The sequence below is a fragment of the Raphanus sativus genome, chromosome 2 (assembly GCF_000801105.2).
Source record: "Raphanus sativus cultivar WK10039 chromosome 2, ASM80110v3, whole genome shotgun sequence".
Lineage (NCBI taxonomy): Eukaryota > Viridiplantae > Streptophyta > Magnoliopsida > Brassicales > Brassicaceae > Raphanus > Raphanus sativus.
Genome location: NC_079512.1, coordinates 22,243,758 through 22,386,895, shown reverse-complemented (window position 1 = coordinate 22,386,895; position 143,138 = coordinate 22,243,758). Strand labels below are relative to the sequence as shown.

General features: G+C 33.8%; 13 protein-coding genes, 1 long non-coding RNA gene and 1 other non-coding gene across 24 annotated transcripts; 9 read left to right on the top strand and 6 right to left on the bottom strand.

The window, feature by feature from the left end:
- Positions 1-9,012: 9,012 nt before the first annotated feature.
- Positions 9,013-9,086, bottom strand: TRNAV-CAC (transfer RNA valine (anticodon CAC)). Its single transcript has one exon. It is a non-coding gene; the product is annotated as a tRNA-Val (tRNA).
- A 7,393-nt stretch (positions 9,087-16,479) lies between these two features.
- On the bottom strand, positions 16,480-18,086 carry LOC108843208 (pathogen-associated molecular patterns-induced protein A70). Its single transcript, XM_018616338.2, has one exon. The coding sequence runs from the start codon at positions 18,001-18,003 to the stop codon at positions 16,828-16,830; it is 1,176 nt and encodes a 391-aa protein (XP_018471840.1). The 5' UTR covers positions 18,004-18,086; the 3' UTR covers positions 16,480-16,827.
- An 8,133-nt stretch (positions 18,087-26,219) lies between these two features.
- Positions 26,220-27,496, bottom strand: LOC108840699 (uncharacterized). The gene is made up of 4 exons (XM_018613527.2): positions 27,366-27,496; positions 27,028-27,163; positions 26,886-26,926; positions 26,220-26,740 (listed from the first exon to the last, which is right to left on the bottom strand). Exons 1-4 carry the CDS (start codon positions 27,445-27,447, stop codon positions 26,364-26,366), a joined length of 636 nt encoding a protein of 211 aa, XP_018469029.2. The 5' UTR covers positions 27,448-27,496; the 3' UTR covers positions 26,220-26,363.
- Positions 27,497-33,514: 6,018 nt separating this feature from the next.
- On the top strand, positions 33,515-36,282 carry LOC108840639 (IQ domain-containing protein IQM5). Its single transcript, XM_018613469.2, has 8 exons — positions 33,515-33,758; positions 33,841-34,358; positions 34,562-34,664; positions 34,783-34,848; positions 34,943-35,031; positions 35,126-35,213; positions 35,301-35,633; positions 35,718-36,282. Exons 2-8 carry the CDS (start codon positions 33,850-33,852, stop codon positions 36,063-36,065), a joined length of 1,536 nt encoding a protein of 511 aa, XP_018468971.1. The 5' UTR covers positions 33,515-33,758; positions 33,841-33,849; the 3' UTR covers positions 36,066-36,282.
- An 8,417-nt stretch (positions 36,283-44,699) lies between these two features.
- On the top strand, positions 44,700-47,999 carry LOC108839954 (casein kinase 1-like protein 12). Of its 2 annotated transcripts, none has more exons than XM_018612742.2 (13): positions 44,700-44,984; positions 45,083-45,123; positions 45,322-45,391; positions 45,487-45,635; positions 45,713-45,808; positions 45,899-45,969; positions 46,044-46,105; positions 46,572-46,635; positions 46,728-46,812; positions 46,886-47,012; positions 47,092-47,202; positions 47,284-47,366; positions 47,470-47,999. In XM_018612742.2, exons 1-13 carry the CDS (start codon positions 44,909-44,911, stop codon positions 47,686-47,688), a joined length of 1,254 nt encoding a protein of 417 aa, XP_018468244.1. In that variant the 5' UTR covers positions 44,700-44,908; the 3' UTR covers positions 47,689-47,999. The 2 variants fall into 2 exon arrangements, with proteins under 2 accessions (XP_018468244.1, XP_018468243.1); XM_018612741.2 differs by having other exon boundaries at positions 47,275-47,366.
- Positions 48,000-48,004: 5 nt separating this feature from the next.
- LOC108837698 (uncharacterized) lies at positions 48,005-51,530 on the top strand. Its single transcript, XM_057004220.1, has 2 exons — positions 48,005-48,116; positions 50,713-51,530. Exons 1-2 carry the CDS (start codon positions 48,005-48,007, stop codon positions 51,528-51,530), a joined length of 930 nt encoding a protein of 309 aa, XP_056860200.1.
- Positions 51,531-64,229: 12,699 nt separating this feature from the next.
- On the top strand, positions 64,230-66,351 carry LOC108839804 (uncharacterized). Its single transcript, XM_018612577.2, has one exon. It carries the CDS (start codon positions 64,328-64,330, stop codon positions 65,873-65,875), a length of 1,548 nt encoding a protein of 515 aa, XP_018468079.1. The 5' UTR covers positions 64,230-64,327; the 3' UTR covers positions 65,876-66,351.
- A 7,017-nt stretch (positions 66,352-73,368) lies between these two features.
- On the top strand, positions 73,369-75,349 carry LOC108834244 (uncharacterized). 3 transcript variants are annotated; one of them, XR_008937980.1, is made up of 7 exons: positions 73,369-73,600; positions 73,716-73,772; positions 73,912-73,975; positions 74,064-74,141; positions 74,331-74,504; positions 74,619-74,850; positions 75,006-75,349. It is a non-coding gene; the product is annotated as an uncharacterized LOC108834244 (long non-coding RNA). The 3 variants fall into 3 exon arrangements; XR_008937979.1 differs by having other exon boundaries at positions 74,619-75,349; XR_008937981.1 differs by having other exon boundaries at positions 74,331-74,544; positions 74,619-75,349.
- A 1,148-nt stretch (positions 75,350-76,497) lies between these two features.
- LOC108834243 (auxin efflux carrier component 2) lies at positions 76,498-81,024 on the top strand. The gene is made up of 9 exons (XM_018607586.2): positions 76,498-76,819; positions 77,486-77,788; positions 78,137-78,578; positions 78,777-79,028; positions 79,490-79,775; positions 79,947-80,032; positions 80,109-80,266; positions 80,388-80,464; positions 80,677-81,024. The coding sequence occupies exons 1-9, from the start codon at positions 76,550-76,552 to the stop codon at positions 80,741-80,743; spliced, it is 1,941 nt and encodes a 646-aa protein (XP_018463088.1). The 5' UTR covers positions 76,498-76,549; the 3' UTR covers positions 80,744-81,024.
- A 3,502-nt stretch (positions 81,025-84,526) lies between these two features.
- LOC108842630 (calcium-transporting ATPase 8, plasma membrane-type) lies at positions 84,527-92,098 on the bottom strand. Of its 2 annotated transcripts, none has more exons than XM_018615610.2 (34): positions 91,938-92,098; positions 91,294-91,467; positions 91,034-91,150; positions 90,919-90,955; positions 90,728-90,843; positions 90,507-90,638; positions 90,337-90,426; positions 90,180-90,249; positions 90,023-90,093; positions 89,856-89,939; positions 89,697-89,774; positions 89,529-89,603; positions 89,325-89,408; positions 89,165-89,247; positions 88,960-89,068; positions 88,807-88,862; positions 88,632-88,674; positions 88,446-88,529; positions 88,206-88,331; positions 88,032-88,097; positions 87,841-87,939; positions 87,483-87,593; positions 87,204-87,371; positions 86,935-86,994; positions 86,676-86,840; positions 86,422-86,538; positions 86,192-86,290; positions 85,942-86,079; positions 85,697-85,843; positions 85,488-85,622; positions 85,299-85,406; positions 85,100-85,191; positions 84,891-84,988; positions 84,527-84,759 (listed from the first exon to the last, which is right to left on the bottom strand). In XM_018615610.2, the coding sequence occupies exons 2-34, from the start codon at positions 91,435-91,437 to the stop codon at positions 84,749-84,751; spliced, it is 3,213 nt and encodes a 1,070-aa protein (XP_018471112.1). In that variant the 5' UTR covers positions 91,438-91,467; positions 91,938-92,098; the 3' UTR covers positions 84,527-84,748. The 2 variants fall into 2 exon arrangements, with proteins under 2 accessions (XP_018471112.1, XP_018471113.1); XM_018615611.2 differs by lacking the exon at positions 91,938-92,098 and adding an exon at positions 91,751-91,875.
- Positions 92,099-107,528: 15,430 nt separating this feature from the next.
- LOC108824321 (uncharacterized) lies at positions 107,529-109,389 on the bottom strand. Its single transcript, XM_018597734.2, has 6 exons — positions 109,084-109,389; positions 108,914-108,978; positions 108,211-108,754; positions 108,055-108,138; positions 107,906-107,967; positions 107,529-107,792 (listed from the first exon to the last, which is right to left on the bottom strand). Exons 1-6 carry the CDS (start codon positions 109,315-109,317, stop codon positions 107,687-107,689), a joined length of 1,095 nt encoding a protein of 364 aa, XP_018453236.2. The 5' UTR covers positions 109,318-109,389; the 3' UTR covers positions 107,529-107,686.
- Positions 109,390-110,628: 1,239 nt separating this feature from the next.
- Positions 110,629-111,100, bottom strand: LOC108837678 (uncharacterized). The gene has a single exon (XM_018610706.2). The coding sequence runs from the start codon at positions 111,008-111,010 to the stop codon at positions 110,762-110,764; it is 249 nt and encodes an 82-aa protein (XP_018466208.1). The 5' UTR covers positions 111,011-111,100; the 3' UTR covers positions 110,629-110,761.
- Positions 111,101-112,694: 1,594 nt separating this feature from the next.
- LOC108835936 (transcription factor bHLH35) lies at positions 112,695-118,199 on the top strand. Of its 5 annotated transcripts, none has more exons than XM_057002625.1 (6): positions 114,515-114,656; positions 115,283-115,442; positions 115,539-115,701; positions 115,797-116,018; positions 116,102-116,272; positions 117,950-118,199. In XM_057002625.1, the coding sequence occupies exons 2-6, from the start codon at positions 115,363-115,365 to the stop codon at positions 118,052-118,054; spliced, it is 741 nt and encodes a 246-aa protein (XP_056858605.1). In that variant the 5' UTR covers positions 114,515-114,656; positions 115,283-115,362; the 3' UTR covers positions 118,055-118,199. The 5 variants fall into 5 exon arrangements, with proteins under 5 accessions (XP_018464655.2, XP_056858604.1, XP_056858605.1 ...); XM_057002626.1 differs by having other exon boundaries at positions 114,522-114,656; positions 115,290-115,442; XM_018609153.2 differs by lacking the exons at positions 115,539-115,701; positions 115,797-116,018; positions 116,102-116,272; positions 117,950-118,199 and adding exons at positions 112,695-112,981; positions 113,042-113,189; positions 113,324-113,727 and having other exon boundaries at positions 114,184-114,656; positions 115,290-115,424.
- Positions 118,200-128,773: 10,574 nt separating this feature from the next.
- Positions 128,774-131,813, top strand: LOC108826172 (protein CHLOROPLAST IMPORT APPARATUS 2). Of its 2 annotated transcripts, none has more exons than XM_018599565.2 (3): positions 128,774-130,327; positions 131,031-131,218; positions 131,541-131,813. In XM_018599565.2, exons 1-2 carry the CDS (start codon positions 129,407-129,409, stop codon positions 131,211-131,213), a joined length of 1,104 nt encoding a protein of 367 aa, XP_018455067.2. In that variant the 5' UTR covers positions 128,774-129,406; the 3' UTR covers positions 131,214-131,218; positions 131,541-131,813. The 2 variants fall into 2 exon arrangements, with proteins under 2 accessions (XP_018455067.2, XP_018455061.2); XM_018599559.2 differs by having other exon boundaries at positions 128,779-130,327; positions 131,031-131,183.
- Positions 131,814-134,998: 3,185 nt separating this feature from the next.
- On the top strand, positions 134,999-137,910 carry LOC108841280 (putative clathrin assembly protein At5g57200). The gene is made up of 13 exons (XM_018614051.2): positions 134,999-135,105; positions 135,199-135,268; positions 135,345-135,442; positions 135,506-135,644; positions 135,892-136,046; positions 136,098-136,187; positions 136,271-136,387; positions 136,458-136,523; positions 136,606-136,686; positions 136,768-136,845; positions 136,942-137,136; positions 137,214-137,429; positions 137,494-137,910. The coding sequence occupies exons 1-13, from the start codon at positions 135,016-135,018 to the stop codon at positions 137,908-137,910; spliced, it is 1,812 nt and encodes a 603-aa protein (XP_018469553.2). The 5' UTR covers positions 134,999-135,015.
- Positions 137,911-143,138: the final 5,228 nt, after the last annotated feature.

Below are 143,138 nucleotides of genomic sequence, written 5' to 3'. Positions count from 1 at the left end.
TTATTGACCGACTCTAACGCCAGTGCTCACGGGAGAGTATGGTTTCACATTCCGGTAAACTAATAAACAACACTGATAAACAACACATTCCGATTACATATAAGTAAATAGTAGTGTGTGATCTAAATATCTACGAAAACACACACACACATATGACACATTACACATATATCAGAAGTATTCAGATACAATCAAACAGTCATGGACATGAAAAAAACGAGACACGTTGGGGATACTTTAGACGATAGTGAAATGTGTCGGAAGAGAATGTGACACTAATTAGACATTGGCAGAATCCTACATCAGAAATCAACTCGATCTTGGACAAAATCAAAGTCTCTAGAGAAAAAAAACAGGTAAGATTTTGACAAAAATGGTTTAAGGGAATCTTAAAGGTGGGTCCAAGATCTTGGAAATTTCTTCCTAGCTCTTTTCCATGAAACCAAAATATTTCACTCTGATTCTCTGCCATGATTCATATCTTTCGATCTCTCCTTTATTTTGTTCTTTCTTTTGACGAACGTGATTGATTTGGTACAATAAACTTTCTCGCAGTCTAAGATCTTATCGTGAAAATATAACAAAAAAATCTTATTGATTGTGAAAGATAATTTTAATTTGGTTTAAGACAAGACTTTTGGTTTTATCGTAATTGCGAATCTGCTATCAATCACTGTTTTTATTGTTGATTATCAATCTATCACTGATATATGGTCTTAAAATACCATAAACGTTTAAATTAAGAAACTATCGTAAGAAACAATGAGAAATCCAATTTTAAGTTTTTGACTATGAGCAATAATATTAATTTTTAATTTTGGTTTCAAAAAACTTTTGTTTTGTCGTAAATTGGGGACATATGCTATCATCAATCAGTTTTCTTCGTTCTTTTCTTTTTGTTGATAACCAGTCAATGGTAGATATGTTGTCTAAACATGCTATAGTTGCGTAAATATAGAGCTTTGATTTTTTTAGTTTCGAAAACAAGTAAAAACGTGTTTGTTGAAACATATGGTAAAACAATCCGTTCATACTCTCCATATTTTCTTTCCTACATTATCAAAAAATATTTTTTACTTTACAAATATTTTATAGGTGACACCTGTTGGAACTAATTTTTTACTAGGTGATGCCCGCAAATTTGCGGGTACAAATTTTGGTATAATATAATATTTTGTATTTTTGACCTGTGATAATATATTTTAATATTTTAAAATTGAAAATGAATTTTTGGTAGCTAATTTTAAACATATTTTATTTATTAATACTTTTAAAAGTTTTAAATAGGATTTATGTAGTATTTAGTTAAATTTTTTTACATCATTTACAAAAAAATATTTCATTAAATTTTTTATAACATTATTTTTAAAACATATATATATATATATATATATATATATATATATAATATAATTTAATTAGTTTTAGATCAAAATTTTGTCCATAAAAATTATTAAAATCCAAAACATCACCTAATGTGATAATTAAACTCACACTTGCAACTAAAGTATAAACACATAAAAATTATCAAAAAAAACAAAACAATATATATGTGAATTCTGTTGATTTAATAAAAAATAAGAATATAAAGAATTTCATAAATTTAGGAATATATTTTTATTCATAATATTCTTTGGATTTTTTATGATTGGTGTAATTTTTCTGGTTACTTTCTTTTAGATAAAATCAAAACAATTTGTTTGTTTTGTTTTTGAGATTTTGAAAAGGATTTTGAAAGGAAACTATAAAACTATAAATAATGCATAAAATATTGACAAATTTTAAATTTTATGAATTATTTCTCAGAAGTTTTAGAATCCTTAGAAATAGTTTCATAAATCTTTATAAATAGTTTCATAAATTCTAATAAATGGTTTTATAACTCAAGAAAATATTTTTTATCAGTGATCAATAATTTGAAATCTTAACTTTAAATAATTTTATAAATATTTTATAAATATTTTGTAAACTCCTATAAATAATTTTATAAAGATTTTTAAAACTTCTGCGATGATTTAAAACCTATTAATCATCATAAATATTTTGTAAACTCCTAATAACGAGAAATTCTTCTTTATAAATGGTTTTATAAATATTTATAACATTTTGTATAATCTTTATATATTGATTTGTAAGCTCTTATCAATGATATAATAATCATTATTGATGATTTAAAACCTTAAAATGATTACCAAATATTTATATAATTATATACTATTATATATCAGGTATAAATCATTACTAATGAATCAATATAAATGACTTTAAATTTCTTTAAAAATATATATTAATCATCACAGATGATTTTAAACTATTTTAAATAATTAATAAACTTGTTACATGATGCATCAATAGTTATTATAATATTTTTATTGAAATTATATGTTTATATATGTATATTATGACTTATATAGAAAAATAAAGTTTTTACGATTGTTTATAATAGAAAAATAAAGTTAGTATATTAGTTATACTAACAAATTTTTAACCACATACTTCATATAATTTATAAATAGACTATTAATGAAAAATAGAATGATGAAGTATTATATAGAATTTCCATATTTGATACCATTTGATACTATAAATGATTATGCATAAAATATATAAATAGTTTGGCAACTAACATTAATTTATTCTATGACTTTTTTAATATTGATTAAAATAAATAAAAATTAAAAATCATCGACCAATGAAATTATAAGAATTTTTTTCAGACTGTCTGTATGAGTAACACGTCAGCAGAAATCAATAAAGTGACTTTCCGTTTAATATATATATGATGATTTTCGTGGTCTTACAACACCACAGACATTTACGTTAATATATTTCGTTATGTTTTGTAGAACAAGAAATTAATTTTTTGTCAAAAGAAAAACAAGAAATTAAATTTCGTAATGGTGGACATAGATGCTTTGATAATTGATACGATTACCTTATTATATAGCGAAATTAAGTAATTCCAAGTCAAGTGGGAGAGTTGTACGTAAGTTAAGTCCAAGTCCAAGCCTATGAATGTCCCGATCGAATCTATGAATATCTTCTCAGCTTTTCAATGTGTCGGGTCGGCCCACAATATCTAACAAGCACCGAGAACTTACGTAAACCACAGGGACATGTTCATTTCTTATACTTTCGTTCAACTGCTTTTTTTTTTGTTTATTCATAAGCGTTCTTTTCACTGTTTAAAAAAGAATGTAAAATTTATTTACCTGAAAAACATGTATTACAGTGACTACATATTTTACTTGATTGTATTTTTAAAACATTAAGTTGCTATTACCGTAGTCGTACAGTTTACAACGATCACAGAAGTAATTAGAAGTTAGAACATGTAATAAAGTAGAAAATCTAATCTCAAGCTCAGTTAAAAAAAGAAGTTCAGTTTACTTTGGTGCTAGGAGAAAGTCCCTACTAACTGCGTCCACCACAGCTTTCTCATCTTCAGTTCCCACGTCCACTAACCATGGACAGCAGGTTTATCTCCATAGCTTTTGCTAGTGGTATAATCGATCGTTCTTGAAATATGTTCTTTGGGAAAGGTGTCATAAAATCCATCAAAACCGTCTCGTTGTCAGCCTATGAATCTTCTGTGTCAGCCTATGAATCTTCTTCTTACAGAAGGTATTAATGATTAGGAGCAGTTGTGACTGTTTGATAAAGATATATATGAGTCGAGAGCAAATAAAACAGAGATGTGTGATAGCTTCTATTGTCTTGGTCGTGTATCAAACCAGAGCACGAGGCCATTTTCATGCATGTGTTCCCGTGTGATACATACCGATTTCCTTACGTTCTTCTTAATGATTAGGAACAATTTTTGAAGTCGATGGATCTTCTTTGTAGCGTCTTCGATTCCTTTCCCTCCAACTGCTATGCATAGCTGCTTGGAATGTGTACACTAAGAGGAACAACAGAATTGAAGCTTGCGTTAAGTCAGAAATGGCGCTATAACTTAATCCCAGTCCGCTGTGAAATGGTATTAAAAATTTAATTTCTTGAACAAAAGCAGTCTTAGCTTTAAACGAAGAACCTGCCAAAAAGGTAGAAGATGATGATTCATCTTATCGTCTCCATTTGTGTTCTGACATAAAACACTTGGCCGGGTTAGAGTTGTTATTCCAACGAAGTACATGATCTCTAGATTTCAGTAACATACATGATACACTTCCAGTTTAATATTACATAATTATGTAGTACGTGACTGAAATGGGCTATGACTGTTGGACATGGGTTTTACCCCCAATAAAGCCTATAAGATAATGGGCTCAGCCCATTAAAAGGGAGGTCACTAGGAAACCCTAGACCTTATCCTTCTATAAATAAGGATGCACCTCCTCCCTAGAAAGGATCTTCCTTTTGCCTCTTAACCATTTCATCTCTACATCTAGAGAGAAACATCACATTACATGCTTTCTTCTAAGCACTTGTAACCTTTTATTGTAGAACTACGATTGGCTTGATCCCCTTTTGGGGTACGTAGGCATCCCTTCACCGGGTCCAGCCACAATCATTTAACCCATTTTTATGATGATTTCTCATAAACATCCATACAAATTCATTGTCTGATTCCAACAAACACTTCCAGCAAATCAACCGTTTTTGGATCAAACAGTTGGCGCCCACCGTGGGGCATGGAGAAGTATCTTCGAAGAAGATTGGACTCGGAGTCCGTTTGACCGTTTGGTCGTCACCGTTCGCTCTCTCGCGATCACTCGATACGGTTCGTTCTCTCGCGGTTACTCGACACGGTTCGCTTTCTCGTGATTATTCGTCACCGTTCGCTCTCTCGCGATTACTCAGCACGGTACGCTCTCTCGCGGCTACTCGACACGGTTCGTTCTCTCGCGAGTAATCGTCACCGTTCGCTCTCTCGCGATTACTCGACACAGTTCGTTTCTCTCGCGGTTACTCAGCACGGTTCGCTCTCTCGCGGTTACTCGTCACCATTCGCTCTCTCGCAGTTATTCGACACCGTTCGCTCTCTCGCGGTTACTTGGCACGGTTCACTCTCTCGCGATTACTCGTTACGGTTCGCTCTCTCGCAGTTATTCGACACCGTTTGCTCTCTCGCGGTTACTCGACACGGTTCGTTCTCTCGCGGTTACTCGGCACGATTCGCTCTCTCGCGGTTACTCGGCACTGCTCGATCTCTCGCGGTTACTCGGCACAGTTTGCTCTCTTGCATTCACTCGGATCACTCTCTCTCGCAGTCACTCGGCTCGGTCTTTAGCAGTTACTCGGGACCGCGGTTACACGACCACAAGGTTGAGAGTCTTGCGGATACTCGGACGTGGAGGAGAAGATTCATCTCGCTTCCCTTTGCAACTCTTTGTCGATCACAATTTCGAGTTGAGGGAAGATGCACAAGTGGAGGCTTTTGGTCGGCACATGGCACAGTTTCTCGCTGAGAGCTCATCACATTGCCATGTAACAGAGGCAAGGTTCTGGTATGATTTTGTCTCTCTGTTCCTAATTGAATTTGGACTTTTGCCAAGTTACTTACGCTAAGGCACAAGTACAGCTTACCTTTTTCAGAAATGGGTTTACAAACTTGCTTTTTACTAGGCACGAGTTAGTCGTAAACTCGTCTTTTACTAGGTACGAGTTGAATAAACTTGTCTTCTACTAGACATGAGTTTCATTCAACTCACCTTTTTCTAGACACGAGTTACCGACAACTCGCCTTTATCGAGCACGAGTTTAGTAAACTCTTTCTTTACTAGGCATGGCTTACTCGCCGAGCTATAGTTCTTAGGCATGGGTTTGATAAACTCGCCTTTTACAAGGCACGAGTTATACGCAAAGCACGGTAAACTTGCCTTCCACTAGGCACGAGTTACTCGCCGAGCTACGACTCCTAAGCACGAGTTTATTTAAACTTGCCTTCTACTAGGCACGAGTTCAAAGTAAACTCGCTTGGATCGTTAAATGTAAATGCGCTGAGTCCATTGTCTTATAAACCTCTTCGTAAAATTCGCAGAGATCAACTTCATCTCTCTCAACGAACTGGGGGGCTTACTGTTGGACATGGGTTTTACCCCCAACAAGGCCTATAAGATAATGGGCTCAGCCCATTTAAAAAGAGGTGACTAGGAAAACCCTAGACCTCATCCTTCTATAAATAAGAAGGTATCCCCTCCTTGAGAAGGATCCTCTCTTTGAGATCTTGCCTCTCTTCTCACTTTTTAGAGAGAAACACCAAATCACATGCTTTCTTCTAAGCACTTGTGACCTTTCGTTGTAGAACTACGATTGGCTTGATCCCCTTTCGGGGTACGTAGGCAACCCTTCACCGGGTCCAGCTATAACATATTACACATCTTTTACTCTCCATCTATCCAGTTCAAGCTCATTATGAAGACCTCTCCTAATCCCACCATCGAAATCAGTCTACCCCTACGAAGCACCGATTTCGGTTCAAACAGTTGGCGCCCACCGTGGGGCTCGCAATAAAGCCTATAAGATAATGGGCTCAGCCCATTAAAAGGGAGGTCACTAGGAAACCCTAGACCTTATCCTTCTATAAATAAGGATGCACCTCCTCCCTAGAAAGGATCTTCCTTTTGCCTCTTAACCATTTCATCTCTACATCTAGAGAGAAACATCACATTACATGCTTTCTTCTAAGCACTTGTAACCTTTTATTGTAGAACTACGATTGGCTTGATCCCCTTTTGGGGTACGTAGGCATCCCTTCACCGGGTCCAGCCACAATCATTTAACCCATTTTTATGATGATTTCTCATAAACATCCATACAAATTCATTGTCTGATTCCAACAAACACTTCCAGCAAATCAACCGTTTTTGGATCAAACAATTGGCGCTAGAAGGAGGGGGACGAACCCAACGTCAAATCTGTTGTTTGGCAAAGTCGCTACTCAAGACGAATCGGTCTCTCGCGGTTACTCGGGAAGAATCACTCTCTCGCGGATACTCGGGACGAATCGCTCTCTCGAGGATACTCGACACGGTTCGTTCTCTCGCGATTACTCGGCACGGTTCGCTTTCTCGCAGTTACTCGGCACGGTTCGCTCTCTCGCGGATACTCATGACGAATCGTTCTCTCGCGGTTACTCGACATGATTGCTCCCTCACACTTACTCGGAGCAGACCGGTCTCTAGCAGTTACCTGGTCGCTCTCTCGTAGTCACACGACGCTCGCTCTCTCGCTGCTACTCGGAGCAGATCCGTCTCTAGCAGTTGCTACTCACTCGCAGTTACTCGGAATGGATCGCTCTCTTGTAGTCACTTTGCTCGAGATAAGCTTGCTTCTTCTTCACCCTAAAGATAAGCTTTTTACTAAATTATCTCATCTTTTTTATCACTTTCAAATTAGTTTGATTGCTCGCTTATTAACTACGCAAGAGTGGTCATTTCTTTTGGTTTGTATTGATCTAATCTTATAATGCTTTTTGTGAACTAGAGCCGACTACAATCGTCAAGCCAAAGGTCATTGAGGTGGTCCTCATACTTTGAAAGACGAACTCAAAGTCTTTCAAAGTGGCACAAGGTTCATGGGCGAGCAACCACGAAGCATTTCACCGTCAAATCGTTGTTCGGCGAAGTAGTTACTCGACGAGGATCACCCTCTCACCGTTACTCGGCACAGCTCGATCTCTCGCGGTGACTCGGCACGGCTCGATCTCTCGCTGTTACTTGGCAATGCTCGCTCTCTCGCCATTACTCGGCAAAGCTCGTTCTCTCGCGGTCACTCGGCTCGCTCTCTCGCGGTCACTCGGCTCGCTCTCTAGCGGTCACTCGGCTCGCTCTCTCGCGGTCACTCAGATTGCCTTCTCGCGGTCATTCGGCTCGTTCTCTCGCCATTACTCGGCATAGCTCGCTCTCTCGCCGTTACTTGGCAAAGCTCGTTCTCTCGCCATTACTCGGCACAGCTCGCTCTCTCGCCGTTACTTGGCAAAGCTCACCCTCTCGCAATCACTCGGCTCGCTCTCTCGCGGTCACTCGGCTCGCTCTCTCGCGGTCACTCAGATTGCCTTCTCGCGGTCACTCGGATTGCCCTCTCGCGGTCACTCGGCTCGCTCTCTCGCGGTCACTCGGCTCGCTCTCTCGCGGTCACTTGGCTCGCTCTCTCGCGGTCACTCGGCGCATACCGCTCTCTCACTATCAGTCGTGACGATTCGTTTGTGACGGCTTGTTCATGGTGGTACGTTCATGACGATGTTTGTGGTGACTTGTCCTTGACAGCTAGTCAACTGACACTTCCATCCATAGCGACTAACTCGGGTGGTTCAGAACACTGTCCACACAGATCGTTTACGCAACTATCCCCGAGTAAGCTCCGATTGGAATCAGAAGTATGTCCATGACAGCTCGTCCGAGACAGTCCACCCACGACACTTCGTTTATGACAACCTAGCCATAACAGCCTGTTCATGACAATTTGTCTACGACATGAGTATAGTCCATTATCTTATAAACCTCTTCCTAAAGTTCGCAGAGATCAACTTCATCTCTCTCAACGAACTGGGGGGCTTACTGTTGGACATGGGTTTTACCCCCAATAAAGCCTATAAGATAATGGGCTCAGCCCATTAAAAGGGAGGTCACTAGGAAACCCTAGACCTTATCCTTCTATAAATAAGGATGCACCTCCTCCCTAGAAAGGATCTTCCTTTTGCCTCTTAACCATTTCATCTCTACATCTAGAGAGAAACATCACATTACATGCTTTCTTCTAAGCACTTGTAACCTTTTATTGTAGAACTACGATTGGCTTGATCCCCTTTTGGGGTACGTAGGCATCCCTTCACCGGGTCCAGCCACAATCATTTAACCCATTTTTATGATGATTTCTCATAAACATCCATACAAATTCATTGTCTGATTCCAACAAACACTTCCAGCAAATCAACCGTTTTTGGATCAAACAATTACGTAAGCTATATTTGGGCTATCTACTGTCAGCCCATGATTTATATAATTGTCTAAGAAGTTATGATTGGGCTGAACAAAAAACATAATGGAGAGGAAAAAGATTAGAAAACCTTGTCTGAGCCCGGGTTCGAACCGGGGACCTCTAGTGTGTGAGACTAGCGTGATAACCGACTACACCACCCAGACCTTGTTGCTCTGCAGAATGAGCATGAGAATTATCTTAATCAACTAGCTAGTGAGCATCTCTTTTTTATTTGTCGAGAGTGTTTCCTTTTTTAACTCACAGTTGAAAATAATTCAGAAAACGATATTTAACGTGAAAGTGAAACTATAAATATTAACGTCGAATAATAATTGTACTTATTAATCAAGAATAAAAATAATATCAAGAAAACGTAACATATTAACTTTTGCTGTTAAAGTACTTGTGAACATTATAAGAGAGCTCTCTTTAAAGCACTTTAAAAAAAGAAATCTATATAGCACCACATACTTTGCTAAATAAAATATAGTGACGATTTAATCGTTTTCAGTTAAATAGGAAATATAAATATTTTAAGAAGATAAGAGTAGAAAACGAAATTGAATTGAACTTTGAATCGTTTTGCTGAACAAGCATAAAATTTAAACTAAAGAGATGGGAATGGATATGATGATTATTAATTAAGGAAGAAGAGATTAATTTAATCATGAAATGACAAGAAAGTATTTTTCGCGCCACGAGTAAATCATAAAAGATTCCAACTCTTAATTTCGTGGCCTAAAATGGTTGGGTAGGGTTCGGATCACTGGATTTCTAAGCCTAATTATTACGACGCCTTATCTTACGAATTTTTATTAGTTGGACCAATCTCAAGTCTATCTCTTTAGTCAAATGAAAAAAATAGATGGCAAAGAAAAAGGAAAATCTCTTTAGTCAATGAAAAATATACAGTTAACGTATAACAAACAAAAGAAACAACGTACTAGATAATTTTTGTTTGTCGACCAATGAATATGGTTATTTATTAGTCATTTCTACTCAAGTGTTTTTGGCTTTAATTCAACTCAAACGTCGCATTTATAGTTTCTTGATTTATCTAATTTTTTTTGTCTGAAACCGTACTTCGATTAATATGCTCAGTTTTAAAAGTATATTCGATATCTACGTACCGTAATTGAATATACATGATTTAATGTTCTTTAAAAAGCTGATAGAATAATAAACACCACAGGAGAAATATCTTCCATATTGTGTGGCGAAGAGTAATATTGATATTTAATTTTGCTTTACTTATAGCAAATGGAGTATCAAATAGCTACAACTCCATAAGCATCATTTTGAATAGGTAAGTTGTGAACAAAACATTTCATGTTATATTTCTTGAAACATATTGTTTGTTGACAATGTATTGGAGTATGATTTCCATACTGATTTAGAAAATCATACTAATAGATTTTAGATAAGGATTTATCTTGTTTTCATAGTTAGCTTTGGTTTTACGTTTTCCTATTGTTACTTTACTTTACTTGATATATATACCAAGGTTTCATCATCAATAAGATTTAAGCTTTCTTTCATCCTAAACTAAGATTTGTCATGGTATGAGAACCTAAACAAAACTAAGAAACATCTATACATCCAAACATCTCAACATCTTCATCATCTTGTTGGTTTTGCAAAACGCAGAAACAACACATCCGATTTCTCAAGATCTCTGAAACATCAATCCTTATCATCTATCCTCATCATCAGCTATGTCTATTACTCATGTGACTTCAACAGAAGAATTCAAGTATAAGAGAATCTCACCATATGATTTATCTTCGAATGACAATCCCGGAGCAGTGATTTCTCAACCACTTCTCAACGGATTGAACTACGATGAATGGGCTATAAACTTCCGAATGGCAATAAGTTCACGAAAGAAGTATGGCTTTCTTGACGGCAGTCTACCTAAAAAGGCAGCTGATTCACCTTACCTCGAAGATTGGACGGCAAACAATCATCTAATAGTAGGGTGGATAAAACAAACCATTGAACCTAAGATCAAATCATCTATTTCGACTCATGAGATAGCAAAAGAATTATGGGATATCATCAAAAAGCGATACTCGGTCAAGAGCGGAGCTCGACTTCAACTACTACGGAACGCTTTGGCAAATTGCAAACAAAACGGTTCGCCAGTTGATGAATACTTCGGGCGCTTAGCTGACTGTATGAATTCAAAGCAGTGTAGTTGCGGCAAGTGTGAGTGCGATCTAAACTCGGCAATGGATCAAGAAACAGAGACACTCAGAGTTCATGATTTCTTGTCTGGCTTAGACGATGCTTCTCATGGAGTAATACGTTCTCAGATTTGCGCAATCTCACCTCTACCTGACCTAGATAGCGTCTACCAAACTGTCTCACAGAATGAAATAATCCGATCCACTATTACTCAAGAAAAACCTGTTATGGGGTTCTCTTCACAAGCTCGACAACAATCAACGAAGACAAACACATCTCGACCTATAAACAAAGATCCTACTCGTCAATGTACCGTTTGTGGCAGAACAGGACATGAAGCATCTGGTTGTTTTACGGTTATTGGTTATCCCGACTGGTGGGAAGGAAGCCAAAAACCAAGGGCTCCTATTCGATCAACAAATAAACAAACAGAATCAGTCAAAAGTGGTGTTACTCCTGCGGCTAATACAGCTACAATGGCTAAAAACACCACCAGATTGCAGGCAAACGTCACCATCACCGATGCTGATCGACAAGGACTCAGTGGCATAACCGACGAACAATGGAGCATAGTTCAGAAATTAATCAACAAAGGCGCAGACAATGATCATCTAAGGGGTAAGAAAAATGAGTGTATATGGATCTTAGATACCGGAGCTACGCATCATATGACAGGCCGGCTTGATGCAATGGAGCAAACACGCAATATCACACCCATTCCGGTCCTACTACCTGCAGGGTCCGAAGCGTTTGCTTCCAAGCAAGGATCCGTTAGACCCACACCGGAGTTACACATGCAGAATGTGTACTACGTGGCGGGATTTCATATTAATCTTATCTCCTTCGGCCAATTAGTTACAGATAATTTCTTGGTTGGACAAGTTACTGATAAACTAATGATTTTACAGGACCGTACCTCGAGTATGCTGATTGGAGCGGGTGAAAGAGAAGGAGAGGGATTGTACCGGTTTCGTGGGATTGAGTCTATGACGTCACTCCAGACAACTGTTTTAGAAGATTCAGTGTTGTGGCACAAGCGTCTTGGGCATCCATCATCTAAGATCACCGGCATAGTCTCATCTTCTTCACACGATGTTAATCTTATCAAATCTTGTGATGTCTGTTTTCGTGCTAAACAAACTCGGCAAAGTTTTCCTGATAGTTTTCATAATGCAAAAGAGATTTTTGAATTGATTCACTGTGATCTTTGGGGACCATATCGAACAACAGCACTTTGTGGATCCCATTACTTCCTGACAATCGTTGATGATCACTCACGAGCTATATGGCTCTATCTATTACCTAATAAAACAATGGTGGCGCAGCAGCTTAAGGACTTCCTAGCTCTAACCGAAAGACAATTCTCTGTCAAAGTTAAAACAATACGAAGTGATAACGGAACAGAGTTTATGGTTCTCACTTCGTTCCTTAAGGAGAAAGGCGTGATTCTTGAAACCTCGTGTGTTCACACTCCACAACAGAACGGGCGAGCTGAGCGTAAACATCGGCATATTCTGAACGTGGCTCGTGCCTTACGGTTTCAAGCAAACCTACCAATAGAGTTCTGGGGAGAATGTGTCTTAGCAGCTGGTCATCTCATTAACCGCACACCATCGTCACTACTCAAGAACAGAACGCCATATGAAGTCTTACATGGCACACCTCCGACTCTGTCACATCTCCGAGTAATAGGCTGTCTTGCTTATGCTCATAATAAAAACACTAAAGGTGATAAATTTGTCTCCAGAAGTAGACGATGTGTTCTTCTTGGATATCCGTCAGGGACAAAAGGATGGAAACTTTTCGATTTAGACGACGAAACTGTCTTTATCTCCCGTGACGTTGAATTCCAAGAGAACGTCTTTCCTTACATTGATAAACAGACATCATCGATAGAGAATCAGCCTCCACATGCTTTGCCATCTTCACCAATTGATGCAGACGACGTTGGACTTGTTTCATCACCACTACCATCAGTTTCAGAAAACTCAGAAACAGAGCATGTAACAGAGACCTCAGAAACAGAGCATGAAACAGAGGAAGTTGTAGAGGATGTTGCAGAATCAGAGGATATTAACGACAACTCTTCTACAGAACCAGAACAGTTGGGACGCGGACATCGTACACGCAGATCATCTACACGACTTCGAGATTTCGTCATAAACTCAATCACCGCAATCCCCTCTTCTTCCTCTTCTCTCCCGTCTTCCATTCCATTGCCATCCTCAGGTTCGTCCTATCCTTTATCAGATTATCTAATTTATGATCGTATTTCTACTAAGCATCGCAGCTATATCACTGCCTTATCAATCAACATTGAGCCCAAGTATTTTAAACAAGCAATGAAAGATAAAGTATGGCGAGAAGCCATGAGAGCCGAGATTGAAGCTCTTGAAAGAAACCATACGTGGGATCTTGAAGATTTGCCACCAAATAAGAAAGCTCTAGGATGCAAGTGGGTTTATACGATCAAGTTCCGTTCCGATGGGACTATTGAGCGATACAAAGCTCGCTTAGTGGTTTTGGGGAATAACCAAACGGAAGGGCTCGATTATACGGAGACCTTCTCTCCTGTCGCAAAGATGATAACGGTCCGTATGTTTCTAGATGTTGCGGCTAAGCTCAATCATGAAATTCATCAGATGGATGTACACAACGCGTTTCTTCATGGTGATCTTCAGGAAGAAGTCTACATGAAACTTCCTCCTGGCTTCTCTCATTCAAACGATACCCGTGTGTGTCACCTTCGGAAATCTTTATACGGTCTCAAGCAAGCACCTAGATGTTGGTTTGCAAAACTGGTTGAAGCTCTTCTCAGATATGGATTCTCACAAACATATTCAGATCACTCTCTCTTCGTGTATTCCTCAAAAGGGGTTACACTACGGATTCTTGTCTATGTCGATGACTTAATCATCTCCGGTGATTCCTCAACAGCAATCGACACATTCAAGGCTTATCTCTCCACATGCTTTCATATGAAAGATCTGGGTCCTCTCAAGTACTTTCTCGGTTTGGAAGTTGCCCGTGGTCCTCAAGGAATCTATCTCTGCCAACGAAAATATACTTTGGATATTGTTACAGAGTGTGGGCTTCTCGGGTGCAAACCGGCTGGCTCACCTATGGATCAGAATCATACCTTAGGACGAGCTCAAAGTGATTTACTTCCTGATCCAATCCGATATCGACGTCTCACTGGACGTCTGATTTATCTTCTTGCAACCAGACCTGATCTAGCATACTCGGTTCATATACTTTCTCAGTTTATGCAGGAACCAAGAGAAGAGCATTGGCTTGCAGCACTCAAAGTTGTTCGCTACTTGAAAGGGACCATAGGGCAGGGAATTCTTTTTCGAGCTAACACTACGTTTCATTTAACCGGTTGGTGCGATGCAGATTGGGGAGCCTGCAAGACTAGTCGTCGTTCCCTGACTGGTTGGATTGTTCAGTTTGGTTCTTCACCGATTTGCTGGAAAACAAAGAAGCAAGATGTTATTTCTCTTTCGTCTACTGAAGCCGAGTTCCGAGCGATGACTGCACTAACTAAAGAACTTATTTGGATCAAAGGTCTTTTGTCTGAACTTGGTATCTCACATAACGACCCGATGACCATTTGTTGCGACAACAAGTCAGCCTTATACATTAGTGCTAACCTGGTTCTACATGAGCAAACAAAACATATGGGCATTATTTGTCAGTTTGTTCGTGATGAAATAGTCAAGGGCGTCATTCGGGCTATTCATGTTCCAACACAGGAGCAACTTGCTGATATCTTAACCAAAGCTCTCGGTCGGAAGGAGTTTGATGCATTTCTTCTCAAGTTAGGCATTAACAATATTCATGCTCGAATTTGAGGGGGGGGGAGGGTATTGGAGTATGATTTCCATACTGATTTAGGAAATCATACTAATAGATTTTAGATAAGGATTTATCTTGTTTTCATAGTTAGCTTTGGTTTTACGTTTTCCTATTGTTACTTTACTTTACTTGGTATATATACCAAGGTTTCATCATCAATAAGATTTAAGCTTTCTTTCATCCTAAACTAAGATTTGTCACAATGTGCATATATATACTAGCTTTATTTGTAACCAGCGCACAATAACGAAACAATAAAAGAACAAGAAGTTTAGGCAAGGTTTTTTTTGGATCAAACGGACATTCATTACTAAAAGAGTTTGCACTCCGGAATTAGAGCTAGCCGAAAACAGGGTAAGAACTGATTTGCCACAGAATCAACTTCTTTCCATTGAAGTTTCGAGTAATGAAATCAAAGAAATAACATCAAAGAAAGACAAAGTATCATAATACCGAATAATTCAGGTTGATTCTTTCTCTTCTTCAACAACTTGATAAGAGATAAGGAATCTGAAAGAACTGCTAGAGACTGGATGTTTGAGTAGACGGAAGTAACTACAACAAGACTGACAGTTACAGCTTCTGCCATCAGACAAGGTTCTGTGAATTTTACACGATTTTGTTTTGTGTAAAATAACTAAAAGAATATTCACATGTTAGGAAAAATTATTAGAAATTGTTTATTTTTTCTCTTTTCTTTGGCATTTACTCTTTTCTAAAGACTGCTAGGTGTTTTGGTGTAGCTCTTGCGATGTTATCTGTTTTTGGTGTTAATGTCGGTTTAGTTTTAAATGTTTTATGTTCTTTCTTAAGTTATTTCGGTGTGGGTTTAAGTCGAATCAATGTGAATTTAAGTCGTTCCAGTATAAATTTTAGTTACTGTTTTCTATTGATACTTGGTTATGAATTTTCGTTTTGTCGTCAATTTTTGTATGAGTAGTAGTCGTATTAATGAATATCAATTTGAGAAAAAGGAGAAACCATTAGAAAAGTAACACGCCGAAACTTTGAATGATTTGTAGACAATATATTAGTTTGTGGCAGTTTTCTGATTTTAAACTAGGTTTTGAATGGAAGCTACGCTCCTTACTATTTAGGATATTAATTAGAATCTAAGTTTTCAGAGTTTCTTAAATGGTGTCCCATTAGTGAATGTCCTAGAAACTTCACGCTTCAAATGTTTCGAATGTGAAAAGATATTTTATAGTTTTTCACATTAGAATTTTAACAGTAGTCAATTCTTCATTTTTGAGGTAACTTCCGATTGTCAGTTAGATCACTTACTAATAAAACTATAAAGATGATTGGTTTTAAAATCTGAAATTTCATGGCACGAACGATTTGTTTAACATAAAAGATTTCTAATCCTAATTGGTTTAACATTTTTTGTTAAGAAATTCAAAGTTCAGTTATTTTATGCTAATTCCCTCATATAGGCCATCAATTTAATAATCTCCTCTGTTCACGTAATATTAATATTAAAATTAAACAAAATGAACTAGATAAAAGAAATAGTAGATAAACAAATATATAAATAAATCAAAAAAGACGAAAAAGGCAGAATCTAGGAAACGTTACTACACGAGTAGTTGAGTTGAAACAATAGAACTTGGACGCAAAACAACGTCCCAGATCCAAGAACAACGCCCCACTTCACTAAAGCAGCTACGTTTTTTTGTCTGCTATAATAACTAAAAACAATAAATCATGTAAATTACAGTAATGTCCTCAACATACAGGGGCACTATCGGTAAACGCAAATATCACCGGTTACTCCACTATCATTCTCCTCCACGAAAACAGCGGAGACGACGGCGGCGACGAGAGTTTAAACGAAACACCAATCTCTCCACCTTGCAATCACTTGGCCTTGAGCATCTCCTTGTTCCTCAGAATCGAATCGAGTCTCTGCAGCTTCAGCTGCTGCTTGAATTTGTTGATGAAGTCCGAAGCTTTCGCGTCCACGCCGTCTTCTCCGTCGCCGAACGACGTCGACCTCTCGACTCTCGCCGTGTCCGGTCTTCTCCGCTCGACGGATTCCGCGCTCTCGGCCGCCTCCTTCTCCTCGACGAAGCCGAAACCGGACTTCTCGCTGGCCGATTTCGTCATCTTCCCCGTCGCTTTCTTCTTCTTCTTGACCGGTTTCTTGGACTCCGATTTGCTCCTGACGGGCTTGTGGTCTTCGTGGAGGGATGAATCCGGGTCGGGTCGGGTATCCGGGTCGGATCTGTAGAAAGAGGGTAGCTTGATGGATTTGACGCGTTCTAAGATGGAGGGAGCTCGAGCTAAACCGGGCGGGTTGATTTGATTATCGAACCGGGTTTCGGGTTCCGGTTGGTCCTCCTCCGGAATCCTGAATTTCGATATGTCGATCGGGTCGACCCGACCCATGCGGGTCGGAGTATGATCGAATCGGGTCGGTTCCGCGTGAGTGGGGGCGGAGTGGTTTTCCTCGGGGGTGTACTGCGGGAATTTGAAGTGTGACATGTTGATGGATCTGACCCGATCCAGGAGAGAAGGAGCACGCTGCAGCGGAGTCGGATCCGGGTGAGAGTGGGAGTGAGGATCCGAACCGGTTACGTCGTGAGGGAACTTGAAGTACGATGACATGTTGATGGATTTGACACGGTCCAAGAGAGAAGGAGCGCGTTGTAACGGAGCCGGATTCGGGTCTGGATACACGTGAAGATCCGACCCGATTACGTCGTGATGGTGGGTCGTCGTCGAGAAGAGATCGGTTTCTGGATGGGGAAATTTGTAGAGATGGAAATTGATGGACTTGACTCGGTCCATAATCGACGGAGCTCTGGCTAACGGAGCATGGCCCGACCCGAAACCGTCGTGATGCGGGTGTTGTTTCCTTGAACCCGATGACCCAATTCGAGAAGTGATGACGATGGTGCCGATCATAAGATTGAGGAGGAGGAAGAGAGTCGTTGGAGTGAACCAGCTAGCCGCCGTCGAGACTAACTCCATATTTTTCTTTCTTTTCTGTAAGTGTGTGTTTATGTTGTTGTCGGAAGGAGAACTGCACATAAGGACTTATATTTATATTTGAATTATCTTTATTTTCTTTTCTTTTTTGAGTGGCGTTTATTTGTATTTTTTTCAGGTATGCAACTTTTTGACTGTTATTCATTGGTCATTTGATGGTTTTTGTTTTATCTTTATAAACGTAGAAAATATTTATAATGAATGTGTTCACATAGTTGCCCAAAAAAAAAAAAAAAAAAAAAAGAATGTGTTCACATTAAACGCATGCACGTGGTTTATACTGTTAATTTCTTCACTTCTTTACATCTATTCATACTGTCACCGTGTATAATCTTACAAAAACAGCTCAATTAATAGTCAAACTTGAGGAGGTAATAGTTATATCGGTTGATGATTCCGTGAAAACCCACTACACGTTAATGCAAACTTTTCATCATCTGTACACGTATACAATTAGATTTGTCTTTGTTTCCTTCAGAAATCGGGAGGTGGGACCAAGTTGTTGTATCAGTGTTGGCTGAATATCAATTAGTAATTACAATTGAAATTCAAGATCCAACTCCTACGTGACTAAAAATGTTAATATCAGCTTGTCCCAAATAATTTTCAGAATATGGGTGATTGGTTGAGCTGTAACTATAAAAAAATTTACTTTAAACTTTAGTATTTAGATTATTTTGATTTAGCTTTAATGGATGTAGCTTTAAAATTTGCTACAGCTAAAAAGATGGAGATCTAGAAAACAAGGTTTTTAAAGCCATTAATATAAATACATGATTGGTGATATTTAGGGTTGTAGACAAAAATTAAAGCTAAAGCCACTTCCTACAACCCAACCAATCACCCCCAAATATCTCGGCACTGAAACACATTTCAAGTATTTATGCTTTTTGTCACTGTTTAAGTATATATGCTATACTCTTATAATTGGCATCATGCATGATGATTTTTGTAATTTACTATTAATTACTTGAAGCATCTTTAGTTGTGGCAGGGTAAGAATTAAAAAGGCTATGGTAAAATACTAAAATGTAATGGAAAATAGCTGGAAACACGTAAAATAGAGATGTTCCTGACTATGACGGGAGAAAGTTGTGTAGGGCTCAATTATATAAAGTTCCAAAATTATTGTCACGTTAAAGACTCCTCTAAACACAAATATGTTTTAAAATTAAACATAAAAGTTTAGACCAGACCACCCATTTCCCCCCACGTTTTCCATACCTCAAGTTTAGAAGTTCCCAACTCTATATTATTTACAGATAATTTTACGTGTTATTTATCTAGCTTGGCCTTTAGCCACTCCTACTTATGTAATACGAAGTTCAGTTAATAAACATTAAAGGTCTATCATTTAAATGATTTTCTTGTTGGTTGAGACAATGATCATTATTTACAATTTATATTTAATATTGCAAAGGAAATCAGGTATTAGTCTATATTTACATGATACAACTATAAAACATGTAGGGATGATTGTATAAGAGTTACTAAGATTTGAATTTCTTATAAAAGTAATTATATAATCTATGAATTGATGAATTTTTTCTTCTCAAATTCACAAATCTCTGCGCCACTTTTTGCTTCCATAATTACAGAATTTTATCATGTCCAGATTCATAATATTGTGACTCTGTGGAAGACATCATTTTTAGAATTTATTTATTCGAATTGAGTGGGTCCAAAATTACAAATATAATTTTCTTTTAATTTTTTCGGTTTTCTTGAAAAGCAATCTCAACCAATTAACTTAACGTTAGCCGCGACTATATAGTACTATAGTAGCAATGAAATATATATATATATATATATATATTTTTTTTTTCTTAAAATATATAGTTATTCCAAGTGGTACATTAAAAATTAAACAACTGGGTGATCGTATATATAGAAGTGGGATATGGGTAATAGATAAATATGTAGAGTGGCAACTTGAATTTCAATGTTAAAAGCTAACTTTATTTATGTTTCTTCTTCAAGTTGATTGATTGAAGATGACAATATTACTAAAAATGTGTAGTCGACGATATCGCGTGGATGCTAGCTGCAACGACCGACCATTTACAGTTGACTTTGTTTACGTAGGAAATAATTTCAAAATATATTAAGCATTTGGTCCACTCTTAGTTACACGTCTCTCCAGTTTTTTTTTTTTGTATATTTCAATACTCTTTAAGTTATTGCATACTTGCATGTATCTGGTCACACCCACATGGGTCGCCGATGCAGCATTTACTATACCGATAGATAACGAACAAATAATATAGGTATGGACTTTACTGTAATTCAAATATTCTATCAGAAGATTTCAAGATTGTGAGGATGGTCTGGATTAAATATGTTGTGGACGAATGGTCCATACTATGTAGATATGGATTTATAAATTTTCTTGATTCAGTCCGAGTTTTAGTATTGAGTTTTTTTTGTCTGCGGTGTTGAGTTTGAGAAAAATGTTAACGAATTAGGAAAATAATTACAGTATTCTTTTGGTTTTGCTCTGAATTTTGGCTTAGAAAACATAATCAATGTTTTTCCATCTATCAAGATTTAATTTGACATTTAATTTTATTTGCCTCATTTTTTATTTATTGAAATTTCGGTTTAGTTCAGTGATTCCATCACAATGTCTGATGAAGTTCGTTCAAATGCATGTAGCATTGCGTTTTTGTCATTAGTTTAATAATGACTTGGCTACTAGCAAGTTTACTAGAATCATCGGTTGAAAAAAACTAGTTTCTATATATAATCATGATATCATCTATTATGTATCATGTTAAATATTCGAAATTTGATTTGAAAATGATATAATATATGGCTTAGAGTCCGTACGTGGATTATATGTTAACCATGAACATCAACGATTCAACATATTGGCACGCGGTCTCTCTCGGAGTTGGACTCACTACTTCGTCTCATCCTATTGCAATATTTTTATGGTTATCTTGTAACCTTTTTTATTCTTCATCTGTCGTTTTTATTACACAATACCATTATATATATGTTTGTGTTTGTGTGTGTCCAGTGTGATACTGATCCCTAAGAAGGTTGCGAAGGTTACAGCGCATGCAAACCAACAAAACACACACCTAAAGAACCAAATTGCTGAGATATTCTTAATAAAAGAATTTTATTCTCACATACTCTTCTTCTAGAAGTTGATTTAGTTTATATTTTCTTAATTAAAAATAATAATAAAAGACTAATACAGTTTACTCTATCAAACTATTTACAAACTATGTCATTCCTTCTATTAACATAACTCATTTTCCTTCTAGTTCACAGTTTTCAATCTAAGCTTCTTCTTCTTCTTTTTCTCATTTCTTCATCTTTTCAAATTTTCATTTCTCCTTTTTTTATTTGTTCGTAGTTTTTTTCTTTAGTCTATTATTCCTCTTTTTTATGTTCTTCTTTCTAGCTCTTTCATTTTTTCATAATTTTTTCATATTTTTCTTTAGTTTTCTATTCCTCTTTCGTTATGTACAATTTGGTATTATTGGAATATTAGTTATACCAAATTTTACTTTGACAATCAAAATATTAAAATTGAAATTTAAAGATAATATCATAAGAGTAAAAAAATAAATTATATATTTAATTACAAATTAAAATGTATAGCCAACTAAGAATATGTGAGATTACATTTTTTCAATATAAATATTTGAGAAATTGAACCAGAATAGAAGTAAACTGCACCAAGAAAAAGAATACAATTCACCAAATGATAGGGAACATTTTCTATATTACAAATTGGTGAGATCATGATCATATATCTCTGTATGAGATGATCCCTGACTCCCAGCTACTCGTCCAAGATTAGCAAATAAAAACCAACATAAAAGTTACTTGGATCTTATAATTCATTCTTTCATTGATTCAACTTTGCAAATTTGGAATTCGCCTGTACTTGGGGCTTTAGTGGATCTCTAGAATGTAAAAATAATAGAAAGTATACCACTGAATAGGAATCATATGGTGGATATGGATAGATGGAAGTTCAAAGAAAAAGAGAGAAATATACTGTCAAATCAGGTTACCAAGTAGAACGGGTTACCCAGACATGAAAAAACCACCAATAGTGTTTGGACCCATAGTTAATATGCTAAACGCGTTCTGCTGGAAAGTATGATGCCCCCAAAGATTAAGTATTTCTTATCGCAATTGGTGTCATGTTGTATAGCAGTTAAGAAAAATCTGCAAGCGAGAGAGCTGCAGGGAGATATATGATGTGTCAGATGTAGAGCTTCAGAGGAATCGATAAACCATGTGGTTTTCCGATTCCCTCTAGCGCGTCAGGTTTGGACCCTCTCACATATACCATCAAATCCAGCTATTTTACCACTAGTTCTCTCTTCACAAATGTGAATCACCTATTCTGGAGAGTTCAACCGAAAATAGATGATCATCAATTTGCATGGATTCTGTGGTACATTTGGAAAGAAAAGATTTTCAATAATCTAAATATTGATCTCAGGAAAATGTTCAAATTTGCGGTAACATAATCAACACTTTGGGCTGAAGCACAAGTGTTGTATACATATAGGGCAGCAAAACATTTAGGGTTTTGAATATAATTTCAGTTCTAGGGCGTGAGTGATTTATAGATGGTTTTTAGAAATATAATGAGTTTTTTTCAAGACAAGGTTGGTAGAATACTCTAGAAGACTTTGATGGTTTGATGGGAGTAAGAAATATTCGGGTTAGTCTCTCTCCTCCTCACTCGAAGATGGAAACGCTACTTTGGGCAATGAAGTGTATGAAAAATTTGCGCCAGTTTTGGATCACGTTTGCAACTGTCAGTTTCGGATCACGTTTCCAACTGTCAGTTGGTGAAGATGGTTTCAGAACCAGAAAAGAACTGCATGTTTTTGCAAGTTATTTGGAAGACATCAACACTTTGCAAGATAGTTTATTCAGCTTAGAGATCATTCATATACTATGAACGCAAAATTTGAAGGTAGATAATCTACAATTTTTCGTCATTCACATAAATGTGAAATTACCATTGTGGTTCATAAAGTCAGTATATATATATATATATATATATATATATTACGCAGTTGGTCAGTACTGACGATCCTTCTCAAATTTCTATAAGAAAATCATTTAGTTTATAATATTTAAACATGAATGAAACAAGTAATATCCTCACTAGGATAGGTATATATGCTTTTACTGCAAAAATATATATTTTACTATATTGTTGTCCGATTATTATAATATTGTATATTTTGATCAATTAAGCCCATTTGTATTATATTGTTATCCGATTATTACAGTATTGTATATCTCGATCAATTAAGACCATTTGTATTTTCATCTTTGCTTGATTGCCTTCAGTACTAGACTATGGATAGATGTATATCTTTAAGATCTATGTTGTTGTGTGTTCATCTTCTTCAATACTAGACTATGGATTTATGTGTATCGTACACATTATCTGATATTTTGATGAATATTTTAATAGGAAAATTTGTAAATATAGAACAAAAACTAGTGTTTAAAAAAGTGTTTCAAAAAACAAAAAAAAACTAGTATATTGTCTCTATACCATAATTTGAAATATAATTTATCCACTTAGTAAAAAAAATTTCTGTAAACCCAACTAAATCCCTAATCTAAATCGAAAATGATTTTTGTTAACTTAATTATTAAAAAGATCAAAAATAGAAATAAAGAAAATGCGACAAGATCATTTTTGTTTACGTTTTTTAAATACTTTAGAAAACACGAAAATCTTGGAAAATAAAGATTTAAAATATATTCTCTTAATAGATTTTGGAGATATTTAGGAAATATTTACATTATAAATTTGAAAGAACATACATTCTGCAGCTTGTAGATTGTAGATATGATGGTAGATTGTGTAATCCATCCGTAGTATGATATAGTATTCTAGTAGATAATGAAATATTATCTTCGTAGATTATTGGTACATAGACAGATTTTGTGATTCTTGGTCAGTAGATATATAGAAAACATTAGTTCATGCAATCTACTGTAATTCAGATCTTAAGGAAAATCGTAGCCGGTTCATTATGTGGTGATAGAATGATTACCATTAGATAGATTTCAGAGTTTACGAGCAGCAAATATCTATGTAGTTAACTGAAACTAAAATCTACATGCTCGTAGACAGTAGATTTTATTTCTGCTCTCTGTAGATCAAAAATGAAATTGTATTCCTCTAATATTTAGTCATCCAAATTATTTATCATATGATTATTTCTTGTTTATATACATTTTGTATAATTTTCCATATTCTTCTGACAATTAAAATAAGGGCAATTCTCTCAAATAACCTTTTTAGGTTTTTATCACAAAATAGCTCTCAAAAAATAAAATGACCAAAATAACATTTTGAAAATTTTAATTTAATTTTTTATTTTTAAAAATTTGAACACATTCCTAAAACCACACCCCTTAATTCTAAACCCTAAGTCTTAGATTAATTAACCCAAAGATTATAAATGTATATTTATCTTTTAATAAAAAATAATTTGGTCATTTTTTTTTCTTGAAATCCTATTTTGTGAAAATAAACTAAAAATTATCTAAGGGAATTTCTTTAAAATAATTGATATGAATTTTTAAAGTTGGTCATGGATATCTATAAATCCAAGATAGATCTAAAAAAAATTATGGTAAATGGACAATGTAGTTATTTTTCTGTTCTGTTTTGGCAATTTTTTTCTTTTTAATATTTGTATTCACTAGCTAATGAACATAGATTATTTTCAAAATTTATTAAAAACATGTTATTCATTTGAGACATACTTGAATTCTTGTATGTTTATGGGTTTTTTGTGCACAAAGGAACTTGTACGTTTATCTCGCTCCTCAAAGTATCTGATTTCAAAATCATGTGTAGGCCAGCCTGATTCAAACATTTGGGGGTTTTTCGAAAATGGTGATACACTGATGTACCTATCAAAGTGGCTATAACGTTCTAGAACTTCTCGATGACTTTCAACCTCCTCTACCGAATTCTTTACCTCTAAATGAGATAATCTTATGGGGTAGTAATATCTGGAACATTAAAGCGTCTTCAAAGCTTAAACACTTTTTGTGGCATACTCTATCTGGTGCACTTGCTGTCAGTGAGAGAATTCAGACACATGGGATACAAATGGACACAACCAGCAACTCGTGTGGATTTGCTAGGGAAAGTATTTGTCATGTCCTTTTTCATTGTCAAACTGCCAAAGAAACATGAGAGCCCTCAAATATTTCAATTTTTGAATGTGGCCTCTCTCCCAACTCTCTTCTTGAACGTTTATCATCTCTATGCTTGCAATAGAAATCGTTCCTTAGATGAGACAATATTTAGAAATTAGAACCTTTGTTGAATTTTCGTGAACTCTGCTGAACTCACACTCTATTACTCTGTTTTAAGCCGTCTCACTTGGCTTCTCTTGAGGCAATCTATTTCACTCCCTTAACTTGTTTGTCACAGTTTTTTTCTCTCATTCTTTCTATTCTAGTTCGTTTGTCTACATTGTTAACATTGATCAGTTGGATGCTTTTACACTTCCAGACACACGCACACACGCACGCATACATATAATAGTTTCTCTACTAACTACATGCTTTAGACCATTCTTCTCGCTCCTAGAGTCTCTTACACAAGGCACACCACTCATGTTTAGACTAGTTTTACAAGTAACATTAGACAAATAACCTTACGCATTTAACAACTAAACTCCTAACAACTTTAGTAAAAAATAACTTGTAATAACTCTTTAACTTTAACCATTAGCTAACAACTTTAACTTAGTTTAACCAAACTAATACTCTCATTCGTGTTGCTTTGCAACTTCTTGTTACACAACCCAACTCCTCTTTGTCTTCTTGTTGTTCACGTTGATTTTGCTTCTCTTCTTCTTCGTTTGTTTCTTACACCTCAAGCTTTCTTCTTCTTTTTTTTCTCCTATGTTTCTTATGCTTCTTCTTTGTTCATCCTTTCTATGACAATTAAATAGTACAACTTCAACACTCCTTGTGAGATCCTTTGATTAAATTCTCTTTGCTTCCTCTGTTTCTTGCGCTTCTTCTTCTTCTTCTTTGTTTTTCCCTCGATGATTCTTCTTGCAAGATTCAATCAAAGGTTAAATCTCCAACAGCCTTCCCATAGATATTGTGGCGATTATAGATGCCTTGGCCTTTGAACACATAAGGATGGATTCTCAGTCTATAAGAGACGCTTTGCTAAACCTATAAGCATTTCCAGTGTTTAAAGAAAGACTGTATTTTCTGAAATATGAATAAAACGAGCTTTATAATCTGATAAGGTAGCAATTCAGTAACTACAAATTGAAAAAAAAAAACTCATTGAAACTCAACCACACTTTATCATCGGACAAATAGCAAACAAGTTCATGATCATCATCAAGCACATGAATAACTCAATCTTTTTTGTTATCACCCCAAGGAGCACAAATCTTTTCAAGCCACTTTCCAAGAGAGCATCCGAATCCAGCTCTTTCCTTCTCCGGTGAGACAGACCTAGAATCCTTAGGATAATCAGAACCGTCAGTCTCATTATTCTTGGGATGGATGGTGTCGATGACGACGACGGCCTCCATCTCTTCCTCTACTCTCTCGGAAACATTGGGAGCCTTCACTTCATCCACATGTGTGTTCTCATCGATATCATCACTCCTTGTACGAGTTTCTTTGTGATCATGATGGTGGTGGCCATGAGGTTTCTCCTTTGAATGAAATAGAGATTTGATTTCTTCCTTAGCCTTTCTTATCACATCCCGTTTCTTCTTTGTATCTTCTGTATAAATCATGTGATACATAGTAAGTCTTTGAACAAGAATCAAGAACGAACACACACAAACTCATAAAACTATACAAACTTGGTTATAAAGTTACCCGAACCCTAAAACGATTTTGATGTAACTATAAAATAAAAATGGAACCTGTTTTCTCGGATTCGAATTCCATTTTATCAGATTCGTTCCTGAAACATGATGTATAATAACATAAACATTGCAAAATGAAAAAAACGATATAAATTCTACTTCTTGATCAAAGCATTAGACATAGAGAAACAAAACAAACCTGGAACTCTTGTGTTGATGAATCACCCCAATAACTGCATCGAACTCCTCTTTGGCACGTTCGAACATGTTTGGTGCTTTGACTTTGCTCACATCGATGTCACCATGAATCTTCTTGTCCGAACTATTTTCATCACCTAAACACACAAACTCAGATGACATGAGATAAAAAAACTAGTATTCCAAAGTGTTTTTCAATATTACATAACAAATCCAAGAAAAAAAAACACAGAATCATCATATGGATTTGATAAGAAGAAAGATTCAATTAAGTTAGAGAGCGAGATTTCATCGCAACTGTATGACTGTGAAAGAACAGAAACATCTACAAGGATTTACCAGAAGCTGCGTTGGCACCAGTCATCTTCTTCCTTGGACGAAGAGAAACTGAGAGAATCGAGGGCGTTTGTGAGTGCAACATAGAATTGGTCTCTTTCTTATTTGAAAACAAACCGTAAGAGCCAGCTGGATTAGCAACATATCGGGTCCCACAGTTATTATGTTTTTATGCTAATTATAAGTAATTAATCAAATATTTTTCCTTCAGCTTTCTTATAGGCCCATCGTTCAGACCAAAGTATTGGGCCTTCACAATTGTGATGGGTCTTACTTACCAACATTATTTTGTCCTCATTCCTAAAATAATGGCTATTCAAAATGTAACTAAGGTCTTTTTAACGTCTAAAATTCTTCATTTAGGCCGAATGGTCAAAGTGATTTCTTATGGAGGATTTGCACAATGAATTTTGAAACATAAAAATGAGATAGAAAGCTTGAATCCTGATGATGAAACTCCTTTGCTGGAGCATTTGCGGCTTTGATTACCATGTTGTAATATCCAATCACATCGAATTGTATCAAAGTTGTTCATTCAAAGTTTGATATCGATCATCCAGTTATGTATCGTGAAGCTTAGTTTGGTTTATTTTATATCGATTACTATTTAAGGGGACTGACTGTCAAGTTTTCAACAAAACTCTAAATATAAAGTATATCATATTAGTATTCATTATCTTCTTTTTGAATTATACAGAGGTATCATAGTCCCACAGAAGTGGTTCAGACTAGTCACGTGTTACCATATGTCGGTCTTCTATCCCTGGCGATGCCGAATTGTTAATTCTCCAGTGGCCGGATTTCGAACCCAGGTGGCGGAACTCACAGCTGTGAACCTTTTACCAATTGAGCTAGAAGCCCCGGTTTAGCATTCATTATCTTCGTAAAAGAAATTAAGATGTGGGTATCAAATCTCTAATGAGAGCACAAATTCATTTAGTTTTGTGTTGAGTAAGATCAAAATCAACGTAGCATTGTTTTGATGGGGCTGCTGCTTTACATGCCTGTTTTTTTTGTTTGACCAAATGCTACTTTCCATGCTTGTTTCTTTTCAAGTTGTATACTTTCATCACCTTGTTCATCCTTATATTTGTATAAAGACTATGTAGCCTCTCAATTTTAGTTCCAAGAAGATGTTTTTTTTTCTAATGAAAAACAAATTTCAATCGGACACTGTCTTATTATGTGAATTTACTCATGAGTAAATCATGTTTATGAGTTCAGTTCAAAAACAAAAAGAACAAAAATCATGTTATGAGTAAATTCATATTGAATTTATAATTGATATTTTTAATTATCGGATAACTATATTTGATAGATTAAAGATCAAATCAGAGATTACACCAAAGTTAATTACTAAAACCGTTGAGTTTGACAAATTCTTGGATACAAAAGCCAAATAAAACCTAGAGCCAATAGCTGGCGAATTTATAAGTAATCCTCAAAACAAGCTGAAATAACAAGAGATTAAGATTGCAAGAATAATTAACCAGCTTTCTATGACCTAGGAAGCACAAGTGTTTCGGATTTAGTACTTGTATTTTTTGTATGCTAAAAACAACATCAGCTCAAAATAAATTATGATTTTTCTTGATGGCATATCCAAACAATTTTCAACCTTCTGCTCAATTTTACCGATCGAGTTAACATATGGTAATTATCAACATGTAAAAAACGACCATATTGGACTGATCTTATATACAAAGCTACAAAGCTTCGATAGATAAGATTCGAATTATTTTGTAATTGTTTCTTAATCATGTATCTATCCCTAACTCCAAGGCTAAGTTGTGCATGTCTATAACTTATAGGTGAACAATTTCAGAGATCTAATTTCAAACTTTGACCTCTTGGTCTTGGGTCAAGCCCATACAAAAGAGTAAGAATGATCTTACAATATACTTCTCACAGTATGAAATCGACACTGAGAAATGTGACCAGCAGAGACGAATAATTATCATATGTAATATAGAACAAACAACCTCATAATTTGAAATCGATATCACAAAATGTGGCTGACTGATATTTTCCGTTTTTTTTTTGTAACACAACTCGTAATTTCCGTATCTCCTAGTCTATATTTGAGAAGTGATTTTGACATGTGTCATCACCATATTAATTTTGAAAGAAAAATTATGACATGACACACTAACATTGATGACATGGTTTGAAATAAATTATGACATGGATATTTACATTTAGTGTTGATTTATAGTTAAGATAATTTTTAAAAATATGGTAATAACTTATAGATAATTATGACATATTTACATTTAATATTGATTTACATTTAAGGTAAGTTTTTAAAATATGGTAATAATTTATATATCATAATTAATATAACAATAAATAATAAATTAAATAGAAATATAATAATAATTAAAATTTCGAAATATTATTTAGCTATATTTTATAAGTATATAACTTTTATTACAAAAACAATCTTCAAAATACTATGCATTTTTTTTAAAAAAAAATATTTAAATAGTGACATAGACATTTACATTTATTGTTGATTTGTATTTTAGTAAGTTTTTAAAATATGGTAATAACTCATAGATCATCATTAATATAGCAATAAATAATATAATGTTATAAAAAGAAATATAATATTATTTTGGATTTTTCAAAAGTTAATTCTATTTTATAATTATTATTACTATAACAATTCTTCAAAATTATACAGTTTTTAAATGTAATTTTCTAATCCAATACTATTACTTTATTTTTAATATCCATAAATTTTAGAAAATTATTTAGTTTTATGTTTTGATAATTATACACTTAACAAAAATTTCTCTTACATTTACAAAATTTGATTTAATATATTTTACAAAAAGATATACATATATATTACTAAATATACATTGAATAAAAATATTTTTTTAATTTTAAACTTTTACATATGATTAAATTAAGATTATATATTGTAAGCAAATAACAAAATCAAAAACTAACAAAATTTGTATTTTAAAATAAATTTATATTTTAAAACTTTTATTTCTACACATGGTGCAGGAAAACACCTAGTTTATTATAAAAAATTTAGAATACTTTAGACTTCACGCTAACGCACTGTTGTTTATTTTTCACCAATGCGACACCATTAAAATCTCAACAACAGAAAGAGTAAACAAGAATATTCAAATCGAAATACACGTAATTGCGGTCTTGTTGACGAATGTTGTAAGTTATAATCCATTACTTCGGATGGTGTTTTACTTGGTAAACAAAGTTGGCATAAAGTTATACTCAAAACCCTTTTGTGACGCCTCGAGTAGTCTTCTCAGTACACACAATTAAATCAAATAATGTTATAAAGTTGCAACTGATAATCATATATATGTACAGTATATACTTTATGCTAAGTATTGATAACTCAACCAGTTAAAAAGAATTGTCGTTTTGAAAACTAACATATTCTGTTACAAAATTTAAAAACTACTTTCATTGCCGGCTTAGACGGGAACAAGCGGTGTGGCCGTGTTCAATCCCATGTTTTCCCATAATTTAATAGCAAGGGTCTGAAAGTTTAAAAGTATATATATATATTTTATGCAAGAATAATAATAAAAGGGTAAAAAAAAATTTGTAAACAGATTTTATTTTCAACATATATTTTAATAAAAGATATTTACGTATAACTCTTTTAAAAATATTTACTATAAACTATAATTATAAAATATATATAAATATTAAATTGAAGGGCTAACTTTTTTTATTCTAGCTAGGATTTAGAATGAGTCGGTCATAACTAGCGTAAAAACTTTTTTTTTACGATTGCAGAATTCGCATAACGATAAAATGTTTTTGAGTTAAAAGTATACTTCAGCATTATATAATCAGGATCGATCCTGAGATTTTGAAGTTATATACGAACAAAGAGAAAATTCAATAATTTGAGGGTCTAAAACTTTTTTTTAATAAATTTAGGAGTTTATGTCCATATAAATGTTTTTCAAAAGTTTTGGAAACTTGAGGCGAATGTTTCATTAGGCTTGTCAACGGTTGACTCCGCATATAACACCATATAAAACCTATATATTCAAGAAAATGTTAATTTTCTTTGTATTAACGCAATAGTATATGGTAGTTATTACATATAAGAAAACAAATATTGCTTTGTGTCGTGTAAAAGGTGAACAAGTGAGATGGATAGACCAACAACTTTGAACTAAATAACACGTACGCTGTCCAATTTAGTAGACATATAACAAGAAGAAATTCTTTTTGGAAAGCCAAGGGACTTGACCAAAATTGGTTGACTCTGCATTTACACCTTACGACCCCGAACCGGTTTTGGTGCTCTCTCGTTGTCTTTATCGCATTCATAATATGGTTGCTTTCTTTGACCGTCATAAATCATAGTAATATTCATTTTATTAATGTACAGTAGTAGTGTTATAAATTGAATTTATAAAGATGGCCGGGGCACTGAAATCAATTAATTATAACGTATATTGTTCATATTGGCTTTGCACTTTCATAATCGTAAATTCGTTATCATATGATTTAAAGTCGTGTTTTATATGTGCAGCTATATGCTTTTAAGTGTCCCACACCGCGTTTTCTCACCAAACTCGAATGTTAAAGATTTGATTTGACTTGTGTGAAATTCCCTAACCAAAAGAACGAGAAATTAGCCGTACAAGCTTATACGAAGACATGCATTTCCTTACACGGTTTCGTTTACTAGTTAAAATGTTATGACCCATTGATTTCAAGATATTATATAATAGAAATAAAGTTGAATTGTTGGTATGTGTATACATTAAAGTACTGATGTATAGAACATCATTATAGGTTTCTTGTTACCGTCACAAATGAAATAGCATCCAAATACAACATTGCCATAACTTTTATTGATAATTAATTTGTATATTTCTTAGATTCTACATTATCATTATGTAAGAAAAAGTCATGTCTCAAAGCATAACCAGTTGAATTCGACATAACTCAACCAAATTTATTATAACCAGCTGAATAAATTATGTTATCATTAATGAATCACTGCATAATCGATAGATTCTGTAATCATCATCACGTCGGTAGTAAAAAAGAAGAAGATAATCCTCAAATATAATCAGCTCATAGCTCGTAGGAGAATTGTTCAACATGATTATTTTATCAAAAGCATACAAGTGCATTCTTAACATAGCATTGCGGTGTTAGCAAAAAAAATATTTCCTCCCTTTTAAAATATATATTTTAGAATTTTCATATTTTTAATAAAAAATATTAAAACTTAGTAATAGATGTGTATAGTTTTTTATAATTTTTATTTTCTATATTTTTAAACTAATAAAACTTTAAAAATATAATTAGTATTTTTGAACTTCGCAATTTTTCATTATTGGTTGACAAAAAATATATTGAAAATACAAAAAATATATTTTTGTGAAATAATTTTTTTCTCTACGACACGCATCTTTTCATTACGGAGAGAGTAGTACATTGTTTTCTTTTTCCCTTGTGGATCTCATACAAATGCTTGTTTGAATGTAAAAAGCGCACAAACCAAGAGTATTTAATACAGTTTATCCAAAATACAAATAGATGAAATATATTGACCGACCAAACAAAATAGTTAATGATCAGACCAGAAAATTCTGAAATGCATACAAGTTGTGAGGACTGAGGACGCTAAAATTGTATAACCAAGAACGACGTATTCAAAGATGCCACCATTCATACGTAACTCCGTGCGTATATCACATATGTAATTATAAGTTAGTATGTAATATGTAGATGTATATAACTTCTAACAATGCTAAAAAAAAAAAACTTCTAACAATGTTATCAAAAAGTTTGTAAGCTCTGAGTACGTTTATACATTCAACCTGACGACGTATTCAAAGATGCCTCCCACAGACTCCATGCGTAACGCCATGCGTATATAACATACTCTCACATATGTGAGACTGTATAATATAAAGTATATAATATAATGTATACAACTCCTAACAGTGTTATAAAAATGTAGAAAATAAATTGTGAGTACGATCATCTATCCAATATGAGGACGTATTCAAAGATGCCCCCACACGCTAGTATGTATTTTATGTTGCATTGAAAATCAAAGAGATCGTGTGGTTTGATTTATTAAAGATCTAAATTTGAGGAAAACGTAAAACTTTGAATTAAGACTTCGAAAAATCTTCAGTGCGTAACTGCGTATCCTAAGGTCCAGTCCCAAACTTGTTCTGAAGAAAATCTAAAATAATTACGTCATACTTTATATATCGATTAATAATATTAATAAAATGAAGAAAGTTATATATATAGAGACGACAGATGAGTAAAGAAGAGACATTACCAGAAACAGAGTTCTTCTTTTGTCTTTAATAGGTCTCTCTGCCAACAACATTCGACGAAACTTCTCAAGATTGTAACAGTGTAAGTGTCTTCCTCAATCTTTGGGTTCCAGCAGAAACTATTTCATTTCTTGTCTGAATCATTACTTCTAATTTTTTTGCAGGTAGCTTTGATGGCTTTATCTTTTGGATTCTTACAAAGAGACAACAGTTTCAAGAAAGATTCCCAAGAGTGTAAAACACCAAGAGTTCTGAATAACCCCGTAAACATGTATCTGGAGAAGACTCTATCGTTCAAGGATTTGGTCGAGCAGGGGAACAAATGCAAAGATGAGAATTTTGGGGCCAAAACGAAAAAAGGTGTAAACTTGAAGGGTCCTAAACCAGATAACATGATTCTTGAGAGGAGTCTCTCGTTCACGAGTCTAGTCCAGGTGGACGACAGAGAAGAAGAAGAAGAAGACGAGGACGAAAGAGGCTCGCCTCCGAAACGAAGGAACAAGGGTAAAATGGGAATCATAGGGAATCTAACGGCGTTAAGTGTACCTGCACCGAAGCCGTTTTGGTCCCCAAGACCGTCGACGGAGCTTGACGCTGCGGCCGTGACGTTACAAAAGGTTTACAAGAGTTATCGAACGCGTCGAAATCTCGCTGACTGTGCAGTAGTTGTTGAAGAGTTATGGTACGTCAAAGTTATAATATTCCATGAAAAATGCATCGTCAATCCAATTTTATTAGAAAGAATGCTTAAAAGTTGAAAGCATTTGCACTGAGAATTTTACATTTTGACTAAAGTTTTTACCAAAAGAAATATATTATAATAAAAGTAGGTTCATCTTTATACAAACCGGATATTTGATATGAAATAATACGTCTCTGGTGTAGGTGGAAAGAATTGGAATTGGCAGCATCAGAACCGAAACGAACCAACCAGAAAACAGAGACTGCTGTGTCGAGGTGGGCAAGAGCTGGAACAAAAGCAGCAAAGGTAAATTAACTACGAAAGTGGACATAAAATTGAACCTTTTTATTTTATACATAACCAAGTAGTTAATATCATACATTATCATTTCATAATTTGATAGTCCCCTATGTGTTTTATATAGGTAGGGAAGGGATTGTTGAAAGATGATAAAGCCCAGAAACTAGCATTGCGACATTGGTTAGAAGCCGTAAGTTTCGGCTTTATTTGATTTGCTTAATTATATAAAAATTTAACGAAACTTTGATATATAATAATGTCTCCTTTATTTTATTTTTGTACAGATTGATCCACGTCATAGGTACGGACACAATTTACATTTATACTACGATGTTTGGTCGGAAAGCGAGAGTACACAACCATTCTTTTTCTGGTAAATTTAAATCAAACTTAGTCAACAATTATTTCTTTTTTTTCACAAGTAGTTGAGCTGAGTTGATGTTAAAACCTTCTGAACGGTTCTAAAGGTTAGATATTGGAGATGGCAAAGAAGTGAATCTCACCAAATGTCCAAGAACTCTTCTCCAACGCCAATGTATCACTTACCTTGGTCCGGTATGTATTCACTCTTATTTGGTTAATTCCGGTTAACAACTAATCAAGTTCGATTTTAATTATGGTTCGATACGGTTATCTTAACAGAAAGAGAGACAAGCTTACGAAGTTGTAGTGGAAAGAGGGAAACTAGTCAACCGACAAAACAAGAACTTCATTGAGACCATCGAAGGAACCAAATGGATTTTCGTGTTGAGCACGGCACGAAAATTATACATTGGTCAAAAACAAAAAGGTCGGTTTCAACATTCGAGTTTTCTCTCCGGGGCTGCCATCATCGCCGCCGGTAGAATTGTCTCACACGACGGAGTTTTAGAAGCTGTGTGGCCGTATAGTGGTCATTATCTCCCCACAGAAGAGAATTTTCGAGAATTTATCGATTTCTTAAAAGAAAATCATGTGGATCTCACTAACGTCAAGGTAAATTATAAAAACTAAAAGTATCAATTTCATTAAAAATAGATTAACTACGTAATTTATTGATGGTTACATTTTGTTTCTCAGTTAAATGCAATTGATGATGATAATCATATGGTCTCCAATGAAGGAAGCACTAAGCCGAGTAGTCGAGATGAAACTAAGGCCATCACGGTTGATGCGACGGCTGATGATTTCATGGAACAGAAACGCCTTTCATGCAAGTGGAGTACTGGAAATGGACCTAGGATCGGGTGCGTACGTGACTACCCCGTCGACTTGCAGACGCGAGCGCTTGAGCAAGTTAACCTTTCTCCTCGTGTGGTTAACATGACGATGGGACTATTTGGTCCAATACCTTCACCAAGGCCCAGTCCAAAGATTCGTGTCTCTCCTAGGTTGTTTTGCATGGGTCATCCAAGTCCAAAGAATTAATATTGCAACTGCTTTTTAATCTGATATCATTCAATTTTTATGTCTTCCTTGATCTATTCTATAGTTAGGGTACTTGTCCCCATTAAAAGTTTAATTAGTTTAATTTTACAGTTTTACAGTTATATAACATGTAACCTTTTATAATTTAACCAGTGTACACCCGCCGTGCTATGCACGGATAAATCTATTATATTTTCAAATTTTGTTATAATTTTAAATTAAAATAAATTCTTAATTTTACACATTCTATAAATATTTTTACATAGATAATATTAAAGAAAATAGACTGTTACAGAATATCTGATGTTGTTTTAAATAGATTTTTCAAAAGGATTTGTTTTTAAAAATATATACATGATATATGTTATCTATATTTAATTCATTCAATTTTTATGTTTTTCTTACAAATAAATCTTTCATAAAATATACTTTTTGTGTCCTGAATAGAAGTAATTAAAAAACAAAAAAAAACATAATAAATTATGATAGAAAAAACAATTATTAAAAATAATATCTTATGGGTCCGGTCAGGCAGCGGTCCGCTTCTCCCGGGAGGATTTTACCTGGACTGGATCGAACCCAGTACCGCGTTGGTGTCGAGAAGTAATATCAATATTTTGATGCAACGAAAAACGTGTGAGATATTTCTTACCTATTTTTATGGCATTCATCATCTTCTAAACTCCACAAATCGTTATATATTTTTAATGGTTTCCTCTATTTTCCTTCTTTATTTCTATTTTGTTACTGATAATATAAGAAAATTGATAATTTATGCTGATAAGAGAAATACTTGGGTTCACCCTTAGAGTGAACCTTTAGGTTCATCCAACCAATAGGATTTCATTATTTCATATTCAATATCTTTTAAAAAAGGAAACAAAATATTGTCAAGTTTTATTATATTTTTAAAACAAAAAATAAATATAAAATAATATTAGTCGCAAAAAAAAAGATTTTATATTTAAAATACCGTCAGCAAAACACTAAACCCTAAATTATAAACCTTAAATCCATGGTAAACCCTTGGATAAATCCTAAATCTTTGGATTTTTTAAAAAAATATTTTTAACACAATCAGCAAAACACTAAACACTAAACCCTAAACCCTAAATACTAAACCCTAAACCCTTAGGTAAATCATAAACCCTCGGATAAATCCTAAACCGTAGGATTTAGAATTTATCCAACCATTTTGGATTTACCAAGGGTTTAGGGTTTACCCAAAAGTTTAGGGTTTATGATTTAGGGTTTAGGGTTTAGTGTTTGGCTGACAGTATTAAAATATATTATTTTTAAACGTATTTTTGTTTGCAATTAATATTAATTTTTGTCTTTAGTTTAAAAATATTAATATAATTTGACAATATTTTGTTTCCTTTTTTAAAAGCCATTGGCAAAAAAATAATAATTTAAATGCATTTTTAACCTGTGTGATAATTTATCTTGATAATTGTTTTTTGATAATGCAACTATGTAATAACACACGTTAATTAAGAAAATAATATCTCAAACTTCTTACATTTCTAATTTATCCCACAACTGAAAATTTAAATTCATTATTGGTGCATGGTAAGTTGAGAAAAATGATTAATTATTCCTGTGGGATACTAAATCGTGGATAGTTACTTCATATTTGTCTCCTTTTATTTTTAAATTAATTTAATAGGAGTTTGTATCTATATATATTTATTAATTTCAAATCTAGTATAATTACTCAGGTTTTGTGATAAAAAAATAAAACGTGAGTGAGTAGTTAGAATATACTAACATATATTATTTGACAAAAAATACTAACATATATTATGATTTTTAACTTATACACGAAGCCATTTGAAAATAACTGACACTATTTTTAAATTAATAGAATATGCACATAGATTTCTTAAAAAAAAAAATCCATTTGAAAAGAAAACTGACACAATTTTAAGATTAGATATGAACATAGATAGTGTTCATAAAAAAATATGAACATAGATTTCACCATCTTGAGATGGTTGAGCATAGTTGCAGGTTCTTGTCATCTTCTTTAAGATTTGTTCTCTTCATCTATAGAAAATATGTAACAGAGTTTTAAAATATAACTGAGAGAAACAGATTCAAAAACTGATATCTGGATTTATATTATAAGCCAAAGAAAACGCACATTTATTATGGTTGTACATGGATAAGATTGATAATATACACATTATATATATTATTATTGCAGGAAAGATAAGATTGATAACAATGAAACACAGTGTTTCAGAAAAAGAGAACAACTAAACACTTACTTTTTTTTGTAACTTGCTTACTTAAATTAAAAAAGAGAAACTGAAAATGTTTTACAAGCCCAAAAGCCTTAGTTAGACCCAACCCTAAGTAAATACTGAATCACATAAAGCCCACTACAGCCCAAAATATAGATTAGAAAAAGAAGCCCAAGAATCCTTAGTTGAGGTGTTCCTCGATGATCACGAAAGATCGAGAGAGAACTCAGAAGACGAAGAGGCGAAGATGGTCAGGCAAATCGCACCCAGCTCTGCATCATTGTGGAAGATCGAGTTGGATTTTCAGTCCTGAAGCTTTGTAGTTTGTTCCTCATCTGCACATCCACCAGTTTGAAGATCTGATCATGAGAGCGGAAGGTGTTGGAGTGGAGCCTACCATTCCTCTCATGCCAAAGCCAGTACATCGTCGATTGCCAAGCGAGGAGAGTTAGTTTCCTTTGAGCAGCCGGTGGAGGTAGAGATAGCATCTGATTGACCGTGTCTGCCCAATCACGTTGCGGCAGTAGCCGTAAGCGAATCGCCACTCTACTCCATAGATCATGACTGTAGTTGCACTCAAAGTAGATGTGATTCCTTGATTCTTGTGCTGCATTACAGAGTAAGCATCGATCATCCACTTGAATTCCCCAGCGACGTAAACGGTCTCTTGTAGGAATTCTATCCTGGATCACCAGCCACACATGGAATGCTTGTCGTGGGATAGCTCTAGAGAACCATACAGCAGTGCTCCAAGGTACATCTGATTTCGGTTCCCTAAGGTAGTCATACAGGATGCCAGTTTTGAAGCTGTCTGACCTCTGTCCATTTATCTCCCAAATGTAGTAGTCCTGGTTAGGCTGAAGCTCTAATGTGGTGATGTAGGCGTAGAGAGAGAGTTGCTGCTCAGAGCGTGCAGGAGGAAGTAGCCAGGCTCCATTCCTACAGAGCGATGCAACAGTAGCAGTACGAGGGATTCCCAAACCAGAGCGAGAACCTGACAAGTATGCATTCAGATCACCAAACGGTGACCAATTGTCACTCCAGAACCGTGCCGATTCTCCATTCTGAAGCATCAACTTTAACAGAGGGAAGACCGTCTGCTTAAGTTTTAGCAATTTATTGACAAGCCATGAGTAAGATTGACGTGGTGGTGTAGTCCAGTAGTTGCTTAGGCTGCCTTTGAGTATGACCTCCTTGAACCATTGGACCCAAACCGAATCAGGCCTGAAAAATAACAACCAAACCAGACGCAGAGAGCATGCCTTGTTCCAGGTTAGTAAGTCCTTGATACCTAGTCCACCTTGCCTTTTTGTGAGTACAAGGGTTTCCCAAGAGACCCTCGCCGAGTTGTGACCTTCAATATTTCCCTTCCACAGGAAGATACTACAGAGCGAATTGATGCGGTTTATACAAGCTTTCGGGAGGATGAATGCAGAGCACCAGAAGGTAGTTATGCCCGAGATAACTGTCTTAATAAGTAGAAGTCTACCAGAGAACGATAGTGACTTGACTGACCAAGAGGAAAATCGCGATTTAATTTGATGCAGGAGTGGCTCACAGTTTGTCAATGACAGTTTCTTCGAGTTCAGTGGAACACCCAAGTAGCGGAAGGGTAGGGAGCCTAGAGACATGCCAGTTGAAGCTTGGATGGTGTCAGTTTCTTCAGAGGAGAGGCCAGACGCAAAGAAACTCGTCTTTTGCATGCTCACCGCCAGACCCGACCTTCTTTCAAATTCACTTAGCACCTGCAGTACTTGCTGAACAGAGTGGATTGATCCATCTATAAAGATCAAAAGATCATCAGCAAAGGAGAGGTGGGTAAGTTTCGTTGGGGCACAATTCCTGTGGTAGTTTAGTCTATTTTCCCTTGCAGCCTGATTCAACATATGAGATAGACAATTCATAGCTATTACAAATAGATAGGGGGATAGAGGGTCTCCCTGTCGCAACCCACGTTTCCCTTTGAAATAGCCATGAACTGATCCATTGTAGCCTATCATGTAGGATGGAGTGCAGACACATGCTTTGAGAAGTCTGATGAATCGAGAAGGCAGCTGAAGTCCCTGGAGGCATGAGAACAGAAACTCCCAAGAGAGGGTGTCAAACGCCTTCGCTATATCCACTTTGATGGTAATACGCTTCTGTCCTGAGTTCTTGTGATAACCATTAATCAGTTCTCCTGCTAGAGTAGTATTTTCTACTAATAGCCTGCCCCTCACAAATGCCGTTTGACTTGGTAGAATGAGTGTAGGAAGTAGTGGTTTTAGTCTCTTGACAAGTAGCCTAGAGAGAACCTTATAGATGGTATTCAAACATGCAATAGGCCTGAAGTCAGTGATCTTAGAGGCACCAGGGAACTTAGGGACTAACGTAAGTATTGTGGCATTTGATGTTGCAGGCAGGAAGATAGAAGCGAAGAAGTTCTTTATAGACACCAGCACCTCATTTCCCACTGAGTCCCACGACGCTTTGAAGAAGGCAGAGGTTAGCCCGTCCGGGCCAGGCGCCTTATTGGATTTTAATCTGAACAGGCAGGACTTTATCTCTTCAGAGGTAGGGAGAGAGAGTAGCGTAGTCACTTGTTCTTGAGAAGGCGAGAAGTTTATAAGTTCCTGAAACCAGTGGGGGAGGGAGGAGATCACAGGAGGATAGTAGTTTAGGGGCCCCAAGACTGACTGGAAGTGATACACCGCATGCCGACTCATACATTCAGGGTCTGTAATCCATCGTCCATTGATCGCAAGGAAGGCTCTTATCGCATTGTAGCTTGCTCGAGTCTGGCAAATCCGAAAGAAGTAAGTGGTGTTCAGGTCCCCCTCCTTTAGCCAGTTGATACGCGACTTTTGCCTGAAGTATATTTCCTCTATCACCCGCAGGAAATGCCACTTCTCATGAAGTTCTCTTTCCGCTTGGAATGTAGCCGTCGAAGGGTTCTGCAGAGCCTGTACCTGCGCAAGTTGAAGCAACCGGTTAGTCTCTACCACTCTCTCTTGAATTTTTGAATAGTTATTTTTGATCAGGAGCTTTAGGTCACTCTTTATCATTTTTAGTTTCCAGAAGAGTTGAGTGAGCGTTTGACAAGTGTTCCCAGCGTGAATCCATGCTTCCTGTATTAGCTGAGCGAAGTTCGGGTGCTTAATAAGGTAGTTAGGGAATTTAAAAGGCTTAGAACCAGCTGAGGGTAACTTAAATGCAAGGTCTAGGACACAGGGCGAGTGGTCAGAGAAAAGAGGTGGAAGGAAAGTGGCTAAGGCATGGGGGAAAGCTGATATGGAGTTTGAGTTGACCATTAGTCTGTCTAGCTTTTTAGTGATAGGGTGGGAGGGGCAGCTGTTACTCCAAGTGTGATTAGTTCCAATGAATCGGAGATCAAATAATCCCATCTGAATCATACTGTCACGCATCAGATACATTTGGTTATCGAGCCCCGTGACTGATGGGTCAGAGTGCTCAGACGGGTGACTGATTTGGTTTAGATCTCCTCCTAGTATCCAGTTAGTCGTATCCATATCCAAAGTAGCTTGTAGATTGATAAGCTCTGCCCAAAGATCAATTCTGTCTGCACTCAAATTAGATGCATAGACAGCCGTGTAGTGGATCGGTTGGTGATTAGGGAAATCAATCTTACAAGTTATGCTTTGACGACTTTGGCAAAGGATAGTGACTTTTAGGGAAGCTCTCCAGATTAGGATAATTCGACCATCAGGATCAGATAAGTGATTTGAGGAAAAACACCAATTAGGACAGAGTGAAGATAAGATAGGGCTTAGAGAGGGCTCTTTGATATGTGATTCTAGAATAGCTCCAAAAAGTGGTTTATTTGAGTCTAACCAAGAGATAAAAGGTCTATGCTTAACCGGGTCATTTAGGCCACGGACATTCCAAAAAAAGAGTTTAACACTCATTAAGAAAGGTTTGGGAGGTCCTCCGAAAGACTGGAAGACCCACCAGGAACAAAAGAAGCAGGGATAGTGTTTAGCAAAAGAGGGGAAAAGGGGTTAGATGATAGGATATTTGATTGAGGGAGAGAGCCAGAAAAAGAAGGGTCAAGAGAAATAGGACGGGCAAAAGGATTTTGATTCTCTGAGCAGGGGGGAGGGGATAAGGTAGGAGAGGAACGACAAATGAAAGTAAAAGAAAATATTTAAGAAGCTGGACATGGATTTTGTTTGCAAGAGAGACAATCTGGAAAAAAAAAGTAGAGTAGGTTTGCGATTTATATAAGAGAGGAGATGAAGAAAACAGTTTCAAAATATGCAAGTTAACGTGGGTTTTAAAAAGCCCTTCTTTCAACAAAAAAAAGTGAACGTGGGTTTTGATTTCTGAGAAAAAAAGGAATATAAATAGTTACAAAATTTGGATTGCAGAAAAATAGGATGAAAATAGAAATTCAATTGTTTTTCACTTTCTAAATTATTTTTCTTCTACATGGCAGAATTTAATTGGTTAGGTAACTTAGAACATTTTCAACTCATCTCTATTTATATCTCTATATTTTTTCTTAAAATAGAGAAACTCTATTATAGATGTAGATTTGCTCCAATGTATGCCTCTATAATAGAGGAAAATATAAAGATTTATCATTTTCATCTCTAAATATAGAGATAAAAAGTGAGATTCCTCTATATTTTCCTCTAAAATAGAAAAACTATATTATAGAGGTACACATTGGATCAAATTGACCTTTATTATAGAGATCTCTATTTTAGAGGAAAATATAGAGGTGTACATTAGAGATGCTCTTACATTTTAGTATATAAGGGATTTGTAACATCTATTTCAATATCATGATATTTTTTCAGATAATTTCCAGCAAATCAAATTTGTTAATATCAAAAGAATTTTATAAGATACAAAAACATTTCCCGGTTAATTTTTTTTTTTAAAAAAATTAATAAAGAAATGGAAAATTGCTAAGTTATTATTCTGAAAATTTATAATCAGATCAAATATATCATACCCTTTCTTCATGTATTTTATGGAGAATTTGTTTTCCCCATAAAACTCCAAGATAGACTCATCACAATATTGACTAATAAAATTGGTTTAAGCGCTGTTGGTAATGAATCTAACCGTTTTTCCTTTTAGAAAATGCCAAAAGAAATGGAGGTTTGTAATGCCTGATGAACTCTCCATGTTTTTATCTTTTTTTTTTTTTTTTTTGATAACCGTGAAGGTTCCCAGGCGGTAAACCCAGACTAATCCCCACGAGGCCTTTCATCCGGACACGCACGGTTAGGTAAACCCAAACTAATCCCCACGAGGCCTTTCATCCGGGCACGCACGGTTATAGGCGGGAAGGTGGCCAAGACGACTCGAACCCAGGGCGGGTACTCCAGCTGGAGTTCCTTTACCACTAGGCCAAGAGCTCTTGGTTATCTTTTCCTTGACAGTTCCAAGATTGTTCTAATTTGAAAAGTAGAACGGTTAGATTATTTCGAAATTCTACAAACTACTGAATCGGAACCGTCATGATTTTTTTTTCCAAATAACAAAGAACACACAAACCAGTGATCTAATACCATCAAAAATCGAATCATGTGAAACAAAACTTAATGATTATGAAAACTTGATTGAGAGGCCGTTTGGAGCCGAAAATAGAAAGCCGAATTAGAAAGGTTTTTGATTTTATAGTCATAAAATATAGAAAGCTGAATGAAAAAGGTTTTTGATTATAACGAACGATTTTCTCGTGCAATTCAACAGGCACACGTTCAAAAATATTACGAGGTGTTTACTTAACAAAAAAAAATATTACGAGGTGTTAAGGTATATAGATAATTTGCTCCTCGAAAAGAGTTTATACTTCGACCGACCAAAGTCATCGTACAAAGAATGATTAAATATTCAGACCAGTAAAGTCAAAATACGGAAGGAAAATAACGATTAACGTGGGGATTACGTTTAGTATTGAACGTCGACTCTTTATTATACTACTAAAAGTCGCATGGCAAACGACCTTTACCGCCCACCCAACGGGACCGATCCGTAGCTCTCACGCTTGGTGACCCATTTCTCTCTCGTAGCCAACCCAAATTAATTAATTCATTTTTTTCTCTTTCAAAAACGTTTTTTTTCACTCCACGCGTGATATACGTTAAGATACCCAAAGTAAACCGAACAAAATGAAAGAACCGATTTGGATCAACCGTAAAATTTAAATGAGATGAAAAATCTACTTCCGAAAAGGTGATAGCCTAATAATTACTCATATGATCGAATTACTAAACGGATGATATTAGAGATTTCAACATCGTCTGATTATAGCCAGTGTTTAATGGAGCACTGTTAACCGGCTTTCCGGTTAAATCAAACCGGATATTTGGAACCGTGTACAACAAACACATCAGGATAGAGAAGAAGAGGAAACTACCCAAAACAAACAAACATTCTCTTCCCATCAACCAAAGCTTCCTTTTTTTCCTCTGCTTTCCCCTGTTTTCAGCCCTAATTTCCCAGAAATCGGACCTTCCATTGTTTGTTTCAAGGAGATAAATTTTGGGTTTGCGCTGCTGATTCCGTTGGATCAAAGGGTTCTCTAAAGGACACATTTTTATTTCGGACAGAGGATCAAAAGGTTCTCTAAAAACATCGATGGAGGCTCGCGTGGGAAACAAGTTTCGTCTCGGACGCAAAATCGGAAGCGGTTCTTTTGGAGAGATCTATCTCGGTTTCCTCTTTTACACAACCCTTTGTTTCAATTCAACATGTTTTTTGATATTTTCTCAATCCCTAAACATTTGTCATGGGGGTTGTTGTTTTCCTTAGGTACTCATATTCAAACACATGAAGAAGTTGCCATCAAGCTTGTGAGTTCTCTTGCTTTGCTCCTTAATTTTATTTTATTTTTTGTCTTGTTAGCATCATGTGAATGTTATTAATTGAAAAGATAGAGAGATAAGACAATGTATGTTGTTTACTATATAAATTACATTAGCTAGGGTTCCTAAATTTTGTTTTTGTCTTGATAGCATCAGCGTGTTGCCTTTTTTATTTTTTTTTTGCAGGAAAATGCGAAGACAAAACATCCACAGCTGCTCTATGAATCCAAGTTATACAGACTTCTACAGGGAGGAAGTAAAAAAAAAAAGCTCATCTCTTGGTTCTCTGTTTCTAATTCTTTTAATAAATATGACCGTAAGTCACTCATGAGCCTTTACTTTATGTGGCAGCTGGTGTTCCAAATGTCAAGTGGTTTGGTGTTGAAGGCGAGTACAATGTTCTGGTCATTGATTTACTTGGCCCTAGTCTTGAAGACTTGTTCAATTTCTGTAGCAGGAAACTTTCTCTCAAGTCAGTCCTCATGCTTGCTGATCAAATGGTACATCTCTCTCTCTCTCTCGCTTGTCCTTTCTCCTTACACTTGTTCAGTTATTGACTTCCGTTTTTGATATTCAGATAACCCGTGTTGAGTATTTCCATTCCAAATCTTTCCTTCACCGTGACCTCAAGCCTGACAATTTTCTCATGGGGTTAGGAAGACGTGCAAACCAGGTTTCCTCTTTCACATATATGTTTGTTTCTCTTCTCAGATTAATTTCCAAATTATTATTCATATCCGAAATGACTTCTTTGTTTCTAAAGGTGTACATCATTGACTTTGGTCTTGCTAAGAAGTACAGGGATAACACTACTCATCAGCACATTCCTTACAGGTGACATCATTGGATTTTAATCAATCTATGTTTCTTCTTTTTCTAAACTCTTGCTTCCATTTTCTATCTTGCAGAGAAAATAAGAATCTCACTGGAACTGCAAGATACGCTAGTATGAATACTCACTTGGGAATTGGTAAGTCTTTCGTGTTGTAATGCTCCAGACTAGGGCTGAGATTTTGAACCAAACCAAACCAATTTTTTTGGTTAGTTCGGTTAAGTTTTCATTTCGATTCGGTAGGTCTTTTTATAAAAAAGTTAAGGTTTTCGGTTGGTTCGTGGCTACTTAGGTTTTCGTAGAAAAAAAAATATAACTAACTATACCAAAAACCCAAACCGAACTAACTAAATTGCGAACCGAATTAATTGAACTTATCCGAAATTTTAACAAACTAAACCAAAATATAATCGAAATCAAAAACTTGGGTAGGATTTTCAAAAACCAAACCGAATACCAAACTCAACCAAACCAAACTTTATTTCGGGTTAATTCTGTAAGATATATGTTGAACCGAACTACCCGACCGAACTGAATTATCCGAACTACTTGAACCTACTCAAGACACTGTCCTTATACTAATACCTCTATTTATATCATACAGAACAAAGCCGAAGGGATGACTTAGAATCTCTTGGTTACATCCTCATGTATTTCCTTAAAGGAAGGTGAGTATTATTATCTTACCTACAAGCCTCTCATTCTTTCACTTTGTTCTTCACATTCCTTAAGAATGTTTCCTCGTGGTTTCTTTTTATAGTCTTCCATGGCAAGGACTTAAAGCTGGAACCAAGAAACAAAAGTATGAGAGAATCAGCGAAAAGAAAGTCTCTACATCCATCGAGGTAAAGTCTCTCAACCACAAAAGTTTTTGATCCTTAACTTGTACTTGACACAAGTTGCTCATCTTGCATCCAGTCTTTATGCCGTGGCTACCCATCCGAACTAGCATCTTACTTTCATTACTGCCGCTCCCTCCGGTTTGAAGATAAACCAGACTACAATTATCTCAAAAGAATATTCAGGGATCTCTTTGTCCGTGAAGGTTCTTGAATCTTTTGCCCCTCCATGTTTCTCCCAAATAAATACACACACTTTCTCATATCATTTTTAATCCACTGCAGGGTTTCAATTGGATTATGTCTTTGACTGGACCATACTGAAGTACCAAAAGTCACAACTAACAGCTGCCCCATCACGTGGCCTCGCAACTCCTGCGGCTGGAACCAGTGCGGGTAACATAGCACTTTTAACCAATAGAAAAATGTTTTTATGTTTGAAAGAGTTTTAAGCTTTGTTTCTTGAAGGGGAGGAAGAGAGAGTGAGACCAACGATGGATTCATCAAGAAGGAGAACCTCTGGAGCTCTTGACAACTCTGCGTCTACTAGAACCCCAATGGTAATTTTTTTTTAAAAAAAAATGCTCTGTTTCCTTGTTTCTCTCTCTTTCTCTAGTCCAAAAATCTTTATTGACTTTGTCTAAAAAATCTCATTGTTCACAGATGCCAAGAACGTCACTGTTTGCACAGTCAGCAGGATCATCGAGGCGAGTAACGTCAGAGGAGCTACAGAGATGCCGTGACGGTGACGGAATAAGAAACTCTGGGGTGGTTTCAACGTCGGAAGGGAAGAGATCATCTTCCACCAGGAAACAGTATGACTCTGCGATGAAAGGTATTGAGACTCTCCAAGTCTCAGACGAAAGGTTTCACCACCACTGAACCAGAAGAAAAAAAAAAGAAAGATAATGTACAGAGATTACTTACATACTTCGACTCTACATTGGAGAAACGAGTAAACATGCTTACTTTTTGCTTCTTTTATATTTTTACTTGTCGACTTTGGTTTTGTATTTACTACGAAGGGGAATTAAATTTAGTGTTGGAAACTGGAATCATGGTATTATTCATATTAATATGTTATTATAGCAATGCATTTGGTGATTTTCCTTTGGTGTTTTGTTCCTCACTTGAAACTATTAGTGAAGGACAATACTTCACTTGAATTCATCGTATATATACTTGAGTTCTTATAGCAATGCATTGGTGCGACCCTGCTCTACAAGTCACTCCTGGCTTCAAAAAATGGAATCACGCGATATCTCTGCTGTTACACGTTTGTTCAGGAATTACGTTAGCCAGTTTGGAATGTAACAACTTTAAAAAATGTTCAGAAAAATAAAAATAAATAAATAAATGTTATATTTCTTATCAAATTATAAATATCTTTTTAGGTGATCAACAACCTTTAAAATACCATTGTGAAACCACAAGTGTCAGCTAGTTATTAGTTCTATTTTTTTATAAAAAATAAAAAGTAAATATTATACTATAATGATATTTTTTATCAATTCTTATTTGTTTTGACCGATACAGATGCTCTTAGTTACAAAGTATTATTAACTTTTTGTAGAAACATAAGCGTATAATTTATTTCTTCTTGATGAATAAATGAAAAAAGTAAAGTATGAATAGAAATTTAGCTAAATTACGCTAAGAAATAGCAAATACAAAAAGAAGAATGACCAAAGAAAATGATTAAATAGGTAAAAGACTTTTCTATCTTTACTTTATAGATATATACACATATAAATAATTAGTTTTAAACAAATAAACATAAAATATGTCTTGCTATTATTAATTTCGAATAATACTTTTTTCAATTCAAAAAAATTAACCTCTTTCAAGTTTTTTAAAAAACATTCAGAAATTTTATTTTGATATTCAAAAGGTTTTTTTGAAATTTTTTTTTTTAAATATTTCAGATATTAATATCTTTTTAATCCTAACCCCATCTCTTAAACTTTCCTTCAAATATAAATTTTATAGGATAGTCTACAAAGATCAAATAGGAGTCGAGAGATTTGGATTTTAAGAGTGCCGGAAAAACTTATTAATCCTTCATACTGAATTGGAAGGACTCATATGCGCAACGTCATATTTACAAGAGTTACATTGCACCACAAGACATATGAAGACGGATTGTTCCGATCTGGTGGACGCTAACCTTCCGACCGGCCAGCAATTTTCTCCGAATTAGTCTCATTGCGACATCTACAAGCCATATTTTTGGACTTCAGCATCGTCTGAATACCCGTGACATAGAGTTTGTGTACAGACTCTCTCGTCACATAAGCAAAAAGATAGCAGTATTCTCTTTTTCTACATAAATCAGGTCCAGTTAGATATAGTATTTCTTCGGAACGATTCAAATCTATCTATCACTTGATTTTAAAAGATGGGCCATCGACAAAAAATGTCTATTTACCTTTTTAAGTGAACTATTTTGATCAATGTGTGCTATGTGAGCGTACAAAATAGACACTTTTTGTCTATATATAACTTTGGTATTAGTACGCATGTTACTATACAGTATATATACATATAATTCTCGATTAATTTCTACTTCAGTTATATGATATTCATTTTTGTTAACAATTAAGTTTCTTTTAAAAACCAATAAATATAAATTTTAATAATAACATACAAAAACTATTACATTCTAACATATTTATATTAATATATTTAATTTAAACATTATAATAAAATAAAATAATAATTAAATTAATATCCGTGTATACTCTGATTAATCTTCGATTTTTTAATAATTCATTAGATCCGACATTACCGTCCGACTAGCACCTAACGTAGTTCCGAACAGAAGATATTAGCAATGTTAATAGGTCTTTCGAAATCATGGATTAATTTAATCCACGAACGCAAATACAATTTTGGAGGTATCCAAACCCCAACAGAACATTTGATTTGGTTTCCAAATTTTAAATACCTAATCTGTTGTATAAATCATTTAACACCAAATCATTAATATATAGATTATTTAATCCTTAAGCTATGATTGTTTCTAACTATTAATTTCAGAATCTGCTCTGTACAAACGCGTATTAATTGTTTATGCTACATGTTCATGCTACTATCAGTATATACAACTCCCGTTAATAAACCAGCCAGTATTAATTAGCATTTTCATTTGGTTTGTGTCTTTGAAAACCCTAAACTGTTTCATGTTTAGTGGCTTCGGCCACATATCAAATATTAGTTGTGATCTATGGAAATTATTGATTCGATGGCTCAACTAGTTATTTTGGTCGGCAATGAACTTTTTAATTTCACATTTTCCTTCACTTAGTCACCTGATTTTTGATTAATTTATGAGAATTCTCACGAAACACATTCTCTTGTAATAAAAAGTAAGCCATGTTTTTCTTTATAAGTAAATCGCGATCCTCCTTTTCCCTAGTTGGTATATATGATTTTAGTTAATGCTTCTTTTTCTTTCTTCGGTCTTTAGGTTTAATAGTGGGACAATGAATATGAAAGATCAGAGCCAAATTTCAAAATAGCGAAATAATTATTTTTCACAAACAGAAAGCTGGTGGCTATGGCCATAATTCTGGGACCATGGCTGTCTAACGGCATGTGTAAGTGGAACGGTTGAACATAGTTCAAATTGAAAATAAAAAGAAAATTAAGAATTTTTGAAAATAGATATATAAGTTATAATATAAAGTTTTAAATTTTTTGACATAGTACTAAATTTAGAACTGGTAATTTCAAGAAGAAAAAATATCAAATAAAGTTATAAATTTTTAACACTACTCTATTAGATGTTAAATATATCATTAATATTTTTTGAATATGATCCATAAATAATTTGAGACGGCCCTGTCTGAAAATGCAAAGTATCTCCAAAGATTCAAATTTTCTTGTGGAAGATCACAAAAATAGCTCTTGCATTAGGGGAAAATCTGGCAAAAAGAAGCCTCACTGCCAACATTACCTGTAAGCACTGCGGAGAATTGGAAACTGCCAACCACGTCTTTCTCCACTGCAACTTTGCTAGACAAGTATGGGACCTCATTCATCTATGGACCACGGACTTCAAGCCATCAGACTGCGCCTCCTTCGGTGAAGCTTTACTCTTGACAATCCAGCTGAAAAACTTACCTCCTCTCGGAGTAACAGGGAACATATTCCCATGGATAATATGGGGACTCTGGATAGCAAGGAACCTATTTGTCTTTGAAAACAGAGTAACTACGCCAGCAGAGCTCATCACAAAGTCAATCAGAAATGCCCAAGAGTGGACCATGGCGCAAGCAAATATTGCACAACAACGACCGCCTTCATCACATGGTTTGCTTGATCATTTGCCTCTTGATACCCTTGTTTGTTTCATTGATGCAGCTTGGCAAGCTACAACCCAGCGCGCAGGGTGTGGATGGATCTTCTTCACACTTCAAGGGGAACGACTAGACCAAGGAACCTCCATATTTGAGCACACCTCGACTCCTCAGATGGCAGAAGAACTCGCCATAAGATCGGCTCTCTTACACGCACGGACAGCCGGCTACTCAAGAATCTGTATCAAATCAGATTGTCAAGCACTCGTTGCTAGCATTACCTCGAAGAACTACCCGACGGATCTCTACGGAATCACCCGGGACATCGAGCATCTATCCCTCTCTTTTGATTTCATTGTCTTTTCTTTTATTCCAAGAAACATGAACTTCCTAGCTGATTCTCTTGCAGTATTGATCCTCTAACCAGCTATTAATAGTTGGCCTGCTTTATTAATCGTATGTCTGTGTTAAAAAAAAAAGACGGCCCTGTCTGTTACTATTATCAGATCTAAAAGTTCCATACATGTGTTGTAGTCATATATTGTGGGATTTGTCTTGACGTCAGAATGGTACGTTAAAATCTACAAATAAATTATGTACAGTTAATATCATTTGATCACTTTAAAAATCCAAACGTTTATCTTTTCTTAATGCGTGTATATGTGTATAAGTTATATCATTTGTACAACACATTATCGATAAGGTGGAACGTTACATAACCTAAAAATCAAGGTTTAGTCTTTTATTTATTCATTAATTCGCTTATAAGTAAATATAAGGTTGAAAAGTTTGTTTAACGAACACTTTTAATTTGTTCAATAAAAAACTAACACTTTTAATTTGAAATATTCGTAATGAAATTACACAATGTTGAAAGGCATTATAAGAAACTGAACATGAGTTTAAAGGGTTAGGATTGGATGCTAGTCCACTTTTCTTTATCTTCAACTTTTTATTGGGTGATATATTTCTTTTTATTCAACTTTTTGCTCCTTCCACTTATCGAATGTGACAATATGCATGTATTGTAAAAAAGTATGGGGGCATATTTATGTACATCAAAAACAAATATGGTGCATATAAGCTCTATAGTGCTACCAATCGACATCTACATCCAATATCGTTGATCTATCACTATTATAAAGCTCCGAGCATAATAACCACTTATCTATCAACATAAATAACATAAATTATTAATAAGGTAATTTAAAGTTTGAACTCTTAAAATCAAATACAAAAAAACGTTTTAGCTCTTTTTTAGAAAATATCATGCATGAATATTTGTTTGTTGTCTATTATGTTTCAGTTTTAACTTTTATATTCATAGATTTTGCGAAGTTCCATATTTGACCATTGATATATATATGGGTGATTTTGCTCTATATTTATAGCCGAGAAAAAAATAAAAGATATAGCCATGCTACAGTTAAAAATAGCAGATGGAATAATTTGTACACAAATATGACAAAACTCTTTTTTATGGCGCGTGAGCATGATATTGATATTCTAATACTAAAACTGTGATACTATACTATACACGATATAAGATAGTAAGTTAACTAGTTATGAGATTGGGTTTCATCAATTACGTGACTATGCTATACAGAATATGGTATGGAATACTCGATACATCCAAACTCTAAAATCAAGTCCTAGTACTCTAAACCCAAACCCTAAACAAAAACCATAAACCCTAAACTCAAATTCTAAACCCAAAATCCTAATTCCCTAAACCCAAATCATATATCCTAAACAAAAGTCATTATATCCTAAACTAAATATCATATAATATAGGCAAAAACAAACAAATAAACACAAATCTATATACCCTTAACTAAATTTTAAACTTTAAACCCAAATTCTAAACCCTAAACCCAAATTCTAAATCCTAAACTCAAACCCTAAACCCAAACCATATACCCTAAACCCAAACCATATACTCTAAACCCAAACTATAAACCCTAAACCCAAACTCTAAACCCAAATCCTAAATCTTAAACCCAAACCTTAAACCCTAAACCCAAACCATATACCATAAACCCAAATCCTAAACCCTAAATCCAAATTCTAAACCTAAACCCTAAACTCAAACCATATACCCTAAACCCAAACTCTAAACCCAAATCCTAAATCCTAAACCCAAACCTTAAACCCTAAACCCAAACTATATACCATAAACCCAAATCCTAAACTCTAAATTCAATCCAGTGCAAATTGAAGTAGTTATTTATACTATACTATATAGTAAATAAATAGTATAGACAACTTAATATATAGAACATCACGAAGTAAATCGGTTATAGATTAAGAAAAAATGACAGTGATGCCTTGCCACGACAAATGAGAAAGAGGGGGAGGGGCGCTGCAAAAGAGGGGAAGGAGGAGAAAACATTAAGAAATTGTTTCTATTCTATGTTATCAAATAGAATAGCACAACACAATCTATTAACACCAACAATACATCACAAGGAAGAAAAATAAGAGAAAGAGAAAGAAGAGAGAAAGAAGAGAGAGATTAAAAAGAAGATGAAGAGAAGAAAAAGGATGAACCGAACGCAATATATATAAAGTAGACATGCATCTTTCCTCTGTACTAAACATAATTCTTATGTGTTTAACGTATTATGCATAACTAACATATTATACTATACTATATCTATAAATAATATAGAGAACTTGATACATAGAAACATCACAATGTAAATCATTTATTGGTTAAGAAAGTGTGATAGTGATGCTTTGCCGCGGTAAAGGAGGAGGACAGGAGGGGAGAAGGAGGGGAGGAGGAGGGATAGGGGAGAGGAGGAGAGGTATGGGAGGGGGATGGGGAAGAGGAAGAGGATGACTACATCATTCTTAGATAATAAAATAGATAGTATAGTATTCACAAGCAGTGTTGCAAAATTTTGTGTATATTCTTCATTGAAATATAGTGTTCATGAAAAAAAGTGTTTACATTAGATATAAATTTTTGACACATAAAACTTTATACTGAAACACCATCAACTAAACAAACACACCATCAAATTCATATTTTCTTGAAATAGTAAAAAACCATGTCTATTCTATGTTTATAAAATAGAATAGTACAAAGTACCTTACACTGTTTATCTTCTCTAACAGTTCGACATGTTCTCTGAATCGTAATCCACGAAAATTAGCAAAATCATAAAACCAAAAAAAATATGAATAAAAGTGATAAGCCCATCAGTTATTGGATTTGATGATGGTTATACAGTGTCTGAAGAATTCATTTTCTAAAAACTTCATAAAACCTGCAAATAATCATGGAATAAAACAGAAAATTTGGTAAATAAAAAATAGTCTCAGAAAAAAGAGATCAAAGATGAAAGTGAGAGTGAAAATGAACAGAGAATAAATGATAACTTTTGTCATTATACATATTATACAAAGAATATCATAACCAAAATGTTGTTTTGGTTATAAACTTGATTTTTGGTGTTCATATGTATATAGAATCCAATTTCCCTATATATATACACACATCACCGACAACAAGGAGAAAATAAATATGCACAACACCATATTATAATCCTGATCTTGTAAAATTGAAAACTCTAAAAAAAATTAAAAAAACTCTTAACTAATTTTCTTTGAATTCTTAAGGAATAACTCATGTGGCAAAAGCGTAATCATAGTTTTATATAGGGTAAAGATTTGTGAGTAAACTGTAATTTAGTTTTCCGGTTTCTATCTATCAATGAATAATGGGAAGAAAAAAATGTTTAAGAGCGCAAAGACAGCTCGACAAAAGTTGCGAAGGTTTGGGTTGGGATGTAGTAAGTAAAAAGGTAAGTAAACACTTTACAATGATGATAACCACGCTCCAATTATTTCCATCAACAGAGCATGAGCATCATCACCTAAAGTTATTTTCCAAATTTATATGTATCGAAGTTTTATAACTATTCGTGGACATTTTAGTGCAAGCAGGAATCGTACTTTAAAAATGAATAACACATAATTTATATGTAGCAGCAAAGCGCTGCTCACCATTGTAAATACACACACAAACACATCATAGATTCATTATATCATATGGGATCTGTTCATGGAATGTTGGGAGTGTATTCAAATTTGTGTTTGGAGTTTGATCGCTTATATAAATGTTTTTCTCTCTTCTTGTTGCTATTAGTTTTGTATTTTTATTTTTATAGTGGATAATGTACCTCATTTACGATTTTAGTTGTATAAATTTTTTAATTTGTCATAAAACATACAACTTTTTTTTATTTACTAAAGACATTTTTGCATGTTTACTTTCAAATGATACCAAGACAGTGTTTGGGAGGTTTGCACATTTGCATCTAAAAAGATCATTCCACATATTTATACTTGTAATGTTTCATTTTAATTACTGTAGCTAGTGGTTTGCAATTGCAATCATGGTCGATTAATAATTCAGTTCCATAATTTACGCCCAAAAGAGGACCCAATTACTTGAGAAAAACTTTTTTAGTCCTCTTCAAACATAGCCTCATTTTTATAGGTTCCCATGATGCAAAAATCTATATACATTATACATATAAATAAAATTTTTTGTGATCATATAAAATTCACGTTATTTTAAATTTGTTTTAGTAACTTAAACTAAGTTAAATGAGCTAAACAGCACAAAAGTTAAGTGGTTAAATAAATTAAAAAGGTTAAGTTCATACTTCACAGAACTCAAAATCTAATATACACCAGAGTACGTTTTTTTCTCTATTCTCTCATATGTAACTTGAATCTAATTTATACCAACGTACGTAGTATATTGGTTTTTATTTTTTATTTTGCTTTAAGCCCCCAAAATTCCAGATCATATCTTCAAAACCTCTGTTATTTCTTCTTCTTGATTTAAATGTTAACTTTGACGTTATGTCTTCATGAACCAACCACTGTCGCAAAAAATCTGTGCCGTCATATTGTTTTAAATAACTAAAAACTAAGTATTTGTTAATGATAGACTGATAGTAAATAATAACACGACTTAGAAAAACTAGTTTTGTAACTTTTGTGAATAAAATCCCGAGGTTTGGACCTCGAGAATTCTGTATATGAATTTCAGGACATCAAATACAAATCTGAGAGATCCCGTTATGAAACATAAACTTCTTAATCTCCTCGAAAATAGTACTCCTTTTTTTAACCGACATATAAGACAATTTTATATGTGTTACGAGGATTCACGTCTGATTGTATCATATAAGTCGTTCTATCATATCTATACTTGACGATACTTCTTACACCATGATGCAGATCTTTTGTAAACATTTTCTCTTTTAATTCACATAATTCCGTTTTTTCTGAGACCCGAAATTCAGGTCTTCTAGTGTCGATAAAAGTATTAATGAACTTTTAATCAAACTATTGGATTAAAAAGGCTTTCGGAAAAAAATAGTACTCCTTATGTATTAACATATATAATGTTTTAGAAAAAATCAATGTTTTGAAATATAAGATGTTTCAACTTTCTAAGTAACATTTAACATTATTAAAATTGTGTAACTAATTATATATTATGTCTTTTATAATTGGTTGAAATGATTTTAATTTATACTTTAGTTATATTTTATCGGCAAAAGTAATTTTCCTAAACATTTGTGATTTCCTAGAAACATTTTATATTTTGGAACAAAGGATTGTTATTTCTAATGCTTTTTAAGAAATAGCTTATTATTTTAAAATGTTGCGCTGTAGTTTTAGAAATTTTCATAATTGTAAGTTTTTAATGTGTTTTGCTTACTAAGCTTGAACTAGGCATTATTTCGTAGATTATACAGAAAAATTCATTAATACTTCTACACCATAAAATCTGGAGTTGGAATTCAAACTCCAAAAAATATAAATTGTGCATATTATGAAGAAAAAAAAATGTTATAAGAGATCTTCATCATGGTGAATGGCATACTATTAAACATAGATCAGATGATTCGGAATAGCGCAATCACATATATATTCTCATAAGACAGTAAAATTTTGGTTGTAAAATCGTCTATGTAATATTTTTTATTTGTTATAATAGCATAATCAACGAGAGTTAAAAAAAAATTAGGTATATAATTCTGAGGTAAAAAAGTTGAAGTCTTACTTTGAGTATGTACTCATTTAGAAGCCATAGTAAAATCTCGTGGTAAACGTGTTTTATAAATCTTGTTAAACAATGTTGATATGTCAACATATGTTCGATTATGCATTACTTGCATGATTGTTTTACGTTTGGTGAGCAATTTTTTTTCCTCGACGTTGCTTGTAATCAAGGGTTATCCAAGACGGGCCTTGATGGCAACATCCTCTTACAAAACATTGAAATGGAATTTAATCTATTAATCATTTGACTTTTTTTTGTCACTGAATCATTTGACTAACTGTTATATTATTAGACCATACTACAAATTCGATTAATTAGACTATGTAAAAACACTATTGAAAATCTAATAGGAAGTCTACGAGAAAATATCATACCAATCTTTTATTTTAAGGCCATTATCACATGATGTGAAACCATTTTTTAGATTTTTTTTATCAACTACTTTATTAATCAGTAGAAGAGAAATACAATTAGCCAAATCGGTGGTATATTAAAACAATAAGAAAGACTCGGTAAATCAATACACTTCTTCGACACCACATCAACGGACATTATCCAAAGAACACAAGGTAATAAAGACGTCCAATGTCTTAGATCAAAAACCAAATTCCCAAGATCTATGTTCTGTTCACTCTTGTTTACTATCCTCGTTGTGAAGAAACTACCACCTAAAGGTGTCTCCTTTAGCCTTCCTGTTGCAACAAAAACTCACCAAGACTCCAACTTTACTCGTTTCCTTGAAGAAACAGAGTTTATGAAAACAGAGTTCAAGAACAGAGTAATAAAACAGATTTAAGAAGAAGAAATAACAGAGCAAGACACAAGCGATTGTTAACCCAGTTACACCCGTTAACGAGGGTGTTAGTCTGGGCCGGGAACTGTCTCCCGGAATCCACTAGATCAGAGTTTACAAGTATATTTGAATCTCAAGGTCTTTGCAGTACCTATCTTGATTCTAATGTAGCTCACAAACTCAAAGAACACTCACAAGTTTACACTTTGAAAAATGCTCTCTTTTCTGCTCTTATCTATCTCTCTCAACTAAGACACATATATATACACACTCACACTTGACCTAAAGCTCTTCGGATGCTCCAGCTGGCCACGCTCCATCCGTACGACCCATTAAAGATGCATAACGTTAACTTCCTGCAGAGAAGCCGACAAAATATGCTTTAACAGACTAAGCCTCAACAGCTAGTTCTTGTGGTCCTTCAATCCCAATAAGTCACGTGAGTTGTGCCTCGTCATCAGTTACTTCCTCCCCACGCCTAGCTTAGATTCAAACTTGTCTTGATCTTCTTTGCTAATTTCTTAACAAATCTCCACCTAGTGAAGACAGATCAACAACACTGAAGTAGACGCTTATACCCGAGAGTTAGAGATAGATCCTTAGTATCTAGTTTCTTGGATTCCAGTTCCCGGAGCCTGAGTTCGATTACTCAGTTCTGACCCTCAGTAAGTCCATTGCAGCTTTGAACTTACTGACTGGTACAATCTTCGTAAAGATATCTGCAGGGTTGATCAGTGTAGATATCTTCGTCACCTTCAAGAGACCCTTCTCAATGATCTCTCTGATCTTGTGATACTTGGTGTCAACGTGTTTTGTTCTTTCATGGTACACGTTATTTTTGGATAGAGCAATCGCGCTCTGAGAGTCACAGAAGATCTCCACACACTTCTGTTCATATCCAAAATCCATTAGCAGACCTTTAAGCCACAGAGCTTCCTTTCCTGCATCATTCATCGCCAAGTATTCTGCTTCAGTAGTGGAGAGTGTCACCACTTTATGTAGCCTTGATCTCCAGCTTATGGTGTTTCCACCAAGAGTAAATACTACTCCACTGATTGATCTTCTCTTATCACGATCAGCCGCATAGTCTGAGTCGCAGTAACCTTTCAGCACAAAATCGGACCCTTTCCTGTAACAGAGCTTTATCTTCATAGAGCCTCTAATGTACCGCAAGATCCATTTAACTCCTAACCAATGATCCTTGATAGGGTTTCCCATGAACCTACTGATGATACCCACATGATATGCCAAATCTGGTCTTGTACAGATCATGGAGTACATCAAGCTTCCAACTGCATTTGCATATGGAACTGTTTTCATGTACTCTTCATCCTTTTGCAGCTGTTCCTTTGTAGCAGAGCGAAACTTCATATGGGCACCCAGAGGTGTTACAACATCTTTGGATTGCTCCATCTTGTAAGTCTCTAGGACTTTCTCCATGTAACCCTTCTGTGACAACCATAGCTTCCCATTCGCTCTATCTCTCCTAATCTCAATCCCAAGAATCTTCTTAGCCGGACCGAGATCCTTCATTTCAAACTTCATACTGAGTTGCTTCTTCAACTCCAGAACTAACTTCTTGTCCTTTGCAGCCACCAACATGTCGTCGACATAGATCAGAAGATAGACTTTCGCGCCATCTTCACACGTCTTGACATACACACAACTGTCTCTGTAACTTCTTACAAAGTTAAGTTCAGCCATGAACCCATCGAACTTCTGATTCCATCTTCTTGGTGCCTGTTTTAAGCCGTATAAGGCTTTTCTCAGTAAGCAGACTTGACCCTTCTTGAACTGACCTTCATAACCTTCAGGTATCTCCATGTAGATCTTTTCATCTAGCTCTTCGTGAAGGAAAGCTGTTTTTACATCAAGCTGCTCTAGCTCTAGATCTTCCTCAACCACAATAGTAAGAAGAATCCTTATAGATACGTGTCTTACTACTGGTGAGAAGATCTATGTGTAGTCTATTCCCTCTCTCTGAGCATAACCTTTTGCAACAAGGAGTGATTTGTGTCTTGGTCTTTCAACTCCAGGGATACCACTCTTCTTTTTGTAAACCCACTTGCAACCAATCACGCGTTGTCCCTTCGGTCTGTTAACTACATCCCATGTGTGGTTTGTTTTATGAGATTCCATCTCTTCATCCATACCTTCACTCCAGAACTCCCAGTCTTTATCCTCTCTAGTTTCTTTGTAACTCGTTGGTTCTTTGAAGTCACCATCTACTGTGGTGATCAATGACTCAGCATCAAAACAGTATTCTTCGTCATCAGTGTCTTCACTGTAATAGCCCTCAATATCAAACCTCTTAGTGGCTCTGACTGTTCTGCGTTCTCTGTCTCTGACTAGGTGATAGCTCTCAGGTGAGTCGCTGGTCTCGTCTTCCTGATCATGATCGTGTTCTGAGTCGTGATCATAATCTGCATTCTGTTCATCGTCTCCTTGATCCTCAACATCCTGTTGACCCTGTTCTGCGACTTCAGTATCACTCTGCATATCTCCACCTGAACTGATATCACCTGCTTCTCCGAGATCTATGTCAAATGTAACTTCTGCAGATTCATAGTGTTCTCCTTCCTTTTGTTTCCCCTTCTTAATGACATCTTTATAGACAGCATTTTCTTGGAAGATTACGTTTCTGCTTATCTGACACTTCTTCTCTTCCAGTAACCAAACTTTGTAGCCCTTAACTCCTGGAGGATATCCAAGTAGCACTGCCTTCTTGGCCCTTGGACTGAGTTTCCCATCACTTGTATGAATGAAACAGACACAGCCGAACCTTCTCAAATAGATGTATACTGGTGCTCTTCCAGTCCACTTCTTGTCTGGAATTTCAAACTTGATTGCAGACGATGGTGTCTTGTTGATCAGTGTAACTGCAGTCTGTGTAGCTTCTGCCCAAAACTTTCTAGGTAAGCCTGAATCACTTAGCATGCTCCTGACTTTCTCTAGTATAGTGCGGTTCATCCTTTCAGCTACTCCGTTTTGTTGGGGAGTGTAAGCACAAGTCCTGTGTCTTATAATGCCTTTCTCCTTGCAGAAGTTATCAAATCTTGTGTTGCAGAACTCAAGACCGTTGTCAGTTCTTAGAACTTTCACCTTCTTATCCGCTTGGTTTTCAATCATGTTGCACCACTCTACAAAAGTGCTGAATGCTTCATCCTTATGTTTCAAGAAATAGACCCATGTCTTCCTCGTGAAGTCATCTATAAACGAGATGAAGTACTGACACTTCCCAAGAGAGAATGGAACACTCGGTGCTCCCCACAAGTCTGAGTGGACATAATCAAGCTTATCTTTAGTATCATGAGTTGCAACTGAGAAACTGACCCTTTTTGCCTTCCCATACACGCAGTCTTCACACATATCAAACACTGAAACCTTCTTCCTATCCAGTAGTCGCTTCTTTACCAATAAACTGAGATTTTTCTGGCTCATGTGTCCTAGCCTCCGATGCCACAAGATTGTGTCATCAGCCTTCTTCTCAGTAGCATAAGACTGACCAACTTCAGGTTTTCCTTGTAGCAAATACAGTTTGTCATGTCTCTTTCCCTTTAAGACAATCTTGTTATCTTTATGGATACTCAAGATGCCTTCTTTTGATTCAAAATTGTATCCAAGTTCCTCCATTGTTCCCACTGAGAGCAGATTTCGATCCATCTCTGGAATGTATCTGACTCCAGTTAATAGAAACACTGAACCGTCTTCGTTTTTGATCCTTACAGTTCCTATACCTCTGACCTTTGAAGTTGTCTTGTTCCCCATGCGTACTGACCCTCCACTGACGTCCCTTAGTGTTTCAAACCACTCCTTCTTGTACGTCATATGGTAACTGCAGCCTGTGTCCAATACCCATTCATTCTCGAGATTTATATCCGTTGAATAAAGAGCTTCCAGAACATATAAACCTGCAGCTTCGTTCTTGTTATCTTTTACCATTGCAGCCTCTCCTCTGTTGCTGCTCCCTTGGTGTTTTGGTTTGTTTTGAGACTTGCCTTTGTTTGGACAAGACCCCTTGAAGTGTCCTTCTTCACCACACGACCAGCACACCTTTCTTCCACGTGACTTTGAACGTGACTTGGACCTTGAGTTCCTGTCTCGATTGTCTGACCTTCCACGCTGTTCCCCTTTCTCTCTAGCATATAAACTTTCTGCTTCACCTTTAGACCCCTTTGAGTTTGAACCATTTTCAAGCTCCTTTGCGTATATTGCAGCAACAACTTCATCCAAAGTGAGAGTTGTTCTTCCTGTGCCGTATCTCAGTGTGTCTCTTAGTTGGTCAAACTGTCTTGGTAGAGACATGAGTAGCAATATAGCTTGGTCTTCATCGGGTACTTGAACATCAATGTTCTCTAGATCTGTTATAAGATGTAGAAACTCATCGATGTTGCTCTCAATGGACAGACTGTCAGACATCTTGAACCCATAGAGCTTCTGCTTAAGATAGAAACGATTTGGGAGAGCTTTGGCGAGGTACAGCATGTCTAACGCCTTAAGCATCCCTGCAGCGGTTTCTTCCTTTCGTATCTTCCTCAGAACTCTGTTTGTGACGCTCAGGATGATGGTACTTCTGGCCTTTTTGATTTTCTCAGCTAAAGCTTCTTCCTTTTCTTCAGCTACCTTCTTCTCTTCCGGTGTTTCATCCGGATCTCGAACCTTCTCCTTGACTTTATCAGACTCTTCTAAAGCTTTGCTCAGCCCTTGAAGATCCATCTGTGCCAAGAGTTTGTCTTTCCATAACATGTAATCTCCATGGCCATCGAACTTCTCGATCTCGATTCTTGGTGATGACATGATCTCGTACAGAGACCAAAGCTCAGAACCTGAGCTCTGATACCAATATGTGAAGAAACTACCACCTAAAGGTGTCTCCTTTAGCCTTCCTGTTGCAACACACACTCACCAAGACTCCAACTTTACTCGCTTCCTTGAAGAAACAGAGTTTATGAAAACAGAGTTCAAGAACAGAGTAATAAAACAGATTTAAGAAGAAGAAATAACAGAGCAAGACACAAGCGATTGTTAACCCAGTTACACCCGTTAACGAGGGTGTTAGTCTGGGCCGGGAACTGTCTCCCGGAATCCACTAGATCAGAGTTTACAAGTGTATTTGAATCTCAAGGTCTTTGCAGTACCTATCTTGATTCTAATGTAGCTCACAAACTCAAAGAACACTCACAAGTTTACACTTTGAAAAATGCTCTCTTTTCTGCTCTTATCTATCTCTCTCAACTAAGACACATATATATACTCACTCACACTTGACCTAAAGCTCTTCGGATGCTCCAGCTGGCCACACTCCATCCGTACGACCCATTAAAGATGCATAACGTTAACTTCCTGCAGAGAAGCCGACAAAATATGCTTTAACAGACTAAACCTCAACAGCTAGTCTTGTGGTCCTTCAATCCCAATAAGTCACGTGAGTTGTGCCTCGTCATCAGTTACTTCCTCCCCACGCCTAGCTTAGATTCAAACTTGTCTTGATCTTCTTTGCTAATTTCTTAACACTCCTAAGCTCACCGCAATCACCCTTAAACTAAACATGATGTCAATCCTTAATCCACATTTGTTGAAGCATATATAAAAATCCCTTAGCTTCTTCTTCCAAGCTTGACTTTACCTATGTAATTTTCGCCACCTGAAATAATATGTTTTCCATCTCCTCCAGAGCAATTCAATCAATCCTTACAAATTCCCTATCCTCTTGATAACTGCTATCAAAATTATCATTCCACACGTTTGTCTGAGCTCCATCCGCAATCCAACACTCGAGCTTTCTTGTGTATCAAGTCTTTACCTGTGTGGATGGATTTCCAGATGTCGTGTTGTACCTTCCCTTATGTATCTTGGCTAATAACGAATTGGGATTCTGAAGAATTCCCAGAGCTTGTTTACCTAGCAAGTCTTTATCTACTATGCAATTTTTTTAGATTTGTATTTCTTTTTCTTTTTATAAAAAAAAAACTATTGTCTTTTAGTCAATTTTTATCCTTTAAAGAAACGATTTCTTTTTTTTTTCTTTTTGTATTGTTGACAGAAGAAAGTTTAATTATGAATATCAATTCGACGACTTTTCCAATTCAATGATTTAAAATTAAGCCTAATAATATCTTAACAGGGTCTTTGGCGGGACATTATTCAATACCATGACAACAATTCATTTCCGTGTCCGTATGACTATAATCATAATCATATTTTAAATTTTTAAAATAACGTACTTAATTAATATCGACACTGTACAAAAAGGCACTATAAATACGGTTACTCATTATTATCGTCTTGTAATAGAATCGACAAGTCTCTCACACACTCTCTCAATCCAAAACTATGGAGATTAACGGCGATCAACCGCCGCTAATCTGGCCGCAATTTGAATCTACAACCTATACTCGCCGGCGATCACCGATTCCGACGATGCTAGTTCCTGCGATGATCGGAGTCCTCTCAGCGGCTGTATTTCTTCTGTTTACGACCTTCGTCGTCCCTCCCTTTCTCTCCGTCACATCTCAGATTCTTCAGCCAGCTTCGGTGAAGAGAGGATGGGACTCGATCAACGTGGTTCTTGTACTTTTCGCGATCATCTGCGGCGTACTCGCCAGACGAAACGACGACGGATCGTTGATAGGTGAAGAACAAGGACAAGGAGCTATGATAGGCGAAACCGTCGGTGATGACGTGTACGACGCTGATAGGCTCAAGATCTACGAGAGCTTGAGTAGGTTACCGGTTACCGGGGGTTTACCGTTGAGGCGTAGTAGTAGCTCGTATCCTGATCTGAGGAATGGAGTTTTCAGGGAGACTGTTGATCGCCGGTTCCGGTTCTACGACGATTTCGAAATCGACAAGTACCGATCGGAAGAATCAACGGTGGTGATTGAGGAACAGTTTCGGAGTCTTTCTAAAACTGAAATCGAAGAATCTGAGGCTAAGGAAATAACGGTTGATAAGGTCGTTGTAACGCCGTCGCAACAACCACCGGCACCACCGCCGCCTAATCCTCCACCTCTTCGAAGGACTCATCGTTCCGTTAGAAAGACAGATACGCAAGAAAGGTCGAAACGCAGTGAGACTAGTTCTGACTCTACCAGATTTAAGCGAACGCTTCGACCACCGCCGTCACCACCTCCGCCGCCACCGCCGCCGCCGAGGACACTTCAGCGAAGAAAGAGCAATGCGGCTAAAGAGATTAAAATGGTGTTCGCTTCTCTGTATAATCAAGGAAAGAGGAAGAAGAAACAAAAGAGAAAAGAGAGAAGAGAATCTCCGGTGGTGGTGGAGATGGAACCACCGCAATATCAATCGTCTATACCACCGCCACCTCCACCACCGCCTCCGCTACGTTCGCCACAGTCAGTGTTCTACGGATTGTTTAAGAAAGGAGCTAAGAGCAAAAAGATTCACTCCATTCCGGCGCCGCCTCCGCCTCCACCGCCGAGGAAGATCCAAACGGATCCTCAGACACCACCACGGAGTGTGAAATCGAGTAGACCTCCGCGTCCTGCTAAACAGACAAATTTAAACGAAGAGAGCAGCTACCAATTAACTCAAACCACACCACCTCCGCCTCCGCCGCCTCCGTTTAGGGTGCCACCGCTGAAGTTCGTGGTGAGTGGTGATTTCGCGATGATAAGGAGTAATCAGAGCTCCAGATGTAGCTCACCTGAGCGAGAAGTGATCGATCTAGGCTGGGGTCTAGAACTCACACGATCTGATGCCCGAGAGGAAAGCAACGTCGCCGTGAATAGTGGCGGCGGGTTCTGTCCAAGCCCGGACGTTAACGCGAAAGCGGACAACTTCATCGCCAGGCTCAGAGGCGAGTGGAGGCTCGATAAGGTCAACTCTGTCAAGAGGAGAAGGAGCATGAGTTCTGTCTAGGGTCCGATATATAAGGCAATACTATTGAGAAAACCACGTAGTTTTAGTTTTCTCATCTAAAGCTTCGTGCTGCGCAAGGAACGTACAAGCACGATCTACAACAAACATCTTCAGGCAAAACTTGGTAAACATTTGCTGTCGGAGATGGTTTATATGTATTGGAGCATTCGCTGTGACTCTATATCACTCGAATTTGAAGTTACCGGTAATATTGGTATTACCGGTAAAGTAAATCGGCTAGAACCGGCTGATAACTTTTTGAGTTAAACCGGTTGTGTGACTTTTGTTTGGTTTGAGTTTCCCGACATGTTTGTAGTTGGTATTGATGTATGTATGGCCCGTGGGATGTAAGCATAGTTGTGGGCTCTTAGTTTTGTTGCGCCCACCTCTCCTGATCTTTCTCCCCTTTTCTTTTGATGTAAATGTTTTCTTTTTTGCAAAGATTGTGTTGATATATATATGCACTTTGATATTTAGATATCTTTATTTGTGTGATAAGCAAAAGGCTTGATTGGCCAAGAGCTTTCCATCACCGATCTTTAGCTGAAAGCAGAGCCCAAAAAGAATGAACAAGACGAGAACTCCGTCTCTGGCATTGTCTATAGTCGTCATCGCTGTTTCCCTTCTCACTGGCATTGTCTATACCTAGTCTTCATCGTTGTTTCCCTTTTCACCGGAGCTTCCGTAGTCCACGACATATATAAGCCACATCTCCTAAGCATCGCTAAGTCTCTGCACACTGCATATTATGTCAGGTGTTATTATGATCTTAAGTGCTCTAATGTACTTAGTTCTAGACTTCTAATCACTTTCTTCATTCTTTATATATTACTCTTAATATAAGCCAGATCGTTTTTATATCAGTTTCAGACGTACACCGCATAAGCCGAATGTATAACGGCTTCTGTCCCAAAAATATATGGATTTTATTTAGCTTAGAGGAAAAATGAAATTCTGAATATATTAGTAGTCACAGACTCACAAAGCAGTACCAGTACAATATGCTACATAAACAGTATGCTCTTCTAAATATTTTTAATAAAGTGATTGGTAGATGATTTATTTAGAAAACTATTATATAAAATTAATATATGATATTTAATTTGTTTATTTTTAAATACTAGAAATGTATTTATATTTATAATATATTTTATATTTTTTATATTTATATTGACAATAATATATCATATTTAATAATATATACACTTATATTTTAAATGTAAAATTTATTCTTCTAAAAATTTAAAATTATTTTATTTTTAATTTACTTTTGTTTTAAAATATAAATTTAATTATATATATAAATATAATTTGTAACATTATTAAATAAATAAATAAATCATACTAAATTATTTTTATTTTTATAATTTTAAATGCAAATGTTCTATTAAAAGTTTTAAATTTTTTTCTATTGTGTAGAGAGCATTTGAAAAGTATTTACATATGTTAAACACTATTCTAAATGCTCTTGTAGCAGATTGGATAATGAAAAACATAATGTTTATGATAATGTTCTGTCAATTCAACTAAGATTGATAGAAAATGAGCACAAAGTGGTGAAGTGGCCGGTAGGAAGATTTCTGCTATCAAAGTTTAAATCTTTGACAAATTATCTTCACTAAAACGTTCTTCTAGAATCAAAGCCCAATAAAAAGAATTAGAGCCCAATAAAAAACGAAGGACTTATTTTGGGCTATAGTACAATACGAACTATTGTTTTTATCTTCGGTTCTCATCTAGGCCTTTTCGCTAAAATCTTGTTCTATATTTTTGTCAAAAATTTGTACTCATTAGGTGATTTTATTAAGGGGGAAAACACCATTTAAATCCCGAACTTTCAAAACTAAACCAAAAAAACTTCAATTTTTAAGTAAGCCAAATAAATCTTGAATTTTCAAATTTTTCTCAAATTAATCCTAAACTTCTGTTGACTCAGCCTTTTTAATCATATCGAAGTCAACGTTAATTAGACGTAAAACATCTGTTAATTAGTAAAACGGTGAGTTTTAGTGACTCATTAAAATTAAGAGTTTCCTCCTTTCTTCTTCGTGGACTGCAGTCTTTTTTTTTTTGAACAAATGGACTGCAGTCTCTAATAGCAGAAATATTTCTTTTTCACCATATGTTCAGATAAGACTCTTGAATTTCCCAACAAACGTATATGTGCTGAGATTGTAAAAGTGAACTTCAATTGCTGATGATGCTTAGGCTGTTGTTCATGGTAATTCTGTACAAATTTGTGTGTTTTTCTCGACCATGTTGCTGATTATCTTATAATGGTCTTTTGGTTTTGACAAAACGACAAGGTAAGGATTGTGAACCATCACAAAGCATGGAGTTTAGAACCACTAATAACAAGGAACCACTAATAACAAGGAACATTTGACATAAGAGTTTTGAAGCAGTACATAACAAAAGGGTTTAAGGATTGTGTACTATTACATAACAAAATACTCATGACACAACAAAATACAAAGGAATTTAGATTCGTGACGTAACAAAAGAGATGAAGACCGTGAGTCACTATACCAATAGAACACTTGATCAAGCTTGTGATTGTTCTTGAGAAAAACCATGGGAAAGTCCTTGTGTTGGTTTCTCCAACAAAAATTGCAAGAATAAGTAAAAACAAGAAAAAATGAAACTTAGAAAGCAAATTATACTGCATATTGAAGCCTTGGCCGACCCCTTGGCCTCTTTGGTTCCCTTTCAGCTGTTGGATTTCCCCATGTGGTTTTGTTTTGGCTGTGTCTAAGCAACTAGAACATGCCATCAAACGTTTCTCTCGACCAAGTTTGTGGACATCCACTTATTACATCAAGAACGAAATGGAAACAGAGAAAGCAATTATAAAATAGAGAAAACATTTATGGAACAGGAGGTGGGATGCGATAGAAAACCTGCAGTAAAGAAGGGGATGTTTGCGAAGATGGCGGAATGGAGATGAGACGATCACGAACCAGAGGATCGACATGAGCAATAACCCCGGCTTCGGTTGTTGACGTTTTCTGAGACATAGGCATGTTCCTCTCATGCCACACGACATGATGAATAAAGCTCTTGCTCATGCTCACGCTCCTTTGATCATGTCTATCTTCACGGTGCGTTTTAGCTCGTCTCGTTACAAGCTTATTCCTCTACGTCATTAATATTTTCAAGTTCCAAAGATCTTCACCTACTTTCTTTCTGTAATCACTGGAATTTTTTCGGATTTAGTTGGTTATGGGAAATAGGGCTCACGCCTCAGAGCATAGTTCTTAATTTTAATGAGTCATCAAAATGCACCGTTTTACTATTTAACAGACGCTTATGTTTATTTAACGTTTGACTTCGATATAGTTAAAAAGGCTGAGTCAATGGAAGTTTATGATTATTTTGGAAATTTTTAAAAAGTTTAGGATTTATTTAGCTTGTTTAGAAGTTGGAGCTTTTTAGCTTATTTTTGAAAGTTTAGGATTTAAATGGCGTTTTTCCCTTTCATTAAGTAGGACCTTGTCTTTTCTTTTTGAACTGAGTAAGACCTTGTCCTTTTTTCATAACGTATGATCTTTATATATATACACAAGTTTTTGGCTGAGAGATTAATCTATCTATATTATTAAAAGAGAAATACACATATAAATTGTCTCTAAGTTTTCAAAGTTATTTACACTACTATGCCACTTATGCCACTAAGAATTAAATAAGTTACCAATTTTAATGTTTGTTTTTTTCATATGAGTTAATGTGATGTCCTAATATTAATTAAGTTACTTATTTAAATGTTTGTCTTTTTCAGTTGAGTTAATGTGTTGTCCAAATATAAAATTTAACTTTCCTAATCTATTAAATTAATTTCGAAATTATTTATATTTTTATTAATTGCTGTATTTTCAGTTTAATAAATACATTTCCTAATTCTAAATTTATCACATTTAATGAATAAAAATTGCATATGGTATGGTAGGAAAATTATTGTGCCATCACTATCTTTTAATATTCGAACCAAATCAATTTTTATATTAAGTTTAAGTTTTTGGCATACATTATTCAAATTTAATTTTTATATATATTTTTTACTTTATATTTTAAGATTTTTAAGGTTTTTTAAACAATTTAAATGAGTTATCTGAACAAGAATATGAACCGAAATTAAATACCCGAATGAGGCTAAGACCTTTCATCCCGAAAACCTAAAACCCAAAGAGACCTGAATCAACCCCGAATGGACATCCGAACGCGCATCCTACTACAAGATATAGAAACATAATCACTTTATTTATTTTCGAAAAATTATTTTCCATTGACTTTTTCATCAGTCTACAGTAATTATAAAACTAATTGTCAAAATCCAATATGAAAATTATTGAACACATAAACCCATTTATAATAAATTGGCAGTTAGATCAAATATTTATTATATTACATTTCATTTTCTTACAAATTTTAATCTTAATTTTTATACGTCACAAATTTGTTAAAAATCTAAAAATTATTTTTTTTTCTTACAAATTTTATAACTAATTTTATAACTAATGCATCATACTTATCATTCGAAAACTTTGTTTGCTATATATCTTACACATACATTGATACATCTAATCATATAAATGTTAAATTTATTTAGGTGATCTCCAGTATCGGTGATACATTTTACGTTAAACACAAAATTATTAAATTACTTAATTTAATATGATTACATTTACAAATATAACATTTAGTACACCCAAAATAAAATTTAAAATTAAATACCAAGTGAGATTATTTTCTTAACAAATTTATATTAATAAAAATTCCAAATATTTGGAATTTGAAAGCATTATAATCCACACCTATACTATTTTAGTTATGATGATTGAATTTATATAAGAATATTTTATTAAAATTTTAATTTTTTTAATAACTGCAAAAAATTAGTTTTCGATCTAAATTTATGATCAAATATTACAAATATATCATTTAATACAAACAAAAAATTAAAAACATAAAATAAATACCCGTGCGACGGTCGCACGGGTCAAGATCTAGTTAAGGTTTCATTTATTAATTTCGATTATATTTTTATACGCTTAGAATATAAATATTTTGAATATATTCTGGTTATATTCAGGCCAATGAAAGCAGCGTGATGAATACGTCGACGCAGTATGAAAATACGACAATTAACTTATGGAAGGAAGGATGATAATTATTCATCCGGTCCAATTGCCAATGTCGTTGATCATAACTAATAAAAATCATTAAGATTCCAAATGAGAAAATATTATCTTAGACCAGCTAACATGTAAATTCCCTTTACGAAACTACAAAGGTCTAAAATCAAATTAATATCTTTCTAACCAAAAATCAGATCTCCAATGGTTTTCTTCCTGATTAAAAGTAATGTCTATACAGGAAGCGCAGATCGCTCAGAAAGTGTTGTTAGATGCCATCAACCCATGTGCATTGATCAACCTTCGCCGTGTCAATAGCTTACACACAATCGGTTTAACTTTTATATATTCCATATAAAATATTTATACTCTATAGTACACTACCATATTCCATACTTATATAATGAAATTTGTATGTAAAAACTGAGAGAGGTGGTGTTACACGTACAAGTGGATCCTAAATATCCAACTTATATATTTAGAATCTAACATTTGTGTGAATATAATCTCCAGAACATTTAATTTGACTTCAAATACTTATAGACCACGAAGACAGAAGGGAAACCAATCTTCCTCATCCCAAGACAAGATTCCCTGCTTCTTCATGGCTTCTTGCAGAAAAGAAAAAGAAAACATTTTTTTTGCTAATTAAAAGATAACATCTTTAAGATGCAAAATTTATATGTTAAAAATTTACTATACTTTGATTATTTAGTGATCTCATGGAATACATTACCTAAATTAATTCTATAAATTCGCATATTACCGAGAACAAAATAATACTATCATGCTATAATATCCTGGACGTATTACTATTTTTTTAGCAAGGACCTATTACTTTTTTCCTATGATTTAATCTGGAATTTTGACCAACTTCGCACAAAAAAAAACGAAAGCAAATCTTGGTCTATATTTTGCTTAATGACATTCAAGTGTCAAACGATCGTTTATCTGAACACGAATCTCATTATTTTACTATAAAATTGTATAATTAAAACAAATAACTTAAATAATATCGTCTCATGTTCAAAAAAAATAAGGGAAATCGGCTAAAAAGAACACGAACTTTGCAGGAATTGCCAAAACAAACCTGGACATATTGGCTGGCCAATAAAATCCTGAACTTTCATTGACTTTTTCAGTTTATTAAGAACGTTACGATTGACTTACCAGATTAGCATACCGTTAATAGAGATAACAGATAATTTAGATGACGTTAAAACGTTGTTAGACAAGGAGATGAAACGACGTAGTTTCAATTAGAAATGTTATTAAAAAAATGTGTTTCCATTGAGGATCAAACCCGTGCACTGGTGTTTAATGGAACAGGTTTTTGCCATTGAGCTAGTGGACTTTACAATAGATTGACGAACAAAGTTCTTTATATTGGCTTCGAAAAATAAAATTTTATTTTTTATTTAAGAAAATAAAAATCTTAAAAAGTTTTCAATTTTTTTTTTAAAAAAATCTAAATCTAGCTTTAAAAATAGATATATTTTTTAAAAAAACGATTTTTTAAAATGAAAATTTGGGAAGATTTAAATCAATTTTTTTTTAAAAACATTGAAAACTTTGGAAGACTTTTATTTTTTTTTAGGAAATCAATTTTTTTTTTAAAAAAAATTGAAAATTGTGGAAGATTTTTATTTTTTAAGAAAAAATAATTATTTTTTCTTAAAAAAAAATCTTCCAAAGTTTTCAATTTTTAATTTTTTTTTTCAAAATCTAGCTTAAAAAATCAATTTAAAAAAAAAAATCGAAATTTAAAGAAAAAATAAAGATTTTGGAAGATTTAAATAGAAATTTTTTAAAATCGAAATCCTTTTAATTAAATAAAACGATGTCGTCTTGAGATTTTGTCTTAAATAAAACATCCACATCTTTTAATCAATAAAGAGAAATAAGTAGAGTAGTATTCCAAAAAGTCCACCAGCCCAGTGGCAAAAACCTCTACCTACAACCCCGAGGGCATGGGTTCGAGCCCAACCAAAAACAATTTTAATTAAACTAACGACGTCGTTTTGAGGTTTTGTCTTAACAAAGATCTACATGAAACGACGTCATTTCGTTAAACGACAATAATTAACGGTGAGTTAACACTGTCATAACTCTCTGTTAACGGTGTGCTAATCTGGTCAGTCAATCGTAATTTTCTTAATCAAACAAGTATTAAAAGGGAAATATAAGCCTTAGATAGACTGTCCACGTCAGATTGGAAATTCAGACCAATCAGAAAGTTTAAAATCGCCATGTCACCGCGGGTCACTTAGAATGGGCTTCTGTGTTGGTTTTATTAAAATTTCCATCCGGCCCACTCCATTCCATGCCGACAAACCTGTTTCAAGTGTCGAGAGTCTCTTCCCTGATTTTTTCACTTCATCTTCTCCAATGTCTAATTTTTTTTTCAGTTACATTCTCAATCAATGATGATCTTAAAGCTATTTTTAAGTGTTTCGTTCCACCTCCTTCTCTTATATAAATAGCTACCTCTACACTTAAATAAAAAACCTTCTTTATAGCAGCTATATCCGGGACCATGAAATCGATCGGAAAATCTCTGTTCTCCACTGGAAAATCAATGCTTCTCCAACAGGTATGGATCTCCTTAGTCATTATTTCGTATTTAGCTGTCACTGCTATCACAAAGATTGAAAATTTATGTTCTCTATGTGTCATGGATCATTGATGTGTATTTGAAAATTGCTCAGACTTTTCTCAGTTTTGCACTCTACAAGAGAATCTCAAGAGCCGGCAGATTACTCAAGGTAAGCTTACTCATGTCTTCTTACTTTTGACTCTCAGCGAGCATACTGTAGATTCCTAACTAATCAAAAAAGGCATTACCCTGTTTGATGTGTGTTTTGCTTCTCTGCTTGGGCTATGGTTTTGATGATGATGTTTCAGGAAGTATGGGAATGCAAATACCTAGACCTTTTTGATTATCTTCCTCTTACTGCCCTTAAGAAGAGTAAGCTTTGAGCTCTTCTTTTAAGCTGGTATTTCAGACGTAGTTTTCAAAGACACGATTTTACTTCATCAGTTTTTATCAATTACAGATTTTATGTTTGCTTAGAGGCCTTTCACTTTCTCTAAATACACTTGATAATATCCGGAACTTGGATTGGCTACAGGAGGTATGATCTTCTCTTTTTTCTGCCCAAGTCCTTAGTTCTGATTGGATTTGAAGAGTTCTGAGTTGTTGATGGGTGTCTCTCTCCTTGAGCTCTCTTAAGAATCAAGTGCTAACTTCCAAATTAGTATTAGGTTGTTTTCTGAAAGAGTAAAAGAATATCTTATTGGTCATCTATTTGAACTATGTCTAGGTGCCAAACTAAGGGCCAATTGTGATTTACTATGGTCTGATCCCCATGATCGATGTGGGTTATCTCCACGAGGTGGCGGTATACATTTGGAAAGCTCAATTCAATGACAACAAAGGACTCGATATCATATCAAGAGTCCATCAGCTTCCCATGGAAGGTTTTAATTAGTGGCAGGTATGTATGTTCATCTCGATTGCTCAAGGCTCTATCGAAGGTAAGATTGGTCCATCTATCTTTCCATAACTGTGGATTAAATCATTGATCTCTCAAAACTTTTGATGGTAACAGGAAAAGAATGTGGTGACAGTGTTGCACCAAACTATTGCTACTGGTATGGAAACTTTGCAGCAATTGTAGAGATAAAGAGAGGAGCAAAATTTCCTCCAGTTTGATTCAGCTCCTCTACAAGACAAAAGAACACTGGTCCTAAAACCTATACAATGGCATCTGCTCAGCTTCGAAAAGAGAATCAGGCTGGGGTTTTCAAACACAACTGAGATCTTTCCTTTATGTACATCTGGTATATTTCTAACCTCTATAATCTCCAAGAAAACCTGCAGGTTCTTTACAAGGATCAAAAGTCTGAATTATAAACAATAGGATACCATGAAGAAGCTACCTCAACTACTTCCAGCTCTTGAAATTGGATTAAATTTAGGGAATTCTCTTTTGCAGTTGATTCGTTGGCAAAACATCAGAAGCATAAGGCAAAGTTGTGCGTGTGCAGGTATATTGCCTCTATACATTGCACTGGATTTCCAGTATCTTCTACCAGATGTTTCCTTCCATGAAGTGTTAGAAAACTTAGGATCGAGTCTGCCTCGGTCAGAATCTTTGTAATCATGTTCCAGCACCTTACCAAGAGCTTCTGCAAATCATCATAGTAAGCTACCGGATGGCGCTGATGGTGTGTGCCAAATAAGATCAACATCATAAGTCGGAACAGGAAAACATATTCAAATATTCATTTCATGTCTACAAACAAGACTTTCATCAAATACAAGGAAAAAACAGAAACAACAAAACACATAAGTAATTATGTAATTACATTATACGATCACAGCATAAAGAAACGCGTCGTTACTTAAAAAGTTACAAGATCCAAATGTAGTTCCCTTCCTTATACGTTCATATAAATCACTGTAATATACTTTAATGATAAGAAAAAGAAATCCTTCTATTGTTTCTTCATCTTCCAATGAAATACAAAACTTATGTCTAAGCATATTTTTTTAATTTTTTTTATTTCAACCAGTTGATTAGGTTCTTCAATCTAGGAAAAAGTATGTTTAGGCAAAATATTGGTCTGATATAAACACTAAAATTCTCTTAACAGTTTGACCAAAAAAAAAAAAAATTAGCTAGACTGTTATAATTAGTTAAAATAAAGTTCTAATGAAATAATTTCTCACATATTTAAAATTGTCCCATTATTCTATAGGATGAAGTTGAAATTTCTTTCAAACAATTATCAAAAGAAAAAAAGTTCTAAAATATATAAATGTAAAACAATTATTTACTAACCATGTAAGTTATATTTTTTAAACTAATCAAAACAATAAAAAATACTGATCACCTCAACATAATCTAAAATATTCTGCAAAAACTTCACAAACATTATTTAAACTTCAAAGAAAAATTAAAGAATATATCGAATACCCAGACCATCAACTTACATTACTGTTTAGTAATGTAAACATTATTTAAAAACTTAATAAAAACTTCACAAACATTATTTAAAATTCATGTTTACTGTGTTTGACGTGCTATTTTTCAGTAATTAGGAACCTAATTTATACTAAAAAGGTTTTGTGCTAAAAAGGTAAAAAAAAGTCGAAGATGATATTATTAATTTTCAGAAAATATAAAATATTCAGTAAAAATGAAAAAATACAATTTTTGTAAGAATAAAATATAAATAAAAAAAAATCACCTATTTATTACAAGTACAGAAATAATAAATTTAAACATATTATCCGCGCGTAGCGCGGACTCGGCTCTAGTAAACTTAAAAAGTCAATGAAAGAGTACATGTTTGTTTTGGCAATTCCTACAAAGTTCGTGATTTTTCTGGGTGATTTCCCAAAAAAATAATAATATATCGTCTCAATGAACTACACTTCCTCCTCCTTCATAAATATCTTTGTACCACGCAAACCTCTCACACTCTCTATCTTAATTAATATATTCTCTCTCTACTCACCGGAAATAAAATCAAAATGATCACCGGCAAAGACATGTACGACGTATTAGCGGCGATGGTGCCGCTATACGTAGCTATGATGCTAGCCTACGGTTCAGTACGGTGGTGGGGAATATTTACACCGAGCCAATGCTCCGGTATAAACCGGTTCGTTGCGGTTTTCGCGGTTCCACTTCTCTCTTTTCATTTCATCTCCTCTAATGATCCGTATGCCATGAACTACCATTTTCTTGCCGCTGATTCTCTTCAGAAAATCGTCATCCTCTCCGCACTCTTTCTTTGGCAGGCTAGTCTCTAAATTAATAATAATAATCTTTATATGCATCATGTTTTATAGTTTTTTTAATTATAAGCAAATCTTAAATCTTAAACCAAGTGGTGATAGTTACGTGATTGTAGTTCACTGGTAGTCATTGTGATGATAGAAACTAAACATCGACTTTTTACGATAAGTAATATTTATTTGGTGATAAACTGATAACAAATGGTGATGAAGTTTTAGATCTTTAACTTGTACTATTTCTTTCATAATACAATTCTTTAGAAATATTTTTTGTTTTAAAAATAAATGGATTTCATATTTCTATGTAACTTTGTATTTATTGAATAATATATGACCAATCATAATATATATTTTTTGTAACTGGCTTAACTAAATGTAATTTATATATTACTATTTTTAAATAATATTCTTTAATTATCTGTGTTTTAGTAAGAAAATTATAATATGAAACAAGAAGAAGTATATTTTTTTCTGGACAAATCAATAAGCAATAATTGACTTTAAAGAACTCTTCTCTCCAGAAAATGCCGAATTAAAATCAGGATTTGTCACAATAAAAATGTTGTTACCCGTATTGGGTTCGTCAGCTAACTTTGAGAATTAATGAAATTTACTTCCGGACTTGTATAATGGATATATGTTGATGTGTATTATGGCGATTATTTTCAGGCGTTTAGTCGCAGAGGAAGTCTAGAATGGATGATAACGCTCTTTTCCCTATCGACACTACCAAACACGTTGGTAATGGGAATCCCTTTGCTCCGGGCGATGTACGGGGACTTCTCCGGTAACCTAATGGTGCAGGTCGTGGTGCTTCAGAGTATCATATGGTATACATTAATGCTCTTCTTGTTTGAGTTCCGTGGTGCTAAGCTTCTCATCTCAGATCAGTTCCCGGAAACGGCCGGTTCCATCACTTCTTTCCGAGTTGACTCTGATGTTGTCTCTCTCAATGGCCGTGAACCTCTCCAGGTATGAATGTCCACAGTAAAGGCCTTATTTTTTATATGTTGCGTAAAGTTAAGCAACCAATTTACTCAAACTTAATTAAAAAAAAAAACAGTTGACTCAAACTTTTTAGATATAAATGTATAAGTAGCATTTACAGAGTAGTAATTTGGTAAAACATGTGAAAGTCTAATACAATCTTGATTAATTCAAAAAAAAAAATACAATCTTGATTAGCTTTGTTTGAGTTATTTTTCCAGAAGTCAAATACAACTACTATATTTTATTTTAGCATATTCAAATAAATATACAAACTCATCCTTTTCATGTACTTCACATTAACTAAATATGTGTTTTTAATTTAATAATTAGACTGATGCGGAGATAGGTGACGACGGGAAGCTCCACGTGGTTGTCCGAAGATCAAGCGCGGCCTCATCTATGATCTCATCGTTCAATAAATCTCACGTTGGAGGAGTTAACTCCTCCATGATAACGCCGCGAGCTTCAAATCTCACCGGTGTGGAGATTTACTCCGTTCAATCTTCTCGAGGGCCGACGCCGAGAGCTTCGAGCTTTAACCAGACAGATTTTTACGCTATGTTTAACGCAAGCAAAGCTCCGAGCCCTCGTCACGGCTACACCAATAGCTACGGCGGCGCTGGATCAGGTCCGGGTGGAGATGTTTACTCCCTTCAGTCGTCTAAAGGAGTGACGCCAAGAACGTCGAATTTTGATGAGGAAGTTTTGAAGACCAAGAAAGGAGCAAGAGGAGGGAAAAGCATTAGTGGTGAATTATATAACAACAATAATGGTATGCTTTTTGTCTTTGGGGTCAGAAAACTATTAGAAACTCATCATAAACCTAAGATTTATGGTATTTAAAAAAAAATATTAGTAACGAAACAAAATATGATAGGAAATTATAGTATTTACAGAAAAGTATCATTTGTTTTTCTTGTGATGTTCTTTTTGTATGCATGAGAATGTAATATTTAAACATGTGGCTCAGTTCCATCGTACCCACCACCGAACCCGATGTTCACGGGGTCAACGAGCGGAGCAAGTGGAGTAAAGAAAAAGGAAAGTTGTGGCGGAGCAGGAGGAGGACAGAACAAGGAAATGAACATGTTCGTGTGGAGTTCGAGTGCTTCTCCGGTGTCCGAAGCCAACGCCAGGAACGCTATGACCAGAGGTGCCTCCACCGATTTATCCACCGACCCAAAAGCTTCCCTTCCTCCTCAAGACAACCTAGCTTACAAAGGTTGGTTAATCTTCCACTCATTCTTTTTACGTTTAGTAGAATTGTGTAGTCCCATTCTTGGTTTTAGTTTCCCCGTTTTATATCTTTAATTTTTTTATCAAAAATAAGAAAAAGCAAATTAACGTTGATTTTTTTTTTTGGTTCCTTTGGTTACAATTTCAACATTTTGTGTATAAACTATGATTTATTCGATTTCTTTTTAAGAAAATCATTTTATAAACAAAAGCAAAACAAAAAAAATTATAATGAACTTTTTTGGAGCTAGACTCGTTCTTTTTTTTTTGTTTCTAAATCATTTTCACGAATTGCTATTCTGATTGGATTAGTTCATTGAATGTTTTCAATATCAAACTGAACTATATTAGTCATATATAAGTTCGTATTTTCGTCGATTGTAAACAATCATAATCTAGGAAAATATATTAGTTAGATATTAATTCTCAAAAACTTAATGATGACAGCGATGCATAGTCTGATAGAGAACATGACACCGGGAAGAAAAGGGCAAGTGGAGACGGACCAAGACGGTAATAACGAGGGAAAGTCGGGGGTAAATTCGTCACCTTATAATGGGAAGAAAGGTAGTGACGTGGAAGACGGTGGTCCCGGCGGTCCAAGGAAACAGCAGATGCCGCCGGCGAGCGTGATGACGAGATTAATACTGATAATGGTTTGGAGAAAACTCATTCGAAACCCTAACACTTACTCTAGTCTCTTTGGCCTTGCTTGGTCCCTTGTCTCCTACAAGTAAGTCCAAATTTTAGAAATAACAGTACTCATAGTTTATTTTTAAAATTTTTTAAAATTTATGCGCATTATTTTGGTCCCTCCCGTTTTACATAATATATATGTTGTTTCTGAGAAAAAGGCTTTACATAATATATACGTTGTTTCCTCGATGTTGATTTTATGGGACAGATGGAATATAAAGATGCCGACCATAGTGAGTGGATCGATTGCGATACTATCTGATGCTGGTCTTGGCATGGCTATGTTTAGTCTTGGTATGAAGTTTTCTTCGTAATGTTAAGAGACGTATATGGGTTTTTATGCTAACTAATTATAGTTGTTGATATACAGGTCTATTTATGGCATTGCAACCAAAGATAATAGCATGCGGAAAATCAGTGGCAGTCTTCGCGATGGCCGTAAGGTTCTTGACCGGACCAGCCGTGATCGCAGCAACCTCAATTGCAATTGGTCTTCGAGGCAATCTCCTCCATATCGCTATCGTTCAGGTTAATCATTAATTTTATATATTTAAATTTACTTACAAATTACAATTAATAGTAGTGAATTTGACATTCTTTCAATAGTTTCATATATACTTATTAAGAAAAAATATATATATTTGTGAAGGCTGCTCTTCCTCAAGGAATTGTTCCTTTTGTTTTCGCCAAGGAATATAACGTCCATCCTGATATTCTCAGCACTGCGTAAGTTGTTTTTCTCTCCTTCTCTAACTAAAGTTGCTCTAAAGTCTAAACATTTATTTATGATGATCAATACCTTCTTTTAGAAAAATATTTTCACAAACTTCATTTCAAAACTCTTTTTGCTCGTCAAGTTATAAGATATATTATATTCCCAAAACTATTAAAATGTTTCATTCTGTAATTTAACTCTATATATATATATTGTTTTGCAGGGTTATATTCGGAATGCTGGTTGCTTTGCCTGTAACGGTGCTATACTACGTTCTTTTGGGGATTTAAGTTATAATCAAGACGTAATGGCAAATTAAAGACGATACATGCACCCAAGCTGATTTTAAAAAAAAATTACTAAGCAAAGAAGGGGACTAATTCCAGTTCATGCTTAGGTGGATGGACAATGCAATGTCGTATTAATTAATTTATAGCAGATGATATAATAGATATTTTAGTTAGTTTTGTTATAATTTTTACGCACATGCATGTACGTGACTCTTTGTAATTTTTGTTACATTTATTAAAATTTTGGGATGTGCGTACGATGTATACTTTTTATTTTATTGATTTGCTGTTTATCAAATTATATTCTAGCTAGATCATGCAAATTTGTTTAGATTAGATCTTGCGCTTTTGTAAATCTCTATACACTTATTTGGATCTCATGCGCTAATCCTTCCAAATTCAGCCTTCATTTCATTTCTTTTATCTTACTTTGCATGTACGTATGTTTATTCGGTTGAATGTAGTCGCATTTCTTTTTATCGAAAAATATATATTTTTGTTTAATTGATAGTATTCCGAACCTATAAGATGACGCAAACTAATTCCTTAAAAAAAGTGTAGTCTGTGGATGACCTTATCTTTGAGTATAGTATTTGTGAATTTTTTTTTTTTTATCTTTTTAAAAATGCATGCATTATTGATGCAGATAAATATTTGGAATATTTCCAAATATATTATTTATTTAATTAAGGGTTTTGATAATTATTTTAATGTTTTAGGGTTTTATAGTTTTCTTATATATAGTCTTTTAGACCCTATGGTTATATTCAGTTTTATGATGATTTAATAAAAGGAGTTTTCCAGAAGAGGTTTGATAAACCACTGTGAAGAGTATTCACAACCTTTAAGAGCTTTTAATTAAGCACTGTGAAGAGTATTCACAAACCCTAGATTCGTGTATTCTTGGAATAAACGGATCTAGTTCTATCCCTAGAAGCTTCCGCTACATCAGTTGGTATCAGAGCCAAACGGTTCTATTATCTTGATCGCAGATGTATCTACAACAACAACAACTAGTTGAGATAGTTGAGATCTTGGAAAAGCTTAAAGAAGATATCAACAAGTTTCAACAAGATCTCAACAAGATTAATAAGAAGTTAGAACAAGATTTCTGCAAGGCATTAAATAAATTCGATGAGGCATTAAAGAAAAGAGAAGTAGCACGAGCTCAAGATGTGCAGTTGGATGATGATGAAAACGAGGAGAGCTTTATCGAAGAAGATATTTGTGTTGTCGATTTTGTCTATAAAGATGAAGTTTGTGCAAAACTCGGACGGGACGAGATCTGTGTAAAGTCTCTGCAGAACGATTTTCGTGCAAAAATAGGGCGAAATTGTATTCATGACGATTTTGTGCAGAATCTTAATTATCTGTTATGTGCAAATTTTGTGCAAAAACGGATTTATGAAGATTCAAGTTACAAACAGATCCGTGCAAAATTCGTGCAAAATATGCTATTGAAGATTCGAGGAAGAGTTTTTCTTGGAAAACGTTTTGGATTCGAAGACTACGATCAAGATTCGAGGACGAATCTTCTCCAACCCGGAGAGAATGATGCAGATAAATATTTGGAATATTTCCAAATATATTATTTATTTAATTAAGGGTTTTGATAATTATTTTAATGTTTTAGGGTTTTATAGTTTTCTTATATATAGTCTTTTAGACCCTATGGTTGTATTCAGTTTTATGATGATTTAATAAAAGGAGTTTTCCAGAAGAGGTTCTGATAAACCACTGTGAAGAGTATTCACAACCTTTAAGAGCTTTTAATTAAGCACTGTGAAGAGTATTTACAAACCTTAGATTCGTGTATTCTTGGAATAAACGGATCTAGTTCTATCCCTAAAAGCTTCCGCTACATCAGTTATGTTCTCTACCCCTTTCAGATTTTATATTTATGTTTTGCTTATTTCTCTTGACGTTATAAAATAGTAGTAACATGCTAGAAAGAAGAAAAGCATTGCTTTGCTTCTGGAGGCGTTGACTGTGTATCACGTGGGGTATCAAAACGAAGCGATAAACGTTAAGAACTCGCTCTCTGGTCGGAACGTACATTGAACGAACAAGCAGGGGTTAGCGAATATTACCATAAATTAAAATATTCGTGATTTGATTAGTAGTTAACAGATATCAAAATTTTGTATTTACTTTGATACGAATATCTAAAAAGTTAACAGTTACTTGTAACCATTAACGGATATTTAAGGATATCTTATATATTATATTCGGTACAAGCAATATCTAAAAAAAAACTATATGAGATTATTTTCAAAAAACATACTTTACATAATATGAAATAAAAATGTACAGATTATTGAAATTATATATTCCGTAAATTTTAAATTAATTAAATTTTTATAGAACATATAGTTTTAAAAAAACTGTAATTTTATAAAGAATTTATATTTCTTTCTTAGTTTAATACTTTTATAAGTAATGTTATAAATAAAATTATATATTAAAATAATAATTATATAAAACTATACATTTAAAAATTATATATTTGATTAAAAATATATATCTAACTGTATATATTTCAGAGCGTAACGGATATCCAAATCTAAAATTTTAGTATTATGATTTTTTTCATTTTTAGTGAATATTAATTTTTACTATTTATTTTATTTCGAAAATTTATAAATATCTGGATTTTTCAAATTAAATCTACATAAATAACTAATCAAATCAAAATATCCAGCCCTAGGAACAACAACTCGTGAAATTCAATAACCATTCTTGATTCATCTCTAAATAGTTGTCCTCACTTATCTGACAATAGATCTTTTATATTATTACGCGTAATATATTATTAAATGCGTAAGGGTACTGTGCTATAGCATATTTATACTAGGGGCAAAAAATATTTATATATAATGTTATGAAGTTGACAGATATTTTTGTGCATTGAGTAGGGGACAACATCTGCGTAGAGACAGCTCTTGTCTCTCTAGGCATCTTATTGTTATAAAGCATCCGTTTAGTTTTCTTGTGGTTTCTTGAATAATTAATCTTTGTACTGTTTCAATTTAGTATGATCAGGCACGAGCATATAGTAGTCGCCAAATCTTGATTACATGTAGAACAAATATTGAACACCAAAAAAACTATTGCGAACTAATTATTGTTCAATTATCATGTAGTATTTCACTTGGACGTATTTTATTTATTGGATACGTTTTGTATGATAGATGTGTATATAGTATGTACTATATAGTTTAGCTTCCAATTTTTTTTCTAAATCAGTTTCAGAAAAATATGAGATTTCAAAGAATGCAAGAACAAAATGATCGTCGAGGGAGACAAAAAGTTTGTATGAAGTATTAAGGATAGTGAGTGAATGTAGTTTGAGCTACTTTTCCCTATCTGCTTAGGAGTAGGCAGGCATATCTGATATCTCCTAGTGTCTTGCTTGGGATCCTTCTGTAACCCCGCTAAGCTTTATATCTGTTTGTTTCTCCATACTCACGTTCACCAAAACGTCTTTGGCCAAACAAACTCTTGGTTCACTCCATGACATTTGAACTCTCGTAGACAGTATTCCCAAACATCATCACACCGGTAGATGAAACCATCATATTGGCTTTTATCAACTTTATAGTGCAAGTGTGATTCTCTGAGGACGTTCGATGAGCTTCAGAACAAGGACAATGTCACTAGTTCTAAAAAAATTGAACATTTAAAAACAAATCAGTCGACTGAGAACGGTTTCGATCGCCCAACCCTGTGTTTGGGGAAATATATTGATATTTCTTGGTTATATAATAAGATTTCACTAGTAAAGATTCCAAAGTCAAGCAATCGTATTATCAATAACCGAAAAAACATGAATCCAAACTTGACCGCATAGACAAACCCCGAAAAACTGTACTTTTGGGGTCTCCCAATATCAATTATAAACCCCCATAGTTAACACCAAACGATACTTTTTTGTTCTTGTTAGTCCTAGAAGTAGTACTTAAAACTCGCGGAGCGTCTTGTCATAAAACCCGGGTATCCACCAAATCAGAGTGAACCTGAGGAGAGTAAAATGTTGTTAATACTTGAAAAATACCAAATTTTGGTAAAGGGAAACGCTAACCAAACCGAGAACATTAATCATCAATTTGTACTATATATCACAATGCTTCAAGTTTGTTGTTTATACCTTCTCCAGAAGATTTTTTCTTGCCCCAGCACTTTAGTTTGTTGCTGAGAGGAGTTTTTGACACCGGAATGAATTTTCCCACCAGAGCAAGAGGCCAACTGTTCCAAAAGGTATTTGATTGAGTACAACATTAGTTATGTTTCAACAAGCATTTTGCACATGTACACGTAACGTGTATAAATGTTGACATTATATAAAATAAAAGTCACCTGATCACACCGATGGCAACACATATTAGCCATTGTTGCCAGTTAAGTTTTGTCGTGGAAGCGAATTTGCCGAGGAACTCAACAATGATAACCTGACATACGAAAAAACAAGGTTTAGTTTTCATGTGGAAAGAATTAAGGGATGTGTAAATTACAATACGTTCTTGTGATGGACCCATATTATTATATTATTGTTTACCTGGAGGACGAGAGTTATGACTATTATTCCCATGAAGAGACGATTCTTGATAACGCCTTTGAAGATGTTCTTCTCGTCTGGTTTTCGAGCATTGAACTCGTTGAATGCCTGTCAAACCAAAACAAAAAAAAATCAATGAACATACACGCTTGTTTACATGCTCGATCCTTTTGATTTGAATTTACTTACTTGGCAGAGCACGAAGGCGTTGAAAATTATTGTGTTCTTCACTCTGGTGGCATGTGTAGGAACTTCATGCTCGAGGCCAAGTATGCTTATCCCTCGGAAATTGAGAACCAGTAATACACTCACTTGATAGATAGCCTGAAAAATTTATGTAAGTATGTGGGTGATTGCAAATATACAGAGACGTTTTTAATCATCGACTTTTTTTTAACCTGAATCAACAGGTTTCTCCACATGATGTTGGTGATAAGAGGCTCCTTTCTGCCCACGGGAGGCCTTCCCATGAGGTGATCAGTAGGTGGTTCAGTAGCTAAAGCCAATGCTCCGAGAGTGTCCATAATCAGATTAACCCACAGAAGCTGTATGATAAAGAAAACGCCAAATGTATGAACAAAACTGTATGTTTTTGGTTTGGGAGAGAGATTTGAAACGAGCTAAATGCTACAGAAACTCAAACCTGCACAGCGGTAAGTGGAACGTCACCGCTTGAAATAGCAGCTACGACGTTAATGACAAGAGCAGCAACATTGACTGTTAGCTGAAACTGGATGAATTTCTGAATGTTGGCGTACACTGATCGTCCCCAGCGAACAACCTATATATATATCAGAAGCCATTCCAAGTTTAAGGTTGGAATACCGAATAATCAGATACAATTGCAAGAAAAAAATTCTAGATTTTGGCAATGAAGTGAATATGAAACAAACCTTGACAACTGAAGCAAAGTTATCATCCAAGATAATGATGTCTGAACTTTCCTTAGCCACTTCTGTTCCTGCTATTCCCATAGCAAGACCAATATCGGCCTGTAAATCCAACACCAATCAGAAAATGATCGGCTCTGAATAAGCATAGACAAAAAAAAATACTTGGCACATAGAACTTTCAATAGTTGTACACTTCAGCATAATCAGTTAAAAATTCTTCAATTGTTTACCTCGTGGAGTGCAGGAGCGTCATTTGTCCCATCTCCAGTCACAGCAACAACATGCCCACGTCTTCTAAGCGATTGTACCAGCAGAAGCTTGTCATTAGGAGATGATCGGCCCATAACCTTCACACGTGAAGCAAACAATTTTTGAATTTCAAGTTAGGCTGTTACTACTTACCATATTACAATAACTGAATACATCTGAATTGGGTGAAACCCATTCAGACTCGAGAACTCAAATGTGGTGTTATGAACATTACCGATATTTTGTCACTAATCTTGTCCCTTTCTGCATCAGTCAAGGCCCGGAATGATTTTCCTTCAATAAGAGTAGGCTCGGAGGCATCAGCATCTGACGTTAATATTCCACACTCCAAAGCAATAGCCCTGGCAGTTTGGACGTTGTCACCAGTGACCATACGGACCTGAACATCAACAAACACCATAAAGTGATCATGCAGGCAAAAAAAGGAAAAACAACTTACAATGGGCTTTTTTTTTTAAATTTAAAACAAGTACCTTGACACCAGCATTCTGACACAACTGGACTGAATCTTTGACTCCTGGTCTACATGGATCCTGTGCACAATTCAAACAACTTGTTAAAAAACATTACCAAGAATATTGCAGAACATGGCAGGTGGTTGTTGTCTGAAAATGGCAAAACTTTGTAAGCGGAAAAGTGAAGCAATCTCGCAGGATGAGAGCCGCACGACTACAAACTATATACTTAACTACTCTCCAAATAAAGCAAAATGTGCAGGGAATAAATCAAAATCATTCCTCACCTTTATGCCTACTATAGCTAGCAAAATAAGGTCGTCTTCCGGGAGTACCCACTTTGAGAGTTCTTCGCCTGTTGGCACCTTTTCAGCATCATAGGGTCTAAAGGCCAGTGCGACACATCGTAAGGTTCTTCCAGCCATATCTTCGATACCATTCTTGAAATACTGTGCCTGGAAACATCAAGAAATTGGATTGGGCAACACAGTAACCATAAGGTAAATTGCAGAATCATACAGATATGCCTAATTTAAGGTTAATAAATTAGACTTGTTTCCACAAACCTTGTCTTCAGTCATTGGTGCCACATTACCATCCTCATCGATGTAGCTTCTGCAAGATGCAAGGACAATTTCAGAAGCTCCTTTCCAGTGAATATGAACTTCACCATCAGCCTGAAAAGTAATATCGGAAACAGAAAAGTTCAAATAAAAAAACTCAATTGTGCGTATAGAGAACTGAGAGCCAAATCACTTTTAACTGGGACTTCACAGGCTTAATTTCTTTCACAACCATACAGAAATGGAGTACATAAATTCCCTTAACAAGAAAGGAATAAAGAGAATGATTTATTCCACAAACTCTTTAGTATCGTTGCCCAAAAAAAAAGATTCATCTATATTTTAGCAGCAGACATGTTACCGTTTTTACAGCAACACCACCACGTTTCTTCTCTGAGTTAAACGGAAAAGCATGAAGAATAGAAGACTGCGACCTGGCTGTCTCGAAATTCATGCCCAGCTGAAAGAGAGGGAAAATACAAATCACGAGTCCACTAATAGAGTATATAACTATGTTAAAACTAGAAACTATGAACACTTAAAAAACTAAACCTTAATTCCCCAGCCAAGAATGGCTTTTTCTGTAGGTGAACCAGAGAACTCTAAATCACCACCACCCTGCAAGCAAATAAAATCCCATGAGTCCTGTCTTCTCTATCACGAAGCAATATTAAAGAAATTATCTAAAAAATCTGATTCTTCAGTGGAGCTATCAAAGCTACTCACCTCTGGGACGTAGATACTACCAGTTGTGTTTTGAGATATTCCTTCAACGCACAACGAAGTGATAGTTGCTGGCAATTGTTCAGTATCTGTTTTCTTGCCCCCGGCATACGACTCAACCACTGTCATCTATTTTTTAGAAAAAGAGAAAAAATTAGTAACATCATGTAGCGAAACTGTCAAGAGTACATTACTCTATCTTAGAGCAAGAACCCAGCCCATATTTGTAAACACAAGTCACACCTGATTCAAAGTTAGTGTTCCAGTTTTATCGCTGCAAATAGTGGTGGCAGAGCCCATCGTCTCACAAGCAGATAGCCTCCGCACCTGTATAGCAAATCATGCGATATGATATAACTTCTAAAAGAATCATATATTGTTAACTCTCACATCACATAAGAGAATAGGGAGAAGGTAAAATAATCATACCAAAGCCTTATCTGCCATCATTTTCCTCATTGAATAGGCAAGGCTGAAACGAAACAAATGGTAGAAAAGCAAATACAATCAGCAAAAAGAAGTGATCTCCTTAAACTATGAAATTAGCATAAAAAGTAGGAAGGAGAACAAAGACTTCTGATATAGCAAGATAGAAATTGCATACGTTAATGTAACAGCTAATGGAAGGCCCTCAGGCACTGCCACGACGACAATTGTAACCTGCATCGGTAGCAGATTATTAGCATTTCTACGGAAAATTAAAATCTCTTTGTCTCGGCTCCTTATTAAGTTAAGAGGGAAAACTAAAAAAACATACCGCAACGGTAATAACTTTGATCACATCATCAACTACATGACCGATTTTTGTCTTTCCTTTAACAAATTGAGGACCTCCTCTTACGTCTTCAGTGTGACCGGTGAAATATCTGTTAAAAGAAAAAAGAGGACAACATACAAGTTTGTTCAGTAATGACGATATGGATAAATTTTCAAAATAATAACCAGTGAAGATCAACTCTTACCGAACCAGAAGAATCACAAGAACAGAAGCAGCAACAATTAACCCAATGGTTCCAATAAACGTAGCTACTCCATTTAAGCGCACCTGGTACAAGCGCGTCAAAGATTAGCTCGATTTGTATAAAAAATCAAGATTCATCTAACAATGGTTTTAAAATTTACCTGTAAGGGAGTTTCTTCACCATTGTCTTCAGAAATACTGGCCATCAGCAATCCCCATTCAGTGTTGACTCCAACACCAGTGACCTTGCATAAAGAAAAGACATACATAATTTAACTATCTCCTGAGATAGACCAACTTTTTACTAATACTATTAGCTTAGCTATTTTCTTCTATGGAACAAGAAAAATTAGAAGGAATCCTACCAGCATAACACCATTTCCATCTGCCACTTTACAGCCAGACATTAGGAATGGGTCCTTGTTAGCGTCTTTGTTAACCTATCAAGAAAAGAAAGGCCGACAGTTAAGAGTTATCCCAAAAAGAGACGAGAAAAAGAAACAACTTCGCTATGATAGAAAACAAAAACATACAATTTTGCTCTCTCCAGTCATGCTAGACTCATCAAGGGCAAGAGAGTGGCCAGCTATCAGCACTCCATCTGCAGGGACCTAAAGATAATATTCATTTTCAGTTAGACACAAGGTAAATGGGCGAAGACCAAATCAAAAGGAGAGGAATAAATGATATACCTGATTTCCAATGTTGAGGGGTATGACATCACCAACTACAAGGTCATAGATCGAAACTTCCACTCGTCTTCCACCTCTTACAACCTGTGAAGATCAACAGTGTGACTAAGAAACGAAACAACAAAAAGAGGATATGAGAAAATATATGCACTAGTGCAAATTCATACCTCGAGATGTATGTTTCTCTTCTCATCATTCAAGTTCTGAAACTGGAGTGACTGTTTGAAGTCACTGACAGCTGCAGAGGAGGAGAAAGCATCAGCAGAAGAAAAAACACTACAGAAGTCATTCCGAAAATAATTCAGTGGAATAGGTTAGAATTACCTGTCACAACAACCACAAGAATCACTGCAAATGCAATGCTTCCTCCATCATACCAACCTTCTTTGATCCCCTGTAAAGCAACGGTTTAAATTGCAGTTGACATTATACATTTGAAAGAGGGAAGAGGAGCCCAGATTAATTAATTTCATCAACAAACCTCTGTTTTTATCCCAAGTGCTAAAGACGCAACCGCAGCCACCATCAGAATGATCAAAGTGAGATCCTGGCAAGCATCCCAAAGAAACCTCTGCAAAACAAGAAAAAGCTTTATGAGAAAGTGAGCAAAGGAAAATACAACTCCAAGCAAAAACATAAATATCTTCATACCAGAAACCCTTTCCCTTTCTTGCGAGGATACGTGTTCGAACCATAAATGGTCTTACGCTTTAGCAAGTCATCATCATCTCCACTGACACCTTTCTCGATATTTGTCTTGAGTAAGTCTGACAACCCTTGAGCCTGACGCAATTTCCCACCAACAAATTAGTGCGGACAAAAAAAAAGATGAAATACCAGAAAAATCCAACCAAGAGACCAGAGAACTTTACCCCTCCATACTGCTTCAGAGAAGTGATGTTGTGGTCCTTTGACATGAGGACAAGCTGTTCAGGTCCGATTCCAAAATCACCAGCTGGAGTAGCAGAAGCTACTGGTTTTTCAACTCCTGAAAGAGAAAGAAGACCACACCAGTTAAAGAAATATAAGCACAGCACAAACGGATAGAGTTCACCAATATTACCTTGCTCACGCCCCATATCCATGAAACGATTAGCAGCCTAACAAAAAAATAAAAAACTCACTATCAAGACCATGATTCACCAGCAGCCAGATTAAAAAAAAAAAAAAAAACAAACCAAGAGAGCATGAGCGTGACTCCTGATTTTCTGCCTCATCTCTCTCGTCTCTTGCTCCTTCTTCAAATCCAACGTGTAGCGGAATCTCCTAGAGGCATTGAGCACCAGCGCAGCTTTCTGCCATAAACAAAACATACAAAGAACAAATCCAATTTAAGAGCCATATAACACCATCAAAGCAAGCAATTCTGGAGTACAAGTAGGGACGCAGAGTCGTATAGAATCATTTAAATATAGTAAGTAGAAGGATAAGGTCTTACTCTCCACTGTTGGAGGCGCTCGAGGGAAGCATTCTTGGCGGGGATGGAGAACGTGTCACTATCGGAGTCGGAGTTTTCGCCTTTGCCGGACTCCAAATCGCTTCCCCGACGTCTTCCCGGAGATTGCTTGAAGGGACTAGTCATCGTACTCAATCCCTAAATCGAAATCCTCCTCTGAGAAAGGAAAGGAAAAAAAGAAAAAGATAAGTAAGTTTTGCTGTTTAAAGGTAGGTTGCTTCTGCTTTCAACAAGCACGTGAAATAGCAAGCTGGTGAGGGAAAGAAACAAAAAAAAAAAACAAAAGTAAAGCCTCTCTTCGAATCAAAGTATCTTCGTAACTTCCGAGAATCTCAATTTTCAAAATTCAAATTTCAGATTTCTTCCGAATCTTACTGGCATTTGCCTAGATTCGTGGAAAAAATAGTGTAGATATAGATGAGCACGAGTTTTCTCTCACCACAGCGACGGTTATGCAAAGCAGTCAACAGGTTTTCAAAACAACGAAGAAGAAGACGAAGAATAAAAGAGGAGACAAAGCGACCAACACTGCAAATCTTAGACTAATTAATAATATATTATTGAGACGAGGAAACTCGGTTTAGCAAAACCATTTAAAAATCGTCGTCGGTTTAAGCAAATTCCACCTGGATTGGAGGAAAACTCTGGTTGGTTTCGCCGGGAAAAGTTGCTTGTTCTCGTCGCTTTCAACTTTCACGGTGGGAGAGATAGAGAAAGAGATTGGGAAGAGTAGCGAATATATTTATATCGATAACGCGGATGTATCGTGTATGTATGGATTAGGGTTGATGAGTAGTAATCTGCACATTGAATGTTTTTAAGGAAGCCCCTGGCCCGTTATAGAGTAACTTTATTTTGTTTGCTTTGCCAACTACGCAACGTGGCACGCGTTAAATAAATGCTCTACTCATGTAAATTAGCCTTTTATTATTTTTAATAATTAATTAATTACCAAATATCTGTATTATTATCCCGGGTATTGATTACTCCTTTTAACTAAACCGAATCTATCTTATTTTAACAAACAAAAAGAAAGAAAACTAGTACCAGTTTGAATGATATACAAACAAAACAGTCAAAACAAAAAGAAAGAAAGCATGAACACTTTTGCGTCAGTTTCAAATCACGTTTACAACAAATTATTTTTAATTGGTAAATATGGTTTTGAAATCAGAAAAATGATCTATTTTTATAATTTATTTGAAAAAAATATCAAGATTTTGCAAGAAAGTTTTTCCGGTTCAGAGATCATTCATTTACCACAAACACATAATTTGAAAGCGGATAATCTAGTACAAAATATTAAGAAACAATCAATCTTTGTCACTCACATGAATGCAGAGCTATCACTGTGAGTATAAATTTTGTTCTCAAATCAGATATAGATTTAGTCAACTATAATTTTTACTTAACCAATGTTTATCTTTAAACGAGAAATCAATACGATCATCTTTGCTAAACTAAAAAAACTAACAAAAATTATCATAAAATATTGATTTTACACAGTTTTACTAAAAACACATGAACACTTCATTGATCCAACAAATTTAAATTTGTTTTGGTTGAAAAAAATTTGATGTAAACCAATAATCTAAAATTCAAGCAAAAAATGAATTCATACTCAGATACAAGAAGTAGAAAAACATGACTGAATCCCCCAAAAACATAAAAACAAAACCCATCAAATTTTAAAAATCCCAATTAATTAATTTAGTTGAATTTAATTTTAACTTAACAATCAATTAGTATTAACAATATTAGAACAACATCTAAGCATCATTTGGTCTAGGCCGAGGTTTTCGGGTTTGTGGATTCAGCCTCTTAGGCTTCATTTGGGTATTATCTAGTATATGACGGGTTCTGCTAATACTTCAGTTTGTATATAATTTGTAACTCATATTAAACCCCATTTTACAACCATACTTATTTAGGATCTAGTTATTTCAGTTGAATTTTGAATATTTTTAGATATCATATAAACTAAAAAATGAAATTTAGTATTTAAATTATTTATTTCCATTTTAAATACTTATTTTGAATACTAATTCAAATCTTCGGATCAAGTTTTTCGAATTTTTTTGGGTTTTTTTTGTTTTCATGTCGTTTGGACTACCCATTCAGATTATGTTGATAACATTTTAGATTTAAATATGTTTTATATCATCTTACAAGAATCATTCATGTTTTTTTTTTACATTTTAGATCAAGATTCATTATTTTATTAGCTTTAATTTTGGACTATTAGTTTTTTGGATCAATGAAGTGTTCATTGTTTTTAGTTGAATCCCGCTTGTAAATAATCCAAGGAATCCTAGTATTCTACCGCTGAGTTAGCAACCACCCCCCCCCCCCCCCCCCAAAAAGTACTGCAAATATGTAGTTTTTCTTTCGACGATGGAGCTTATCCCCCACCGTTTCACTGGCCGACCTAGACTAAAAATGTGTAAGTTTGATATTTTACATTGAGTTTTGTTAGTTTTTTGTATTTAAAAAATAACGCCGTTCTGATTTCCATTAAAAAAAATTCTCTTAAATTAAAATTTTATATGACTAAATTTATACCTAATTTAGTTTGGTCAAGACATATTCATATGCTATGAATTAATGAAGAATTGTTTTTTTCTGGATGAAAGTGTGTAACTTCAGTATCTGTTTGACCGTTTTCCCTTGGCTGATATGATTAAACCAAACCTAAGTAACTAAGTAAGACTCTGTTAAATTTTAAACCAAACCTGTCCTATAAAAGATATGATTCATCAAACATATATAATACTATGTTTTAAAAGATACATGTTTTTCAGACAGGTTAATAAAACATATACATTTCAATATTAAATTCATATTTTTGATTGTTTATTTCTTATAATTTTAAAACAAAAATTAGTAAATACAATTGTTTTAATTTTTTTTACAATTACCCTTTATTAGTTGATTAAAGTGCACTGAAATACAAAATATATGTATTTTTGAAACAATATTTTTCCTTAAAAGATGTTTCTTTATGGAATAGAAGGAATAAAAAATATGATTTACCAAAGAAGAAAAGTAAATTTAATTTTCTAAAAAAAAGTAAATCTTCAAGTCATTAATATGTTGCTTATGAAAGAAAACTATTGCCAATTTAAACATGTGTAACTTAATTTGGTTTGCAAATTGTATTAGAGAAGATTATTATTATTATTTTATTTTTTGAAAAAGGGCTTGTATTAGATAAGATTATTGCCAGTTTAAAACATGTGTAATTTAATTTAGTTTCTATGTATATATATATATATATATATCTTAGCTTTAGTCATGGTCCTTTAGCACCAGACTATACCTAAACTGGTGCCTTAAACTTTTTTTTATCAACAGAATGAGATACAAGCTATTGTATCACTTTGTACGTTACTTTTAAATAAAATTCACATTTTTAATTAAAAACTCATAAACACCTCATATATTTGTACATTTCAAACATATATACACACATGTATATGTATGTATTAAACAACCAAAATTACAAAACATTATACAAAGCTTTGACGATACTATAACTACTGTTTACACATTGTATTCGAGAACCCATGAAACATGTCAAATAGAATATAAATGGGAAAGCTCTCGTCTTACTTTGTCAGCATTAAATATAACTAACTACTCCCTCTGTTTCTTAAAGAGTGTCGTTGTGACATTTTTCACACAGATTAAGAAAGTTGTTGAAATATATGTAAGTTGTAATTAATTATACCTCTTTGACCAGTAGTATTTTAGATAAATAAAATTATTTATAAAATCAATGCAGTTTGCAATTAATTTTCAGCTGAAAGTTAGTATAATTTACATTGGAATTGTAAAGTGACATTCTTTGTGTAACAAGAAAATGAGTTCAGAGTGACACTTATTATGAAGAAAAATTTACGCTACAGGACAGTTTCATGTTTTTAATTACAAGATAAAGCAGTTTATACTACTAGAGTAGTTTTTACTAACTAATCATACTTTTCACTTAAAATCTAACTAAATGAATTTGTAACTAAAGACAATATACTAACTTTTTCTTTCTTTCTCACGAGACTAAACCACAACCACAATAAAGTGGTGGGCCCTTTTATTCTTTTATCTTCTTTTTCCTCTTAAGCTTTGCATTTCTTTTTGTAAAATGAAATTTGCTTAGAAAATTCAAATCTGATTCTTAAATTTTTTTTTCTCAATTTTCTTTTATGAAATCGTTTTCTCCATTGCTCGATCTATCTTTTGAAATCCGTGAAGGTGCATCTCCGAGGTTGGTGTACACTTATTTAATGTACACATGTTATTTTGTGTACGTTTTTGACATATACACGTGTACATTCAAAATGAACAAATATATGTGATTAAGTTGTGGACTCCAGTGTACATGTGGACTCCAGTGTACATGTGGACATGTATCGAACTCAAGTGTACATGTGGACATCAAACTCTGATGTACATGTGAATATTGAATTTTGGTGTACATGTGGATAGTGTACTCCGGTGCTTTGAGATGAATTGTGTTGTACATGTATATACCTTGATACATGTATAGCTTCATACATGTAAATACCTTGATACATATTTAAATAAGCGTCAGTAGTGACTAGAAGGTGTGTACACACCAATCGTGCAACTCCAAACAATCTTACAATCTTGAAGAACCCGAGAAACTGTCCATGTGTACACATGATTATTGTACACCAACAATATATGTTTGCTACAACATTATGTACACTGCACTATTTTTACTATTCATTACAACTTTGGTATTTACATCTACTACTATAGCCACTTTCATATTTGAAGTTATCTTTTTAGATATATCAAGCTATATCTCTGATGGTGAGGCGATATCAACAACATGATTTATTCAAGCTTCAACCATGGCGTTGATCTCTTCTTTCTTGTACACCAAAATATATCAGTGTCCCTTCGTGATAGTGGAAGTCATTTGACATAAAAACGTATCAATGCTCATTCATGAAAGTGAAAATCATTTGACACCAGTTTTCAGTATCCATCTTTCACTTTTTCATTTTAATTTAATACATTGTTTTTAGGTTGTTCTATTCGTGAAAGTAGACACTAAAATGTATCAAAGCTGTTTAATTGAATATGCTTAAGTTTATGGTTTGGACTTATCAGTGAGACACGATTCAAATATACATGTACACTAAAAATATATAGTATTGTACATGTATACATCAAATATTCTACAAATGTACATCCATAATCGTACGTCACATAGACACCATCAAAAATATATCAACACCTATGCTATCAAGATCTAAAATAAGTTTCATTCACGACAACGAGAATCTTTTTTATTCACATAAACCACGCTTCCTTGTCCTTATACCTACAAAGACAAATCTCTTCGTAACATATGCATGCATATACTAACATTATGTACACATCCACGTGGTCACCCAATATACTTGTGTACACGAAAAAATGTGTATACACAAAACACAAAAGCAATACTCGTGTACACGAACAAATGTACATACACAAAACAAAAAAGCAATACAAAATTTGTTTACTTAGAAATGTATACATGCAGGTTTTATAAAATGTACATACACAAAATATAAAAGCACGTGTACATGTAGATTTTATAAAAAAGGAACATAGACTTTGTATAATCATTTTGTTTCAGTGTCCACGAACTTAGGTTGTACACATATACATTAAATTTGTTGTCCATAATTATAATTTTTTAATGAGTGGCAATCTTGTAATTATTTCATCTTTTTGTTCTAGGGTTTTCTGGATTTCCTACAAATATATCTCAGAGCCGCCATTGATTTTTATCATGCAATATTCATTATATTTTTTGTTCAGAAGGAGTAGACACGAAGATTTTACGATAGATCTGGGTTTCTGTTCAGGTGACGACTGCTTCTTCTTCATCTTCATTCTTTTTAACCATTAAAACCATTGTAACCATTGTAACAGAGAGAGAGAGAGAGAGAGAGAGAGAGAGAGAGAGAGAGAGAGAGAGAGAGAGAGAGAGAGAGGCTGTTTCTGTATTACAGAAAAGAAGAAAAAATAAAATTAAAAAATGTAGGACCCATTTAGTTTAAAAAATGCACGTAGTTAGGAAATAGTTAGCTTGTAGTTATAGAAAACTACCTTAGGAATCATAACTGCTCTATATTGTAATAAATAACTTAAAACTGTCCTAGAATGAAAATAACTCCATAAACAGAGGGAGTACTATATACTGTACTTGACATCGAACTTATTCTTAACCAATTGGCGCTTTGTAATCTTATTAGTAGTTTTCCGTTATTATTTATTTAGTGAGCCTCGATATAAAGTGACTACAACGTATTTTTTGTCGTGATGCACCGACTACTGAATATAGAACAAACCCCTATCAAATAATCCGGAATGACTATCGAGATTCATCACGATCGAGAAATAGATAAGCTTACAGTTGGTTATTTTATTTATATTCAGTTTTATAGCTCAGATAGTACTTTGCGATCAACGATAGATGTGTTAACAAAAACACGGATACACGGCAAGTAAACACAGCTTGTAGGAAAAACCGAAGAGGCATCTGAATGACAAACAACCGTTTCTGTATTAAAGAAATTAAAAAGAAGGCAACGCACTTAAAATCTCGTCGACGTACGTATGCAGAACAATTTCAAAAAGCATATTTTTTCTTTTGTTAAGCAAATAATGACGTTTTAATGCATCTAAGTTGCTAATCAAAGCAAGAGTGTCTTAGGGATCCACAAAAAGGTCAAAAAAACTCACTAGGACAAGAAAGGTTCAATTACAACACAATAGAGGTGACTAAAGCTTTTTTTTTCTAAACTTTAAATATTATAGATGATCGAAAAATTTTACAAACTAACATTTTAGTTCGAGCCATCTCGACAAAAAAAAAAGAAAAAACAAGATGATTCACAATAGTTTGATTGAAGACTAGTGACCTAACACAATCACAAAACCATAAAATTTCTGAAGATTTTTTTCTTTCTCCTGAAGGAGATAATATTCTTCATCTCTTTGTCAATGATTTTGAAAACAGTGGTAGCCGGTAAAGAGATCTGATTATGGAACAAGTTATTTCATTGTTTCCATAGATGAAACACCACTGTTTGCACAACTAACTTTCTGAGTAGTGATTAAAGCTTAGCTAAACTAAAAATTATATGGACAACAATGACGTTTGCTGTAGACACAACGAGAGACTTGATGTCGGAACCTACATTAACACTGCACAGCAAAGAACAGTTCGAGGCACCGTAGACTGTCCCGAAGGCGAGTCCAACCGGAGAATAGGCGAACACATGATTGGCCCGCCCTGGTTTGAATATTACTAGCGGTGAAATTCACTCCAGACATTGCAGTCTTAAGAAGATGATAGATCGTGATTTCGATAATCTAAACCTGACAAAAAGTCAACAGTTGAAGCACAAGTGGATTACAAGCAGATAGAAACAGAGGTTTAGCAAGTTTTAGCAACTCGACTCTGATCCCATCACGCGAGCAGAGCACAAAAGGTACCAACTTCAGAACATCAAGAGAAGTGGGAGAGAGAGCTTTTTTCCTTCTGAAACTTGAAGAAAAAAAGAACATGAGCTCCTATCAGTAGACGAGAAAGAAGAAGAGACCTATCTAAAAGAGCTGAGACGATATAGCAGAATAACGACACGAAATTCTGAACCATCTCGAAAACCTTCAATATATCTGTATTTTAACAAAACGCTATAGCAGTTGTCGAGGAAGTGTACTAGAAGAAAAGTTTTCAGCGAATAGTCTCGCCATCGCTTTTTTAATTTCGGAACGAGTCACAACATGAAAGTTCAAACAATTTTAGTCCTAATTTTTTTGATCATGTTATTTTAGTCATGTCGTTACTCAATAGTCATAGTTGACCAATAATTTTTAAAGTTGATGATTTTTTTGGTATAAATATAAATCAATATATTTATTAAAAAAAAAATTTGAATATTAAATATATATTTATAATAACTAATTAACTATAACAATAATAAAACGGGGTTATAAACGATCATGTCATGTATTGTTGTTAGTCTAGTGTCTTTGACTTTATTTATGACGTGTCGATACGAAGAAAAACGATTTCTTACGTGTCCGTTTGACTTGCCGACTAAGAATTATGACCATTGCGAGTTGTGAAGACTATTCATCTCTTGGGTCGACCAACATTTTTTTATTGAAGAGTCGACCAACTTTGTAGCTCTTTCTTTTTCCATCAAGTAAAATTAATATAAAAATCAAAAGCCCAGAAAAACATACAAAAAGCTCATACATGAGCAAACAGACACTAAATAAAAAGGCTCATATACAGGCCGAAAAGAACCTGAGCCCAACAATGGCCCAAGCATAAACTCGTACGGTCGAAAGCACCGCTCCCACGCGTCACTGGAAACACCACGTGTCCACAGAGCTTTCCAAACCGTCCACGCGCTCCAATCCACCGATTGCAAGAGACATGCGTCGTCTATCCAACCCTTCACGAACCAACGGCCGGGAATATCACCGGAGAAAACGAAACGAAACTTGTTTCGCCGAGATACGCCGACGACAAACCACCGCACCCATCATCGTCACCAATACTTGCTCCTCCGGAACGCATCATCAAGCATGTCTTGAGATCTTATCCGGAACCAAAACCGTACCTCCTATCCAACCATCGAAACCTTTAAAACTCGGAAACCCCGAGTTCCAGCGAACCAGACAGCTTCGTTTTCAAAGAAAAGAAGACGACAGCTCTAAAGACTAAGCCGGCAGTACAGAGATGAAGGAACCTCCGCTTCCGGAATCAAAAGCCGGCACCAACGGAGAAATAAACCCGTCACCCGGAATCTGAAAAACCACCGCTGGGAAACCACCGCGACACTCACTTTCTCTCTCAAAAAAAGAGAGAAGACGGAGCGTCTACCATTCCCCCGTCGACCAACTTTGTAGCTATTAAGCCTATTATCAGTATATATACGAGAATATAAATATATAATATTCTCAATTTTAGATATTTTTTTCTTTGTTTTTGAAAATATCGAAATGGACAAATATGAAAGGATATACTTCTGAAAGGACGTATACCATGCATGCGCACGCTAATTAAAAGAAAGGTATGGTCGTAAATATTAAATACCCTTGAAACATCAATCCATATCTCGAATAGAACCTTTTTTTTATCAACTTCACTAATCAAATACATTATACATTAGTTTTGTGCTGCAAAAAAGTGTGATAAGTAAAGGCTTTTAGTAATAAATTCTTTCAACTAAAGTTCAGAAAAAAATAAAATTAAAATTTCTTCGACTAAAATGTTATCATAAGTAAACTCTTCAACTGTAGTTTAAACAGAAAATACCATTTAACTTAGATTCGTTAATGTCAAAACGAAAAAATTAAATATGTATCATGAACATCATTCAGTTATTTTAACTAACAAATATCTCAACTTGAAATCGGTTAGTATCCGTTTTTTTGTAACTTTGTAGTTAGTATCCGTTTTCTTTTTCTTATACTATCGTTAAATCTTTGATGAAACTGCATAGTTACCAATGAAACGTGTACAATACACATAACAATTATATACATTTCTTGTATCATATTTGTATTTACAACTAGATTGATTGGTAATTTCTTTCATAATTGTTTGGTAGTTAAATTAGAACATTATGTTTTCCACCATATAAAATAAAAATTAGAAGCAGAAATAAGTACATACCCTTTGCTAAAAAAACAAGTACATATATCAATACTATTAATTCTTCAACATGTCCAATTGATATGGGGTTATATCCAACAATTATTTTTTCCACAATAAAAAAACTATATATTCTATAACTGAATCTAAATAAATATTTTGTAACCACCTTTTAACTCCATAATGGTAAGGGCTTATTAGAAAAAAACCAAATATTTTATAACTGTTTTCCTTTAATTCCTATATTCTAGGTTCCATAACTGCAACATTTATGAAAATGTACAAATAAATTATTGATATATGTCGATTTAAATATGTATAATAATTACAGCATTTTTTGAAAATATATGCACATTTTGTTACGGAAAATATATGTTATTAATCAACAATAATACATTAATTAATCCAAATTAATAACCACCTTCATTTTTACTATTATGACTACTAATATTTAAAATCTAAGTTTATGCTTTATATTTACTAACCCTGACCTTTTAATAAAATAAATAATTAATATAATATTATTTACCATTGAAAAAATTAATATAAAATAAAAATAATTAGATTTTTATTTCAATTCATGAAATACAAATTTATTTAACTAATATATCTACAAAATTAGGATTTTGCCGATAAATAATAATTATCATGAAATTAAATAATTAAAAGATAATTAAATTTATCTCAATTTTTCGGGTCAACCATTACAAAATCACGGATAAATGAAAATTTGATGGATTTTTAATCGTATGGGATTTCTAAATAGAAATTTTATAATTTAATTCAAAATCTAAGCTGAATTCAATGTAGATCACTAGATTTACCACTGGTGCCGTAGATTCATATCATATATGAAAATATACTAAAACTATATCATAAATTAAATTTAGCAAAATTTGGATAAATATAATAAATTAATATTTTGATATGTAGGTCCAATTTAATCAGATTCGAGGCCTAGACTTATGGGATAGATTCTATATTGGTTTTTCGAGTACGAATATTTAATTGCGTGAATAATTCAAAATGCTAATAAATACCACAGTATTCTAATTTTATTTTAACCTGATTATATATTTCATCATCAAAATTATTTTTATTAAAACGTTAAACCTATTATAATATTCACATATATAATGCTTTCTTTGTAACATTTAAATGTAAATAAATAGTCAGAAATATAAATTTATATTCAATAAATTTAATTTGTTTCGGCAAATAAATTTGCACTTTGAAAACGTGGATCAAAAATAATATTACTTTATTATTTAAGAAAAATAAAAATTTATAGCTGTTAGAAATAAAGTACAATTAATATATAAAATGATTATGATAGAAGTGTTTATAGTTATGAAAAATCACAAATTTAATATAACTATCAAAATTTTTTACTGAACTTTTTAAAAAGTAATATTTACACAAATATGATCACAGAAAACACAAATATGATTTACAAAGAATACACAAACATGAAATTAAAATTTCTAAAAAAAATATAAAACAAAAATATATCCGCCCTTTGAAGGGCGGATCAAAATCTAGTTTGCGGTTTAAACTTCCAACTACAAGTAACGCAATGTTAACTAAAAGTGACTTATTATGTTGTTAATGTCTTCTTATCAACAACCGTCTCTCTCTTATTGGCCATAAAAGAACAAAAAAGTAATCAGTGTATATTTATGTCGGCAGAAACCTACAACAGGAGGAGGATCAATATTAGTTCCAATATACAAAGTAAAGCTCATACAGCTAATCAATATCTCCAATCGTAATAACCATTTCCTATTTCCAGATATTTCTTCATTGTGCGTCTAGTCTTAGATTATTAATCACGTCGTTATTATCAACACTGGTACTTTGAGCGAAGAGAAAGATCTGGTTCGATTTCGTAATCCGGAAAATACTATAGGTGGGATGCGATATTACTACATCACCTCCAAATATACAGTTTTGGGGACCATATAGCTCACACTCAAAGTATACTTTATAACATATATTTGTAGGTCGGCGATGTATTTTCTTAACTGGTTAATCTGTGTTTTAGAAAATATCTGTTTTCTTCTTTCTCAAAAAAGAAAATATCAATTTTCAAAAAAAGAAAAGAAAATATCTGTTTTCTTTTTACCTACTTCTGATTGTGACCATGAGAAAAAAAAACAGGTTGGTCCGTTATAATAGGAACATAAACATTATAAATAATTCAAGTAACAAATGAATAAACAAAAGCATATATTTTGCTAATTTTTTATTCTTAAAAATATTATGATAACAGGTTAAATTCCAGGCGAATATAGTATAGACAAATTAATTTTATGTTCTATTATTTATTTACATCTATTTACATATTTAGAAACTATGTTATTTTTATAATAATTATATAACATAATAATTGAAAAGTTAGTAACTATTACATATATAATCAGACTAGATCACATCAGCGAAAACAATATTTTATTTATTTACAATACTTTATATTGTAAAAATAAAAGAATCACTTTTGTTTTTGTTTTGATTGAATGTTAAATTTAATTCAAAAGAAAAAGACATTTTTACATCAGTTATGTCCTTTTTCTATCGATAGAAATTCAAAACTTTTAAAACTTCTCCTATTTGAATTAAAGCCACTTTTGTTTACTTTATATGGTATATAATTATGACACTAACACACACATATATATAATATACCTTTTTAATATTTAATACTAGTTTTATACTAATATGATTTTATGATAATCAGTATTTTATTAATAACAAAACATTTAGAAACATCGTTCACAAATTTTCAATTGTGACTTTTAGCAATTTTAATAATTTATAATTATTAAGAAATTAAAAATGTTGTAACATTTAATTATATGAATATTATGATTATTTTGTTTTTAATGATATAAAATTAACTGATGACAAAAAAATAGATATAAAATTAACAAAATCATAATATATATATATATATATATATATGATCAAATTTTTATTATTGAATACTACTAACATATTTATTTTAAATCACATTAAATGATTTTATGCAAATATTTTAAATCAAATATTTAGTTTAATATATTTTTGTATGTGGTGTTTTTCCGTCTTCTATATAGTCGATTTTATCAGGTTTATTTTGTTTTCGATTCAGGTTTACAGGGTATGATGTGTTTGCAATAGTTTTTGAGTTATTTTCTACATTTTCATTTCATTTAATTTATAATTTCAATTTCATAAAATCACACTAGAACGAAAAAGAATCGTGACAAAGCATTTTCTTTTCATTTTTTAAATTGGTCCTTATTTTACTCGATTTTATTTAGTTTTTGGGTTTAACTAAGTAAACTTGATTAAGATCTGAAACCTGAAGTTATATTGGGTTCAACTGATTTTTTTTTAGATATTACTAAAATCTAAACCGGTCTTTTTAATATCTGAACGAATCTCAAAATTCGTAAACTCAAAAAATCAAAATACAATTGAACCTAAACTGAAATCCAAGTGATCCCCTGAATATCCGGACGAATATAGTATACCCAAACTAATATTATGTAATATTATTTATTTTACATCCATTTAATAATAATTATATAGATTCATAATAATTGAAAAGTTAGCAACTATTACATATATAATCAAACTGGAGAATCACATCAATGATAACATATTTTTATTTATTTACAAAATATGATATTGTAAATTAATACAAGAATCACTTTTGTTTATTTTATATGGTACATAATTAAATTTTTGATATTAATATATATATATATACTTTTTAATCTGAAAATCAACTAAGGTGATGATTGTTTTACTAGTTTTTAGATTTTGGTTTCTAGTTTCTAGCTTTTAATTTTTGGTTTTTAAATTTTAGTTTTTATATTTTGGTTTTTGATTTTGCAGTAGCTTTTAGTTTTTTGAAAAACATGATTGGTTCTTTTAGATTTTGGTTTTAACTTTTGGGTTTTCCAATAAAGTTAATAAAATAAGAATATTAATAAATATTAATTTTAAAATAATAAAAAATACTGTCATCAAAACACATCAAATATATTTTTTACAGAATTTATTTTTTATACAATATAAATACAAAAAACTATTGTAATTCCTACATAGATATATAGATTTGATAATAAATATATTTATGCCATACATATATTTTAAAATAAAAATAAAAATAATTCTTTGTGTAGACATAATTTTTTATGAGAGTATATTTTTATATTCTATTTAACTATTTTATTATATAAAGTTAAGAGCTAATTTTTGGTTCTAGGGAAAAACTTAAAGAATTTAGATTTTGGTTTTAAAGAAAAACGATTACCAATAAAGCATATAAAAATTATATAAAAGTAAATTTAAATAACTTATTTTATTTTATTGACAAGTTTAAAAATGTTTGTAATAGAAAGTGTTTTTATTATCATATTAATAAACAAAGGCTTTTACTGTAGCTGATTTTTTAAAAGTAATTATTGTTTTTATCTTGTTCCATGGATTAATGCATAAATAGTAAAGGATTATTTAAAAAAAATTGAAAACTGACGTTGGATTTGAACAGAAACCACAGAAACTTAGATTTTGGTTTTTCTTCAGAAAATACAGTTATTTGAAAAAACTAGTTTCCCTAGATTTTAGGGAATCATTTTTTTCAAAATCTTGATTGGCAATAAAATGGTTTTTCAAAAGCAAAAACCAGAAACTATTTCGAAAACTGAAAACTATCAAGCTCTAAATGAAGCTTTCTTTTATATGGTTTTATGATAATTGGTATTTTATTAATAACGAAAAATTTAAACATCAAAATTTTCAATTATGATTTTAACAGATTTAATAATTTATAATTATTAAAAATTTAAATATAAAATATAAAAAAATTTCCAATATATTATTATATGATTTATATGATTATTTTGTTATTTTAATAATATAAAATTTTAAAAATCATAAAAATACAAAATTTTATCAAATCTTTATTATTCAATGTTGCTAACATATTTAAATAACATTAAATATGTTAAAAACAATTTTGTTTTTAAATATATTTTGGTTTAATAACATTAAATATGAATAATTGATTCAAATAATTAGTTTAATATATTTTGGTATGTGGTGCTTTTCCTTTTTCTATATTGTCGAGTTTATCGGATTCTTTATATTTTGGTTCATGTTTACTAGATATGATGTGTTTGCAATAGTTTTTGAGTTATGTTCTCTATTTTCATTTTATTTAATTTCAGATAATCACACTGGAACAAAAAAGAATCGTGATAAAGCATTTCTCATTTAATTTTTTTAAAATATTTAGGTTTTTGTTTTACTAGATCTTTATTATATTTTAGAGTTTAGTTAAATAAGCCTGATTAAAATATGAAACCGAAACTATATCGGGTTCAACTGATTTATTGGAAGCCTTGCTAAATACGAACCAACCTCAATCCGGTTAAGCTTGAACCGAATCCAAATTATTTTTTTACAATATCCGAACGGAACTCAAAATTGATAAACTTTGAAAATTTAAAATTCAATTGAACCTAAACTGAAACCCAAGTGGTCCCCGCGAGTACCCAACCTTAGGTATGCTTACAATGGATTGAAATTTGATAGTAAACTCAGAAGAAATATGCAACATGGGGACACAATTTTGAAAATTTAAGTTTGGGTGCATAAGTAGGTAGATTTATCTGAGGCTTAAGAAATGACAAACAAATAAACTAAGCTACACCTTCATTAATGATATTTAACAGACAAAAAATGGAAGAGCAGATACAGCCTAGAAAATGGGAGTCTGAGGAAATTTTATTAACAAGTAAATCAAATAAGAAACACAACTTCAAGCATTGGATGCTTTTTTCTGTAATTCAAAACATCAATATTTATGCAAGTATTGGCCAACAAAAAGAATCGACCGACATAAAATAATATTTCCTATAGCAATATCTCCTTAAAAATTATTCGGATAACAACTATATTAATTAGTGAGGTTAATATAAAGGAAAATAACACTTTGCCAAACCAAAACGCAAGAGACCATAAGAAAGAGACTCATCTTTACTTTTCCATCCCAAATACTTTATAGTTTCAACTAAATTTGATTAGAAAGTATAGAATAAAGCACAATCCACACATCAAATCATTAGCAATAAAATAATAAATCCATTACACAAGCATATGCTTTAAGCCTTTAGTCCAAGAGAACAATTTGGATTAAATAAAGTAATTTTTTAGAAAGCAACAAGCAATATTTTGTGTATGCCGGCTTAAATAAAAATTCTTCTGGGAACTATAAACTTTATGAGAAAAAGAAAAGATTCTATGAATTATTTTCTTTTTGAAAATCATTACTTTTGAGTCTCAATTACAACTTATTATTTGTAAACCAGGGCCCAAATGTGCCAAAGCCCACCAATATATATAGGCCCAAAGCCTCGATCAAAAGAAAAAAAGTATATAGGCCCAAAGCCTAGCTCCCGAAGGATGTTAGTTGCTCCATTAAGTTGCAATAACTAGAAAGTGTCTATCAGTCTTTGTAGTGATCAAGGAACTGAAACAGAATCTTCTTCCCGCAAGTTCCAGATGGGAACATTAACACAGACAAAACATGAATAGTTTTACATATTGAAATAAGCAAAACAAAATGAGAATCAAAAAGAGAAGCAAAGGAAACAATGAGAATAAGAAAGTGTTGATAAATGATCATCATTCATCGTCTGAGTACTCAAACTTAACTGAATGTGATTGAAGATCAATCTCTCCTCCTCTGTAGCTTCCTCTTTTCTTCTTCGTCTTCTCATGTCGGAAACCCCTTTAACAAAACAAAAAGCAAAAAAATCAGAGACTTCAAGACATGAAGCCTAAACCAAAGCTAAACACCCACTCTGAACCAAACAGAGTGTCCAAAAGGATGAGAAGGTTTACCTTCCTCTGACTTGCCCTAGAACCTCTTGAGCTTTAGCACCATAGCCCGAATCAGCACCACCCTATATACAACACAAAGAAGTAAACTTCAATAGTCATTTGTAAAACAAAGATTGTTATTGAAGAGAGAAATGGAGAGTATATAGAACCTTGGCCCAATAAGAGTTGTCTTTAAGCCTATCGTCAGTGAACACAACTTCCTCAACGTTCACTCTCTGAAACGGTTTCTTCGGCTGTAAATCAAACACGCATCAGTACTACAAGAATCACCTTAATCTCAAAAGATGATGCAAAACGCAAGTTACCTCTTTAGAGTCAGAAAGCCCCTTTCCAGACTTCTTATTAGTTGATTTTGTTTCAACGTTACCGTTCTCCTCAACATCAGTTTGCTTAACAGGTGTTTCTTGAACATCCATATCTTCCTTCTTCCTACGTTTAGAGTCCTCATCATCATCATCTGTCTGTTCTTTTGTCTCTTCTTCAGGCTCTGATCTTTTTCTCTTCTTGGAAACTCTCTCCTCATCACCCAAAGTCTCAGACTCGGCAGCTTTCGACTTGGTCTTCTTCTTCTTCTTTTTCTCTTTCTCTTTCACTCCATCTTCGACCTCACCATCAGTCTCTTTGACCTTCTCCTCCTTAGCTACCTCCACTTTCGGTTCCTTCTTGTTCTTCTTCTTCTCTTTAATCCCATCTCCAATCTCACCATCAGTCTCTTTAACCTTCTCCTCCTTAGTTACCTCCACCTTCTTCTTCTTTTTCTCCTTCTTTACTTCCTCTGCAGCTTCTTTCTTCTGATCATCAGATGCATTCTTCTCCACTTCATCTTTCTCCTCCACAGCTTCTAGATTGCTACATTACACAGAACAAGAAAAAGACAAAAAAAAAAGCCAGATTGATAGACGTTCCAACATGAACCAACACAACTTATATCTTCTTAGCATGTAATAAAATTCGAAAGGGAACATAACAACTTGTTAAGGTTATGTAATAAGCGGACAAAAAGCCCACCTCGTGTTCAAAAACACACCGTAAACTTCCTCTAGATCCGGTAATGCACTATCCAATTCCTTCTTCTGAAACAAGTAAACAAAAAGAACAGCATTCACATCAACAAAAAAATACATCTTTCTGAGCAAGTTTCGGTCTTTTTCTCGGAAAATTGATTTGTGCAATCAAACCTCGATTTCGGCTTCGGAGAGCAGTTTCTTGAAGCACTTAGAAAACCCACATCGGTCCAAGTACTGAGCTATCGAACGGAGAAGGAGAGACTTCTGCTCCGATTTCAAGCTCAAGGCTTTGCTCTCTTTCCCCATAATAACCGGTCTAGAGATCAACACTTGGCGAGGCGTGAGAGCTAAGAGGGCTGGGTTTATGTTGTTTCGAGAAGGCTCCGTTGCTAGGGTTTTGGGCATATGTGTGTATATGAAGCTCGTGAGCTTTGGAGAAAATCTGGTGAAGACAAAGGTTTTAGGTGAAATTAGGGTTTTTTTTCTCAATTATTTTTTTTATTAAAAACATCGGAGCTTCGAACCGAACATACAGTTCCGGTTCGGTTATTAAGTAATTTCAGTTTATTCGGTTATGTTTTCTAAATAGAATAACGATATGGGCTGAACTTTTAATATTACTAAAAGCCTGCTTTGGCATGTGGGTTAAAACTTGTTGGTTGTTGGGTTTAGACGCAGACAAGGTTTTGCGACAACATTTCCGAAAACCTCCTTGAAACTCTCAAATATAGAAGCCATATGCTGCTTATTAGTCTATGAAGATAATTAAATAGAGAGCCTTGAGATCTCTGAACAAAAATCCCCTTGATGAAGCAAAGTATCACGGAGCTCACTCTTATTACCATCCATGGTAACAACTGCTGAAGAGGAGTGCTCTGTGGGGTGTAAAATTTGATTAAAATCCCCACCAATAACCCACACAACCTTGAATTTGAATCTAGAGATAGCACACTACTTGTGTTAACTAGATCAACTCAAGTATATATTTTGTCAATCTTGTTTTCTCTTATTGTGATTTGTACATTCCACGCGATTAAAACTATCTGGAGTACTGGTCCAAAAACTTATAGAATTAAGATCATGCCGTTCGACATTCATACTATCAAATTTAGGTGTTTAATATAGATAAGTGATGATTAAAGATGATGAATAAATGGAATATGCAAAGATGAAAATGAAGAAGAGATAGATTAGAAATTTAGAATGTGCATATGTAATGAGTTGTGTATGATTGATTTGGTGAAATTTTATGAAATCTTATTAGTGAAGTTACCTGAAGTTGCTAGTTTACAAAAAAAAGAGTTACCGAAAGATTATTGAATTCTCAGCACTAATCATTTTTTTGCAATATTTGAGTTGATCTAGGTAAATAGTAGACCGGAATAAAATAACTAATAAATATCTGTGAAAAGAATAAACATATTCTCAGCACTAGTCAATGGTATATTCTCAGCACTAGTCAATGGTTGGTTCAACAGGTACTTGCATGCAAAATTATTTTGTATTTATTGTCTAGAGTAAAGCGCATTGCACGATCGTAGGCACTAGAAAAGAAAATATTTTGAGAGAATTGATTACACCAAACTTGAGTTTCAACATTACATTTCAAGAGAACCATTAGGTCCAATAAGTATAATATAAATTTTGAAGTGACTCAAGAAGACTACAAAAGAGAAGTATGAACATCATATCAAGAGAGTGAATCTAATGCTGAAACATCAATGTCGGTTTACATAACACAGATACATACGAAAGCCACAGACAAAATGCCCCCTTGATTGAAACGCTAATTATTTAACTTTAGTTCTAAGAACAAAAGGAAATCAAATAAATAGCGAAGCTACAATAGTTATTTTTGATGATACAAAACGAGACGACGGTCGCAAGAAGAACAAAGGTACTTTCTCTTGATGTTGAAACAGAGAGGAACGAAACAAAACATCCATTTTCTTTCGACATCAATCATTTGCACTTTACCTCCACAATACGGACACGATCCAGGTGCTTGCTGTCTCCCTAACTCTGTCTCTTCCTTTCCGCATAAACAAACTAGACGCGCTGTTTTTCTCAAATTTGATTCTTCTCTTATTGTTTTCATGGTAGGTTTAAATTCTTGTACAAAATTTTGGTTGATTAGAGAAATCTCTGGGCTTTTCAGGAAAAAAATCAACTACTTATTGGGATAAACTGTTTTTTTTTTTGTCTCACTGCTTCTGAGAAGCTTCCTATGCAGAATTTTGATTGGTGCATGAACATGACTTTATAGAGAAAAGAGGAAAAAAACGGCTTAGCTTATTTAGCCGTTTCATCACTTTACTACTGGTTTACAAAGATACATTTGCTGACTCAGTTTATATGTCAGATAGGGTCATCTAATCTATTAAAAAGGAGTACAAAATTAGATTAACTTTTTATTTTTTCACTAGAATTACGTTGCCTTGCCACTGAGATATTAAATAAAATTATATTTAAGAATGATTGTTTTTTCCTAATTTAAATAATAGATTTAAAAAATTTAATATATTTTCCTAATTTAAATAATAGATTTTTTTAAAAAATCTTAACCAAAATAGATTTTCTAATATATTTTGTATTAACATATTAAATATTTTAATATTTATTAGTAGTAAATAATAAAATAAAATATCACGCATCATAATCAATTTATATAATATATAAATAAAATATAAAATAATTTATTATATATTATTAGCATAATGCTTTCATAATATAAATTCAATTAGTTATAAATATAAAAATTGTTTATATGATACACTGTGATATAATAGACGATTAAATCACAAAATATAATTATTTTAATAAATAAAATTCTTATGTCTTAAAATGTTATATTAACAATTATGTAATATATTTTAATTATAAATATATATATATATATATATATATATATATATATATATTATAAAATGGTATATATATTATACCATTAGTACAAGAAAAAAGTAAAGTGAAAGAAAATATTTATACAGTCACGGGTCAAGCTCTAAAAATAAACAAAAATAACGCAAGATTATTTTTTTTAACAAATTTATTTTAATAGAAATTATAGTTCCAAATATGTTTATATATTTTATGTATTTATAAATTGTCTTTTTTTGTTTTTATGGGATGATAAGATTTTTGAATTAAAGAATTTATGACTCTCTTTATATTATTTTAATTAGAAAATTTAAAATTTATATCATAATATTTTATTGAAATTTAGTTTTAATTTTTATTATAACTGTAAAAATTATTTTCCAATCTAAATTTATATTTAAGTATTAAAAATACATCATTTAATATTAAAAAAAAAACTAAAAACATAAAATAAATACCCGTCCGGTCGGGCGGATCAAAATCTAATTTATTTTTAAAGCAAAGTAATAAATAAATTGATTATAATATGAAATATGCTTTATTCTTGGTATGTAATTTATTGTATCTTTGAGTGATTTAGATTTCATCGAATGCGTACAAATTCCAAGTTTCCAAGTTCGAGTAGATCTTTCGGTTTATTCTTTTGTTCCTTTGTTTATTACTTTTATATATAAAATTTCCATTATAATGTGGGGTCTGACTGGTGTTACTCGTTTTTCTTCTTCGTATGTAATGTAAACACTTATTAAAATGTGCTTTTGAATGTTGCTAAACCACTCATTAGTGTGGAAAATAATGCGATTACTTACGTGGGAAAAAACATTTACGATAAAAAAGACAGTTTGAGAAGAAGCCCAATGGGCCTAATCAATCCGCCATTTGCGACTTGGAACCCGCCAAAACGCAACCGTTTTTCGAAAGTGGAACAGATTCATCGATCTTCATCCCTCCCTCCCTCCGACTCTATCGAACAGTGGCGAAGAAGAACGAAGAGAGAATGAGCTCTGCAACAGTAAACAGAAACTGGAAGCACACAGTCCTCTACCTAACCCTAATCATATCTCTGATCTACTCCATCGAAACCTTAATCTCGCACAAGCTACACATCAACCACACCAATATCCGTCTCAAAAGGTCTCCGAATCTCCCTCTACGCTTCCGCGACGATGGAACCTTCAAAATCCTCCAGGTAGGTTACGATCAATCAGCTTATTTGCGTTCGATTTCGTTTTGATCGACATTGCTGTAGGTCGCGGATATGCATTACGGGATGGGGAGCATCACTCGATGCAGAGATGTGGTGGCTGCTGAATTCGATTACTGCTCCGATCTCAACACCACTCGGTTCCTTCGTAGGATGATCCAAGCTGAGAAACCCGATTTGATCGCGTTTACTGGTACAAAACTGAACTTACTAAATCTGTTCTTAAGGATCTCCACATATAGTAAGAAGCTTTGGTTATATTATTGCGTTATGAATCTTGAATCAGTGAACAGTTTGTGTTCGATTCTCTGTTGCTTAATGAATTAGGGGATAATATATTTGGATCAAGCACTACAGATGCAGCTGAATCTCTTCTTGAAGCAATCGGTCCAGCCATTGAATATGGAATCCCATGGGCTGCCGTTTTAGGAAACCATGACCAGGAATCCACTTTGAACCGTCTAGAGTTGATGACTTTCCTCTCCCTTATGGATTTTTCTGTCTCTCAGATCAATCCACCGGTTGGAGGAGATGGCGAATTGAGATTGATCGATGGCTTTGGGAATTACCAACTTAGAGTACACGGCGCACCTGGTTCCGTGTTGTCGAATAGCACCGTCTTTGACCTCTTCTTTCTTGACAGTGGAGATAGAGAGACTTTCCAAGGTAGGCGAACATATGGATGGATCAAGGATTCTCAACTTCGTTGGCTTCAAGATACTTCTAAACAGGTAAATAGCCTTGCCGTTTCTTATTACATCTGACGAAATATCATTTATTCAGATATTTTTTTGGCCCTGCGGGTTTGAACCGAACTGATATTTTTGGTTTTCGGTTCAGTTCCGTTTTGAAATCATGTTCGGGAAGCTTTTGAAAATACTTCTGTTCGGTCTCAGTTAGTTCGGTTTAAAAAAAAAACAAAAATCAAATTAACTGAATTATCCAAATATAACCAAAATATTTGAAATAACCAAACCAAACTAATAGCCAAATTTAAAATTAAAAACTAACCAAACCGAAACCACGTTTTTCTTGGTTCAATCCGGTGAGATTGTGGCGAACTGAAACCGAGAAAAACTGACCGGGATAACTGAAAAAAAAAACTGAATCCGCAGACCATCTTTTTATATGAATTCACACTGGTACTGAGATTCATTGACCTCTAAAAAGACTCACTGACTAAACAGGGTCATAACCAAAGCATTGCCGGTAATCATCATCCAGCGTTAGCATTCTTCCACATCCCAATCTTGGAAGTTCGTGATCTGTGGTACACACCCTTTATTGGCCAGTTTCAAGAGGGTGTGGCATGCTCCATCGTTCAATCAGGAGTCTTAAAGACCTTTTTGTCCATGGGAAATGTAAAAGCCGCTTTCATAGGACACGACCATGTCAACGACTTCTGTGGAAATCTAAAAGGAGTATGGTTTTGTTACGGTGGAGGGTTTGGATACCATGCTTATGGAAGACCAAATTGGCACAGAAGAGCTAGAGTAATTGAGGCTGAGCTCGGAAAAGGGAGAGATACATGGACAGGTGTCGAACTTATCAGAACGTGGAAACGTCTTGACGATGAAGACTTGAGCAAGATAGACGAACAAGTCCTTTGGGAAGCTTCCTATACTTCGTACGTTAAGTGACCAATGGAAAAGCGAATAAGGTACGTTCGTTATTTCATGATTGCCCATCTTTTGGTAGTTAAAACGTTTTTCAGATGGGCACAACATGAGATCCTATCTTTTGCTAGGACCACTTGTGTCGAAAACATGTGAAACGAAACACCGAAACTTCACTTGTGATTCTTTGAAATGGCTCTTTAGTTGTCCTTGTTTTAGTGTGATCTCTTTGACTATTATATTTATTTTTCAAGAATAAAATTATTTAGCATTCTTTAGAAATGGTATTAGTAATTTATTAGCTAATTAACATCATAAATTTTGATTTGTCGTGTAAAATCTATTTATAAATACGTTGTTTGTCAAATCACTTTTGTCATTTTGTTTCTGAGGGGACTGTAGATTTTGACAACAGGTCCCAGAACAGTTAGGACCCTATGATGTATAAAAAAGCCCTCGTGTCGAATATCATCCTAAATATTTTATTAATATAATTATGATAGCCTTTATTTTTCTTTTAAATTGAAAAAATATCTAGATCTGTACAGTAAGTAGATAACAAGTTAAAGTGTGTAACTGTGTATATTAACTGAAATCTACCGTTGTTGTCTCCCGAGACTTTGGTTCTCTGTCTCATTCTCACGCTCTCATTGGCCTTCTCTATATAAAGCTCACAGGTCGAGAGAGACAAGGAGACACACTACATAGACGATCATTCAGTTTGATTACAAAAGGAGATCTGTCGGAAAAATGGAGAATATCGACCAAGAATTCAACAATTACTGGGAGCACAACTCCTTCCTCCAAAACGAAGACTTCGAATACGACAGGTTCTTTCTTTTTCTTTTTCTTTCTGTCTCGTTTTCTTGCTCACTTTCTCGGGAACACTTGAGGTTTTGATTTTCGTTTTTTGTTTCCTCTTAAAGCTGGCCTTTGGAGGAAGCTATTTCTGGGTCGTGTGATTCGAGCTCGCCTGATGGGGCGGCTTCGTCACCGGCTTCTAAGAATATTGTATCGGAGAGAAACCGAAGACAGAAACTTAACCAGAGACTCTTCGCTCTTCGATCAGTTGTTCCTAATATCACTAAGGTTCTTTTTAATATAATTTTCATCTCCTGGCTGTTTCTAGTTCCAGCAGGATTCAAGCTCATTACGGATTCTGTTTTATTTTTCTTGTCTCATAGATGGATAAAGCATCAATAATCAAAGATGCTATTAGTTACATACAAGGGTTACAATATGAAGAAGCCAAGCTCGAAGCCGAGATCAGAGAACTTGAATCTACACCCAAGAGTAGTTTGAGTTTCAGTAAAGATTTTGATCGTGATTTACTGGTTCCTGTCACGTCCAAGAAGATGAAACAGCTTGATTCTGGTTCTTCCCGTTCTCTCATCGAAGTTATCGAAGTAAGTTTTTTTTTTCCGGTTACTAGTTAATCAAAACAAATTTAAGTAAAGAATTTCCATTAAATAATTGTGGGTGATTGAAGCTGAAGGTAACATCCATGGGAGATAGGGTAATGGTGGTGAATGTAACATGTAATAAGAGGACAGACACAATGGTGAAACTGTGTGAAGTCTTTGAGTCATTGAATCTCAAAATCCTCACTTCCAATCTCAACTCTTTCTCTGGGATGATCTTCTACACTCTCTTTATTGAGGTCAGTATCTTTCTTCTCTCTCTCTCTCTCTCTCTCTCTCTCTCTCTCTCTCTCTCTCTCTCTCTCTCTCTCTCTCTCTCTCTCTCTCTCCAATTTGCTCTTTAGTTTGTTACTACTCCCTCCGTTTCATATTAAGTGTCGTTTTAGAGAATTTTTTTCGTTGCAAAATAAGTGTCGTTTTAGAGTTTCAATGCAAAATTTATTTACTTTATTCTCCATTCTATTTTTTTATTGGTTGAATTGTATCGGTAATGATGTTTTTATATTGAAAATATGCAAAATTAAATGTTTTCTTAATCCGTGTGCACAAATCTAAAACGACACTTATAGTGAAACAGAGGGAGTATTAAAGAATCAATGATTAAAATTAATCAAGATGTGGATAGTAAACTTTTCAAAAAAAGTAAAAGGAAGCATTTAGATATATATAAATATTAGTAATAACTTTAGTTCACTTTTCTTAAAGTCCCCATCATCCAATGCTAATTAGGTAAACTATACGATACCAGTAGCTTCTCTGGTGTCTCAAAATATTTCTTAAAAGTTAATATTAAGTATTAACAAAAGTAGAAACATTTTTTGTTTATTTTTGCAAATCTTTTAGCTTTTGATATATTTCCTAATTTGTGTAAACCGTGAATCGAGTTTTATACTAGATTGCAATCTCATCCAATTGTTTTTGAAGGATTTTCTATAGTTTAAGTCTCTATTCGTGCCAAATTATTTTAATACTAAATGTCTAAATTGGTCACGCTGGCAATGAGCCATTGTGTGATTACTATAGTTGTTTACCTGACAAAATAAATAAAATATATTTTCTAAAATGCAAGATATTTGATTTGATACTGATTTAGACATGGACCTTTCTAGTTGATTTAAAGCAAGATCTTATTAGAGTAATTTAATGATTAAATTAGAAGAAATTATTTGGGTTTGGTCGTCTGGAGTTATACTTTGCTTTTGTTGGACACTTTACTGTGTTGGCTGGCTATTTCATCAAGCATTTTTTACTTGATACCTTTGACAGAACAAAAGAAACTAAATACTTCTAATACCACTGTTAAAAGCGTCAAATTGAAAAAAAATATTAAAATATATGATTTTTTTGTTTATCAGTTTACAAACTACTAAAGATTTTATTTTCATAGTAGTTTTTTGTGAAAAAAAATGTTTGTGCTTCTTTTATGTATGGGTAAATACTAAATAGTGTTCCGGTTTGTAATGTTATAACGTAGATGGGTTCCGTATCGGAACCTTCCAGTCTGGACCAAACATTGATTGAGGTTCTTTTAGAATCACTTTTGGTCCCACATTTATTGGAGTTTGGTCCATTTGGCTGGTTAGGAAAATAAAATAGATTTTATCTGTGGTAAGCAGAATCTGATTGCTTCGTAATGCATATTGCTCATCGAATTAAATAACGATAGGATATCATGATAAAATATTAGCTATGAGTCTATATTGTCTGGACTCTGGAGTTATCAAATACCCCAATAGAGAAAAAAAACAAGGCAATAAATTATTGGATCTTAAGAGGTAAGATTTTGATTGCAATTGCCAATATAATAATGGGGCCTGTCTCTTCTTTGCCTCGTGTCTTCGTTTGGTTTTTCGATTTTGTAATGTCCTATTAAAGCATTGATGATATAGTTACTATTCTATATATAATTGCAACAGGCGGATGAAGAAGAACAAGAGGTGGTGAGACTAAAAATAGAAACAGGAATAGGAGCATATAATGAAACTCAAAGCCCCACTTGGAGCATCGACTCTCTGTACTAATCACTTCTTTTTTTGGTTTTTGATTTGTTATGTTATTTTTTACAAATTAATAATGTGTCTCAGTTTTCGTTTTGTTGTCCATCACAAAGACTTGTTTTTCGGTTTATATGATTTCTCTAATAACCCTACGCATTGATTTGGGGGATGGTGGTGAATGGTTAGTTGTCCTTATATAGATTGAAAAATGAAAAGGAGATTTGCTTCTTATTAATTAACAGATAGATAATGCAATTTTGATAGCGTAGGGTAAATGAGTAGGACCATTGAATCAATGATTTATTTACACTTTTGTCAACAAAAGAAAACAAAAGCATTTCACTAGGCCCACTCGTGATAAAAGTCAAGATAGGAAGCTCTTTAATGCTAATATTTAGTTTCAATGTTTTGGTGGACAAGTGTTGGTGGACTCCATTTTTCAAAGAGCCCAATAAAAACGATTGAAATCGAAAAGAAAACACTTCGATATGATTAACGCTAAAAGACTGGTTATGGCCACTGCAAAAGGAAATAATAAAGAAAAACTTAAAGAGTTGCACACAAATTTGACATAGCAGTATAGCACGAACCGCAAGCGGTTTACCAGTATTTGAGCAGCTCTCCGGCAACATAGTGGTAGCTAACTTTTTTTTCTTCTTCACAGGATTGCCTCTGCCTCTGCGTTCACACAAGTAATATTAGAGACATTAGCCTCACACTCACCATAGACATTTGCCTTACTAGTTTCGTTGGAAATTTGGCTTGATATGTGGGTTTTTCAGACAGATGATTGGGATCATGTCCATTAACATAGCTTGTACTTGATCCACTGGTTTACTAGCTGAATTACCTCGTCCTCGTCGGCAGACTCATTAATCTCCTCTGTTTCACCTCCGCTCGCCTCTGCGTCTCTGCAGTGGCTGCAGTGAGTTTGTAAAAGACCCTACCCTTGTATTAACATCTCCAGTATTGACCGTCCTCTACAACTCGTAATTGCCATTTTCGAAGAAGCTGATTTTTGGGTTTAAGCAGTACCACAAGAAGCTGCTAATACTGCTACCCTTGTATCATGTTAAAGTCTACTAAATCGAACAGAGATAAAATCATTGCAAGCTTTTTTATATTTAACTCTTTCCATTTCGTGAAAATTGTCATTTTGACATATTCATACCTACTCCCTCTGTTTCATAATAAGTGTCACTTTAACCTCCTTTTCTTGTTATACAAAGAGTGTCACTTTACAATTCCAATATAAATTATACTAACTTTCAGCTGAAAATTAATTGCAAACTGCATTGATTTTATAAATAATTTTATTTATCTAAAATACTACTCCCTCCGTTTCTTAAAGAGTGTCGTTGTGACATTTTTCACACATATTAAGAAAGTTGTTGAAATATATGTAAATTGTAATCAATTATACCACTTTGACCAATAGTATTTTAGATAAATAAAACTATTTATAAAATCAATGAAGTTTACAATTAATTTTTAGCTGAAAGTTAGTATAATTTACATTGGAATTATAAAGTGACACTCTTTGTGTAACAAGAAAATGAGCTAAGAGTGACACTTATTATGAAACAGAGGGAGTATTGGTCAAAGAGGTATAATTAATTACAATTTACATATATTTCAACAACTTTCTTAATCTGTGTGAAAAATATCACAACGACACTCTTTAAGAAACGGAGGGAGTATTAAAAATTACACATATTCAATCAATATTATTTGAAATAAATAAAATTATTTATAAAATTAATGCATTTGTAACTAAAATTATGTTGAAAATTGCATTAGAATTATAAAATGACAGTTTTTATGTACAAGAAAAAAAATTGACATATTTTAAAAATACATAGGGAATAGGAGATAATGAGAGGTTGAAATTATTATTTCGTTGGTAGACAAGGACTCATCAAAATGTGTTGACTCATTCTCCAGTAATTAAGTTAGATGAATTTCTTTATTTTTTTTTTTTGACAACAATGAACTACTCTAACGTGATTCCACCGATTCGGAAAGCCAAACCGGAGGTATCGAATCGACATATAACATAGCTGAAGGTGAACTCCTTGCCCCATGAGCAAGCTTGTCCGCCATTGTATTTTGCGCCCTTGGAATATGTCTGATCTTGAAATTAGGGAAGAAAGTCTTACTTCGGCGAATTTCCTCCATGTGCGTAGTAAATGCTGGCCATTCTTCGGGTGAGGACACCATCGTCACCAATTGAGAACAATCTGTAGCAAAAACCACATCTGAGAACTGCAGGGTCTTCATGCACTCCATTGCCCAAATCAGCGCTTCACATTCTGCATGTAAAGGAGATAGGCTACGTCGGAGATTCATTGCCCCCATCATTTTATAAAGATGAATTTCTTTATAAAATCACAATTTGTGATAAGTGAATTGATTCATATACTTGATTTGTAATATAATATTGACCCATCTTTACTATATAATTTATCCGTTTATTTTAATTATCGTTTTAGATTTGTACACAAATTAAAAAAATATTTAATTTTGTATATTTTATATATAAAATATCATTATCTATATACCCAATCACATTTTAACAAGAAAAATAGAATAACATATAAAAATTAATAAATTCTACATTGAAATTATAGATTGACATTTACTTTGAAACAAAAAAAAATTATTTTACAATGATAACTAAATTGAAGCAGAGAGTATTATGTATGATCTCTTTCAATTTCTGATGTGAAAGATTTTGTTTATAATATTAGTATCAAACTCTTCCACATACTTAGCCCTCGGTGTGTAAACGTCCTCACATAGGTTTGCTCCCTTTTCAAGCTGTCTTCTAACCAGTGTGAGCTAAGTTTATCTATATGGAAACACCAAGAAATCAAATTTGATGCACTTTCATAAATAAAAATTTCACTTGAAAATTTGTAAGTATCAAAAAATCTGAAAATAGTTTATTTTTAATAGGATCTCCAAAATTTCATGATCCGTACCAACAAATGCAATGGACCCTCCGATTTTAAGCAACTTTATCACATACTAAAAGCAACAAAGAAGAAGAGCATTTGAAAATGCGAAAGATTGATTTAACGTAGCTCACAAGTTAAGATGACAATTTCGTCACGACATAACATAATAATTTCGATAAAGAGCTCAGAATAAGTGTTTTAGTTACGGATCCAGGTTTGCCGATGATCTTAGCGACGGCCTTGGTAACATCCTTGAGGATGACGGAGCATGTGACGACCAGACGACGTCGACTGGTATGTTTATGAACAAATTCAGAGTGGGCGTCTTCTTTATTATTTTTGATCAGATCAAAGCTATGATTTCGATCCCGAAGCAGTGGCTTTCAGGTTGTGAAAGTTGAGACAACGATTGGTAAGCAAAGACTAAACTAGTCTAGTGTTATTTATTCAAATAGAACTGAATTTAACATGAACCAGTCAGAAGATAAGAGATAATGGACTTGTTAAAAATTAGGCCCATTTAATTTCGTACCCAAATGTAAAAAAAGTTAAAAAAAAATAGCATTATTACTAAACAATAAGTTATGTCAAAGTGCATCAACTTTGAACTCTTTCTTCTCCGTTACATTTCTGGAGGGGGACCAATAGAATTGTCTTTCACATTTTAAAATTTTATTTAATCAGCATGGAGAAATATGGAATATCATAACTCTTTCACCTTTGTCTTTCCATGGTTATGATAAGCTTTCCAGGATCCAAGATAAAGAGTAACATCATTGGTATAATTGTTTGCATTGAATAAGTAAAAATAAAACAAACAAAATTACAACATGTTATTACTTCTCTAATATTTATTTTCCGTTTAAAAAAACACTTCTAGTTAGTTAGTCATCTTGTTTGTTTGTTTTCTTTCTTTGGACCTAAAACGTTACAAAGTTCTATCATAAGTATGGAAGGTGCCGATGAAAGAGTTATGCCATTGTGTTCTTTACCCATGCTGGTTCAAAACAATAGGATTCGAAATTTAGCGATGCATAATTGCAACGGTCCCCTCCCCTTGTTTCAGAAAAAGAAAAAGAAAAATACTTCACTTGTTTGTAACTATTTTGGTTATTCTTGACTCTTGAGCCATGACAGAATAAATAAACATTTCTAAATTTATATTTACACATCTCACTTGGATCTTTTTTTTGAATGAATTCATATCTCTAGTTGTGTTTTCGTTTTACTTGCTTTTTAGTTTCTCACTTTAATTACTATATGAGACCCATATATTATATAGTTTAGCAAATTTCTAGCATGTCTATGTACATATATAATATATGATTAACTTAACGTTAAAAGACTGTAAACTTCGGTTCCACTTCATGTTTAGAGATCAGCCGCTCTACGACTTACATTCTCGATTTCAAAACCAGAATATCACGAGAATAATGAATATACACTTGAGAGATATAACTCTTTGTGCTAAATTATTATTATATAATATATTATGATAATATTATTTTCTTACTCTTATTTTGTATTTAAATAAGACAAAATATTATATAAGTTAGAATAAGGAATATATATTTATGTTTTTAATAAATCTGATTTCTATTCATATAATTTGAAATTCGTTATAAGAGATAAATATAGCTATAGTTTTTTGGTATAAAACCGAACCAAACCAAAAATCGATGGTATATAAACCGAACCAAACCAATTTAGATATAGTTCCAATTAGGCCTGAGATTTTTATCCATATCCATTTATCCGACCCAAAACCGACCCGAAATTGACCGGTTTGGTTTGGTTTGGGTAAGTCTAAATTTATCCGATGGATCAAATTATATTTAACCATGGATATCGGGTCGGTTCGGGTATTTACCCGAAATCCAATGGGTACCCGATATAAACCGAATTCTATGTAAAAACACATAAATATGTGTCTCATGAGGGTCGAACCCAGGTGTGAAAGCTGATATAACATCTGCAATACCACTGGACCACCATAACTTTATTGTATATTTTACATTTTACTTATATATCTCTATTTTGTTGTGTTATTATGTTTACATTGTAACCGCTGAGAGTCGAACCTAAGTTGTTTAGGGTCAAGTCTCAAGAGTAATACTACTAGATTAGCTCAACTTCTCTGTAATTATATACATATTAGTAGTATATATACGATATTCATTTATTTTCATAAAAAAATAAAAATACAATGAATAAAATAAAAAATATTTCAGATATTGAGTATGATTTTGGATAAAATTTAACCGAACCGAATGTTACCGGTTTTTTCCGGGTTATACATGGTTACTTTCATCAAAAATCCGAACCGACCCGGAACCGGTCGGTACCGAACCGAAACCAAACCGTAAGTCTTCCAAGTACTCATTGGATATAATTTCTAAATAACCGAAATATCCGGACCCGAACGGGTACTATCCGAAACCGAACCGAATATCCGAAATCCCAGGCCTAGTTCCAAACTTCCAATATAGTAGTTAATTTTCATAAACCAAAATACCAAAAAACAAACGAAGGTTAGATTAAACATGCCTAAAGTGTGAGGACAAAATTTTCGAAGACCCATTAAATATGGCCGAAATAACCACATGGTAAGATAATTGTAAAACAAGTAAATACAAAATAGTTTTGAATTTCTAAGACAATACTATAACATTTAGGGCTTCTGCATATCCGCTTCCTTCCGGATTGTTGATCAATCACAGTATGCAAATTTTTGCTTTGATTTCATTTTTTTTAGTGAGAGTGTGAATTAACAGTGAAAAGTAAAAAAAAATCAACATTTATATTTCATATAGTCATCTTGTTAATCACGTTATCTAAAACTATAATCCTATTGAAGTTCTCATAAATGACAAATTACAACTCAAGCACGTCTCATCTTACTTTATTAATAAGGTATTTACTTCAAAAGTAAACTTCTAAAAATTAACAAAAATAGAGTAAATTAAAATTTTCTCCACTATATAAATTTTCCAAAATAAAGATAAAGATGAACTGATATTTTCTCCAATGATTTACTTTATATGTGTTTGCCAAAAAAAACCAAGAAGTTTCCAATTTAATTTTAGTATTAGTTATTAATACATAACGCATTCATTTGCAAGTTTATTCATCTTATCCAACCATGAACAAAAGTAATTAATATTTAATATAAACTAAATATTATCATTGAATAAAATTATTATACATAACGTAAACAAATAACATTAGATTTATTAAGAAAAACTAAACATAAGTATATTTCCTACAAATGATCAACTAAATTAAATGTTCTGAAATGAGGAATGAGCATCTTTATTCTATATATTCTTCTAAATCAAATCAGAAGCTCTTTGAAATGGATATATTCATACTCTTAGATATCTACAGATAATTAAATAAAAATAGTAATATGAACTTTAAAATTAGTTGGATAATAGTAACACATAATTTATTTACTGAAATTTAGAGTAAGTTATAATTAAAAGAACAGTTTTCAATTTTAAAATATCATCTTGAAAAATGAAGAAATATATAGTATTTTAAAATTTAAGGTACAAATGTTCATTGATTTAAAATTTGAAGACAGAAAAACAGAAATATTGCTGAACCAAAATTTTCTACACAACAAAGCAAAAATGAAAAAAACGAAACACCCATGGGGTATATCTGAATATAAACAATATACTTTAATTTACTGCTGTTAAAATTGAATAGCTAATATGTTTTTCTCTACAAAACTTGTGTGAAAAGTAGTACGTAATTAGTAAAAGATTGAGGATGGGTCACATGTTGTCAGAAGAAAAGAATGTCATATAATAACAAAAATAACTTTGGAACAGGGCCACAACAAGGTTTATCCTGTTTTATTTTCCTTGAGGTTCTAATTCTCTCTCTAGTAAGATTTTTTTTTTGTCAATTGAATTCTGTCAAAACATTTCTAGTTTGGCTTGTTAGTTCTATTCCCGGTCAAAAAATCGATTTGAAGTTTTGTTCTAATTAATAAGTATGTGTGATTGGATATGAACCAATGGTGAGCATTAATCTAAAGATTCATGATGTGCATTAATTTTAAAGAAAGCACATGACAAAATCTGAGCAAATCTGAAAAAAATATGCTGACAAGTGACAAATTTGTATTGACTATCTAGTAAATTATAAGTGACGAGTGACGAATTCGTGTAGACATGTCATAAAATTTCATATTTTGGAACGATAAATTTTTTAAACTACGGAACAAGATATTCTACGGAATATTTTATCTTCGTCAAAATAATATGTCTGAAAATTTTATCCAGATATTTATAACGTCCACTATGCAAGGCTGGCCTGTGCTAAAGTATATGAAACAAGGGTTTTAGACACCAAATTTCATAAAAGAAATAGCGCATCAGTTACAAATAGTTTCTTTAGTATAGTGGTTGGCAGGTTTATACGTCTCCAAGAACTGTTGAGTTCAATTTCTTCCAAGAGCATTTTTTTGTAATTTTGATTTAGGCGTTCAGTTGTTCTGGACCGGCACTGCCACTATGATATCAAGAAATGGGGCGAAACCTATAAATAAAAATATCAAATTACCAATTAAAAAATATTGGATTCTGTAGCTTTTTCCCTAAAACTTCTACTGAGTCATGGCCAATGATAAATTCTAAAGAAAAATTATGCAAGTAAAAGAGGAATATCCAACTCCACGGAATGCTAGTCAATAATGGTATCTGTGAAATAATTATTTATTAATGGTAAATTTGAAAAATAATATCAAATTTGTGATAGAATTGAAATTTCTCCTATATAATTTAGAAAATTTATTCAAACATATAATTCTAACCCATACCTCTTTAATTAATACAATGCACGTTGATGTATATCTAAACTCAAACATTGTATCTCGTAAGTTATTTTGAATGTTTAGTTCTAATTATCAATTCCATATTACAAAATTCATTTTCATAATATATTTTTGCAATGTGTAGTGGAAGATATAGTGATACACTATTTACTTTATGAATGTTTTCTGATTGTTCAACCAATGTTTTATGATTGTTTCAACCATCCTCAATTTCATCAGTCCTTTTGGCAGTTTTGTAAATGTAATGTTTGCGCATTTTTCTTCACTTTTTCTGAAAGCTGAATAAATAAAATCTGACTATGTGTAAGAATTATCCAAAAATGCTAAAAATGAAAATGATTATCGATTTATGAGTATGAGTTAGATTTTTTTTCCTGGAACTGAGTATGAGTTAGATTTACGAAATTGAAAAACCAAATGCAAATTCGATAGTCACCAATTGAAAAAAAAACAAAAGGAGTAATATGAAATAGGTGTTGGGTGTTTTAAACCATCTTTCAAAAAAAGAGTAATTGGATGTTTTGTAAACGTGTGGTCATAAACTCATAATCTAATCTATTAAAACTGAAGTACAAATTTAGAATAACCCTTAAACTTGCACAATATTTACAATACAATGCCACTAGAATAATTAAAAAACTTACCTTTTATTATTCTTTGATTTTTCTGGTTATTAATGAATTTTTTAAATCTAATCTTACCTAAAAACATAGTAACAAGAAAGTCAAAATCAAATTGTCATCTTCTCTATTAAAACCTATAATAACTACGTGTATAGACAAATCATATAAACTGTATTTAATTAAATTTAAATATGTTTAGTTGGTTATTTTTTAAGAAATACAAAGGGTTTGTACATACGATAGAAATAATGGCATTGCCATTACAAACCAGGTCATTCTCTCCTTCAAAAAGTGGAAAGAAAATTCTCCAATTTTCAGTACCATCATCATAACATGACTTATACTTTATCACCTCTTCTTTGAATACAAACTATTAGAATATACCTTTGATCTTTTTTTTTGGGTCAAACCAGTTTTATCTTATTCATTTATACAAGTAATAAACACAAGTGGCAATCTATAAGTCAGTAACCTGAACCGGTTACGTATAAATCAAAATTTACATTTTTTACAATTTAAATATGTTTTTATCAATACCAAATATATAATATACAAAACGTAAAGTTTATGTCTAGACCGAACCAATATAAGATATATTTCATTTAACCATCCATTCAAATTATTATTTGTGGATTTACCAAAATATGGTATATGAAGAGAATATTCTAAAAGTAAAAATAATCCTATTATCCTATTTGATTCCGGTTCGATTTTGATGTATAAAAACTTAAAAATATTCAAATACTTATACAGTTAATTATATTATGATACATATAAAATATATATTAATAATCATGAAAATATCAATTTCTGAAAAATAGTAAAAAGTTAACACCCGCACGGGCGTGCGGGTCAAGCTCTAGTTAATGTTTAAATACAGTGTTATTTTGATAATATACGGATAACTCGTGGATATCATAGCTGTCTCTACATATACAACGGATATGTATATCCTAACATGATAAAGAAAATATATATAAAAGGTAGAAAATCTAATATCTAATCAGAAGTCATTGATCGTAATGAGGTAAACGTAGGTTTAGATTTCGCCACAAATTACTTCAAATAATACCAAAAAGGCTCCAATCATTTTCCCTCTCACATACACAATCCACTAGCCAACCACTTTCTCTCTCCACACTTTTTAGAAGGAAAATATTAATATAAACGTAATTATTATTTCTAAACACTATATTATAATTTTTAAGTATGGGAAAACTGTAAACGGTAAGCTTGCTTGTATATGAGGAAACTGTAGACTTCTAGTCATATTAGCCAATTAGCCATAGCTATATAACACACGTCAAATATTTATATGAAGCCCATTATTTTACTGTTGTTTATTTAATAGGAACCGAATGTAAATTTGAAGTTAAATCCGGTGAGCAATATGTTATATAAGCATTTTAGCAACAAAAAAAAAGTTATATAAGCAATCACGTACATACTTGGATTCAACCGAAAAAAATAGAATTATCATATATGCATACATTTTTTTTTGTAAACTATCATATATGCATACATGCTCAGAAAAAGTTATCATGATTCATGCATATATTTTTTTTTTGAAAAAAATAAAAATTCATGCATATATATTGAAACATCATCTGTTACAAATTATGGATAAGAATTGTCGATATAATTTCTTTGACACATTCTTTTGTCAACTCTGGACAAATAAATTATCGATGTAAGTAATCTGGGTACTTAATGAAAAATTAGTAAATTCGAAAACCTTAAACCAAAAATGGTCACAAATTTGTAAAGTCGGTTCTTAGAAACACGTGAAAACTTCTCCGACCAGGCGACAACAATCAGTTAAACAACCACGTCATCATAAAATCTAGTAAACCCAATGACATTAGGCCACGTCGATGGATAAGGTGACGTTTGTCTTGTGTTCTCTTTAAAACTAGTTTCATTGCACAATCATATGAAATTAGAAATTTTATTATTTCTCTTTGTTTAGCATTTTTGTTTCTTATTTATTAGATATTGGAGCAAAAACGTATTCAACTAACCGATAGATTAAATGTTTTATTGGGAAACAAATCACCAAAATTCATGAGCCGATTATTACTGTTTTAAAAGATTTGAGGAACTGGTATTTAGATAAGCTAAGCATTTGCAATGAGATTTTCCTTGTAAAAGTTTTCGTGTAAAAGTATAGAGAAAATTTATCCTGGGAGATTTTTCAAAAAAAAAAAAAAAATATCCTGGGAGTATTCATGGATAAGAAATATCGTAAAATTTTGGAAATACTAGATAACTAAATATACAAAAGTGAAAAAAAAAATCCAGCAGTAGAGACCCCATACAGTCCAGAACGGCCTATTGCGAGCTATCTTGTCCTTCTTCGCCAATCACCATATGCTCTCCCTTCACTCTCTCGTCTTCTTCTTCCACCACTCTCTTTCTCTCTCTCTGTTTCTCCACATCTCAGTGAGATTAATCTTCACAATTTTATTTACGGAGCGGAGAGCTCTTTGTTTGTTTTATTAAACTTTCATCAAAACCCTAATCTTCTCGTCTTATATAACTCGTGACTCTTGTTTCTCCTCCAATCTCTCCTCTCCCTCTGTACTAACCAATTGAGTTCCTTCTGTAAAACTTCACTCGTTGGCCAGTTTCTTCGGTTTTCACAAAAATCTCAGATTCCAATTGTTTTTTTCCCTTTTTTCTCTGCTTTTTTTTCTTTAGATGATGAACATTTATAAGAATCTTTCTTTCCTCTCCTCATTTACCTAAAGTTTTGACCCTTTTTCTTTCTCCAATTTTGTATTCACAGTTAAATATATAAAGGGTTCTTCTCTACAGAGGGTTTAGGTGTTTTATATAAATAAGTTTTTTTTTTAAAATTTCATTTCCCTCAATTTCATAAAACAAAAGAGGGACATAAACAGTGTACTTGCACCACTGGTTCTGATTCTCAACATCAGGCCAAGAAATGTCGGCTTGCTTAAGCAGCGGCGCCTCCGCCGCATACAGCTTCGAGTTAGAAAAAATAAAATCTCCACCGTCAAGCTCAACAACAACAACGAGAGCCACTTCCCCATCATCAACAATCACCGAATCTTCAAACTCAATCTCCACCCGGAAGCCAAGAACGCAGCGGAAACGACCGAACCAAAGCTACAACGAAGCCGCGGCTCTCCTCTCCACCGCTTACCCCAACATCTTCTTCTCTCCCTCCTCCACCAACCACTTGTACGCCAACAAGAAAACTCATCATCACTTCTATGGATTCGATGACGACGTCGACGACGACGCTGAGCTCCTCCTACCCTCCGAGCCGCCGGATTTTCTGTTTAATCCCATCCTTCAAGCCTATTCCGGTGTGAGTGTCAACGAATCGGAGGTGAGTCAGTTTGAATTCTCCGAGGAGTTCGAGTCGATTCTGGTAGAGGAAGTTGAAGAGGGAGGAGTGGATAGTATAATGGGGAAACTCGAACCGGGAATAAACCGGCGAGTTAACCGGTTTGATCATCATCAGATCATGAGAGGATTTAAATTCGCCGAAAACATCCCACTGGGACTTGTTGGACTGAGAACCGCTCTCAGAGACCACAACAACGACGCGAGGTTTCGCACCGTCGACTTCGATCGGATCTCGCCGCGTGTCCAATCCGTAACCGTCGATGGTGAGAAGACGGAGGAGGTTAAGAAGAGCAAGAAGAAGAAGAAGAAGAAAGTTGCGGCTGCGGTGTCATTGAAGACGGAATCGAGTAAAGAAGAAGAGACGGAGGAGAGATCGGGTCGTCCGATGTTGAAGCTCGACTACGACGGCGTTTTGGAAGCTTGGTCTGATAAAACGTTGCCGTTTGGGGAGGAGATTCTGGGCTCGGAAGCTACCGGAGCCGACGTCAACGTATGTGTCTTTCTTTCTCTGATTTCTTTCCTCTCTCTCGCTGTTGATTATTTGATTTTTTTTTCTATATTAGTTTTGGAATTAATTAATTAATTAATCGTAACTGATAAATTCGTAATTCTGTTACAACTACTAGTGTGATGCCAAGTGGAGGTTACAGTGTGGTGTCTGAAGGGAGTGTGTTTATGTTTTGTTTTTATGCTCTTAAATAATCGATAGTTAGTAGTAGTTTATTAGCGGGCACATTAGGATGAAATTATGTAAGTTTTTTTTTTTGAACATTAAAATTTATGTTAGTTTCTGACAAGAACTTATTAAAATTTTCTGAAAAAGTTCCTTTTCCGTACTTATGAAAATATGAATAATTAAACATTTGACTTTGGTAGATGGTCTTTTTGCTCCTTTTTATCATTTCAAAAGAAAAAAAACAGCTTTTTATCAATTGAGAAAAGGAGATTTCTTTTTATTTGTTGAAGTGGACTTTAGACATTGCACGTGAATGTTCACGTAGAAGATAAACGAAGAGGTTCAAAAAAATTTCTTTTTTTTTCAAAACTTGTTTCGTATATATCTGTCTTAGTTGTATACTCCTTTTAGCATAAAAGGATATATGTTAGTTTGTGAGGTTTACATAAGCCTCAGAAAACATAAATGAAAATGTGTCCATGTGAACTAATGTGGTGGAACATGGCTTTTGTGACAGGCCAGATTAGCTCAGATTGATTTGTTCGGAGACAGTGGAGTGCGAGAGGCAAGTGTTTTGAGGTACAAAGAGAAACGTCAAACTCGGCTTTTCTACAAGAAAATTAGATACCAAGTTCGAAAACTTAACGCAGATCAACGTCCTCGAGTGAAGGTATCTTCACCCACCTTACTCCGTGGCTAAAACATGTAGGTTTTACCATTCATGCATAATTTGTTTTAAATAGTTTTAGACCGGGTTCTTAACCAATTCATATAATTTATACTTTTAGTTACTAATCTTTTTAAAACTAACAAACATAACTAGAATCTGAATTTATTTAGTTAATATAACAATTATCATCTTAAACTAGAAAAAAATAATCTGTATAAATATATACATATTTAGTGGAAACAAACTAAATAGTAAATTTTAGATTGGGTCAAGGATAGACATTATATTTTTGATTACGACAATGAATCTAATATTAACGCTACCTTCGTTCTGTGGTTGATGATTGGATTGGAACAGGGACGATTCGTGCGAAGGTCCAGTGCAAGCCCTCCAAGTTGTCAAAGATAACAAGGAAAAAAGAGAGCCAAGATTCACTCCTTTTATATTTCTTCTTAGTTTTAAATTTATCTTCTTTTTTTTTTGAAATTTTGTCACCCTCATTTTGGTTCTTTGATTTATGGTCTGTGCCGTTTATAATGTAGGCTTTTCTTCCTTAATTAATTGAGAGAAAGTGAGGGATTAATAAAAGTTTTTTTTCTTTTGCATAATGAATGTGTTAAATTAAAATCATTGTATAAATAACCAATAGGTAACTTAGTGGTAATTTTCTGGAGGTTAGTGTGTGTATCTATATCCGAGAACTAAATTTTACTAATCGGTCAGTTTGAGTTTGAGTTTCGGACCAAGTGGTTAACATGGTGGGTTATAATAGGCGATCGATCCACTATGTAGCACTAAGTGTATTTACCCTGAAACTGACTGGACCAGCCGACAAGGTATATAATGTTGGTAACCGGTTTTACAAAAACTGACTGGATCAGCCGACAAAATTCGATATGAAGATTTTTATTATTGTTGTATTTTATTATGTTACATAGTCATATTATAGTGAAGAAGATTATTGTTTATTGTATAATTTTTGAATTAGTTTATTTGAGTCTTTATATATACACTGTTATGTAACTCTCTCTCTCTCTCTCTCTCTCTCTCTCTCTCTCTCTCTCTCTCTCTCTCTCTCTCTCTCTCTCTCTCTCTCTCTCTCTCTCTCTCTCTCTCTCTCTCAGGACTAGATATTGTACTAGGATCCAAAAAAACTGAACCAGAATTGACCCAAAAATACAGGTTTGGGTTTGGTCGGGGTCTAGAGCAAAGTACCTATGGAGTATTTTTTTTTGGAACCGCAAATCTTTGTCGAGTCCAAGTCTTACCCAAAATCTGATCAGGTATCCTAAGTACATGAAATATTTTGTGTATATTAGATATATTTAGATTGAGTTTTCGGTTATATTTTCTGATATAATTTCAAATTTTAAAAATATATTTTTGGTATTCAGTTAAAAATTTGGGTATTTGGTTTATAAGATCAGATTTTAGGTAAAATTTCAGGTATTTTTGGATATTTGAATATTTTGGTATTTATTTGAATTTTCATATATGTTTCTGTGTTGGGTAATGTTTTCAATTTTCAAGTATTTTATATTTTTCGGGTCTTAATTTTTCAAACCGAAGACCCATTTGTACCAAAATTACAGGTATTTGAATTATGGACTGAATCCGAAAGAAACCAATTCAAAACCAAACCAAAAAATTTCAAAACTTAATTAGGTCCAAATATTTATGACCCTAAATGAACCGATCGGTATCTTACCCAAAGATCTGATGCCCATGCTCTCTCTCTCTCTCTCTCTCTAAGCTGGCATGAATACTTGAATAGGGATTCGTGGAACGAAGAAAAGTTTTGATCGATCCGACGGTTCCTTACCCCAAACCACTTGTTTCATGCAGGGGTGGACCTAGGCACGGATCATCAGATATCTGTGTTTTTGAAGATATTTGTGATTTGCTTAGAATGTTATGGATATTTAATTTTCCGATTTGCTTTGCTTCGGAAAAATAGGGATATTCGGAAAAACGGATATCCGAAAATAAATAGATATTTGCGGATACTTACGGATATCTCATTTGTTTTGATTAATACAAATAATCTTAAAAATTCGATACAAATTTGTTTTGTAAAATATTTTTTTTGCATGATATAAAAGATAAAAATTAAAGATATAGTAAATTTACATATTTTGTAAATTTTTAAACTTAAGTTAACAATTATAATAACACAAAACTTAAGAAAAAAATTATAATTTTCATAAATGTCTTGTTTTTCTTTTGTGTAATACTTTTATATAAGTAATAATGTGAATAGAATCTGTCAAATCATATGTTAGAATAATAATTATATAATTTTATACATTTAAGACTTTAAATATAATCAAAATATACATGTATTTATATATTGACGGATCGGATCGGATATTCGTTTTCAAAATTTTAATATTTGTGATTTGCTTCGATTTTAACGGATATTGAATTTTAGTATTTGCTTTGCTTCGGAAATTTATGGATATTCAAAATTTTTGGATCAAATAGCAACGGATAACGAATCAAATCAAATTTCACTGATAAAATGCCCAGCCCTATCTACCGGCTTGAACAGGTGTGTGACTTGTGCCACAGGCTCAATAATATAAAGCTGTTTTGATTTTTTTTTTCCCAAATTGAAATTATATAACAAGAGGTCCAAAGCCCCAAAGCACAGGGACAAGCCCATTACAGACAGACCAACAAAGCCAAAAAATACAACTGGCCCAAAAAACAACAAAACCCTACACTGACCCGAAGGCCCAGTAACACTAACCCAACAAACCCGACCGACCTCACTCCACGCGTTTGCATCCTCACCACCCAGGAGCCACGCGTCATGCCCACAATGCCTCAACCGTCACCACGCTGCCTCACCGACAGTCGCGACCGGAACTCGAGTCGTCGGGACCACCGGAAGTAAGAATAATAGGTCGCCGGGATCTGTAGCCACTACCTCGCAGACTTCGCTTGATCTGGTTCACGGAGATCTTCCATGGGCCACACCCTAGATCTCGTCCACCGCCATCGAAACCACCAGCTTCTTCTTCTTCGCCCTCTCTTCCACACGGCCGTGAGCTCAACCAGAAGCGAGACTCCACCAACCGAAACAACACAGCAGCAAAAACGGAAGCATCTAATTACTAACCCTAACAACACCGCCGCCGCCTATAACCATACTAGACGACGCGGAAACTAAATCCGACCGTTCACCCTTGTCGGAAAGGTGCCACGGCGGAGGCCGAAGCCAAACGTCCATCGCGCGGTGGATGAGACGCCGGACGCAAGAAAAAAAACTATTACACAAATGGAAAGCCAAAGAGGAAAGGCACCAGATTAGATGAGACTAACGCCGGACCGACGGTGGCTGTGGAAGCCCACGCCGTCGGCCGGAGAGGAGGAAACCCCCGGATCTACTTTCTCTCACTAGCTTTCTCTCACTAGCTTTCTCTCTCGGCTAAAGTGGTTACGTTCAGGTTTCCTTCCTACTGCTCTACATTTCAGAAACATGATATAAAGCTGTTTTGATATGTGTAAGCAATTATTAATATATAATTTTGTTAACAAAAAAAAAACACCCGCCGAAATAATAGTTATTGTTTAAGAGACCACTGTAATGATCTCGCGACTACGACATGATTGTCGTCTTAAAATAAGAATATACGACATTTGAAATAAGTATTATGAAAACAATAAGTATTATTGAAAAAGGAAATGATCAACATCACTAGTATTCTGTTACGCACGTTTTGAGGACGAAGAAGAAGAAAGTCTGTTATCTTGTACGTACAGAGCCATTGAACCAAAGCATCATCAAGATCCAGATTTAGATATTTAGACAAAACTGTAACTCGACATGGGGACGTTCACGAGCTTACGCAAAGCCTATGGAGCCCTCAAGGATTCCACCACCGTCGGTCTCGCTAAGGTCAACAGCGAATTTAAGGTCTCATTCTCCTGATCTTGAAAAGTCACCTTTTTCCAAATATATGATCTATGCATGTTCTTGATTCTTGATCTTATACGTAATTATTATTAGGATCTAGATATTGCGATCGTCAAGGCAACCAATCATGCAGAGTCTCCTCCCAAAGAACTTCATGTTCGTAGTAAGTTTCTTCTGCTTTTCCAAAACTAGGATATGATTCAAGAACTAAAACATGCGACGGGGTTGTGTTTATGCAGAGATATTCTCAGCGACATCTGTAATACAACCACGAGCAGATGTTGCTTACTGCATTCATGCATTGTCTAAGAGATTATCCAAAACTCGCACTTGGGTTGTAAGTTATTTCCTGCTTCGCAAGTTTCTTTTTAACAAGATTGACAAACACACATCAATACAGGTAGCAATGAAGGTGTTAATAGTCATTCACAGAACGTTAAGAGAAGGTGATCCTACGTTCAGAGAAGAGCTTCTAAACTACTCCCACAGAAGACATATACTCAGAATCTCCAACTTCAAAGACGACACAAGTCCTCTTGGTGAACTGAATAATCATTCCCCTATTTCTCTTTATATAAAATCGCTAGGCGTTAATTATACGATTTACATAGGGGATTAGTGGCAGTGCCTAGGCGCGTGCTTAGGCAGGCGTCGTCTAATATAGTTTTAAAATAAAATAAGTATAGAAAAATGGTTTCGCCTATGACTGTCTATTCAAACTTTTAGAACACTGATATGGCATTTATCTCATTCTCTCTTGATTTTATCATATTGTCTTTGATGCAGCTTGGGATTGCTCTGCTTGGGTTAGAACATACGCGCTCTTTCTTGAAGAGCGGCTTGAATGTTATCGCGTCTTAAAGTATGATATAGAGGCAGATCGTTTGCCAAAAGCTTCTGGTGCAGCTTCCAAGGTTTGTCTTCTCACTTCTCATCAACTAGTAACTGTCCAAGTTTTGTTACAAATCTTTGTGTTTCAATTTGTTATGTAGACGCATAGGACAAGGATGTTGTCTGGTGAAGATCTGTTAGAACATTTACCTGCTTTGCAGCAGCTTCTTTTCCGGCTTATCGGATGTCAAGTAAACTTCGCTCTTTGCTTTCTTACTATTTTTGTTTGCGTGCTAGAGAAGATTTTTTTCCTTATTTGTTTTCAGTTTTGCAGCCTGAAGGAGCAGCTTATAGCAACTATCTAATCCAGTATGCTCTTGCTTTGGTGCTTAAAGAAAGCTTTAAAATCTATTGTGCTATCAACGATGGAATCATTAATCTTGTTGATATGGTTAGTTATAAAAAAAGTTACAATTCCTGCCTTTGCTTCGCTATCTACTCATCTCTCTGTGTCATTGTAGTTCTTTGAGATGACAAGACATGATGCAGTGAAAGCTCTAAACATATACAAACGAGCTGGTCAACAGGTGAGCTGCAGCTAAAGTTTCTTTTGGGAATATATTAAGCTTATCTTCAAAGATGTTCCTGTTGATGTTTTTATTGTCATAGGCTGAAAATTTAGCTGAGTTTTATGATTACTGCAAAGGGCTAGCGCTAGCAAGGAACTTTCAGTTCCCAACATTAAGACAGGTTGGTTCTTAGCTTTCAAAAAGTTCTTGATTGTTGTATAATTCCACTCTTTGGTGCCTAATCAAAAAGATCTGTTTTCAGCCTCCTCCATCGTTTCTTGCAACAATGGAAGAGTACATTAAAGAAGCACCTCAGAGTGGTTCTGTACAGAAAAAGCTGGTACAGATAATATTCATCTCATCAGTATTCTCAAATTTTGGTTTCATTTAATCATCTCCACATGATTTATCATTTTGTTTCTGTTTGTATTAACAGGAGTATCAGGAAAAAGAAGAGGAACAAGAACCACAAGAAGAAGAACAGCCTGAAGAACCTGCAGAAGATGAAAACCAAAAGGAGAAGACCGAAAATGATCAGCCGCCTATAGAAGAAGAGCAAGAGGAGCCTCAAGAGGAGAAAGAAGAGGAAGAACCTAAACCTTCACCATTGATAGACACTGATGATTTACTGGTGAGTCTTCTTCATCTGTACATATAGTTAAACTATCAAAACCTAAATGTATGACCCTTTTACTTGGATTGGTGCAGGGTCTAAATGAAATAAACCCTCAAGCCGCAGAGATAGAAGAAAAAAATGCATTGGCTCTTGCCATATATCCACCAGGACATGAAAATTCAGGCCCATCTAAAAGTCTAAGCTTAATAGAAGCTGGAGGAAGTGGTTGGGAGCTTGCTCTAGTCACACCACAGAACAACAACAACAACACTAACAACAATTCTCATCCAACAATAGCAACAAAACTAGTAAGACTCTCATTCAATTTTGAAAACTTTCTATTTTTAACTCACATGGTGTATCTGTTTATAGGGTGGAGGATTTGACAACCTTCTGCTAGATAGTCTCTATGAAGACGACACAGCAAGAAGACAGATCCAATTAACCAATGCTGGTTATGGATTTGGAGCCACGGCTACAACTGGAGAACCAGCGTCATTGAACCCGAACCCGTTTGGGATGCAACAAGATCCTTTTGCAATGTCTAGCAACATGGCTCCACCAACCAATGTTCAAATGGCTATGCAGCAACAACAAATGATGATGATGAATCATCAAAATCCATACAAGATCAACAACTATTCACCTTATCATCAGCAACATCATCACTTCTCATCAAATCCTTCATCTTCTTCCTCTAACCCATTTGGTGATGCTTTCCTTGCTCTTCCTGCTCCTCCTTCATCTGCTACTCAGCAGAAACAAAACCATCATCATATGCTCCTTTAGGAAGAGTCATCTCAATAACTTGTCTCTTGTTTTTTTTTTTAAACTAATTTCGATGTAATTCAGGTTTCAGGTTATTATTATTATTCTTTGATTCTTTACTAGTATAAGACTCTTCTATATTTTTGGGATAATTTTTCTTTTTCTCTTCTAATTTTAATTTTTATTTCACCTTAATATTTGTATGCTTAGCTTACCTCACTTTTTTTCTATGAAAGATGTTGATCCAGACAGAAAAGGAGGGAAAATTATAATCAAATGCACTCTTGACTTCTCTTGTCATAAAACCGTTTAAAATCCATAAGGAAAAAAGCCAAAGAAACTCAACTCCTCTCAAGAAACCTACACCTAACTAGCGGGGTTGACCTGGTGGTGTTGAGGGAGCTTCGGCCCCAATACACACCCGGGTTCGAACCGCTGGCCAGGTAATTGGGATATCTAATTCTCCATAGTACCAAATGGTCTGCCTCGCGCTGAGGGGTTGGCTTCTGGGGTGGAAGTCCCTCTAGGTTAAACCAAAAAAAAAAAAAAAAAAGAACCTACACCTCTAATTTAATCGCTGCTAAAGGAAATTAAAAAAAATAATCAAACTCTCTCATATGGACTCCCTCCATTTAACAATATTATCGTTTAATTTTTTTGCTCATAGATTAAAAATTATTATTTATTCAATATATTATTTTTTGACCTTATAAATTAACAAACTAAAAATAAGGACTAACTTAGAAAACTTATTTAATACTCCCTTTGTTCCATATTACTTGATTTTTTGCCACAATACACAAATATTAAGATAAACTATATCTTATTAAAAGTATTACTAAATTACAATTTAAAACTAGTTTATTTAATTATAAACAAAAATAAAAGTAATTCAATTGGTTACACAGTTTTTGATAAAATTAAAATTACATAGATTTGTGCAAACATCATCTATTAGTGCATCTATAATGTATGCCTCTATATTTTTCTCTAAATTAAAGATCTCTATTATAAAGGTATATTTGCTCCAATGTATACCGCTATAATAGAAATCTTCTATTTTAAAGAAAAATATAGAGGAATATTACTTTTTGTCTATATATTTAGAGCATCTATAACTCTTCACTATGTTTGCCTCTATAATAGTATTTGGAACCAAAACTACTTCATTCCTACTCTATTTATTCCTCTAAAATAGAAATTACTATATTTTCCTCTATTTATTGAGGAAAATAGTATTCCTATATATTTTGTTCTATATTTGGAAATTTCTATTTAATAAAATATATTAGAATAAATCACATTCAAAAGTAAATCACATCTCTATTATAGAGTTTTTCTAATAGATCATCTCTCATGTATACACATACACAAACTGAATTCTCAGAAGTTCAAATTACGTAATTGACAAAAAAAAATCAGGATTTATTTGTCAGAAATTTAAATTACGTAGCCGAGTCACAATAAACTTTACATTCTGAGAACAATAAATTTTCATTCCTACCAAGTTCTCTTAAAGCATCTTCAACCGTTAAGATATATATACAGGTATGGGACTCTAAACCTTCGTTTTAAAATACTGTAAAATGGTAAAGAATATGCTTTTCATAGAAGTTGTGCAGCTCCTTCAAATTCTATGTATACCTCAGTAACCTCATCATCTTGTTAATAACGCAAAGTAAGCCATTTTGAGAGATCTCCACCACGAGCTCCGGCTGAACTGTTTTAGATTTCTTTACTCAGTTTAGTATCTCACACCCATAGAATAAGAAAAATGCAACATTTGTTATTTAGATATATGGATTGACTCAAATCCTTTATCACTTACTTAAGCTAGTCTTTTTTTGGATGCGAGATATTTTCTAACAATATCATTCGAGATAATAATTCTTTTAACCATGAATCTCGACCGAATCCATTATTATGCTCCGAACTAATTTGTTTAGATATTTCGAAAAGAACGAACTTTTGAACCATCAATTAGTAAAATTATCATGCCAATTAACGATTCTATTGGTCGAAATTTTGTATTTTTCTTTTTGATTTATTTTTCTATTCGAGCTTATAATTGGAAAGTCACATTAATTGTTAATCGCACTAATCATTTTTTGCGCTAGAATCTTAATAAATGTCCGCCATTAATCACAACTTGCAGAACAATTTTAATAAATGTCGACTAATCATTAAATGTCTTAATGGCATTAAATGTCTTGCACAAGTTATGATTATGAACATACCTTACTTATACCTTACAAATTTAATATATTTCCTTTAACCAATTGCTCTCATTAATCATAACTTGCTAATCGGAATATTACATTAATTGTTCTCATTAATCATAACTTGCGCAAGAATTACAATAAATACGTGTATTAATAAGTTTCCTTTTTACAAATTCAGAATTAAAATATTATGATATTTTGGCTTATCATGCAAGCTAAATCATTGAGAAACGTACACCAATTTACTATATATAAGATATTCACAGTAGAAGAAACGAAGCCACTGATTTTTTATTCTCAACTTTTTATGTTCATATTGTTTTTGTTGTTTTACATCATTAAACTTTTATATATACATATTTCATCAGAGCTGACTTTTCTTTTGGTTTATATGCAGATGCCATATTATAACGATTTCACCACGATGCAGGTAAATGTTTTTATCTCTTTATATGATTTGATTAATCGTAGATTTATTTGAATTCTAATTCTTACCTTTTTAATATGTTAGAAATGATTGTTTGTTAAAGCTTAGAAGGAGAATAATGCTTTCATATGTATTTTTCTATTGGTTTTTTAATTTACAATTTTAGTTTATATATGTGCAGACCAACGATTATGACATTTTCTCATGTGGATCCATATGTACTTAAATGATCATATCATCCAAAACACGTAAACTATAATGTAAGTTTCATGCTTTGTTACATTCTTTATGTTTTTCAAATAATTATTTGCTTATACATTAAAGAACAAAATCTTTAATCAATATTTTATTATAAAAATTAGTATAACTTCTTATACATATTATCAACTTTGTACTCAAATATGATTTTATACAATTTATCATATTATAAAATGTATATCTTATAAATTCATATATATAAACTATATAGTTCTTTTTTTGTCATCATAAACTATATAGTTATATGTCAACTATATTATAAATTGATTGGCCGATTTATTTTTTAAATTTTTTCTTTTTCTAAAAACATATCCTACGCCATCTCTTTCTCTCATCTCCTTCTCTTTCTTCTTCTCGATTTCACTTTATACTAAAACAAAACTAAACGGAGTAAGGGAAAGTTGGGAACACATATCTGCACATTTTTGATAGAACATGCATTGATTATTAATTCTTTTCTTGCGCAATTAATATGATCTCTTATGAATCTATTATAAATGTAATTTACCTTATTTATTTGAATAATTCTTGCGAAAGTTTTAATCACATTTTTTGATATTTATTGAGAATTTGTTATTCTTACACAATAGGGTATCACATTAATTCGACTTTTAAATCTTTCTAAATTTTCAAAGTCGTTTTTAATCTTGTTGCCTTATTTTAAATAAATCTAACTTGCGCAACAAGACTAATATTTAATTCAAATCAGTTTATGATATTGTATATTTAATAACTTTATTTATTCTTGCGCAATGTGGTATCACATTAATTGGACTTTTAAATATTTATAAATTTTCAAAGTCGTTTTTAATCTTGTTGCTTTATTTTAAATAAATCTAACTTGCGCAAAAAGACAAATATTTAATTCAAATCAGCTTATGATACTGTAGATTTATTTACTTTATTTATTCAATTTAAATGTTTATTATGAAAAATTAATATTTCATGCTTTGCCTCCTAAACATGTATTACACTTTAGTGTTTGCTTACATTTTAGAGTTACAATAGCATACTAATGAGATGAACTTTTTTTTTTGCAAGTCCTGATGTTACAGTCCTCAGGTGATATTTTCTCTGGTTCTGGATTTTTCAGGAACTCTCTTGTCTAAAAGAAAAAGCCAAAAAGATCATGACAGTAGCCTTGAGGATCAACACTCTCTCAACAAGAGACATTCCCACAAGAAAATCAAAGGGGAGTGATCTCGAAGATTTTTAAAAACATTTATTTCCTGTCGTTATGGCTTTGTCTTACTTCCGCATTCTTACTATGATAAAAAAGGATTTGACTTATCATATCTAGCTTGGGATTTTTTGATTATTGAAAACTTACTTATGTTGCAATGATTTTTGTCACTGTCCGCGTTATTCATTATTATTTATTTCAAAAAAAAAACACATTTAGTCTTTTCTTTTCTTGTGCTCATGATAATTTTTAAAATAATTGCATTGTAATAACGCCCATATTTTAGTAATAATCTGTTAGAAGATATGAAATTATCTAATTTTCGTTCTAATGACATGTTATTATTTAGTCAATGTATTCGTTATTGTTTTTTAGTTATATTTTTTTATTGGATTATTTTTTTGTTTTCAGATCTCAATATATAATAAGGTCATTTTTATAATTATTATTATCATCATTTAACAATTATATTATTACTTGTTTATTATTTAGTTGTCACAATTTGCCTTGAATGGAAAATATGTCCATATTTATAACATTAATGATTACCAATTAATGATGATTACAACATCACGTAACATATATTCGTCATATTTAATTCACAAGATTGATTGGTAATAAATAAGAATGATTTATGTTAACGCATTAAATTCAAAACATCTATATACCAATAAAAAGAATGTAATAAATTGTATGAATATATTATTTGATACTAACTTGTCGTGCAATCATATTTAAACACAGTAATAAATATGATATCAAGTTGCGCAAGTAATCCACATTGAAAATAAGGTAAGTTATTAATAAAAAGTTAACAATTTACAAACATGGTAAATTACATTTAAAATCGTGAAATAAATACTCTTGGGATTCAAATTACTGTTAAAAGAACGTTTACATTTTTGTATTTTCAAAAAAAAAGGTTTACGATGAGGGGGAGAGAGAGAGGGAGATTTAGTGTTTTGGGTATATCCAAGGATTTACAGTTTAGTGTTTAGGATTTATCCAAAGGTTTAGGGTATATCCAAGAATTTAGGGTTTAGTGTTTTTGGTTTTTTACCCAAGGGTTTAAGCTTTGTCCAAGGGTTTAGGGTATAGTGTTTATTGTTTATGATTTACTTTTTTGTGACGATTTTAAAATTGTTAAAGAAAATTCTTC

What these genes read in the sequence shown, in the direction of transcription:
- LOC108843208 (XM_018616338.2), bottom strand. Translation starts at nt 18,003, where the DNA reads ATGTGCAGTTCTCCTTCCGACAACAACATAAACACACACTTACAGAAA.
- LOC108840699 (XM_018613527.2), bottom strand. Translation starts at nt 27,447, where the DNA reads ATGTTGCACTCACAAACGCCCTCGATTCTCTCAGTTTCTCTTCGTCCA. An exon ending in TGGTGCCAACGCAGCTTCTG is followed by an intron (nt 27,164 to 27,365) that starts GTAAATCCTTGT and finishes TTGTGTGTTTAG; the next exon opens with GTGATGAAAATAGTTCGGAC. An exon ending in ATTCGAATCCGAGAAAACAG is followed by an intron (nt 26,741 to 26,885) that starts GTTCCATTTTTA and finishes TGATTTATACAG; the next exon opens with AAGATACAAAGAAGAAACGG.
- LOC108840639 (XM_018613469.2), top strand. Translation starts at nt 33,850, where the DNA reads ATGGCTTTATCTTTTGGATTCTTACAAAGAGACAACAGTTTCAAGAAA. An exon ending in TGCGACATTGGTTAGAAGCC is followed by an intron (nt 34,849 to 34,942) that starts GTAAGTTTCGGC and finishes ATTTTTGTACAG; the next exon opens with ATTGATCCACGTCATAGGTA. An exon ending in GTATCACTTACCTTGGTCCG is followed by an intron (nt 35,214 to 35,300) that starts GTATGTATTCAC and finishes TTATCTTAACAG; the next exon opens with AAAGAGAGACAAGCTTACGA.
- LOC108839954 (XM_018612741.2), top strand. Translation starts at nt 44,909, where the DNA reads ATGGAGGCTCGCGTGGGAAACAAGTTTCGTCTCGGACGCAAAATCGGA. An exon ending in CAGACTTCTACAGGGAGGAA is followed by an intron (nt 45,392 to 45,486) that starts GTAAAAAAAAAA and finishes TTTATGTGGCAG; the next exon opens with CTGGTGTTCCAAATGTCAAG. An exon ending in TGCGGCTGGAACCAGTGCGG is followed by an intron (nt 47,203 to 47,274) that starts GTAACATAGCAC and finishes TGTTTCTTGAAG; the next exon opens with GGGAGGAAGAGAGAGTGAGA.
- LOC108837698 (XM_057004220.1), top strand. Translation starts at nt 48,005, where the DNA reads ATGCATTGGTGCGACCCTGCTCTACAAGTCACTCCTGGCTTCAAAAAA. An exon ending in TACGTTAGCCAGTTTGGAAT is followed by an intron (nt 48,117 to 50,712) that starts GTAACAACTTTA and finishes TCACAAAAATAG; the next exon opens with CTCTTGCATTAGGGGAAAAT.
- LOC108839804 (XM_018612577.2), top strand. Translation starts at nt 64,328, where the DNA reads ATGGAGATTAACGGCGATCAACCGCCGCTAATCTGGCCGCAATTTGAA.
- LOC108834243 (XM_018607586.2), top strand. Translation starts at nt 76,550, where the DNA reads ATGATCACCGGCAAAGACATGTACGACGTATTAGCGGCGATGGTGCCG. An exon ending in ATGGCCGTGAACCTCTCCAG is followed by an intron (nt 77,789 to 78,136) that starts GTATGAATGTCC and finishes TTTAATAATTAG; the next exon opens with ACTGATGCGGAGATAGGTGA. An exon ending in CCTGATATTCTCAGCACTGC is followed by an intron (nt 80,465 to 80,676) that starts GTAAGTTGTTTT and finishes ATTGTTTTGCAG; the next exon opens with GGTTATATTCGGAATGCTGG.
- LOC108842630 (XM_018615610.2), bottom strand. Translation starts at nt 91,437, where the DNA reads ATGACTAGTCCCTTCAAGCAATCTCCGGGAAGACGTCGGGGAAGCGAT. An exon ending in ACGCTCCTGCACTCCACGAG is followed by an intron (nt 86,291 to 86,421) that starts GTAAACAATTGA and finishes TTGGATTTACAG; the next exon opens with GCCGATATTGGTCTTGCTAT. An exon ending in TCATAACTCTCGTCCTCCAG is followed by an intron (nt 85,192 to 85,298) that starts GTAAACAATAAT and finishes TTCGTATGTCAG; the next exon opens with GTTATCATTGTTGAGTTCCT.
- LOC108824321 (XM_018597734.2), bottom strand. Translation starts at nt 109,317, where the DNA reads ATGCCCAAAACCCTAGCAACGGAGCCTTCTCGAAACAACATAAACCCA. An exon ending in TCTCCGAAGCCGAAATCGAG is followed by an intron (nt 108,979 to 109,083) that starts GTTTGATTGCAC and finishes TACTTGTTTCAG; the next exon opens with AAGAAGGAATTGGATAGTGC. An exon ending in GGTGTGTTTTTGAACACGAG is followed by an intron (nt 108,755 to 108,913) that starts GTGGGCTTTTTG and finishes TGTGTAATGTAG; the next exon opens with CAATCTAGAAGCTGTGGAGG.
- LOC108837678 (XM_018610706.2), bottom strand. Translation starts at nt 111,010, where the DNA reads ATGAAAACAATAAGAGAAGAATCAAATTTGAGAAAAACAGCGCGTCTA.
- LOC108835936 (XM_018609153.2), top strand. Translation starts at nt 112,790, where the DNA reads ATGAGCTCTGCAACAGTAAACAGAAACTGGAAGCACACAGTCCTCTAC. An exon ending in CGATTTGATCGCGTTTACTG is followed by an intron (nt 113,190 to 113,323) that starts GTACAAAACTGA and finishes TTAATGAATTAG; the next exon opens with GGGATAATATATTTGGATCA. An exon ending in TTCAAGATACTTCTAAACAG is followed by an intron (nt 113,728 to 114,183) that starts GTAAATAGCCTT and finishes CTGACTAAACAG; the next exon opens with GGTCATAACCAAAGCATTGC.
- LOC108826172 (XM_018599559.2), top strand. Translation starts at nt 129,407, where the DNA reads ATGTCGGCTTGCTTAAGCAGCGGCGCCTCCGCCGCATACAGCTTCGAG. An exon ending in CTACCGGAGCCGACGTCAAC is followed by an intron (nt 130,328 to 131,030) that starts GTATGTGTCTTT and finishes CTTTTGTGACAG; the next exon opens with GCCAGATTAGCTCAGATTGA. An exon ending in ATCAACGTCCTCGAGTGAAG is followed by an intron (nt 131,184 to 131,540) that starts GTATCTTCACCC and finishes GGATTGGAACAG; the next exon opens with GGACGATTCGTGCGAAGGTC.
- LOC108841280 (XM_018614051.2), top strand. Translation starts at nt 135,016, where the DNA reads ATGGGGACGTTCACGAGCTTACGCAAAGCCTATGGAGCCCTCAAGGAT. An exon ending in AGACGACACAAGTCCTCTTG is followed by an intron (nt 135,645 to 135,891) that starts GTGAACTGAATA and finishes TCTTTGATGCAG; the next exon opens with CTTGGGATTGCTCTGCTTGG. An exon ending in ACAAACGAGCTGGTCAACAG is followed by an intron (nt 136,524 to 136,605) that starts GTGAGCTGCAGC and finishes TTATTGTCATAG; the next exon opens with GCTGAAAATTTAGCTGAGTT.